General features: G+C 29.5%; 16 protein-coding genes and 2 non-coding genes across 22 annotated transcripts; 10 read left to right on the top strand and 8 right to left on the bottom strand.

Annotated features, from left to right (window-relative positions):
• The first annotated feature begins 24,712 nt into the window (after positions 1–24,712).
• Positions 24,713–27,347, top strand: LOC112708045 (abscisic acid receptor PYL9). The gene is made up of 3 exons (XM_025760150.3): positions 24,713–25,310; positions 25,919–26,134; positions 26,731–27,347. The coding sequence occupies exons 1-3, from the start codon at positions 25,161–25,163 to the stop codon at positions 26,944–26,946; spliced, it is 582 nt and encodes a 193-aa protein (XP_025615935.1). The 5' UTR covers positions 24,713–25,160; the 3' UTR covers positions 26,947–27,347.
• Positions 27,348–30,115: 2,768 nt separating this feature from the next.
• Positions 30,116–32,968, bottom strand: LOC112708044 (pentatricopeptide repeat-containing protein At4g01030, mitochondrial). The gene has a single exon (XM_025760149.2). It carries the CDS (start codon positions 32,966–32,968, stop codon positions 30,116–30,118), a length of 2,853 nt encoding a protein of 950 aa, XP_025615934.1.
• Positions 32,969–35,101: 2,133 nt separating this feature from the next.
• LOC112708488 (uncharacterized) lies at positions 35,102–35,477 on the top strand. The gene has a single exon (XM_025760630.3). It carries the CDS (start codon positions 35,230–35,232, stop codon positions 35,437–35,439), a length of 210 nt encoding a protein of 69 aa, XP_025616415.1. The 5' UTR covers positions 35,102–35,229; the 3' UTR covers positions 35,440–35,477.
• A 1,342-nt stretch (positions 35,478–36,819) lies between these two features.
• LOC112708043 (uncharacterized) lies at positions 36,820–40,257 on the top strand. The gene is made up of 5 exons (XM_025760148.3): positions 36,820–37,272; positions 37,360–37,595; positions 39,054–39,166; positions 39,424–39,564; positions 39,670–40,257. The coding sequence occupies exons 1-5, from the start codon at positions 36,999–37,001 to the stop codon at positions 39,917–39,919; spliced, it is 1,014 nt and encodes a 337-aa protein (XP_025615933.1). The 5' UTR covers positions 36,820–36,998; the 3' UTR covers positions 39,920–40,257.
• Positions 40,258–40,564: 307 nt separating this feature from the next.
• On the top strand, positions 40,565–44,604 carry LOC112708042 (rhodanese-like domain-containing protein 4, chloroplastic). The gene is made up of 8 exons (XM_025760147.3): positions 40,565–41,598; positions 42,208–42,310; positions 42,397–42,477; positions 42,656–42,730; positions 42,844–42,918; positions 43,371–43,451; positions 43,608–43,802; positions 44,252–44,604. The coding sequence occupies exons 1-8, from the start codon at positions 40,958–40,960 to the stop codon at positions 44,297–44,299; spliced, it is 1,299 nt and encodes a 432-aa protein (XP_025615932.1). The 5' UTR covers positions 40,565–40,957; the 3' UTR covers positions 44,300–44,604.
• A 1,754-nt stretch (positions 44,605–46,358) lies between these two features.
• LOC112708041 (histone H3-like centromeric protein CENH3) lies at positions 46,359–50,011 on the top strand. 2 transcript variants are annotated; one of them, XM_025760145.3, is made up of 7 exons: positions 46,359–46,680; positions 46,783–46,823; positions 47,720–47,780; positions 47,926–48,038; positions 48,739–48,813; positions 49,052–49,127; positions 49,652–50,011. In XM_025760145.3, the coding sequence occupies exons 1-7, from the start codon at positions 46,641–46,643 to the stop codon at positions 49,705–49,707; spliced, it is 462 nt and encodes a 153-aa protein (XP_025615930.1). In that variant the 5' UTR covers positions 46,359–46,640; the 3' UTR covers positions 49,708–50,011. The 2 variants fall into 2 exon arrangements, with proteins under 2 accessions (XP_025615930.1, XP_025615931.1); XM_025760146.3 differs by having other exon boundaries at positions 46,453–46,680; positions 47,929–48,038.
• Positions 50,012–55,451: 5,440 nt separating this feature from the next.
• Positions 55,452–63,826, top strand: LOC112708040 (uncharacterized). Its single transcript, XM_025760144.3, has 2 exons — positions 55,452–55,660; positions 62,848–63,826. Exons 1-2 carry the CDS (start codon positions 55,452–55,454, stop codon positions 63,491–63,493), a joined length of 855 nt encoding a protein of 284 aa, XP_025615929.2. The 3' UTR covers positions 63,494–63,826.
• Positions 63,827–65,549: 1,723 nt separating this feature from the next.
• LOC112708037 (uncharacterized) lies at positions 65,550–69,110 on the bottom strand. Its single transcript, XM_029288670.2, has 8 exons — positions 68,824–69,110; positions 68,638–68,735; positions 68,467–68,551; positions 68,285–68,374; positions 67,983–68,075; positions 67,769–67,903; positions 67,496–67,617; positions 65,550–65,848 (listed from the first exon to the last, which is right to left on the bottom strand). The coding sequence occupies exons 1-8, from the start codon at positions 69,028–69,030 to the stop codon at positions 65,731–65,733; spliced, it is 948 nt and encodes a 315-aa protein (XP_029144503.1). The 5' UTR covers positions 69,031–69,110; the 3' UTR covers positions 65,550–65,730.
• LOC140174759 (protein FAR1-RELATED SEQUENCE 5-like) lies at positions 69,095–70,771 on the bottom strand. Its single transcript, XM_072200271.1, has 2 exons — positions 70,148–70,771; positions 69,095–69,820 (listed from the first exon to the last, which is right to left on the bottom strand). Exons 1-2 carry the CDS (start codon positions 70,769–70,771, stop codon positions 69,095–69,097), a joined length of 1,350 nt encoding a protein of 449 aa, XP_072056372.1.
• Positions 70,772–74,658: 3,887 nt separating this feature from the next.
• On the bottom strand, positions 74,659–77,293 carry LOC112708039 (uncharacterized protein At4g14100). The gene is made up of 2 exons (XM_025760142.3): positions 76,701–77,293; positions 74,659–75,104 (listed from the first exon to the last, which is right to left on the bottom strand). Exons 1-2 carry the CDS (start codon positions 77,200–77,202, stop codon positions 74,902–74,904), a joined length of 705 nt encoding a protein of 234 aa, XP_025615927.1. The 5' UTR covers positions 77,203–77,293; the 3' UTR covers positions 74,659–74,901.
• A 1,049-nt stretch (positions 77,294–78,342) lies between these two features.
• On the bottom strand, positions 78,343–81,553 carry LOC112708036 ((+)-neomenthol dehydrogenase-like). 2 transcript variants are annotated; one of them, XM_072200107.1, is made up of 4 exons: positions 81,153–81,553; positions 80,251–80,512; positions 79,414–79,608; positions 78,343–79,000 (listed from the first exon to the last, which is right to left on the bottom strand). In XM_072200107.1, the coding sequence occupies exons 1-4, from the start codon at positions 81,242–81,244 to the stop codon at positions 78,593–78,595; spliced, it is 957 nt and encodes a 318-aa protein (XP_072056208.1). In that variant the 5' UTR covers positions 81,245–81,553; the 3' UTR covers positions 78,343–78,592. The 2 variants fall into 2 exon arrangements, with proteins under 2 accessions (XP_072056208.1, XP_025615919.1); XM_025760134.3 differs by having other exon boundaries at positions 78,343–78,988.
• Positions 81,554–82,487: 934 nt separating this feature from the next.
• TRNAS-AGA (transfer RNA serine (anticodon AGA)) lies at positions 82,488–82,569 on the top strand. Its single transcript has one exon. It is a non-coding gene; the product is annotated as a tRNA-Ser (tRNA).
• A 4,233-nt stretch (positions 82,570–86,802) lies between these two features.
• On the top strand, positions 86,803–88,554 carry LOC112708035 (uncharacterized). 2 transcript variants are annotated; one of them, XM_072201582.1, is made up of 4 exons: positions 86,803–86,824; positions 87,128–87,277; positions 87,511–87,681; positions 88,398–88,554. In XM_072201582.1, exons 2-4 carry the CDS (start codon positions 87,158–87,160, stop codon positions 88,485–88,487), a joined length of 381 nt encoding a protein of 126 aa, XP_072057683.1. In that variant the 5' UTR covers positions 86,803–86,824; positions 87,128–87,157; the 3' UTR covers positions 88,488–88,554. The 2 variants fall into 2 exon arrangements, with proteins under 2 accessions (XP_072057683.1, XP_025615917.1); XM_025760132.2 differs by lacking the exon at positions 86,803–86,824 and adding an exon at positions 86,852–86,992.
• Positions 88,555–93,119: 4,565 nt separating this feature from the next.
• LOC112708034 (ribonuclease TUDOR 1) lies at positions 93,120–98,840 on the bottom strand. Its single transcript, XM_025760131.3, has 17 exons — positions 98,583–98,840; positions 98,106–98,282; positions 97,864–97,938; positions 97,625–97,738; positions 97,430–97,534; positions 96,792–97,001; positions 96,499–96,714; positions 96,318–96,425; positions 96,018–96,188; positions 95,733–95,930; positions 95,293–95,655; positions 94,965–95,195; positions 94,693–94,881; positions 94,531–94,611; positions 94,254–94,448; positions 93,697–94,074; positions 93,120–93,596 (listed from the first exon to the last, which is right to left on the bottom strand). Exons 2-17 carry the CDS (start codon positions 98,259–98,261, stop codon positions 93,408–93,410), a joined length of 2,979 nt encoding a protein of 992 aa, XP_025615916.1. The 5' UTR covers positions 98,262–98,282; positions 98,583–98,840; the 3' UTR covers positions 93,120–93,407.
• A 3,316-nt stretch (positions 98,841–102,156) lies between these two features.
• Positions 102,157–102,240, bottom strand: TRNAM-CAU (transfer RNA methionine (anticodon CAU)). Its single transcript is given in 2 exon segments — positions 102,157–102,192; positions 102,203–102,240. It is a non-coding gene; the product is annotated as a tRNA-Met (tRNA).
• Positions 102,241–107,359: 5,119 nt separating this feature from the next.
• Positions 107,360–108,595, top strand: LOC112708033 (uncharacterized). 2 transcript variants are annotated; one of them, XM_025760130.3, is made up of 2 exons: positions 107,360–107,689; positions 107,859–108,595. In XM_025760130.3, the coding sequence occupies exons 1-2, from the start codon at positions 107,443–107,445 to the stop codon at positions 108,065–108,067; spliced, it is 456 nt and encodes a 151-aa protein (XP_025615915.1). In that variant the 5' UTR covers positions 107,360–107,442; the 3' UTR covers positions 108,068–108,595. The 2 variants fall into 2 exon arrangements, with proteins under 2 accessions (XP_025615915.1, XP_025615914.1); XM_025760129.3 differs by having other exon boundaries at positions 107,360–107,743.
• Positions 108,596–130,387: 21,792 nt separating this feature from the next.
• Positions 130,388–134,464, top strand: LOC112708032 (patellin-3). Its single transcript, XM_025760127.3, has 4 exons — positions 130,388–131,807; positions 132,183–132,307; positions 132,415–132,550; positions 134,009–134,464. Exons 1-4 carry the CDS (start codon positions 130,602–130,604, stop codon positions 134,255–134,257), a joined length of 1,716 nt encoding a protein of 571 aa, XP_025615912.1. The 5' UTR covers positions 130,388–130,601; the 3' UTR covers positions 134,258–134,464.
• A 4,723-nt stretch (positions 134,465–139,187) lies between these two features.
• LOC112708487 (amino acid permease 3-like) lies at positions 139,188–143,536 on the bottom strand. The gene is made up of 6 exons (XM_025760629.1): positions 143,443–143,536; positions 142,837–143,070; positions 141,691–141,784; positions 141,177–141,391; positions 140,456–140,589; positions 139,188–139,823 (listed from the first exon to the last, which is right to left on the bottom strand). Exons 1-6 carry the CDS (start codon positions 143,534–143,536, stop codon positions 139,188–139,190), a joined length of 1,407 nt encoding a protein of 468 aa, XP_025616414.1.
• Between the last annotated feature and the right edge of the window lie 214 nt (positions 143,537–143,750).

Raw genomic sequence — 143,750 nt, 5'->3', positions numbered from 1 at the left:
AAGGAGAGAGAGAGAAGCAGAAGCAGAGGAGGGAGACGGAAAGGTGAAAGAAGAGCAAAGAGTTAATTTTCTCTTTCTCAAAATAAAAAGGGAGACACAATTTATGAATTTAGAAAAAATTGAGGGAATATTCAATTTAGGAATGGAATATTCTGTTAAATCAAACAGTTTTGTTACAATAGGGACTTAATTGAAAAAAAATTTGGTGTAAGGACTCAATTAAAAAAAAAGTATAAAGACCTAATTAAAAATTTTGCGAAATTATAGGACCAACAGAATAATTAAACCTATAATTTATTATAAAAAGTACGAATAGTTGCAGTCTAATAATATTAAATCAAATAAATTATAATATTATCTTAAAATTAAATTGATTTAATTTAATTTTAAAAATAATTCAAAAAAAATATTTTTTATGTTAGTTCAGGAGTAATTATCTAGTACATAAACATTTATCAAGGAATCGGATGACCCTTCAAGGCTTCAATATTGGATTAAGTTAGATAATATATATATATATATATATATATAAGTATATCTATTTGATTGTTTATATAATAAGTATATAGCTAGAATTCAAGAATTAAATTAAATTAAGGACTTATAAAATAATATAATTATATAACTAATAAATATCCTCATCAAATTAAAATATCCGTGTGCTTTTCAACCATGCAGTCAATGGTACGGCAATGTAGGACCCCAGAGAGGCCCAAGTGCCAAACTATATCTAACTGCTTTTGAACATTAAATCATTAATACATAGAAACAACATTTTTCATTTTCGCCTCCTTAACCAATGTTACTATTAAAAGTTTAAAACCTTTGTAATTTTATACAATAGACAAGAGCTTTCTAGTGGCTATAGACGTTATTATCTTCTGTCAAATGCTTGGATATTACTTTTGGAAGAATTTTAAATGTTTTTGAAATATTAATGTTTCAGTAATTTTAAAGGTTGATTTTAATTATAAAAATATATAATATATTAATTAAAATTAATTATTAAAATGATTAAAATATTAATACTCTAAGAATTGAATATTTAAAAAAATTTCAATTTTTTTCTATTAATGACTTATTTTTCCTTGATAGAGACAAACAATATTTCTCTCATATAGGAACCTACTTAGGATAAAATATCTAAGAGGAAAAAGCCACTTAGGATGAACCCTTTTAAGGTAGCTAGTTAGGTTGTTCATTTTGGAAGTGTATGAAAATTTCAATGGGCAATCAGAGAATAAAAACAAGAGTATACATATATACATACATAATACATATACATACATAATGTTATATGAATTAAAAAAAAAATGTTGTACACTCATAAAATATTTGAGTAAATTATACCTTATTTATTGGTAAAATAAAATTCTATTTTAGTGAAATATAAATCTTATTACAAAAAATATTAATTTATATAACTTTAATTAGAAATACATAAAATAAAACTTATTACATAAAATACTAATTTGTATAACTTTAATTAGAATTTAGAAATACATAAAATGCAATTTAATTAAATATTTTATAATAAGTATGTAATAATTTCAAATGTTAAGAATATCCCATAAATAAGAATTTATCCTTGATATAACTAATTAAGCATGCCCTCAAAAATGCATGGTTCAATTCAAAAGAAGAGTCAAAAAAATTTTTGTTTGCTCTCATTTTTCACATAATTGACTGACAGATTTTGAAAATGAGCCTATCATAACACAACACCTTTGAAGCTTGTTATTTTTGATATGACACCTGTTTTTGGTTACGTGTTCAATAATTCCTTGAAAAACATTGTAACCTATTTGATTCATTTTGGGAAGGTAAAGCATAAAGGTAAAGCATATATATGTGGTCCAACATTGCAGTTAGGATAAGGTTTTGAGTTCTGATTAATTACCATAACTTTTGTTTTTTTCTCCTAAAATTATGGGTCCCTACTCAAAATTTTGTTACTAGGTTAAATTATTGGTTCTGCTCCACTTCTAATCTTTTTTCTCTAATTGGTGTAGGCTAAAAGGATAATTTTCTTTTTAAAATTCAGTTATGACTTTATGTGATTTGTATTTTGTACTTAATTTTTAATTTGTCAAAGTAATTTAATTTTTTATAAATTTAATTATTCTGTTAATTTTTATAATTTTATTAAATTTATAATTAAATTTTTATATTTTTTAATTGAATTTTTATTATTTTTAATTTTATAATTAAGTTTTTTTTAGTATAAAAATATTATAGTTAATTAAATATTTTTTTACAGATTAAAAATATCTAGCTATAATTAAATATTTAATCACATATTTTAAAAAAAATATTTCATTAATTTTAATATTTTTAATATTAACAAATTTAATTATAAATTTAATAAAATTATAAAATTAACAGAATAATTAATTTTTTTATTATTAAATAAGATGTGCAATGATTAATGTTTATTAGTATATCATAGTCAATTGAAATAAAAAAGAATTATTTTAATATGTAAAAAAAATGATTACAAAAACAAATTCTACACTAAAAATTGGACAGCATTTACCTAGGATATGAAGCAACTACTTTGATGTTAATCCTAAAGGTTGATTGGAAATTTGACAAAACATAATGGATTTGAAATTTTAATTTCTTACATCTTATCATCATCACATGCATGAGTTTGGCTGCATATACTGCCATCCCTTTCTTTCTTTTATATATAAGACATAAAACAAATAATGAATCTAAGTAAAACTATTAAAAGAATCCCAAGTGTGAATTTAGAGGGTAAACTCACTCTAATAATGAATAGGTAAATAATAAACAAGAACATAATAATTGATGAGAGGGCCTCTTAGAATATTTTAAACATAATTAGATCATAGATATTATCATTCGGATTTTTATAATGAAAAATAATATTAATAAAATATGAGTAATTATATATATTTTTTATATCTGATAGTATATAAAATGATGAAAAAAATTAACAAATAACCTTAGTTAACATTTAATTAAAAATTTTCGTATCTAAAAATTCTTTCCAAATTAAAGGTCATTCCCTCTCTCACATGTATATTAATTTTTTTTTCTTTTTGAAGGAAAAAAAAGGAAGAATTAATAAAGCTAAGTGAATTATTTCAAAAAACAAAAATTAGATATATTTTCACTTTGAATTCAATAATAAAAATATATACGATGATGACTCTAGCTAGTAGTCTAGTAAATAATTTATGTGGACAAATTTAAATCTTATTTTACTTATGCCAACCATACACACTTTGTTGTTTCTTTTTTGTCACTGAAAAAGAAAAGAGCATATCTCGAAGCCTCGAGAGAAACCCAAGGAAAATGACACATTGGCTTATATAATAAAAGTGCATGAATTAACATACTAACCATCTTATTGGATATATGTGTAGAAAGAAACTAATACTATTTACTATGTGCCTATACCTATTTTAAAGTTTAGGAAGAGTTTTAAATATACCAGAAATATTGGTGTTCTAATTGTTTTAATCGTTTATCTAAATTATAAAAAATATATATAATATATATTAATTGAAATCAACTATTAAAATAATTGAAACCTCAATATTTTTGATATATTTAAAAAAAATTTTAATCTTTAATCTGTCAAATTAAAAGATACCGTAAACAATAAAAAAAATTTTAATTTTCAGCCGATCATCAATATTTTAAACCTAGCTAGGTTAAACTTTCAAACTTAAACTTTTAAACCTAATCTTTAATTTATCATAAATTTAAATTTTATTTAATTAAAAAATTTATTTTTAATTAATAAATTATTATATATAAAATAAAATTTAAATTTTTAAAATTTATTTAAATAGACGAATAAATTCACCGCTTAATTAATTTAAATCGGTTATTAAAAATTGAAATATGACCTTCCACTTAGGTTTAAGGGAAGTGACATATAAAGTTGTAATAAATTAAAGGACATGCCCTATACCATTATTTTGTCTCAAATAAAGGAACTTGAATTAACCAATTGCATTCAACCAAGTAACATGTTACACATGAAATGAAATACCCTATGCACATGTTCATGTTCTTCCATATTAAAGGCATCCATAGCAATAATAGGGTTTGTATCTTTAAAGGCTTTTTATTGGAACACTTGAAAGTGTTTAATTGGCTTTCTTCCAAAACGGAGAGGCACAAGCATAGAGGTTGCAAGTGACAACATTAATTGATTCACGTAAAGAGGTAAATGGATCTTTATACATTAATTGAGTGGTGGCCAAATAAATATGTCTAGCAATTTCGTTAACTTTCTACTTCATGCCACCCCCAAACATGATCACAACATTAAAGAACCCTCTTAGTATATATGTTTATTTTTTATTTAAATGATTAGGTAAAAAAATTTAAAAAAAGGTAATTTACGTAGTTAAAATATTTAAAGAAAAAATTTATCGGATTACAATTTTTCGAAATATCAGATACAATTGTAATTTTTCTATTTATATATAAACCGCAATATTCTGACACCGATTAGTTTTGTACGTAAATCGCTGCACTCTGATGCAGTTTACGTTGAGTTGCTGTAAGCACATAAACCACTGTAATTTGATAATTTGTAGCGGTTTAGGAAGGAATGACGTCCATGAAAAAACTACGACACCATAATTTATCTCTTACTCTAACAAATATACAAATAAATGATAGATGTAAGCTCTTAATAATAGAGTGATAACTTCATAATTCCGAGAAGTTGAGTTGTTGAGTTTGAATCTAATTATATGTACTATAAATTATTCTTCATACAGTATCATCCATTAAATCATGTTAATGTTTTTAAATTTATTCCATTATGCCTCCAATTGTAAGTACAATTGAAGTTACTTTTATATTTTTTTTGTTTGACATTATAAAATTTAGAAAAGTTAATGTACTGTTATATTTGAAAAAAAAATATTCTATAATTTTTTAGTATTACCAGTACTCTTTGATTTAGTATTATTTTAAACTATAAATTTTCATTATGTGTGATTCTATTGTTACTTATGATTAGTTTTTCATTTATTTTAGACTTTTGGATAGGATCATAATTCATATTGGTGAAAACTCAGGTGAAGTCGACTTCACGTAAAGTTAATACTTGAGAGTCATTAGATAAAAATTTAGTCAAATAATCTAACGGCTCTCAGGTATTAACTTCATGTGAAGTCGACTGCAACTGAGTTTCCACCAAAATAATTTTTTTATACAAAACGAAAATAGAGTACATCAAAGAATAGAAAAAAAATTCATACAGAAAAAAAAAAAAAATTCCATAAAACCAACAACATATATTATATAAAAAAACATAAAAATAAAAATATGAAAGAGAATACTAAAAATAATAAAAAAAATTTGTATATCTGATCTAAACGAAATGGATAGAAGATTGAGGCCATTATCAAGAGAAAAAGTTACAATTGAAGTACCAAACAAGATGGAACAATGATGATATATAAAAATACAAATTTCTCCGATTGTACTTACAATTGGAGGCATAATGGAATAAAACTAAAAATATTAACATAACTCAATGGATAATACTTAATGAAGAATTTATAGCAGATATAATTGGATTCAAACTCAACAACTCAATTTCTCAGAAATCATGGAGTTATCTTTCTATTGTTAAGAGCTCACATCCATCATTCGTTTGCATATTTGTTAGAGTAAGAAACAAATTATCGCAATTTTTTTATGGACGTCGTTCTTTCCTAAACCACTATAGGATGTAACGGTTTATGTATTTGTAGCAATTCAACGTAAACCGCGACAAAATATAGCGGTCACATATAAATAAAAAATTTGCAATTGCGTCTGGTATTTCAAAAAGTTATAATTTGATAAGTTTTTTTCTAAATGTTTTAATTACGTAAATTGCCCTTAAAAAAATACAAATTAACTTATCTATGGACTTTATGATCATTTCATTTATTAAGCATGTAATTATTTATTCTTAACTAAACATGGATACAACTCAGGACAAATTAAAGATATAAATATGAAAAAATATTAAATAAGATAGATATGGTAATATACAAATCACTACAAGAAATTCGTCGAATATCGTTGAATTTACCGATAGATTTAGCGTTGAATATTACCATTGGACGCAAAATTTGTTGCATCAAAATTTTACTAGCGGATTGGATGTTCTGACGGTAAATTTGTGGGTAATAATTGAAGAAAAAAAGTGTGGAATAGGCACGAAAGTTTGCGTAAATTTTACCATCGGATAAATCTGACAGTAATCCAGTTTAGTTAAACGCCGCGTTTTGGTGACATACACGATATCCGATAGTAGTGTGCCATAAAATTGAAAGACCAAACCCTCTCCTGTTTAATTCGAAAACACCTTCTCTCTCTAAACTCTCTTCTCCCTTTCTCTCTTCAGCCTCCACCACCAACCCCACCGCTGCTGGCCTCGGTCAGTTGCCGCCGCGTCTCCCTCCCTCAATGTCATCCCCAACGTCCTTCCCCCGCATTGTACCAGCCGCGACGCTGATAAGCGTCCGCCGCCTGCTGTTGCCGTCTTCCAACCGCACCTTGCCGCCCCCAGCCAAACACCACCACTGCTTCTCTGTTCTGCATCTCCCTCCCCTGTCCTTTCTACAGGTTTTAGTTTAATTTTCCTTTAATTTTTTTAGGTTTTAATTAAGTTAGGTTAGTTATATGTTAATTTTCTGTTAGTAAATGAATTAGTTTGTATTATATTGCTGAAAGTGTTTAAAATTAAACTGAATTATTGAAAATTGTTATTAAAATTGATTGAAACTTATTTGATTGTGTGGAGATTTAATATTTTATGGTCGATTTTAATGAATTGTGATATTGAAATTGTCTAAATGATGTTTAATTCTTACCTGTTTAATTGTTGAAAATGTTTTAATTGTTTGGATAATTGTAAACTCATTGAATGTGTTCCATGAAAATCCATATAAATAATTAGTTACTAGTTGACGTGTTCCATCAAAATCTATATAATAATTTGTGAAATTGTGAATTAGAATTAGACAATTAGTCAACAATTATCCATGAATATCAAATTTGATTGCTTTTTTATACAAAAATTTATAATATCATAATTAATTATTAACTTATTATTGAGTCACTATAGTAAGTTTCTAGATTAAAATTATTTAATCCGACGAATTTATTTAACTTGTCATTTTGGTATAGCAATTAGTTTTATACTATTTTTCAAATAAGTATTTAACTTCACCTTTTTATAGACCAACATACAACTATACATTGATATTAGATTAGTGATTGGATTAATATTATGTGCACAAACTACTTATAGAAATGTATGTTCTTATAGTTTTGGCAAAGGTTTTTTTTTTTAAATATTATTGTTTACACTTATTATCAACTGAGTTGAATAAATATAAAATAATTCATCCATGAAACACATGGTATTTGTGTTCCCATATGGGTAAATAGTAATGCTACACATAAGGTCATGTGCTAATTAATCTCACATTATTAATGGATTTAGAAATTCACATATCTCTTTCGCACAATGATATTTTAAAGATTGAGTTTATATTCTCCATTCAAAGACATAATATTCCAAAAGATTCTTTGATAATTGCTGGCACAAAAGGGTAGGGAGGAATGAAACCAATTTTTTTGAAATTAATCCTAATTACTTTATAATTATAACCAATTCAAACGTTGGAACGATGAATGTTTATTAGCTAATTAATGTGAAATTGAATTTGTGTCGTTCTTGCCGAAATCACTGAATTGATGTGAAATGTTGCTGATTTTATGTTGAATATACTAAATTTGTAGAAATTGATATATCAAAAGAATACTTACATCGTTGCAAATTTGTTGAAATCCGAATGTTGGATATGTTGGATGAAACTCCTGTAGGGTGAAAAAATCCAAATTTTAAGGAAGATTATGTTAAAATTTTTATAAGTTTTTGAGCGAAATTGAAAAATTAGACTTAAGTATGTATGTTTAGTAGAATTGGTGAAATTAATTGTGTTTTTGTCAGTGTTAGTAATATATTCTTTTTACAGACATGACGACAGGTAACAGAGGTCGATCGAGTGGGTCACGTGGACGTGGCCAAGCGTGGGGTTCCACCGAATCCACAAAGATTGTCTAATCATTGCCCTCTACCCCAACCACTCTGTTGACCCCTGTAACGTCATAGACGGCACCATCGGACCAGCAGTTCATGATGGTCCCAAACCTTAATTATGTGTCTCCTACTACTATGCCCCCTCTACAGGAACATCAGCGAAAGATCCCACAGTGGCTGTCTCATCCAGTGCCCCGCCACCACCACCCGTGCACCGGATGAGGATTTGACCCAATGGCTACAAGGCGTGAGTACTCATGTATTTTAATCGTTTTAATCTGTATTATAATCTATTTTGAAATTGTTAAAGTTGTATGTGATTGCTAATTTAAGTTTTTTAATTGATAGGTTCGCTCCGGAGAATAATGCCTACACACAGAAGATCATTGAGGTCATCAGGTCTATGTACGACGACATGTGGCCGAGCTATACTCAGGTCCCATAGACCTTAGAGACTGCTGGTTCTAGAAGTGGGCGATATGATTTTCAATTGGTCAATTAATTAACTATATGTAAATTGTATTTTAATTTGATTATGTAATATTGAATCACTATGTGTAGTTGAAATTTACTTGGGATCAGGAGCACTCTATCTTGATCCGCAAGATTTTCGACCACTGGGCAGCCAAGCGCCTTTAGCAGATGATGAGCGATCTTCGTCACGGGCACCTGCACCTAGTGACTTGGATCCATTCAAACATCAAGAGGAAGATGGACAACCATTTTGCTATAAAGGAGGGATTCAAGCATCGTCGTCTGACAGACGTCACCAACAAGGCTTCACCAAGCTCGTCCAGGTATACCGGTGGGTCGACGACCTTCATGAATACGAAGACCCAACTGGTAAGTAGTTTAAGTTAGTAATACTCGTCAGTTGTTATTAATTTTCACAAATAATGTTTGCTGATTAGTTGTTTGATGGCTTAAATCTTATTGTTTGGATTGAATTGGTGTATTCTAAGTCCTTGGATTGTGAGGCCACACTTGCGGAGACCTTCAAGTATATACATACATTGAAGGCGAACAAGGAGAGATTCGTTGACTAGCAGTCTGCGGCCCATTATGCGAGTCTCAATTAATTTTAAGTTTTGAAATTAATTTGTTTTACTTTAAAGTCAATTACGCGTTATCCTAATCACAACGTGTGGGACACAGGAACAATACACGCAGGCTTTGGAGGTCGCGACACAACAATCTCAACAGACTACTAGGGACGGCGGACCCAGCTCAGAGACCTCAGCGGTGGATCCAGATGCAGTTTGGCGCTAGACCGCCTCTAAACCTCACAAGAATTGCCGCTTTGGGTTAGGTTCATTCTTTGCCAGTAGTCTTCGCTCATCCGGATTGACGGCTTCATCTGCCATTGCCTCTGCTACCAATCCTTCCAATCCCTAGATAGTTGTGGATTTGAGGGAGGAAGTTCAAAAGCTCACGCAGGGGCTTCACCAGACATAGGAACAGGCTGATCAAAGGTATAAGCTTCGAACTCGGTCAGAGGCTGGAGCGGGTAGAGCAATTATGGGAGGAGATGGAGGTGTACGCTGCTCAGATGCAAGCTGGAAGTAGCGTCGCTGGTGAGGCCGGCGGCCACGCTGTTGGTAAGGAACTGATTTCAGCACCCATTCCGCTTGCCCTAGCAGGGGGACGAGGACAATGACGACGGTGAGGATGACGATGACGACTACCGGTAGTTTGTAGGGTGTAAGGAGTCAATAAATTTTTTCCAATTTTGATTTTCTATTTTTTTTAGTTTTGTGACATTTTACTATATTCATTCATGCTTCTTTTAAATAAATAATTTATTTATTTCTGGTAATTAATTTTGAAATTCGATATATTAATCTTGTTAACCAAAGTTATAACAAAATAAGTTATTCATTACTACTAAGTGTGGCTTCGTTGAGTAAAAAAAGTAAATTAAAAAAATGATTGTCGGATTTATTGGCAAAAAATTCCGATAATAAGGTAGCGCTAAAAGATATTAAAGGGCCAAAGTAATCGTCAGATTAATCTAACGGTTCTCGAATTATACGGCTACATGAAATACACCAACGGTAAGTCTGACGTTAAGGTATTGGCAGATGAAATAATCTGTCAGTAAAAGATTTTTGGCGCCACTTATACTGTCAGATATTATTCGATGGTAACATTATTATCCGCGGATTTAATAGCCATATCTGATAGTAAATTCGATAGTAATTGGCGATTTTCTTGTAGTGAATCAAAATCAAAACAAAAAGAGAAAGATAAATCTTAAATGTTATATATATATATATATATATATATATATATATATATATATATATATATATATATATATATATATATACATATGAATTCTTGCAAATAGAAAATAGATATCTATTTTCCTTTTTCATAATTATAAATTAAAGTAGAAAAGATTAAAGTAAAATATTTACAAAAAATTATGTATTTTATAATTATTAGAAGTTCTTATTACATGATGAGATATTACTAAAATATTGTCATGAATAATTTCTTCTAGAAATCTAAATTAATATAAAGAGACATATAAATACTTATATATCTAATATGTCGTTTAAATAAGAGTTTTTTTAGTTTGTTTAAATTTTTTACATTTTTTTATTATGCCTTATACTTTTTTTTTATTTGCTCAAATAGATTGAACTTAACTATAGATCTTTTGATTATAGGAGTTTTGATACTATATTATAAAATCAATTCTTTTAAAAATTTAAGTTGATAGAAAGAAATACATGTATCGACTATTTTAGATAAGTACATACTATAATAGCTATTATTACAATAGTTATGATGGTTATACAAATTCGATAACACTTAAAAAGCATTATTAAAATTAAAAGTAATAAGGTTTTTATTATTTAAAAATATTTTAATTTTTAAATTTTAATTTAAAAAACTTTTTAAATATTGTCAAAATTATATATATAGAGCTTGTTTGGGTGAAATTTAAAAAAAAATTTGAGTTATTTTTTTTAAAGACCTTTTAGTAAAGTAAAAATAATTTTATGTTTGGATATCTCATGTAAAAAAATATTTTTATTTATCAATTATGTTTTGGTATAACAAGATAGAAGCACTTTTTTTTCGTTTATTTATTATGTGAAAACATCTTTTATTTAGAAAAAAAATTCTTTTAAAAAAGATGTAAATTATAATTTTTTAAATTTTTTAAATTTTTTAATATTTTTATTTTTACTATTAAAATTTATTAAATTTATTAAAAACTAAAAAAAATATTTTTTATTAAAAAATATTTTTTATTATTTTCTATCAATTTAATGATACTCAAACAAGTATATATATAATACAATAACTACTATAATAATTTTTATTATAGACACCATCTTTTAAAATATTTAATTTATAAGTCTTCACATAAAATATATATGTTTAACTATATCTATATCTATATATGTTTGAAAAAACGGGTACTACTCCCACAGCCATGGGTTTGTTTAGAACATGTTTGGCCACACATTATTAACCAAACATAATTAATAATGGTGGGATATCAATTAATCTATGTAGTTGAAAGTTAGAATGGTGTGGTAAGGGTAGTTGTTCATGGACCATAAATCCATAATGTTCATATTTCCCATTCCCAATTTAATTTGTCTGCTAGCTACTCTACTTCTTTTGAGGTGTGAACGTGCGGTTTACAGGGATAAGATATATCTCATCTCTAACAACCATGAAACTTGCATTTATTTTGTCTTTTTATTCACAAGGATGTGAAACAGGAAAAAACAAAAAACACTTTGTTTGAAGGGTAAAACGGTAAGTTGGTATATTTTTCCCAAAAGTAAAGTTTATTATTGACTCCATCCAACATATAGTTTGCTTAAAATTAATTATTCAAGTTTGAAAAGCTTTTCATTTTTAGTATTTCTAATTTCATTGAAATTAATTATTGAGATGGAAGTTCAAATTTTCAAGCTCTTGACTTATTATTACATTGAAGGTGTGAAAATTTTGAACTTTATTTTATAAAAATAGTTCCTGTCACGAAATTATTTCTTTTAAAAATTTAAATTAATAAAAAAATATAAATTATTATGTTTTTATCAGGAGCATAGTCACATAATGACAAAAGGGAGTAATAGCTTTTTTTAATTTTAATTTTTATATATAAATTATATGTAAATTTCAGTTTAACTCTTTTTAAAATTTTATTTTATTATATAAATATTTTTTGTCTCTCTCTAATATTTTATCTAATTCCCCCCTAGTCTTTAGTTACTAAATTTCTAACTCCATAAAGTATTGATGGTTTTGTTAGATTTTAATAGAAAAGTTGAATTAAGGTAATTTAATAAATTTTTTTGTCATTTTCTTATTATTCTTTACTACTGAAATAAAATTATGTTAAAAAATTAATTTTGTCTCATAATTAACACTCAAAATTAAAATAATAAAAAAAATAAAAAATAATATATCATAGTTTACATAAACCACCAAGCTCAAACCTAGCTCAATAAGGATGGGATAAATGAACTCAAATCAAGTTCATTCCTCCGATTTAAGTAAATGAAGTAAATCAATGACTTTTTCCATTCAATTTCTCTGACCTTTTTTTAACTTATGACTTTTTCCTGATTCCTTATTTTATAAGTATGTTTGCCTTTTTTTTTTTTTAATTACAGAAAGAGGGAAATAAAATAAAGCAATACCACTCTAAGACTATATATCTTAATTAGACATCTTTAGACAATTTTTTCTAAGCAAAGAGAACAAATGATATTTCTATGTAAGCATGACTTGGAAAAAGAAAAAACTTCTGAAATAAAAGATAATTGCTTTGTGAAAGGTATCCTCTTTTTTTGCCTTCAATTCTGAAAATTAAAAGTTATATTCTAAATAATTTAATTATTCTCTTAATTGTTATAATTTTATCAAATTTATAACTATATCTTCATATATAATTTTTTTAATTAAATCTTTACACTATTTTTATTTTTGTAATTAGGTTTTTGTCAGTATAAAAAATATTAGAACTAATTAAATATTTTTTTAAAAAGAATATTCTATTCATTTTAATATTTTTTATATAAAAATAATTTAATTACAAATTTAATAAAATTTTAGGATAATTAAATCTTCCAAAATTGAAAGCCTACAACATATCGTTTTTCTGCCTGTTGTGGCGGTTCTTGTTGATTGTGTCATGTGTCTTGCCGCAATGCTACCCTTTGTACTTCATTTTTATCCTAATAATCGGTATAAATATGTTGTAATTTTTTCCCAATATTTGCAAATTTCTAATGTATTGGTCTTGAGAGACAATTCCAATTAGCTAGGCTTTCAATACGGCCTTCTTGTCATTGCTTGTGAATTTTTAATTTGATCTATTCATTAATTTGACATCACGAAATATTGTTAATAACATATTTATGTTTATTAGTTAATTTGTCAAACCAAAAGTACTTTTTAACAGAAGGTGATATATAATAAGATAAAGCTCTTGTGACTTGTTGGATTCCATTGCTATTAAGTCTTAATTTTCTCAATATTTAATTAATAATCAAAATAAAATTTTAAAAATTAAACTCAAATCAATAAGAAGAAACTTATCTTAGCTTACAAATCAATTTCTTCAAATTTACAAAATATATATGGTCTAAATTAAACATATAATAATCATTACATTAAAAATCATATTTAATTTCAAAGGATCGGATAAGCAAATATTCTTGATATCAATTCAATTTGAAAATAAATAAATAAATAAATAAATAAATTCTCCATCCTTGTTGGGAGGAAACAGTGCAAAATTCTTAGCCGTCCTTTTATGATTTCATGATAATAGGTTTTGGACCCACCATTTATACCTACCTCTCTAGTGACTACCTTAAAATATTGCTTCAAATGCCACAAACTTTATCAACACTTTATCAAGGTGGAACTGAAAAAAAAAATGCTTTCTCTCTAAATATAATGGTATTGGTATTGGTATTGGATTTGGAACATTGAACATGGCTCAAATAATATCTTAACCCTAGCTATATATATGGTCCCTTATTTGCCTTTGGAACCCTAAAAACTCAGCTAGTAACCACACATTATTGGACCTAAACCAAGCTGAAAAGAAATGCAATGCAACTGGTGCACAAAAAAGAATAATATATGGTGGAATTTTCACTTTAATATTCCACTATAGTATAGGGTTAGTTTAACCTAGGTTCTTAGAAGAATATATATATGATGAAGCTTCACGTGACCATTGATCAATTGTACTTATTAAATTCTATCCTAAAAAATCTAATGCTTTGCATGTATTACTTATAGAAAAATTTTTAAAGGTGTCTGAAATATCGGCATTTTAATTATTTTAGCAGTTAATTTTAATTAATATATATTATATATATTTTATTAATTGAGATTAACGATTAAAATTTATTGAAATATCAAAATTTTAAAAATATTTGAAATTTGTTCTGTATGTACTTAAATGAAGAGCATCTTGGAAATAATAAAAGTAATTAGTTTAATTTTTATTTTTATTTTCCTTGAAGACACGGATATTCTCCAAACTCCAAGTAAAAATAATTCTATTTGAGCATGACAATTTTATACCGGGTATAATTTTCTTAATACAAGTTATCTTTCATATTAAAATTTAAACTCAATATTATTGATTAAAAAGTTGAGTATCTATTGACAATCCATCTGATAATCAATTAATTAAATTACTAGCTAGAATTTATTAGAGTATACAAAATATATTTTATTTTATTATTTTAAATGGTTATTTTAATTTTAATCTGAGTATTAAAAAACTTCTCATTCTTAATTCATGGGTTTGAGATTTTTATTAATAAAATATTTTTTATTTTTTATTAAATATGTATAGAATTGTTATACTCGGCCCACAATTGAAAAATGACTGATTCTATCTATATATAAAGATTTAAAGTATATTAAAATTAACTTTTATCCATAAGATTTAATCATTATAAAAATTCTTTTGAAAACATGGAACTATTTATTTTAAATAGTACTAATAGTAATAATAATAAATTATGTAGAGATCTCCACATAATATTTATTAGTACAAAGGGGTAGGATTTACTTTTTAAAAAATTTCTCGACTTTTGGACATCTAATCTTAAAAATAAAATTCTCTGAAAACTCAACACGTACACTTTCATTAACTAAGTCAAATTAGTACTATTTAATTTATTACTAATAATTAAATTACAATTATGTTACCCGTATATATTATTAAAATTAATTATTTATATAAAATATATATTAAAATAAATTAAGTAAATAATATATATTTATATATATATAAATACATAATGATCGATTTTAGTAGTTGATTTTAATATATAAATAATATTTTTAAATAAATAAATATTAGTACCATCTTATATTTAGTGATAATAATTATAATGCACCAATGAGATGGAATTCATTTGTGTAGCATGTGATAAGATCGACTTTAATTTGATTCGGATCTAAGCTTAACACTAACTTTGACACCCAATAAGGCTTATAAAATTAAGGAGTACAATTAGGTACGATAAGATTAAAGTGATTATCAATTTCATAAAATTTATTGGTTAATTTGTCTTGTTGTATCCACTTGTTCCAATAGCATGGGTGTTGGACCAGGGTTGTCCCCCAACAATAGAAAGCTCATTTCATTTTATTATCAAAATTGGTTGAAAGAATAAAACAAACTATTTTCGTTTCTTTGGTCGGCGGATTCTATAAGTTCAAACAAATTAATTAGAAAACAAAAATAAAATATATTTTCTTAGAGTTAATTACTATTCACTTTCACACGTTTAAAAAAATACTATGCATTTATTATGTACAAAAGTTATTGTAACGAAAAAAATTAGTTTTAGCGACAGATTTTTGATAATGATAGCAGCCACTATTTTTTTTAATTTTGTTAATTTATTTTTTACAATTATATATTTATCAATAATATTATATGTTATAATAATAAATTATAAGATTTTTGTAAAAATAAAATATAAAATAATTAATATTTAATTGTTAATAAATATATTAACGCCTATGTTTGTTACTATATATTACTAAAATAATTTTTTTATAGTGATTTGTAATTTTGTATTTTTATAATTTTTTGGAAGTGGATGGTTGAATCTAAAAGTTTCATTTATATATGAGATAAAATATATATAATAATAATAATTAAGATGCAAGTGGATAAATAATTAAGATTGATATGGGTGTGGTACGCGTGGTCCTATGAAGGTCCACATGCAAGATACTTAGCTTGTAGTGGTTCACCATCTTCTTCTCAATTTAAGAAACGTAGCATTATTTGATGGAGGGGGTTTCTTTCATTTGTGCCCCCTTTTGGACCAAAATAATGAGACCCTTTCATCACAATATCATTCATCTTATTCAAGTTCTTTTTCGCTTTTATTATTCTTTTTTTCTTATGATAAAAATGGGTGAATGATATATAGCATATTATTATTATTATTATTATTATTATTATTATTATTATTATTATTATTATTATTATTAAGGATAAATATTGTTTTGGTCCCTAACGTTGACGGCCAGAATCGAAACTGTTTCCATCGTAATTTTTTATTTAGAATCATTCTTAACGTTTTTTTTCGTATTAAAATCGCTCTTTTTAATTAAATTTTTAATTTTATTTCTAAACTATCCTTATTTTAATAAAAGAATATAAAATAAAAAATAAAATAGAACGCGTTTTGGGGGAGGGAGAGGGAAGGAAATGCGTTTTTGTTTTTTTGGGGGGGGGGAGGGAAGGAAACACGAAGGAGGGAGGGGAGGAGGCCATCGCCTTCACTGTGGGTCTCCACCGTCGCTTCTTGCTACTGTCGCCACCTTTGGGTCCTTCGCCACCGAACACGAGCAGCGAGAGAAGAGATCTGAGAAAAAGAGAGGGAGCACTGGTGGAGGGAAGGAGGCCGCTGCCATAGTCGCCGCCACCATCCGACACCTGCATCGTTGTCGCCGTGGAGTGCGTCGCTAGGAAGGGGAGCCTGAGCTGCCGATCTACCCAGCCGTGGAGTGCGTCGCCGCTGTTCATGCATGCTCCTGCCACTGCCGATCTACCCATCTGTCGTCGCTCCGTCGTCCACGAGTTGCCAGTGGTCCTGCTTCGTCTTCTGCATCTTCTTCTTCTTATACATCTACTTCTTCTGCATCTGCTTCTGCTTGTGTTGATTTTTTCAGTTTTCTGCTTTCTACTTGTGTTGATTTAGTTATTGAATTTGTTGAATTTGTGTTGATTTGTTGAAATTTTGATTCCTTGATTTGTTGAATTTCTGCTTCTCCATCTGTTTCTGCTTTGTGCTTGATGTTGTTATTCTTGGTGGTATTGGTGTTGGTGTTGATGTTGATGCTAGTGTTGGTGCTGGTACTGGTGGAGGTAAAGGTACTGATAGAGATGGAGGGTATTTTTGTCTAGAAAGAATTAAAAGGACGATTTTAATATGAAAAAAAATGTTAAAGATGATTCTAAATCAAAAATTACGTTGGGGACAGTTTCGATTCTGACCCTCAACGTTAGAGACCAAAACAATACTTATCCCTTATTATTATTATATTATTATTATTATTATTATTATTATTATTATTATTATTATTATTATTATTATTATTATTATTATTATTATAGATGGATAAATAGATGGGATATCATAAAAGTATGTGTGGACTTAATTAAGGCTGGCAATGGGTAGAGTAGAGTAGGGTTTGGACTCTACCCTAACCCTATCTGCGGGTTGAAAACTTTTTTAAAACTCTACTCTATCCTACTCGCGGGTTGAGAATCTCTCAACCCTAATCCTACTCGCACCCTAAAGTTCTAAACCCTACCCTACCCGACCTTATCCGTAGCAAAATAAAAGATTTTTAAGCAAATATAAAATTCAACCATTCCAAATTTTATACATATTAATAAAATAGAAAATAAAAAACTAAGTTTAAATTAAAATTAAAAACAATAAAATCTTAAAAAAATCCAACATAAAATTACAAATAATATGATCATCAACTAGTTTAGTGGTTATTTCAAGTTTTTATAAAAAAAAATCATGAGTTTAGCACTCACTTTTTTTAATATATATATATATATATATATTAAAGGTGCAAGTAGGGTAGGATAAGATAGGATATACCCTAAACCCGTACCCTACCCTATTCGCAGACAAATTCGTATCCTATCTTATCCTATTCACAACGGATAAAGTAAATAACCCTACTAAACAGATTGGTCCAGATTAAACATTCACGGATAAGATATATATTACCAACCCTAGACTTAATGTGAGCATACAAATAACTAGAAGGGGTTAAGGAATAAAAACAAGGAAAAATAAGTCTCTAAGAATTACACTTTAGATATATTAGTTTTTTAAATAAAATATTAATAAAACTTTTTACGATAATAAATATAAATACATTATCTCTAAATAAATCTTTATAATTAAAATAAAAATTTTAATTTAAACTAATTTATCTACATTTTTTATTATAAAATATTTTATTAATATTTTTTTAAGGATTAATCCGTCAAAAACACAAATTTTTCTTCATGTTTGACGTTTAAACTTTCACTATTTTAACAGTGACGACTTTCCTCTTATCTTGTTTACATTGTCCTATTGATGAAATGAATCCTTTGTCCTAATAAAATTTTTATGGATAATATTTGCCCTCGCTTAGCATACACTATACATTAATTTCGTATTGCATAAAAGGAGCAACCATCCCCTCTTTTATTTTTTATGAAGAGATATAACCGTCTTAGTTTATAATTTTCCCTCTCTATTTTTAATAATACTGTGCAAGGTAATTAGTTATAATAAAGAATAATTTTTAATTTATACTTTTTTTCTCATCTATCAGTCTATCACGTATAAAAATATATTTGATATTTGATATTTTTTTATTATATTACTGTAAATAAATAAATTTAATTATAGTTTATTTATTCTGATGGATGGTTATTTAGTTAGAAAAATATATTAATCAATATATATATAAATATACACAATATATAATAATTAATTTTTAATGTATATATAATATTTTTATAAATAAAATTTTAATATAATTATAAAAATTAATAAAATAATTAAATATATTATATTCACTATTCACTCACCAAATTATTCTTACTTTTCTATTTTTGTGTGGCTAAATTAATGGGACTAACGTCTATCATCCTTATTATTGCACTTTTTTAATATTTATTTTTTATCATATATATATATATATATATATATATATATATTATATAAGATAAAATTTAAATTTTTGACACTTATGTAAATGAATGAGTGAACTAAATAATTATTTGACTAATTCAAATTAGTTTTTATTATCGCAATTTTTTGTTTATTAAAACAACAAATTAAAATATTTTTTATACAATTACTAATAAACTTTTGTTACAGGACAAAAATATTAGGTGTTCAAATTGATGGTTTAATTTTAAAATAAAATTTGAATGGATGATTAATAAGAGACAATATGACTATTTTTTTTCAATTAACTCTATCTTATATGGCCTTATTTTCTTTTATGATAATGAAGTTTGAATTATTTATCACGGTAATGTTAGGGAGATAAAAAAAAAATAGTCAAAACTTATTTTTTAATAAATATTAAATAAAATAAATTTTAATTATTTTTGTCTAATATTTTTTAGTTATTAAATATTTCCATATACTCATCACCTCTTACCTTATTAATTAATTACTTGTGGTGTTTAAATTTCTCATCATTAAATAATTTTAAAATAAAATAGAGGGCCTACTAATTAATTATACTCACACACATGGTTCCTATTAATTAGTAGTAATTATTTGGCAACAAAAGAGATATATTATCTATTAATAAATCAATTAAGTGATATTGTGTGTAGTTTCCAGTAGATTCATCAGACAATAAAATAAACCCTAAAGTTGTTCTTCAAAACAACAAGGTTTAATTGATTCATGTGAGACTTTTTTGTTTTGTATTTAATTTGAGGATTGAAATTAAAGGCCACATTGGTAAATAAGTTAAGTGAAGGCTACATCTCACCCACATTTTTTTTGGGGTACATGTTTTTTTTCAAAAGAAAGATGCTTCGGATATACCTTCAAGAAAGATGCGTTACAATTTAATATTATCCTTTGATTGATGAAAAAAAAAATTGCAATATCATGGATTTTGTGTGTTCTAGATTGCTCTTTCTTCAAAAGGAGGAACATATGAATTTTTAAAATTAGTAACTTACTATCTTTTATATTGAGATTAATTTTTTTTAATTTTAAATTTTAATTCTAAATATCAAATCTTTCAAAAATAAGGATAATACTTTATTTTATAATAAAATAAAATAATTAAAAATTAGTTTTCAATTTTTTTATATTTACATGAAGTATTTAGTGCACCTCACTCGTACTATACAAGTGGATAATACAGTGGACTACCCCCTTAATTGTAATATTTTTATTATTATATACCACACAATTTATTTGAAATTTTTCTATAAATTTTTTAATGATGATTATTTTTAAAATGTTTACTTGTATATTTTAACAAGGAACGTATAAAATCACCTTTTTCATTTTACAAAAAATAATGTTAAATTTTGCAAAAAGAAAAATATTTCATTAATAAATATCCATGATATACTTAATTATTAACTAACACACTAATACTACTATTGCCAATCATTTGAATTTCTTTTAGATGGAGGAGTTTCTTTCAGCAATTAATTATAGGAAGCTATTTTCGTTTTCAAATAAAAACACCTGGCTAGATAAATAGCAAAACGACAAGATAATATATTTTTAGTAAATTAGATAATAGGTTTTTAAAGTTTTGGCGTGTAATTAAATTAAAATGATGGTCTGGACGTGTATAAAATTAAGAGTACTGCTATATATATAATTTTTTTTATATACAAATCATACAAGTTAATCTTAATTTAATAAAATTTATTATTTATATATAACGCATGCGTAAAAATTAAATTGTTTTTCCTTTTATCCCGTATTTTTTTTCTCCTTCTCTTTTTTCTTCTTTTTTTTTGTGTTTTTTCTTCTTTTTCTTCGCGTGTTTTATCTTTATCGTCGTTTTTTATTACTGTTGTTGTTGCTGTATTTTTTTCTCATCCTCTTTCTATTGATTTTGCAACATTATATATTTTTTTTTCTTTGTTTAATTTTTTCCTCCCAAAAAGAATTATGAGAATATGAAATAAGAAGATGAAGAAGAAGAAGAAGCAGCAGAAGATGAGGAGGAGGAAGATGAAGAGTTTTGAATTATGCAAAATTTATCAATACACATACATCGAAAATTCTTAAACAATACACTCAAATATCTTCGTATTACACCCAAATATTTTCGTGTTACACCTAAATTTACTGCAAATACAGAAAAATGTTTCCTCTAATGCTGCATTTTTTTCTTCCTTTTTTTTCTTATTTCTTTCTTTCTTTTAATTGAATGAATGTAAGTTCATCATTTTCTAAGTAATTTTCTACTATTATGTGTTTATTCTTCTTCTTTATTTGATTTTTTTTGTTTTTATTCTTTTTAAGAGAGTAAAACAAGAAGAAACTTGAGAAGATAAAAAAGAAAAAATGATAATAAAAATGAAGAAGAAGCAGCAGAAAATGAAGAGGAGGGAGAAGAAGAGTTTTGAATTATGTAGAATTTATCAGTTCACATACACAACAAAATTTTAAACAACACACTCAAATATCTTCGTGTTACACCCAAATATCTTCGTATTACACCTAAATTTGCTGCAAATAACAGAAAAATATTTTTTTTAAATACAAAAATTTTACATTACATTCAATTTAAATCATCAACGATGAAATATTATTTACCTACAGAATCATAAACTACTAACAAAAAAATTAACTAGAATTGAACCACACTTCAGCTACTTGATTGGATTTAAAATAATAATCAATTTCATTCTGATTCAATTGACAATTTGAATTTGAATTATTCATTATCTTCAATAACGAGATAACTGATGATGGAAGAGAAGAAATTTTAATGAAGAAAAAATGTGGAAGATGAAGAGAATGTTGGTGACGACAATAATGAAAAAGAAAAATAACAAAGAAGAACGTACAGTAACGATAAAAAAAAATATGCACGCGTGAATATATAAATGACTTGTATAAATTTGTGTCGAAAATCTTGTACGTGGAGAATAATAATAAAATTAAAGATAGTGTCAGCTTTAATTTATTTATAATAAAAATTGCAATATATATCACACGTTTGAAGAGGTATCAGAGTTCTACAATAGTTTTGTTAGTATATGTATAGAGAGATAAACTCAAGAGTTAAAAAATATAATAGTTTCATTGTAAGTCTAAAATTATAAACTATGCACATTTTGAGTCCAAAAATATTATATACAATTTAAAAGATTCTGTTTCATAGTTATCTTTTTAATGTGCTTATCTTTTTTCTCTCTTCCCTGAGGTTTTAACTTTTATGTGCTTGTCTCAGCCTTATTTAACTCTTACGTACTTTATAAGGCTGCAGTTAAAGACATTAAAATTCATTGAATAGAGAAAAATTTATAATAATGATCATGATCATTTAATTTCCACATCAAAATTCATTTATATTTTAATGTTTATTTATTAAATATGTATGTATGTATGTGTGATTGTGTATGTATTCTATTATATATTTTATTATATATAATTGATATATTTTCAACTTTTATGACTTGAACTATTCCACATAATCATCATTATCATAAACTAATCTGACTTAAAATATTTTTAAAAATGGCATTGTTTTACTTTTTTTTTTTATTATTACTGTTGCCAAATTCTGGGAACCATTTGAGTGAAGTTTATATGATATGACATTAAAATAATACTCCAACTTTCACTTTATTAACTCAGTGCGTGCTTCTTACTTTTTCTAAATTAACGTTGCATTGAGAATTCACTGACCTAATAAACTTTGGTGAATACTACTAGGGCTTTTAATTTTACAGAGACAATTTTTTTTAATTTATTTTAGTCAGTATTTATTAGTTCCAATAATAATTAATAAATATTAAATAAAATAAATATTGGTCAAACATTTTCGTTTAATTATATTTGCTTTCACAATTATTGTTATTATTTTAGTTTTTCTGTTTGTTTTGGTTTTAAGTTTTAACACTAGCATACAAAATAAAATATTATATCACCACTATAAATCCATCATCATCTATTCCAATGTATGGCTTCATTATTATTAAATATTAATTAATTTCATAAAAATACAATGCACACAATGTCAATGATGATGATCCCTTTTGTCTTTTCATTATTTAAAGGGCCAATAATGATGGCCCATAGAGAAGGTGATCTAAGAGCATAAGAATATTTAACAATTTTGGCAAGTGAAAAAAAGAATTGGCATATACTATATATAATTAGAAATTTCAGTGAATATTTATATAACAAGAGTTTTTGTGTTATTAAGAAATTAATTATTTAATAAATTGATTTAACGAAAATTACTTGTATTATGTTGATATATATGAAATCAAATCTTTTTAGTTTTATAATTACAAAATTTTATTATCAAAATGATATTAAATATTACAAATGTAAATTAATAAAACAATATTATTTAATAAATCGAGTGACATATGCTTATTTTGTTTAATCAGTAGTATATATTAGATTTGAGTATTAACTATGGAAAAAATAACATTGAAAGAACTATTTCCTTTGTATAATATCTGAAAAACTGTGTATCAATAAGAATTATGTTTGAATTTAGATTAATTAAAACCTTTATTCTATAGTATACATATTTTTGTTTATCAAAGATAATAAAATAAATACTATATATTATATTTGGAAAAAAAAAGAAAAAGTGACATAAATATAGGACCTTGAATTCAAATAAAATAGGAAATCAATATAAAATTAATTATTAATTAATGTACACTAAATATTAGTCACAATTGTGTATTTATATATATTAATTTAAATATTTTTTTAACTAAATAATTAACTACTAAAAATCAAATTTGTTATAATAAAATATTATAATAAATAAATAATTAAACTTATTTACAGTATAATTTTTTTTATAAAATACCAAATATATATTTTTATATGACAATTGATTTTTAATATATATATATATATATATAATTGTTCTTTAATTGATACTTCTAAATCATATTAGTCAAATTTCTAATAATATTTCTCCAATACCATTAATTTAATCCATAGAGAAAAGAATAACAATAACCCATACAAAAGACTATCTACTAAATCAAACTAAAACTATGTTTAATGGTAGGTAAAAACTCAGGTGCAATCGATTTTATGTGAAATTGATATTTAAGAGTTGTGAGATAATTTGATTGATTTGAATAAATTTTTATTTAATGACTCTCAAGTATCAACTTCACATAAAATTGACTTCATCTAAATTTTTATCTTAATTATAACCAATCAATAATCAATCTAAATTGGTCAAGTGCTAAATTTATTTCTTCGTTTTATATAATTTATTGGTCAAACCTTTTAATAAAACTCGTATTCGCAGCAAATTAGTCTTTATTTCTGTTGAAATAAGAGATACTGTGAAAAGAAAAACTATAACAGATTAATTAATTCATAGAAGAAATTAAACAAAAAAATAGAAAATATTAAAAGACATTAAAATAAGAACATTGTCGGTGGATTCATGAATTTTTGTTAGACTGCCAAGCTAAGCTAAGGTTGTCACTTTTTTACACCAAACTCTCTCTCTCTCTCTCTGTGGAACCAAAGCTTATCCCACCCCACTTGTTGCCTCTGCCATATCTAATAGGCAAAAAGAGTTAAAGACAGAGAGAGAAAAAGAGAAAAAACAGAAACAACAATAACACCCATCAGAGGGAAAGTTCAGAAACACACATACATAGATATATAGATAGATATACACAATTCAGATAAGCATCAAAAAGAAAGAAAGTAACCAACTTTCTTTTCACACACTCACACAACAGCAACTACATAGGTAGAGATAGATAGAGAAGAAGAAGAAGAAAGAAAAGTGAGTGATGATGAACGGTAGTTGTGGTGGTGGTGGTGGTGGTGAAGCTTATGGTGCCATTGAAGCACAGTACATAAGGAGGCACCATAGGCATGAACCTAGGGACAACCAGTGCACTTCTGCACTTGTCAAACACATAAGAGCTCCTGTTCATCTTGTGAGTTGTTGTTACTCTTCTTTTTGGATCAGTTTCTTTTGGTTCTGAATTGGGTTTTGTCTTGTCTGTTACGTGTTTGTGATTTGTTCTGTGAGAGAGGGAAAAAATGATTTTTTTTTTGTCTTGGGTTTTGTTTGAAGAGAGATCTGAACTATGTGCTATTTTGGGGTGACTTGTTTTGGTTTTCAATGATATTTAAGCCATCTTGGTATGTTAGTTATGAGGTTCTGACATTTCAATTGATGGGGTGCTGTAAAAGTTGGTTTTTTCAGCTCATGAATGGAAGTTTTCGATTTGTTTGTGGTGGTTTATGTGGATTTCAATGGAACTTTGGTGTCATATCCAATTTCTCAAGATCAAAAATCAATTTGTGTAAAGCTTGATTTCTTTATATGTATTACTTATTTGAGTTTCACATCTTTATTACACTCTTTAACTTGTAGCTCTTTGCAGTGTTGTTTTTTCAGTAAACAATTAAGATTTTATGATTATTTGATGACATGTTTCATTATTGTGTGAACTTTGTACTATTGTAGCAAAAAAGAGAACACAATGGATTATTGATTATTGATTGATCTGATTGGTTTATTTTATTTTTCTCTGTTTAGGTGTGGTCTCTGGTGAGAAGATTTGATCAACCTCAGAAATATAAACCATTTGTTAGCAGGTGTATCATGCAAGGGGATCTTGGCATTGGTAGTGTTAGAGAAGTGAATGTTAAATCTGGTCTTCCAGCTACAACCAGCACTGAGAGGTTAGAACAACTTGATGATGAAGAACACATTCTTGGCATAAGAATTGTTGGAGGTGATCACAGGCTGAGGGTATGACTATGAAACTTTGTTCTTCCTCATTTGTTTTATGCTTCTTTCTTAGATTCATTATGATGACCAATATGTTAGCTTCTTATATAGGTTCAATATTGGAAATCTAGAACTTGGTTCGAGTAAGAGTGTCGATATGCGAATAAGCGTTGGAGATGGCAAATAAATCATTTGCCTGCTTTTGTTGTTTACTCTATTTCCTTTTTATCTATCACTTTCAGGGGTATACTAAATTTTCATAGTGATGAATAAAAGATAATGGTTGATTGAATTTTTGGGATCTTACTTCATTGTTTCTATGATCATGGTTGACTTTTCTTTCCTGAAAAGGGAAGAAAATTTTGTCATTGACCTGCCTCTCCTATCATGTATATAGGGAATGTGTTGAAAGGATTTGGATTTCGGGAGCTCCTATTTGTCAGTGGTATTGAATCTTTTGGGTTTATGATTCGTTTTGTATTGTATTTGCAATCTTTGTTGACTTTCTTTTTTCGACTTACTATAGAAGTAAAGTTGGATTCACAAACTACAATGTTTTGATATATGTTTATGTTTATCTCTATTACGATGTTAATCGTGTTTTGTCGAATATGCAGAACTATTCTTCCATAATCACAGTTCATCCGGAGGTCATTGAAGGAAGACCTGGTACAATGGTGATCGAATCGTTTGTCGTGGATGTGCCCGATGGCAACACCAAGGACGAAACTTGCTACTTTGTGGAGGCCTTGATCAGGTGCAACCTTAGCTCTTTGGCTGATGTCTCAGAAAGAATGGCTGTGCAGGGCCGAACCGATCCAATCAACCAGTAACTAAGTACCTCCTCGGTCGAAAGAAGTTGGGGTTCAATGGTTTAGACGATCCGTGGTGGAGACATGTTAAGAGTATAGCTAATACTTTCCATGTTCCGCAGAAGTTTTGGATGTTTTTTCTTCTATAATCACGGATAATGGTCCCCTGTTACCATTTCTCCTAAAAGTTTTTAGCTCTGTAATCCTCTTCCGAAGCCGAGTTTCTCGTTTTTCGCCTTTTGTATGATGAGATCCTTGCTTCAAATGATGAGTACTTAGAGATGGTAATGGGGAAGCTGCATTTTCTTTGCTTGTGTTCTTCTTCCTGGGTTTAGTGGATGATGATCATCATCATCTTGGTGTGTTACAACACTTAATTCTGTAAATATTTTTGTTGGAGAAGGAAGACATTTTCTTTAGTCTTTTCACCTTGCATGTTTTGTGTTTCATTAGCAACTATAGCAATATTTTAATGGATATTGCTTTGTTAATTTGGTACGAGTTTTGTACCTTTTGTTAGCATCTCTTTTTCCAAAATTTTTCCCTCTTTAGGGTTATGTTTAGACTTTAGAATAGCCAATCAAATTCACATTGGGGCATGCTTGATTTATAGTTTGCAGGATCTTTTCTTTCTTTTTATTTTTTATTTTTAAAAACAAAAGGAAAAAATTTACAGCTAGTAAATTTTGTCAATTTTGTTGAAACCATGGTTCGAGCTTCAGTAATAGCCAAGGTAAAAAATTATTTTAATCCTTAATGTTTATTTGTTCATAATGTTTAAAATATTTTATGTTTGTTTGAAAAAAGGTTTTAATTGGACATAATATTGTTCCTATTATTAGTTTTTTGACTTTTTTCCTTAGCTCTAAAATTATAGTACTAAACTATTTACATATATATTAAAGAAGAAAAAGTTGTTTAATTTTTCAATAATATTTTTACTCTTGTACTAAGTACTAACAATGTTAAATATTTAACCTATATTTAATAATGTGATAGTATTTAGTCCATTTGAATTTTTTGGAATAAAATTATAATATTTTAAACATTAAACATTAAAAGACTAAAACAATAATCTATCCAATGACAAAATGTGTGGAATATAGTGCAACTTAATTAGTTTGCATTTTCTGTCGATACATTTTATGGTATACACTATACTATAAGAAATGGATAATTTACCCTATAATGTTTACCACATGATGCATATGAGAGGATGAATAGTTCTTAGATGTATGTGATAATTTTATACAAATTTGGTCATGCTTAGATTTTTATCATTAATATTAATAGAAAAAGTTGCAAGCTTAAACAAAGGGTTTGTAAAAGAATTTGGTAAAAATTAGCATATGATTAAGTTATATAAATTTCTGAGAGAGGATTTATTTCCAATAGAAGAAAGAGTGAAAAAGACTTCACTCATTTCCTTAAGTGGAAGGGTTGGAGTGTCTCACTCTCATGCCAATCACAATTTGTAGGAATGAGTGTTTTCTTAGGAATACCATCTTTTTGTCTTGCATTGGTAGTGGCAATTTTAGCCATATGCACAAATAAATAAATAAATAAATACCAGGTTAAATTATCTAAGATTGAGGGTATTTATACAACTCATCTTTAAATACCTTTTATTAATTGTTAATTAGACCAATCTTAAATATCTATTTTATTATATTTTATATGAATGATTGGAATTAAAAAAAAAAAGTAATATTTATAATATTTAAACCTCTTAATCAGATTGCTATTTTTTTAATAAATTTCCAAACATGCTATATATATTTTCTTTCAAAAAAGAAAAAAAAAATGAATCAATAATGTACTAGTTTATTTATTATTTTTAATAACGTTTAGCTACACTATTTACCCCTTTTTTTAATTTTTCAAAATATCCGTTAATCTCGTGTTTATTTAAACTTTATTTAAAAATGTATTCTTAACCAATAAATTATTACGTATAAAATAAGATTTAAATTTTTTACATTTACTTAAATTTACTAGTAAATTGACTTTTTGATTAACTATTTTTTTAATCTACGGTATTTTTAAGTTTAACACATCAAAGACTAATTTGTTATAGATCTATAAATTATTGTATGTATAAAAGTAAAAGTCAAACTCCAAGCACTTGTTTAAACGAACGAATGAGCTGATTACTTACAAATCCAAATAAATTTTCGACCAACCAATTTAGTTGCTACATTATTTACTTTACTTACATGATGCGATCTTTATGGGACATACATGTACATGATAGATTTACACGCTACTTAGTGGCTATTATTATATGATTAAATGCATGATTGATTTTATGGTGGAAAATTTAATCTGTTATTATCCATGAACTCCACTCCCCACTCAATTTTCTCAATTGCCACGTACATATACCACTCTCCATCCAATATCTTGAGTGTGACTCCCAAATGAGTTATATGCATGTATCTTCATTCTTACTTACATGGGCATGATTAAAAAATGTTAAGTGTGTTTATTTTGTCTCATATATGGTAGATGAGTAAATATAGATAATACATCATTAATTACAAGCTTTAATAATTAATCTGCTTGGTAGCTAATTAAACTCCTCAAACTGTTAATCAAATAAAACCAACAAAAAGTAAGCCATTTCAGGTGAAGGTTGTATTTGAGAGAATGAATTTTTTATGAATTCATTATTTATTACAACTCTATTCGAGATTCAATATTCTTAATTTTTTACGGTATTTTTTAATATTAATCTGTGACGCTAATCTGTCATGGATCAAAACTCCGTTTAAGAGTTTGTCATTTGTTAACGAAATTTTTACAGTATTTCTCAACACTAATCTGTCACGAATCAGAACTCTATTCGTGATTTAAACATATTAGTGAACAAACTACTAGTTAACTTAGTTAAACTCTTATTTATATTTTCAACAAATTCTAACGTGCTAACCAACTAATTAAGCAGTGCAATATTAATTAGATCGTAACATTATCCAACATCAAAGAGGGTTTGATACCAATTACCGTATATGTATGTAAAAGTATTACACAAAAACAAATTACACCAATATTTAGTGTGAAAAACCAAAAAACATGCTCATCCCTTAGTTTAGGTTTTTTTTCCATCATGAACACATAGCATACAAAAGAATATGGTGTGCTATGAGAATATGAACAAAGAAAAAGAATGATCTGCTTGTGCTTATTGTTACCAACAACCATTACAGGAGCATTTTCCATTCACAAAATGGTGAAAACGGCCGCCATCTCGGAGCAAAATCTCACGATTTTCGGCCGAAGAAATGTACTTGGCTAATGTGTGACAATCCTGACAAACTCTCGTGTTCTTAACTACCCTGATAGGTGATCCACCTTTTGTTTTCATGAGTCCATATGTGATAGCTAGCTTCTCAGTGTGACTCAGAAGAACCTTCTCCTTTTCATTGTTGTCAATATTTTGATACACACAGCTTATATCAGGCACATATCCTAGCTTCTTCACCTTAGAAACTAACTGATATAATTCGAAATATATTTCGCCTTCTTCTCCATGTGATTTCCCTTCTGTAGAGAACACATGAGTAGTTTGATTTACCTGTATCCAGCTCCAAACACCAGGGCTTTTCAACCCTGCAGCAACCATTGTGTCTCTAAGGCGCTGCGCGTCGTCCCATTTGCCTAAAGCCGAATATATGTTCATCATTATAACATAGTTGGCAGAATTATAAGGCTCTAGCTTGAACAGATTCCTCAACGCAGTCTCGGCTAGCATAATGTTTTTGTGATTTCGGCAGGAAGCAAGAAGAGCTCCCCAGATACTAGCATCCGGCTTTACTGGCATAGTTTGGATGAAATGCAGAGCTTCATCAAGAAAACCAGATTTTCCAAGAAGGTCCACCATGCAAGAATAGTGCTCAATTGTTGGAACAATGTTGTAATCTGTACTCATACTGTCAAAGTACTTCCATCCATCATTGATTCGACCTGAATTCTTGCAGCCGGATAGAAGAGCTGTGAAGGTAATAGAATCAGGGATGATACCAGTTTTGAGCATTTTGTTAAAAAGAGAAATTACTTCTTCACCGTGGCCGTGAATAGCATATCCCATCATCATACAGTTCCAACAAGGAAGTGTTTTCCCCTCTATTCTTCCGAAAATTTCGCATGCTACTTTCAACTTCCCTGCCTTGCTATACATGTCAATGAGTGCTGTGGCTATGTACATATCCTCTATAAATCCATGTCTTATGCAGAGGCAGTGTATCTCTTCGCCTTTCTTTAGAAGCGACTGGCCGGAGCAAGCTCGAAGTAAGCTGCAAATAGTAGTAGAATTAGGCCTTACATTTTGTGCTTGCATTTGGCCGAAAAACCGGATGGAATCCATATGACTTTTGTTCCGAGAACTGCCGGATACCATTGCAGTCCATGAAACCACATTAGGTGAAAATCCTGAACTCTTCATCCTATTAATCACATCCATAGCTTCCTCGCTTCGGCCATGCATTGAATAACCAGAAATCAAACTGTTCCATGTAACTATATCAGGTTCTATACCTTCTTTCTCCATCTGGTTCAATAGTTCTTCAGCATCACTAAACTGGCCCTTGAAGGAGTACCCTGATATCAATGAATTCCAAGCACAAATGTTTTTGTTCTTTGTGCGATGGAACACTTTTTGAGCTTTATGTAACTCATCATTCTTGATATACATATCCATCAATGAAGTGCAAACATAAACATCATGATCAAGCTTGTTTCTCAATAGATAACCATGAATTTCTTTCCCTAAGTTGAAGATACCCAATTCAATAATTGCTTGTAGTGCACTAGTTACCGAGCCCGAATCCGGCTTCAAGCCTTCGACTTGCAGGCTCTGGAAATTGGCCAGAACAGCTTTGTATGAACCCTGAAGAAGAAGACCCGACATAAGAGAATTCCAAGTTATAATGTCTGGTTTAATGCCGGAAGCTTCCATTTCTTGGAAGATATCCAGGGCATCTTCCAAGTTGCCATAACCAGCATAACATGAAATAATTGAGTTCCAAGATGACAAGTTATAATCCTCCATTGAATCAAAAAATGTTCTAGCCATTTTAAGACTATGGTTCTTAGAGTACATGCTAATTATGGAATTGCTAATGGACATGTTCGACACTAATCCCCGCCTTAAAACATATCCATGAATTTGTTTCCCTTCGTTGAGAGCTCTCAATTTTCCACATGCTTGCAGCACCTTGACGATGGTGCCACCGGTGGCTTTAGCCGAAGATAACTGCATGCCGCGAAACAATTCTAAGCCATCAAACCACTTCTCACTCCTCAGGCTCGCCATAATTATCGTGTTCCACAAGAAATCTTCTTTCTGGGGCGCTTCATCAAACACTTGGTATGCTCTATCTACACCCCAGCACTTCTCATACAAATTGATCAATGCACAATACAAATGCACATCAAAATGGAATCCTCTCTTTATCAAACAAGCATGAATCTCTAATCCAACCTTCAAATCCATCAAAACCAAGCAAATTTTCAGAACAACAGTGAAAGCTATGCTATCAAATTCAACACCTTTCTTATGCAGTTCACCAAATACATCAAGAATCTCATAAGGGTCACCTCCAAAACTTCCAAATTTCTCCAAGAAAGAGTTCCATAGAAGATAATTCCTCGTAAAACCAACAAAGAAAACCTTTATTGCAGACACAAAATCATCAAACTCCAAATAGTATCTCATAACGGTTTCATCTATTGTGGCCAAGCTACTACTACCACCTTTGTTTCTTGGCATTTTCAGTATCTGTGCATGTAGTTCCCTCACAGAATTCAAATCCCTTATCTCACACAATTCATCCAAAAAGTGAAAGCATGGAGAAAGGTTTCGTGGGGCAAATAGGGTATCAGAAAAATGAGGCTTCTTATCTAACACTCCAACAGAAATTGAAGTGGATGATGAATGGCTTCTAAGGATTTGTGTGTTGTTATGAACATAATAAGGATCAAGATGATGTAAATTATGATTATCTTTAAGGCTATGGTACTGTGAGATGATGGAAGATGCCATTGGAATTTGGAACTGTGTATGTATGATAAACTTCGAAATAGCAATTATATGTTACTTTTTCATCAGTTGATTCTTGGAACATTTTACAAACACTTGGGGTGCATGAACTTGAGTTGTTTATGTGGATAAGGTTATCCTAAGAAAAAGTGAATTGTCATTCATAGGAAACTCTATTGGCCAAGCTTGATTCAAGAGGAGAAATTCTTAACATTTTTCCCCCTTTCAACTCTGAACGAAATGATTGAGCTTAATTTCTACATTGTGTAAAATTGTTTTATTATTTAGACAGTGGAAAAGTTAATTACTTCCGTTTACATGATAGAATATATTATCGACTATGTACGGATTTACGCTATACTAAAATCAACCACTAAAATTAATCTTTAAGATAAAATATATATTAAAATATAAATACATATTAAAAATAAATTAAATTACATATATATTTATACATAAATATTTGGTGGTTGATTTTTATATACGAATAATATTTTTATATATTATATATGGCACAAAAAATTAAATCATTGATTAAACAAAGTCTAAAAATTAGTAAATGTTTTACAATATATATTGTCAAATATCATATTATAATATTATGAAATTTCACGACTAATATAGGCCATGTTATTTCCTTGTACATTTTATTTATGTATTTTTGTCACATGTAAGAATGGTGGCGTAGCTGGGAAAAAAAAAAATCAAGAACAAAGAGAGAAATTCCATCATCAAGTGTATACTTCTTAAGGTAAATTATAGACTTATTTTACCAACTATCTATCACTTATTTGAAGAGTAAACTATTAAAATGTCTCTAGAATTATTAAATTATTGACAAAAATAGTTTTCGAATTTACTAATGACAAATTATTCTTAAAATATTTTAAAATATGAAAAAAATAATTTTTTATAAGTGTTAAATGATTTTTGTATTTAACAAATTGTTTGTGTATTTTATCAAAAATATTTTGAGAATATTAAGTAACTAGCTATTAAAAAAAGCGAAACAAAATTTTGACTTTACATTTTTTATTTTAAAAATAAAGATGTATATTCTTTTAATTATGCTTGCAAAAGTATAAATTTAATGGCTGAATATTTTTTATTGCTTTTGAAATATTTTATAGATATTTTTATCGCTAACAATGTAAATAGTACCTTTGTTAATAATTTGTGATTCAAAAAACATTTTTAGTGGTTTATTATTATTTTTTTAATATAACATCTATAAACTTTAGTTGCTAAACCAGCTAACACAGATTAGTGCTGTACGTGTGGATATGAGTTGTAAAACAAAATTTGAAATCAGAAATTCAGAATCACTTGATTTTGTTTTGCAAACTTTCACTCTTTCTTACTCATCAATTTCTTGTCCCTTGTGCCAAAAACTCCACCACCCTCACCTTTTATAACTAGTAAAATAGTTGTTAAAGTAAATTTAATATGTACTTTTCAATATTTGAAACTATTTATTATTGTTTATTTGTAATATTTGTAAGATATATACAATATGAAAAAAACATTATATATATTTTTTTTCAAAACACATATTAAATGTGTCACACAGAAACATGTATCGATTTTAAAAATATTATATACATACAAAAAATTTTATTATAAATTTAACCATTATATATTTATATTTTTAATTACTTTTGTATCTTTATAATACTAAATTTTTAGGTTTTTATATTTTTTTTAATTGAATCTCTATATTACCTTTAGTTTTATAATTAGATATTTTTTAGTATAAAATTTATTAGAATTAACTAAATATTTTCTTTCAAATTGAATATATCCATAATTAAGAACTTAATTAGATTTTTGACCATATATTTTTTTAAAAAAATATTCGGTTAATTTTAATATTTTTTGATGTAAAAAAATTTAATTACAAAATTAAAAATAATATAAAAATGTAATTAAAAAAACAAGAATTTAATTATAAATTTAATAAAATTATAAAGACTAATAAAATAATTATATTTATATTTATATATAAATACATATATTATTTAATTTATTTTTTATATTTATTTTACATTTGATACAAATAATTGATTTAATAACTAATTTTTGACCTATATATACCAATTTCTTTTAGCACTATTTCCTTTTTAAACAAGACCCACTCCCATGTGCATTCATTGCCCTCACCAACCCAACACCATTTTACAATACACATTGAAAAGGGAGCAACCACACATTAGAGATTCATTAGAGTGTGAAGAAGAGATAATAGGAGAGAAGAGAAGATTGTAATGGCAGATTGGGGTCCAATTTTTGTGTCAGTAGTGCTGTTTATTCTGTTGACACCAGGGTTGCTGATTCAGATTCCAGGGAGGAACAAGATGGTGGAGTTTGGGAGCTTCCAGACAAGTGGTGCCTCCATTGTTGTTCATTCTATCATCTACTTTGCTCTCATTTGTATCTTCTTGTTAGCCATTGGTATTCACATGTACTTGGGTTAATCATAATTCATAAGTTCAACCTCCCATTATTATTCTTACATTTTTGTACAAGATTATTGGTTCCTTTCTAGATTCTGGTTTTTTAGGTATTAAGAATGATTTTATAATTTATATATATTTTAATCAAGTCACTAATTCGTTTAAGTAAATATTGTAATTCAAAAAAAAATATAATAAAATATTTAAAAATATATAATTTATATATAATTTATTATTTATTTTATAGATGAGACCAAGAAAAAAATATAAAAAATATTTAAAAATAAAAAATCACATTTTATCCTCTAAAATTAAAATTCAAAATTTAGAGAATCTAAATTCCTGACTAATACTATCTAACGTGTAGATTATGGCAAATTTACTTTAATTCATTTAAATACTTAAATGAAATGGCACTTGATTAAATTTTTTAGATTAAACCAATTAAAAATAAATAGTGATATTAAGAAGATAATAATTTAAAATTTTATTTAATTTAACATCTATAATTCTTTATACATAATATTTATAGTTATATATTTGTTGTATTTAATATTATTCATATTTGGTTAGTTGATAGGCCCGTTTATTTTAGACGTAACTTTTTTTAGATTTTGACTTATGAAAAATAATAGTATTAATGTCTGGTATAATTTTTAAAATCAAATTACAGCTTTTTTAAAAGTTATTTAGGAGTTTATAGAGAAATTAAAAAATAATTTTTCTCATAATATTATTATTTTTTATCACATTTCTATAAAATAAGCATTTTTAAAACTAAAAATCTAAACACAAAATAATTTATTTATAAATTATTTTTAATATAACTATTTATTATTTAAATTATTTAAAAAAAAACTTAATTAAACTGTTTATCTAAACTTAATCTTTTCAGTAGTTCAAACTTTTACGTAGACTAGATAGAAAAAATTAATTCTGAAAACAAAAATATCCAAAATTGGATCCGTTGTTAGTATCAATCTTGTCATGCCCAATATTATCATCATAGCTTAACTCTTACATACTTCAAAATTCAAGGCTCCAAAATTCAAATGCATTATATAAAGAGAAATTCTTATTTACATTATGAAACTTAGATTTATTTGTTTTTTAACATGATTACTTGCTTACCACACCAAATTGCCCAATCTTCATTTGATGTTAAAATAAATCAAATATAAAATCCGTAAAGGATAATGATAAAGGTTAAAGACTTACCTATAGTTGTTTATATATAAATTAATACATATAAAATTAATAATTAAATTATTAGATAATAATTTAATTAAATTTATTAAATTATCTAATAATTTTTAAATATTAACTTTATATGAAAATAAAAAGTATGGGGTGAATTTTGAGCAAGAATAATATAAAGTTAATAACATTTGTGTGGATATTGCAAATCATAAAATATAGTAATATGTTCTACACCACTTCTACTTCACTTGTGCTTCCCTAATCTGAACTGAACTGAATAACCGTTTTCCATTCTATTGTTCTATTGGCCCAACAGATTGAACTATTTTTTTTAAAAAATAAAAATAAAAAATAATTAAAAAAAAAAAGAAAATCGAAAAATGGCCGCAGCTATCTCACTCAGACGCAGCAGCTGCCGTCTCCTCCTAACTCGCTTCCACAACTCAGCCACTCTCGCCGGTCAACACGGCGGCGCCACCACCACCACCACCAGGTGGCTAGAAACCATAGCCTACGAAGAGCTGCGAGCTCATCCTGAAAAACCTTACACTTCAACCGCCTTCTTCATCCATGGCTTCCTCGGATCCTCAAGAAACTGGAGATCCTTTTCTCGCAACCTCCTCGCTTCTCTCTCCAATTCCTCTCCTTCCTCCAGTAATCTCAATCTCTCTTTCTCTCTCACTTTTCGGATCTCGAAGCTTCTGAATCCATCGATTTAACCTTTTTTATTTTTGTATGCAGATTGGAGGACAGTGATGGTGGATATGCGGAATCACGGAAAATCGGCGGAGAGGAAACTGGATCCGCCACACGATATGGAAAATGCGGCGAAGGATTTGGCCGATTTGGTGAAGGCTGAGGAATGGCGTTGGCCTGAGGTTGTGATTGGTCATTCCATGGGTGGAAAGGTTGCTTTGCAGTTTCTTCAGAGTTGTAGCCGCGGTGAATATGGAGATTCAGCTTTGTGCCCTAAACAGGTTTGTCTTTCCAAACAATCACGGTGGAGGATGGAATATGGATAGTAAATTTTAGAATTTTGTAATTGTAGCATTTTAAATGCCTCTAATTAAGTAACTAACTTAGATTGGTTAAGTAGTCAGCTCACTCGCTTGCTTAAGTTAAGTGTCGGGAGTTTGAATCTCGTCTTGGGTTAATATTTGCATAACGATTGTTTGTTTTATAGACATTCTTCCAAACACTTACATTTTAGGAAGCATCTCATGAATCCTAGTAAACTTCAGAAAGAGAAACAATACAATGGCTTGTACCATTTCAAACTCACATACCAACTCATTGCAAAAGCACACAAATTGTATAGCCAAGCTAAGAAATACACTGAAATACTATGAAACCTTGAATTTTCTCCTTGTTTTGTCTATGAGTTGGAATGTGAGTTTGAAAGAGTACAAATCATTGTATCATTCTTCACCTTTTTCTTTGGTCTACATTTTCATCCCTTATATGGAACTAGTCCTTGAGTAGACCTTAAATTTCCAATGTTGAATAACTGATATTAGCAATATAAGCATTTTTGGTGTCATTCTTAGGATAAACTTCTCCTAGCGAAAATTCCATATGCTGGGACTAAGATATTGTCCTGCAATTCTATTATTGCATCCCTAAGCTTGATATCATAGACAAACCACACATTGAACTTTTCATATTTCTTTAAATTGGTTGTTGAACAAAATTTTGCGCAGCTGCCTTATTGACTCCGCTGTCACTTTAAGCACCTCACTGCAGTTTAGAATAAAAAACGGTGGTACCTCATCCCTATGAATTTGTTTGATAATGCTCAATGTTTGTCGGATTTTGGCCCTTTGTTATCAGGGTGTCTAATTGAATTTCATGGGCCTTCTGTCCTGTGCAAGTACCATTACTGATTAAGGAAATATAGTCCAAGGCAGCATGTGTCCATGTTACTGCCTAACACTTGTCTTTTTACGTGCACTTGCAGGGTTTTTTCTTACTTTGGATTAGTGCAAGAAACTCATCTTCTTCAATGTGTTAATGTTTGGCCAAAGTGAAAAAGAAGAAGAATAATTCTATGTGAAGTATATAGAATAATTCTATGTGAAGTATATATTATGTAATATCCATATCCTCATGAGTGGAAATGAAATAATTCGAGACTTATGTAGTAGCAAATATATTGTTAATCACTGTCTCTACATTTCAACTGTCTTTCCTTGTATACTGTTTCTTGTGCTGTACAGTATTTTGATTCCCAACTATTATAGATTTTAAATTGAATAATTTGCAGTTAAGCCAAATAATGTAATATCCTTTTTTTGTTTAAACTATTATCCTTTATCTGTTCTGCAAAAACTTTGAAGTGAACTTGATTTATTTATCTAGTGCTTAGAATTTTACTGTTGGATACTACAGTTTCAATATATTGTTTTTAAGAATTTTCTATTGTTGCTGAAGAACAGCTCTGGGTATTGGACTCTGTCCCTGGAGAAGTGAACCCTCTAAATAGTAATGAAGAAGTTCGGGATGTTTTAAGGACCTTGCAAAGTTTGCCATCACGAATACCTTCTCGGAAGTAAGACTCTTTCGCTGGACTTAGGACATCATATTTCATTCTTCTTTCTTTTGATGATGCCATCATTTGTATTGGCTGTCAAAAATATATAATTAGAGTCTAAAAGAATCGATGGCCTATTGAATGTGAATTGAATTTACCTTGTGATTTTGCCCAATCTTAATTGAACATTTTATCACAAATTTACAATATGAGAAAATATTTCTCAGCCCCAATCATCATTCTAGTTACTTAAATGTGGTTTGCATCTCTTTCAGGTGGCTTGTTAATCATCTGTTAGGACTTGGTTACTCTAAGGCATTGTCAGACTGGATAGGCACAAACCTCAAGAAAGTTGATGATCATGAAACTTGGGTATTTGATCTTCAAAATGCTCAGCAGATGTTTGATTCTTATTGGTAACTCAAGCAGATTAACTGAATGTCTTGTTATTCATATATTCTGAAAATTTTGCTTTGATATTCATCCATTTAACAATCCTGAATTTTACACATTCATTGTAGGGAAAAGTCCTATTGGAATCTATTAGAGAACCCTCCCAAAGGTACAGAAATAATAATTGTTCGTGCCGAAAAAAGTGACAGGTGGGACGAAGATGCTGTTGAGCGGATCCAAAAACTGGCGAATAGGGAAGCAACCGAGTCTCTTGGAAAAGTTTCTTTCAATCTTCTTCCAAATTCTGGTCATTGGGTTCATGTTGACAACCCAAAGGGACTGCTAGAGATTCTAGCTCCCAAGATTTCATCCCTTTAGTTCATGATTTAGTTGGATTTGCTAAACAGGCATGCGGCTCACCAAATACTTTAACAATTTTTAGAATTTTACCTTGGAGAATCTTAAACCTCCCATGGTAAGATTCCATGAATGTCTATAGTTCAGAGTGAAAAATCCTATACTGTTAGCAGAAGTTAGTCAATACTAATGTACTAAGAAATTATATTTATTGGGGGTGTGCTGTTGTAACAAGCTCAAAGCATAAAACACCAGAGCAATTTGCAGCTTATAATTTTTTTTTTCAGAATTTTTGTATTAATAATCTTACCCCTGCCTGAATGGCCATTCATTCATCTAATGCACTCTTGTTATAAACATTTTAAATTTCAAAAGGAAACGAATTGAAAATTTGAAATAAAGAATTTCACATGAAGTATTCATATTGTTCTGTCTCCTAAGATACCAAACATGTTCTAAGCCTCTAATACTGACTATTTAAAATGGTACTAGAATAACCGCTAAGCAAAGTTAATACTTAATAGTACTATTCTTTTTTTATATAGAAAAGTTAATATTACTATTATTATTATTGTTATTGTTTTTTTATTATTACCAGTAGAGTGCCTATTACATCCCTTTTTATTTTATTTTGTAGTGAAGATTATTTTTATTATTATTTGATAAGGTGCTATGATAATACTGCAAAGTTTTTGCACATTTTTCACACGTTTCCAAGCACACAATTTCATCAAAGATGAAATCATGAAACCTCAACTCAATCCTCATCAGCTTCATCTCATCCGCAATCTCCACTTGTCAAACAACCATTGGTGTGTTTTTCTATCCCTGTACACGTCATCACCTACCTGACACCCAACCTTAATTGCACCAAGCCACCTCCAAACACACTACCTTAAAATTTGTCAACTACTCAAACTTTCCAATTTTTCCAAAACTTTCCAAAACAACAACAATACCCTCTTGATTCTTAAAGAATTCCCATATGTTATACCCTGACACACTTTGATTGAATCACATAAGAGTCTTTGTGACATAGGAATTAGTAACAATTATGCCATGGAGGCTTTCAGTGCTACTGTTGCAAACTTGACACCAACAACATCTGTTCTTTCTCACACAACAAAACAACCCAACAAACTTTCAACACACCCAAAAATTTCTGCATGCAAAGTCTCAAACTTTTCAATCTCCAGAACTAGAAACCATAAAAAAATTCTATTCCTTCAATCAGCAGCATCAATTTTCACTACTGCACAACTTTCTGCTACTGCACTCACATATGAGGAAGCTTTGGGGCAATCTTTGAATTTCAGTAGTTCTGGGGACTTTGATGCAAATGGGGTTGTGGAGAATCTTCTCAATTTTGCATCAGAGAACCCTCTTGTTGTTTTTGGAGGTGTTGCTGTTTTTGCAGTACCATTGGTTTTGTTTCAGGTTCTCAAGAAGCCTAAACCATGGGGTGTTGAGTCAGCAAAGAATGCATATGAAAAACTTGGTGCTGATTTGAATGCTCAGTTGCTTGATATAAGAGAAGCTGTGGAGATTAGGGAAGTTGGAACACCAGATATTAATGGTTTGGGGAAGAAATTGGTGTCAATTACTTACAAGGGTGGTGATGATGATAAGCCAGTGTTCTTGAAGAAGCTTGCATTGAAGTTCAAGGAACCTGAGAATACCACATTGTTCATTTTGGACAAGTAAGAAAAAAAGAAAAAAACTTTGTTTGGTTTGGTTTTGTTTTCTTTTCTTTTGTATGCATAAAAAGAAAGTTCAAGAATTCTCTGAGATTCATATGCTGTTTTATGCTCTTATGATGCATTTAATAGGCCATAACTTGGACCAAGCATGGACATAAGTATTTCCAAATTCCAATTTCCACGGGTTCTAAATAGCGGTTGCTGTCACTAATGAATACCTTGTGGTGTCTAATTGTTTTTGTGATTGTAAATTGAATTTTTGTTGTGGCATATCATGTGATATGGTCCGCAACTAAGGAAAAAGAAAGCCAAAATAAATAGAGCTAGAAGTTATATTTCAATGTTGTAGTTTTGATGATCTCAAAGCTAGAGTTGATGATTACACCTGTTGATGAATCTTTGCTGATTAGTATGATCATGTGTTGCATAGTCATACTTGGATGTGATGATTTATGTTACAGATTACGTTGCATCTCTAGTGAGAAGGTTTAATATTTGAACTTAAGGATTCAATTATATTAAACCAGAACACAATTTTCTGCTTGCATTTTGCAAAAGAATGTATCTGAACTCTGAAGCTGATTGAGTGAAGTTTGTGATGGAAGCCAGATTTGATGGGAACTCTGAACTGGTTGCACAACTGGTCACAGATAATGGATTCAAAGCTGCTTATGCCATTAAGGATGGTGCAGAAGGACCTAGAGGATGGACGGTATTTCTTGTCGCCACTCGTGTGTAATTTATTTAATTTTTTCTCTGCTGATAAATACACTGACAATGATTGGAATTAATATGCAGAACAGTGGTCTTCCATGGAAAGAACCACGGAAAGCATTGGATTTTGGCAATCTGACAGAAGCTATCTCTGATGCAATAGGAGTATGTATCTGGGATTAACCTCATTTCGATTATAGTTTTCGATGATCATATGCATATGAAAAATACTAGAGTAACTTTTTGGCTTACTTAATAGTAGGAACATGCTTTCTGTTAAATTTAAGGCTCAATTGAAATTATTTTGGAGAGAAATCAGGTGTTTAAGGGTGCTGTATTGCAGGATACTTCTGATGGCTTGGCTGTTACTCTTGGAATTGCTGCAGCTACCGGCCTCGGCCTCTTGGCTTTCACTGAGGTTGATCTGATGAGCTTTTTACTTACAAAATTTTCCCTTAGAAGAAAATCCGTTGTTGCGTGATTCTACTAAAATAGAATTACTTATTGATGATGATTCTACTCTGTTTGTAGATAGAAACAATTCTCCAAGTATTAGGATCAGCTGCACTTGTTCAGTTTGCAAGCAAGAAGCTTCTATTTGCTGAGGTAAGTAGTTTTTTTTCGGTTGCTCCATACATGAGCTTTTCAGCTTATAATTCCTCCTCTAGTTTGAGTCTATTGAGACATTAAGTCAATTTATAAAGCAATGGAGGAACATATTCAGCATGTAGCTATGTATTCAAGAAAGGACCCTAAATCTAATTTAGAATGCAATACAACAAGGAGGGTTGTGTTAGGCTTGCGACAACCCACATAAAACTTTGTTGCATCCCAATGCATGGTCCAGATGCAATGACGTCTTTGGATTCATTTAGGTTTGTCACATCCCAATGCATTACCACGACGCAATGGCACGAAGACATAGAGATGTCTTTGGTCCATGTAACCGACCTTACCTAGTGGAATCAGGCTTTGTCAAAGTTAAGATTTATTCCTATTTATGCTTGTTAAGTCCTCAAGCAATCAAGCTATAGCATTGGTTGATTGTTTAATTGTAGGATCGAAAGCAAACACTACGGCAGCTAGATGAGTTCTTGAACACCAAGGTTGCTCCTAAAGAGCTTGTTGATGAAGTAAAGGTACTTAAGATTTTTCTTGATTTATGTTGAGAAATGAGCCATAGTTATTTGTTTTGATAAGATCTATTTTGATACATACAAGTTAGTTGATATATTATATCTAATTCTCGAAATTTTCGTGTTAATCTCGTTGAATTTAATGCTTTCATATATCAGCAAATTGGAAAGGCTTTTCTACCAGACTCCACTGAAGACAAGGCTCTTCCGGAACCAACAGAAAGTAGCACTGTACAGAAAGCAGAAGCTACTATTGACAACGTTGCCGAGTCGAAAGTAGACATGGTTCCAGAAACTGAAAACAAGGATGAATCGTCTCCAGTGTTGCCAAGACCACAATCTCCATATCCACATGTAATGTCTTAGCTCCTTTGCACTCTTGAAGTTTTAATTTTCTATGCTGATTCTGTGTGGTTTTGATGGCCATATATATTTTAATTTGTTCTAGTATGAGTATGAGCTATGAATTAGAATATTATTACAAGATTATTGTGACAAATAATTGTTTTTGTCATTGGCTAATATCACAATGATTATGACCTACACATATTGTCATCTGTGCATTAACCTTGGATCAAATTAGGGAATTATTATAACCTCACTCGTCTGCAAGCATCAAGAGTTTGAATTCCGCCTTATGTATACAACAACCTATTAACGACAACAAATTCTTAAATGGAGTTTAGATCTATATTCTTCTAACTAACGTATCTAAATCCTAAATCATAAACCCTAGTATCCCGAAAAACTCACTCGCCTATATTGAAATGTCCTTGAATACTGTGTAAATTTTATTTTTGCAGTATCCTGATTTCAAGCCTCCAACATCTCCTACCCCTTCACAGCCGTAATATACAAATCAATTGTCAGAAATAATCAAGATTCTAGCAAGTGTATCAAGAGCTATACAATACTACAACCAATGATGTTCCAAGAAATTCTTAATAGTTGAAGATAAGATCCATGCTACAAGTTTGTAAGGACTTGATGATCTTTTTATGAATATCCTTGTATTTGTGGTATACTTGGTACACTTATGTAGTAGTTTTTGTTGGGATTTTGTATAATATTACCTCTTTTTAGTTTTGGTGTAATCAAATAAGATTTGTTGTACAAATAGTTTTGCAATGTATTTGATTCAAGACTTGTGGTAGTAGGATAGCTGCTTCTTGTTGAAAAATATGCAAATTGATTCCTAAACTTTTTTTTCAAGTGTTAATTTTACATAAAACAAGTATATTATATTCTTTTAAACTTTACATTGATGTTTTAATATGCAATTTTGACATTTTAAACTTCGTTAATGGTTGACAACAAAATTGTTAATATGATTAATTTGCACATTTGAAAAAATTTATGAAGTGATCTACTCGTTTTCAATCTAACATGTAAAATTAATGGAACTATACAAGTTAACAATGAATTCACAAATATAATTTATTTCTAACAACACTAAACCATAGAGAAATAAATTTCATTATTATTGAATTAGGGATCAATAATTAAAGAGAAAATTATCAGAGACGAAGACTTCAATCTCAATTCACCTAATACAAATATTATAACTACTAATATTACTATAGAAAATGTTAAAAAGTCAATATAATTTATTATTTTTATGAACAGCTAGCCAATAATATTTAAAAGTATAAGTTAAAAACTTAAAAATATATTGTTAAATTGCTAAACTAAAACAATTAGACCGATAATCAAAAATATTGGCCAAAAATAATAAATTTTACTTGTCTTTAAATTTTTCTCTATTACTATTTATACTATTTCTTTCCTAAGGAAGTCTATCTTTAATTATCCTGAAAAAAAAATCTATGTCTAATTAACCTAGCTTTTCTTGTGCTTGTTATCTAGGAAGCACTGATACGACACGCGATACGGACACGACACGACACGGATATGCCGACACGTTCTTTTTATAAAAAACTTAGACATGACACGTTTAGGATACGTTGTGAATTAAAATTTAAATAATATATTAAATTAATAAAATATCATATTATAAATATAAGAGGAAATATAATTGCATAAAAAAGTCTAAAAATTATGCAATTATTAAAAAAAATAAAAAAATTTAATCTACTCTTGCCATCTCGCTAACAAGAAATGTATCAATTTCTTCTCCTCCAAATCCATCATCCGTAAATACCACAGCTTCTATGTTTGGTTCATCTAAAGATAAATAGGAAACCTCACTCAGATCTGGACTTTTGTCATCAACTCTGACGTCCCACATGCTGGTATCTCTTTTTTTATAATCTTCACTCATTCTAGATAAAAGTCAGAGATTAGTATGAACATATCCCAAATCTTCAGCTCTAAAAGGATTCAATTTGTTTCTCCTCTAAAAATCACAAAATCGGATCGGACTCGTTTGGATTCGTGTCGGACTCGTTCGGATTCGTGACAGTTTCACCAAAATTCTGCACCGCAAAAAGACACGCCACCGATACGCTCGTTTGAAGTATCCGTCGAGTATCGGTGTCAGATTCGTGTCCGACACGGATACGCCAGCACCATAGAAAAATCCGTGCTTCCTAGCTTGTTACACATTCTATACATAAACCTTAAATTCTAAAGCTTTCCTAACTCAAATATTAAGGGTTAAGTGCATTAAATTATTATCTAACTAAAATAATTTAAATTAATCGAATGGTTAACTCAATTTGTTCATTTAAATATTTGTTGAATGTTTAAATTTTACTTTATACAATAAATAACTAATCAGTTAGACACTTAAATAAAATGTAGATTCAATTTATAAGAGATTGATTTTTTACTCGTAGAACTAAAAAATACAAAAAAAAAAGAGGTTAAAACTATATACATAACAAAAATTGCAATATCAAATTAATAGAAAGGTAAATTACAATATAACCCTTTTAGAGAAAAAAAAAAGGGGAGAAAATAGAAATTGAGTAACGGTCAAACGGAGGGGAGAGATATTATTTTGTTTTTGAAAGTTAATTTAAGAGAAAGAAACCGCGCGATTCAGTATTACAAAATTTATGGAAAACAAAAAAAAAGATAATTTTAAAAAAAAAAAAGAGAACCCCAAAAACTGAAACCCCTCTGTCAACCTCTCTCACTCTGCAGCGCTGCCTCGTCGTCGCCGTTCTCTGGTTTGGTCACCGGCGCCGGTGGCCGTTGCGGAGTCTGTTCGCTCTTGACAACCTTCTAATGGCAAGAGTGAAGCGTATTCCAACACCTAGTCAAAAAGGTACCAAATTTTAACCTTTTCTCTTTTTTCATTTCAATTTCAATTTCAGTTTCAGTGTTCAATTTCATTTTCATTTGGTTTGTGTAATGTGAAAATTTTCAGGTAAGAAAAAAGTAAGACCATCACAAAGTCCATCGCAAGCGGTACTCTCTCTCTCTCTCTCTCTCTCTCTCTCTCTCTCTCTCACTCTCTCTCTCTGAGTTCGTTTCATTTTGTGTGTGTTAGTTTGAATGTTAACTCTCCTGGTGTTAGGCTTAGTTAGGGTTTGGTCACTGAGGTTTTGGTTCTATTTGAACTAGTTTTTGAAGTGAGTTTGATTTTAATTTTATGCTATTGTTGCTTCGAATTTATGAATTTTCATTAGATCTACATGTTTTTTAGTTCTACTTGAAAATACCCGATTTGCTTGATGTGTTGATATTATGTGAGCTAGATGCTGACTTAGTTTGTTCTTTTTTTATGATTTTCAAACATAGTTTGCGTAGGTATATACAAAGTCTTACTTTTAGGGTTTTTATTTTTAATTTTTAATGAGGTAACTAGCTGAATTCCTTAAGAATTTTGTGAGGGGTTTGATCCTTGGCGATGTGTGTTGAAGAGTGTCTCGTGTCAGGTTTACCTGGTTAGGGAAGCTCCTATCCCAAAAGGATTAGTCACTGATGTTGGTGTTGGATATCTTGGGTGAAACAGATTTTGATAGTTACATGTTTTTGTCAGAAATTCAGACAAAATTTATAGCTTTCGATGATGTCTCTACTGGCATGATTTGCCATTATCAATGAATTTTATTTTACTTTACTTTTTGTTTTGGATAGAAATGTTATTTCCGTATGACTTCTAAGGTAATTATGTTAAAATCTTAAATGCCTTCAATTAGGTGAATATATTTGTGATTAGATTTTATATTGAGGTTGTGTCAAATGTTAAATTCTTAGTTTTAGGTGATTTTGACGCTTTTATGTTACCTTGCTTTTGATGGAACTGATTTGTTTCACATGTTTCTTTATTTATTTATTTTCTCCATTTGAATGTTTGGAAGTCTGGTAGCAGAAGGAGGGAAGATGGAGAAGAGGAGCAGGAACCAGAAGCGGGACGAGGATGTATGTGCACATTATTTCATAAGGAATTCCATGTTTGATATCACATTTCTTTTGGCTTTCCTTTTTTTGGTCATACTTATGTTTAGTTGTGGTTTTTGAATGTTTTGTCATTTGTCTTCTGTGTTTACAAATTGAAAAATTGCAGCAGCAGCACCTAAGAAAAGGCGTAATAAGCCAGGAACAGTAGCCCTTCGTGAGATTCGTAAATTTCAGAAGAGTTTCAACCTACTCATCCCAGCTGCCCCCTTCATGAGATGTGTGAGTTGTTGACTCTTCCTTAATTAATAGCACATGGTTTTTAGTTTAAATTTTGTGGCCTCTGTATATCTGCATTTCTGCATCATCTGGTGAATGCAATGAAGATTAAGTAAATGATCAAATTTGTCCATTCGCAGGAACATGTAATGTTTTCTTTCGCTATCAATTTAGTTTTCCATACGGTAAACTGATCAGTTTAAGCACTAAATTTGTGTCTAAATATATACATTTAAAGATTAAGTGATGTGAGAACTAATTTGAGTGTCTATTCGCTCCTTTATATTCATATAAAAGTTAGAGGCCGCAAGAACGATTTAAGTGCTAATTTTTAAACCACCAATGAGGGCTAAAACGAAAATTAGAGAGATATACTTACTGCACTAATACTTAGATTTTCCTGAGGATACTCTAACACTATTTTACTTCAACTGTGTTTTCATCATGATCACTTTCTATCCGAAGCAAAGTTTGGAAGAAAATTTGTTTTGATTGACACTTGGAATCACATTAAAAATAAGACTTGTAGATTGCTTGCTCTACTTTGTTTCACCTTTTTTTCTCATGAAAGTGCTTGAAGATTGTGCTATTTACAGTATTAGTATCTCAATTATATTTCTGAAATATGTCACAGGTTTGGCTGATTTAAATTCTGGGGAAGCTTGTTCTCTTTTTTGTCATAATGTTTTCACTTTTGCTGCAGGTCAAACAGATTACAAACCAACTATCTACGGAGGTCACTCGCTGGACAGCTGAAGCCATGGTAGCACTTCAAGAAGTATGCAACTTTTTCCATGCTCAAGCCAAGTTTTCTGCCAAATTTAATCATATTTTCTTTGGAATGAAAAAGGATAGAATAAAATGGAGGGGGGAAAAGGAGTGGGAAATAATTTGCTTCCCTGTGTTTGGAATATTATTTTGGATAATACCCTTGTAAAGTTTCAAATTGCTCAGTCTATTACGAGTTTACAACATAACATATTCATTCCATCGGTTCTCATTTAACAATCTTGCAGGCAGCTGAGGATCATCTGGTTCGTTTGTTTGAAGATGGAATGTTGTGTGCTATCCATGCAAAGCGTGTTACTCTCAGTAAGTCGACAAATGCTCTGTGCATTCCTCTAATTTTCCTTTCATTAACAATCATATCAGCCATGAATTTATATTTTCATATATTTTGCTGATTTTATTGGTGATAAATGATTTCTCCCTTGGCTATTGATGAATAAAATATTTTTTACCTTATATAGTTTAGGAACATTAGTAAGAAGATCATGTAAATTACATTTGAGTCACGTGTAAAGTGAAGAATTGATCACCTTTGAACAATTTTGATTAGAGCGATACAAAATGAAAAATATTAATCTAGGGGTGACTAATTTTTCATTTCGTAACTTTCACAACATTGCTCACTTTAGAGGATCTGATTCTAGGGTGTCATATTAGCATACTCAAATAGTTCAAATATGCCCCAAACTCAAACTGCACATGCTCTGTGTTAAACCATATTTTCTTTTAAAAAGTTTATAAATCCTTTCATGCTGTTTGTTAATTAATTTATGTCTTCCATGATGGTTTCTTTCAGTAACCTGAGTTTTTCTGTTTTGGTTCCTCAGTGAAAAAGGACATAGAGTTGGCCCGGAGACTCGGAGTGATAGGAAGACCTTGGTGATGAGCATTGGTCACATTTCATGCTCTGGTGTTATGTAAAATCTTGACACCAGCAAAAGGGGTTTCAGAGAAGCTTTTGCTACTTCTAAACCACTCAAATTGAACTCATTATTTGTCAATTAAGTATTAGTAGGAAAATTAGGCTAACTCATGTATTATCGTAGGTGAATACTAAGTAAGATTCTGTTGTAAAATGAGAACCTGTCGTTGGGTGGAAAAAAAATTGATGAATGTTTGGTAAATATTTTTTTTTAACATATCTGTCACAATGAACATTTCAATACTATTATTGGCATTCATGTTTATTACTTATTTGAAGGAACTCATGGAATATTAATGCAGATGACCCTAAACCCACTATGTGAACTGATTTTATAGTCTTGTATGGATTTAATGAATATACTCATTTATTACTGGAAGGAATTTGACAAGACTAATAAAGCACTTTTGCAAAATAACCAAGTTAAGTTGATTTAGTGATTAGTTCATTAGTCCGTTTAAACAAGTGTTGGGATTCGAATCTTGCTTTATGCATATAGCAATTTATTAGTTAGCTGTAAATTTTTAAATGAAGTTTAGCTCCATGACGGATTAATCCTTCTTATTGGGTTAGAAAATACCATGGGAAAAAAAAAAAGAGAAAAAACTTTAAACGGTTCTTGATAATTACTTCGAAAGATAACGAGACTCTTAACAAAAAAAAATATCCCTTCCGACTCTTAATCTTTACTTTTATGAGATTGCTTAACCCTTGTGTTAATATTTTCTATCGGTATTAACGGAATAAGCCTACATGGTATGTTAAACTGTTGATTTATCTATTAAGAACCAACTAAAATTAACAAATTCTTTTTTGTTGGAAATCTCCTTTTTTAATGATGCTTATCAAGGCCGTTTAGTTTTTATTTTTATTTTTTTATTACTTTTTTAAATATATTAGCTAAATACTTTTTTTTATTTTTACATTACTTTTTTAAATACATTAGCTAAATTTATTGTGTAAAATTAAAAAATATTAATGATTTTTAAATTATTTTTACTTATAAAAATTAAATAAAAGATATATTAATGATTAAAGTGTTACGTAAATATATTTTAAAGAGAGATCATTGACAACAAAAATTAAACAATCTTATGAAATTAAATATCAAAGATCAAAATATTTTTTTGTATTTAAAAATCTGGTAATCCTTTAAAAAAAATTATCAGGCTGAATTAAGTATTCACTAAAAAAAGGAACTTTTACAAAATAAAATAAAAATTACATGAAAGCACTTCTATAATTCTGCTTATTTCGGTGTTAAACTGTTAATTGAACGCTCATACTCAAAACGAATATAATGGTATCTAATGCTTATATTTTATTATAAATATTTGAATCGATACGCATCCTACATACTCTACTTAAATACACTTTCTTATTTATCAAAAAAAAAAAAATTGCACTTTCTTAACTTAAAATACTTGTCTCTTTTACTTTTCAAATTCATTAGTATATTTAGATAACAAAAGTTATTCAAATACATTAATTTTTTTATCTGACAACAAAATTTTATTCCATTAAATAAAATTAACTCTATAAATTAAATAATATTATTGTATTTTATCATATATCATATTACATAATATATAGATTTTATGTAACCATTTCCTATATGATTTTTTTTTTTGAATTTTTCTCCACCTTTCGTCTATTTTTTATTTGACCACCTCATGACATGGATATTGTTTTAAAAAGAGAAATATCACTTTATACATTTGTTTATTTTAGTGACTCCAAATTCTAAAATTGATATATGTTTAAATGTCTATATGATATCTTGTTATCATTGTCTTGTGAACTTTACAACACATGAGGAGGAGGGACCGTTGCACACGGCACACGTGGTTATTTGTCTCCATTCTAAATATCAAACCATTTTTCTAAACTTTTCAAGATTCCCTCTACTTTGCTTTTTGACCCATCACTATTTGATTGATTTCATCCCGAAATAAGGCTATTTTTTTTAATATTGATTAAATATATATAATATGTTATTATTGGAAGATTAGATTTTTTTTATATGGTATTTTTGTTTAATTGATAATATTTAAATTAGACGGTTCGATTTATTTAAATAAATAAATAAATTATAAATCAGAGAATTTGGTTTATATTTTTAAAATTTTTTATTTTTTAAAATAAAAATTGGATGGTCCGATTTTAATATTAATTTTTTTTAATTTTCAAAGATAGAAATCGAACTATCCTATTTGTGATTATTTGTTTAAAAAGTAAAACAATACAAATAAATGAGTGTCTCTAATTTGTGTAACCTATAGCAGTGTAAAACATTTCTCTCCTCACACCATCTTGTGATACACTTCTCTCTCTCACACAAAAAATAAAAAGCGCCGAAATAACACCGAAATAAACTATTACTACTAACACAAAGTTGGTAGATAAATAAAAAAAATATTTGTGATTTTGTTAGAAATTAGATTATTTGATGTAACTACAGATAAAAAAATTTTATAAGTAAAGAGTTAATACGTGAAAGTGTGTTGTTTATATGACAACATTCTGGTCAACACATTCTTAAATTATTTGAATATTTTTTATATAACTGTAATATATTTTAAAAGTCAATATTCAAATAAAATACCATCTCTATTTTTATATTATAAATAATTTCTGAAATTATTTATAATCAGGGCCAAAATCCACACGGTTGTTTTACTTTTTTGTTATCAGATAACGAAATGAAGTGACCTTGTTCCCTCTCCCCTTTCCACAAAATTACATGGTAGTTTCATGGAAAATTTGCACTTCTGTCTTTTTCTTATTACAACATCATTATTAGTATTTATTATTTTTTATAACACTGATGTTGATAGCTTAACATTATTTATTATCATTTATTTTTTTAAAATAAAATAAAATAATTTCAGTTGAAACTAATAAAATTTAATACTAGTTCATTTTTTTAGAATATAAATAGTTTTTGTTTAAGAAAATGGTAACTATAGAAGTGTGGGTAATTAATTAAAATTCTTTTAGGAGACATAGAAATTAGACTCCGAACGGGAAAAATTATATATATATATATATATATATATATATATATATATATATATATATATATATATATATAACATTAATAGTCTATGTTTATTCTTAGGGTAAGGTGTGGATATTAATTAAAGATGTGTTATCCAAAATTGATACATGTATCTTGAAGTCAAGAGATGTAGCTCTTATGTGCAGAAAATCTGTGGGAAGTTTCATTTGAAATTCTACTAACTTTTTCATTTTTTTTTTTTCTTTCAGAAAGTTTTTAATTTGTGGCTTGTGTCCTCATTGACTCATTGCTAATAATAATAATAATAATAATAATAATAATAATAATAATAATAATAATAATACATTCTTTTGTTAAATTATAAAAGATAAGTTTACAAAGTTATATTAACCTGGCCTGTAGCAAATAATAAATCCAATTATATTACTAGCTACTCTCAAAGCATTTTCTCAATAAAATCACAAGAAGATATTTTAGTTTTAATGAGCATCTACTGCTAAATAGTGATCATACCAATAATAATTAAATTGTTATATCATTTGATGACTTGTTCTTACAAATCACGATACAGATTACAGACATGTTTGTTAAGTCACATTGAATGTGATTTTTATAGTACACGATTTTTAACTATTTAAAATTAACAGGGTATTATGAAAAGAAAAATGTTAATTAATAACTAAAAAAGAGTGAACAATTATAATAATTGTTCATAGTTAGATCAACGAAACTTAACTTCACTCCACTTCATTTTTAACACTCAAGTTTAAAATTGGATTTGTCAAAATCGGCCAATAGCGCCAAATCAAACTATGAAAGGCCTAACCCTTCTAAACTGGATCTGCTTAGGTACGGATTTTTTAAAAGGTAAAAACTCAAGTGCAGTCGACTTCACGTGAAGTTGATAATTAAGAGCCATTAGATAAAAATTTAGTCAAATTAGTTAAATTATCTAACGACTTTCAGTTACCAATTTCACATGAAATCAACTGCGTCTAAATTTCTACCGTCTTTAAAACATGTACTCGACCTAATTTGGAGAGTAAGTTAAGCATTTTTTCACTACTTTCTCCACATAAGGATTATTTTTTCATTTTATAAAAGAGTAATCATCCATGATCTTCAAAAGTCATCTTTAAAAATAGTTAAATCTATCATACAGATATTTTTTTAATTTAATTTCATTTAAATCTACTAAAAACTCTTACTAATCTAAGAATCAGAATTTCTTACAAATACTCTTCACTGTCATTTAAGTGAAAACATCGAATAAATTATTATACTAACACGTAAATCAAAATCTTTATTCAAAAATGCTTAGACCTCATGTCTAAACCTAAATTAAATAATACTATCACTCACTATGTATCCGTATATATTATACAAATCGATTTACACATTTTTCTAATTAAATAATCAATCATAAGAATAATTAAATATGTCACCATAAAATAATTAAATTTATAATAAATAAATAATTAAACTTATTAATAGTAATATAAAATAATTTTAATATACATGTAAAATGTTTATGTTAAATATTAATTTTTACAAAGGTTAAAACCGTAAAATGATTATTGAAGAAGTTAATTAATTAAACTAGACTACTATCAATTAATACTTTGTAATGACACTAGCTTATATATGCAGACATAATCTATAGAGTTATTTTATGGACTCATCAGACAATACTAACCTATTTTATAGAACTTGTAATAATTAATTAATTATCAAGTAAAGTAGCATTCTGTGAAAAATATTTTAAAAAATCACAAATATTATTAAAAAAACTAGAAAAAAAAAACTTGATTCCATAGTGTTAGTGTTATTGGATGTATCACTACTAGAAGTGGAATTGACAACACATATATATATTGCATCCATGCATTGTAGAGTAAAATTTAGGTCTCAATTGGCACCTTAAATCATGAATATCAATTCATGAAATATAAATTTAGAGTAGAGCTAGCGTTCAATATTTATCTTTTTGGGTGGTACAATTCAATCATTTGTTTTAATGGCAATTTGGCAAGTAGGCTATGAGTTTTTTCCAACAAGTTGGCTATTTATTTGCACAAGTAGGTTATAAAAAGGGTAAGTACGATTTTGGTCTTTAAAGTTTAGTGCCAGAATTGAAATCGTCTCTCTTGTATTTTTAGATTTAAAATCGTCTTTAACGTTTTTTTCCGTATTAAAATCATTCTTTTTATTTTTTTGGACAAAAATACCCTCACCACTACCAACACAATTACCTCCACCACCACCACCACCACCACCAACACCAACACCACCGCCACAACCTCCACCAACAGCACCATCAACACCACCACCAGCACCACGACCACGACCAACACCCCCACCAACGCCGCCGTCATCCCCCTCCCCCTCCCCGCCTCCCCTTCCCGCCACCCCCACCCCCACCCCACCCCGACGTCCCCTCCCCCACCCCCACCCCGACGTCCCCACCCCGTCTCCCCTTCCCCCCACCCCCACCCCGCGCGTCTTCCCTTTCCCCCACCCCGCGTCCCCTCCCCCTCCCCGTCTCCCCTCCCCCTCCCCGTCTCCCTTTCCCTCCACCCCCACCCCCACCTCCACATAGAGAAGCAGAAACAGAAAATCAACAAATTCAAGCACAAATTTAACACAAGCAGAAACAGAAAGCAACAAATCAACAAAGAAGCAGATGGTGGTTTCTCAGAAATTCAAAGCACAAAGAAGAAGATGCAGAAGGCAGAGACAGCAACGGACAGTGGTTCCTCATGTGGCAGCGGCGATGAGAGTAGAAGAAGGTGCGGTGCCGGAGGACGACAAGGCGGCGGGACGGCGGCTTCCCTTCCCCCTTCATCGTCATCATCATCAGAGTTCTGGAGGAGGCGACGGCGACGACGGAGAGTCCCCGGCACCGTCCCCCCTCCCCCTCCCCCTCTTCCCTTCCCCTCCCCTCTCCCTTCGTATACCCTTTTCTTCTCCCATCCCCAACACGTTTTTACGAGTTTTCTTTTTTTTTTTATTTTATAATTTTTATTATTAAAATAGAAATAGGAGTAGTTTAGGAATAAAACAAAAAAATTTATTAAAAAAGACGATTTTAATACGAAAAAAACGTTAAGGACAATTTTAAATCTAAAAATACAAGAGGGACGATTTTAATTCTGTCATTAAATTTTAGGGACCAAAATCGTATTTACCCCTTATAAAAACAAGGACATCCGTCCTTTACAAATAAATGAGATGAACAAAAAAAAAGACTCGTTAAATTATTTCTATAACTTTTTTTTTAATTTTATAATTTTTATTATGAAAATAGAAATAAGGGTAGTTTAGGAATAAAACAAAAAAATTTATTAAAAAAGACGATTTTAATACGAAAAAAACATTAAAGACAATTTTAAATCTAAAAATACAAGAGGGACGATTTTAATTCTGTCATTAAATTTTAGGGACCAAAATCGTATTTACCCCTTATAAAAACAAGGACATCCGTCCTTTACAAATAAATGAGATGAACAAAAAAAAAGACTCGTTAAATTATTTCTATAACTTTTTTTTTAATTTTATAATTTTTATTATGAAAATAGAAATAAGGGTAGTTTAGGAATAAAACAAAAAAATTTATTAAAAAAGACGATTTTAATACGAAAAAAACATTAAAGACAATTTTAAATCTAAAAATACAAGAGAGACGATTTTAATTCTGTCATTAAATTTTAGGGACCAAAATCGTATTTACCCCTTATAAAAACAAGGACATCCGTCCTTTACAAATAAATGAGATGAACAAAAAAAAAGACTCGTTAAATTATTTCTATAACTTTTTTTTTAATTTTATAATTTTTATTATGAAAATAGAAATAAGGGTAGTTTAGGAATAAAACAAAAAAATTTATTAAAAAAGACGATTTTAATACGAAAAAAACGTTAAGGACAATTTTAAATCTAAAAATACAAGAGGGACGATTTTATTTCTGTCATTAAATTTTAGGGACCAAAATCGTATTTACCCCTTATAAAAACAAGGACATTCGTCCTTTACAAATAAATGAGATGAATAAAAAAAGAGACTCGTTAAATTATTTCTATAACTTAAAATGATGATTTTTTTTCTATTATATCATTTATATAAAAATACAAAATTAGAATTTAAGTTATTATTGATTTTTTTAATGTAAGATTTTAGACAATGTTATTATTAAAATAAGACAATATATTAATAATCTTATATATTTAAAATCGTTTGACCTTAAAATAATATGAGTAAATTTTTATGTTGTATTTTAATTTTATATTATATTTTTTAATGAATAAATTATAAATATTTATTTTTAAGTTATATTATGTTAGATTATATGGTATTATTTTTATTATTTTGTGTTAAATTTTTGAAAGTTTTAATTTTTTTTTTAAATCAAGGCTCGGAAATATCCGTAACAATCTATTTTTTCTACAATAAATAGACGACAAAAATTAAAAAAACACGAGACATTTTTTTAATGTAATGAGGACACACCTGCCCTCACAATAGTGTCACATTGCCATCCTTATTAATAAGGTAGCTGCATATATGACAAACTTTTTTTAGTTATTTATAAGATCTCTTAATTTATGAGTTAAAAATTAATCGTTCTATTTAAAAATTTAGATAAATTATTGCAGGTTTAAATCTCAATATTTATTTAAATAAATGAGTAAGCTAACTCAAGTTTGTTTGAATATATGATCAATTAATTAACAATATTATCTTTCATTTGGGAAACATTTATGAAGACGGACATTTTCAATATTCTTAGCATTGAAATTCAATAAGACAAAAGAAAAAGTTTGATTGATAAGATCGAAATACTGTTAAAGCAATTTTCCCTATTTAGGGATCCCTCGCAGGACTTTTCTACTCTAATTTTTAATACATGTCTATTCAAAAGATAACTAATTAAATAAAAATATTGTATACACATAAAAAATTAGTTATTAAATAATAATAATAATAATAATAATAATAATAATAATAATAATAATAATAATAATATGTGAAGATCTAAAAGATATTGAGTATTGTTAGTCATGATGAGATTGTTTGATTGTTATCAACTTCTTAATTAAGTTGATTGTTTGAAATTTTGGTTTATTTTTAGTACATCAGAAAAATATAATTCTGAATAGTTCAGTATGGTAAAATACTTGTTTACATACTTGAATAGTTGAATGTATCACCCACACATACACACACATTCTAGCATTTATGAATGGTTTTAATTTATAAATTAAAATAGTAAGCATTAAATGTTTCTGAACTGGTTACCCTTATCTTTTAGTAGTTTGTCCGCAGTTTTTTCCTATGCAAATTAAACCAGCTTTGGTTTATATACATATTGAGTCGGTATATTTATTTTGTTGAGTATTATTAGATATATTAGAATTAGAATTATGATACTAAACTTGTATAATATAATATGGTAACAAATATTCTAAAGTTGAAAGTTGTATTTGTGAGTTAGCTAGCTAGTACTATAAACTTAATTAATTATTAATCTCATGTGAATCATGTTACATTCTTTAATTAGGGGAGCATGCATTATTCCCAATAACTAAATTAATTAATAATACACCCAATTATATATATTAGAACTCACAGCTTGTGTGTACTTTTTTTAATTAAAAAAATAATGCAGTCTGATGGAGAAATCATACTCACTCAATGATTAGTATGTAGAGCTAATAACTTTATAAAATGTTTAAAGAAATCAACAACTACTTAATCCAATTCAAGTTATGAAAATGTATAATAAGCAAAAAGGTAAGGTATACAACTATATATTTCTCGAATTGGCAGTGATAACTTGTTTTATTTAGTATTTATTAATTATTATAATAATTAATAAATATTAAATAAAATAAATTTTAGTTAATTTTTTTAATATTATTATTTTTATTAATTTAATGTCAATGATATTTATAATTAATAATTAATATTTTTATTCAATAAATTAAACTTTTCTCAGTGTAATTAATTAACATATACATGTCAAGTTGGAATATAATATTGATTATCACTTATTAAGATATTCACATGTTCTTCAAATAAAATAACACTTCTCAGCAGTCAAAATTTTCATAAATCTAATTTGGATATTTCGAAAACTACCTCTAACTATATTTTGGCTTTATTATTACTAGGGGATTAATTCATTCTTAATGTATTAAATATTGGTTAAAAGTAGACGCCAACCTTTAATATATATATATATATATACATATATATATATATATAATATATATATATATATATATATATATATATATATATATATATATATATATATATGATATTTATTTATTAGGCTTGATGAGCAGTGAAAGCTAATAATAAGGTACATGCATATATGCCAAATTCATAATAATATTTCACAACCTTCATTCGGAAACATTTATGAAGAGGGTCATTTTCAATATTATTAGCATTTGAAATTCAATAAGACAAATAAAATGTTTGATTAATATATAATAAGTAGAAACAATTTTCCCGAATATACAAATAGTCAGCCTATCCTTAATTATTTGTTTTGATTGTTGGCCTTATATAATTTAACTAAATTTTTAATTAAGTTTTTATAATTTAAAATTTTATAATTTGTTTTTCATATTAGATAATTTTTTAAGTACGTGTCTTCAAACTGTTTTTTGTTAAAACATACAAAATGCGTTTAGAATATTTATTTTTGTATTTGATATAAGATGAATTATAAAATATTATAAAAAATATAAACACTAACAAAATAATAACTAATAAGAATTTAATTATATTTAAATATTTAAATATATTAAATAATTTTAATAAATATTAATTGATTTTAAAATATTTTAATATTTTTTTTAAATTTAATTTAGTGGTAATTTGAATATGAAATTGACTTAAAATAACGAAATAAGAAAAAAAAATCTACAGCAAAAACTGACAAAAAAAATGCAAACAAAACTGTTAGAATGAAACATAGACAAAATTATCGAAATAAAGTATAGAGAAAATTACTGTAAAAAAATCAGATGAAATTACTGCAAGAAAATATATATAAAACTGTCATAAGAGGGACAAACTACCAAAAAATGATTTGTCGAAAAATAATTGAAAATGTGACAAATTACAAAAAATGACATGATGATAAAAAAAAATATTTTTTTTATGAGAATAGATATAGCGGCAAAGAACATGGATGTTTGGCTCATTAGAGTTAAAAAAACAAGACAGAAGAATTGGATTTATTGGTGAGATGAAAAAATATTAAAATAGTGACAGACAAAAAAAATAAAACAGAAGAAAAGTATACAGTAATTTTACGAAAAAAAATATTTTTTTTTTAAAGAAAATATCATAACTCTATCTGATATCATATTAAAAAAATAAAAAATAAATTTTTTTATGTGTATTTAAATATATAAAAATATTTATAAATATTAAAAAATTAAAATAATAAAAATATAATATTTTATAATAAATATTTAAATATATTAAATAACTTTAATAAATACTAATTAATTTTAATATAGTGTAACAAAATTAACTGAATGTTTAAAATTTATATATGAGTCTCAGCCCCTATTCTAATTTTACTTACATTTTTATATAGTAAAGATTTTACTTTCTTTGCTTTATGGTTTATGACTTTATGTACTTGAATGTGTCATATATATCTTCTAACATCTATGAATGGTTTTAATTTATAAAATATTAAACATTAAATATTTCTGAACTGATTATCGTTTTATATAGTACTTTGTCGGCAAGACCCTTAATTATTGGGTATCATACTTCATTATATATATATATATATATATATATATATATATATATATATATATATATATATATAGATTAAACTAGCAATTTTGTTCTCAACAATTTTGAGCACAGATTAATTAGTTTTAAAAAATATTAATGAGATATTTTATAATAATAAATAATAGATATATTATATTTTTTCGTTAATAAATAAAATAAAATTATTTATGTGTTTTATTATTTATAATAATGTATTTCGTTGTTGCTACACAAATATAAAAATAATATTATTTTAAATAATAAAACATTATATATTTCAACTTTAATATAATTTTCGTCATCTACTTTTTATTTATTATAAATTCTAATAAAATTAGCGAAATTTCACTCTAAAAATTATTATCTTTATAATAAGTTTTTGTAAATATATAAATACATCACTATCGCTAATGATAATATACATAAATATTGCAGATAAATTTTACATAATAAATTAATAAAAATATATGATGTATCTTGATTACCGTCGTAGAGAATTAAATTAATATTTTTTATTTTTTTAAAAATAATTAATTTAAAATTAAAATTCTCAATAAATTAAATAACTTAATTATTTATTCTTTTATATATGGGAAAACAAGCTTTAGTTCCAGAATCAGTGCGCCTACAAAATGGATTTGTTAATTACTTATTATTTAGATAGGTTTTGGTTGAGTAAGAATTTCTTTCTATTTGAAGATTTTGCTTTGAGGGTAAACTACTAAAAGTTTTATTTTTTTTAAAATGTTTCAAGTGTTTTATAGTGTATGATAATTCAATAATTTTAATCATTATTTTTAATTATGTATATATTTTATAGTAATTAAAATATATAATGGCACATACATTGCATTAACCATCAACATCAAACGTGAGCAAAGGGTTGCACATTGCGACATCAATTACGTCACTACTCAAAAATCCTTGTCGCTTTAGTAGCATTAAAAAATTAATTATCATAACCATAATCATTACAAAACAAAACAAGAAGGAAAAAAAAAATTTATAGATTAAAAGATTATCATCTTGGACAAAGTCATGAATTTCAGTATTGAAAATAAATAAATAATATAAGATGCATTCCTAGAATCTTCACCTTCTCTTCTTGGGTGGTTCTCACTTCCCTCTTGGGACAAAATTAGGGCAAAGCGTGTTACTCTTTTTAGTTTTTTTTTTTGTCACTTTCTTTGACCCATGTAAGGGGTTAGGCACTTTTCTTTAAAAAATTTTATTGCTCATATTAAAACTAGGTTAATCTTCGGTTTTATTTCTTTTGTTACTAAAGATAGGGAAGTTTAAATTTGTGATCTCTTAAACGAATATGAGAAAATTATACTATTTGAGTTATAATTTATTGACGATTTTAATTTGTATTTAAAAATTATGCATAAGTCAATTTAATCTTTAAAAATACTAACATAATTATCTTCTAGTTAGTCACAAAGGGGGACATAGGTACCCATATAACTACCACACCATTGGTGAGTTAACCAATGATTATATAAACGGGGACAAATAAACAATAAAAAAAAGATAACATTTATTTTTCCAGCTATATAATAAGGACAAATTGCTTTTTTAAAAAGGACTATGTAAAACTTATCCAAAGGACAACATTAGATAGATTCAATTCAATGCAAGATAGCAGCTTTTTTATTAATGCATTTAGGTTTCATTTTTCATGTGGTTTTATTGTGTTATAGAAGCAATGGATCCGTATATTGCAAACTGGAAAAATCAGAGACAAAGTTATTTGGGGGCCCTATTTAGTTTTGGAAGCACATGTTCTCAATTTATTGCACTGAAAAATCAATAGAATGCAGCCAAATCCAAACCATAATAATATACTAATGTTCCTTTTGTTATTTTGTCATTCATAGTCATATTTTGTAAGTGCCTAATTTCAAGGTTTCTAAAGAATTACAAAATATAATGAAGGGAGAAGAAATAATTATATATTTATAGTCCTTAAAAATTGATGTTGTTGGCAAAATAATTTTTAGAAGATTGTATCTCTACTTAGTATACTTAAGAGTATTAGCTCCATTTGATAAATTTATTTAATAATTAATTAAAATTAATATAATTACTATTTTATCAATAAAAACAGAATGCAGCTGGGGATTTAATTTAATTATTAAATAAATTAATCTTCTAAACATATAGAATATGTATTCAAATTTTTTTAAGATATTTGTTGAAAAAGCAATATTTTATAATAATACAAGTTTTTTTATTTTAAAAAGATTTATATGTGTTGCTGACAAAGATTGGCTTTGGATTGCAGAGGATATTTCAGATGTACACATAGACATGTACAAGGTTGTTTGGCCACAAAACAAGTGCAAAAATCAGATGAAGATCCAAATGTGTTGGAAATAACCTACAAAGGAAGACACACTTGCATTCAAGTTAGTCATCACTCAAAAAAACCAAACATGGCCTTATTATTAGAAGAACAACCCAAGAATCATCAACCAACACAAAAAGAGATGAAAACAGAACAACCCACCCATGAAACAATTCTCACATTTGGAACATCACAAGAACTTGAAGTCAAACTTGATGACTTTGACTTTGACTTTGACCCTGACACAAAGGAGAACATTTTCTCTTCACTTTGCTTCACTTCCCCATCAATAGTTTCTGAAAATGATGAAGACAACAACAAAATGTTCTCTTACATTGAAAGCTTTTCTCCTGAATTCATATCACCAACAACAAATTCAGAATCAAACAACATTTTCCACTTTAATGATGGACTAGGCCTATGTGTTCAAACCTCAGATTCTGATTTTAGTGATAATGTTTCAGCACCAACTTCATCAGTCTCTAATTCATCAATAGAAGGCTTGGATTTTCACTCCTTTGATGAAAAGGTGGATTTTGATAATTTTTACTCCATAAACTCCTAGGATTTTTCTCTTCATATGAAGATTTTCCCACCACTTTTAAGTTAAATAGCATAATTTTGATACCAACAAGGACATATTTTTATATATGCTAAGATTAAGTGGTGAGTTTTGTAGGATCCTAATTAGCACAATTATGTGTCATGTGAATAGACAATAAAATTTCACTTTGATGCTAGTTAAGAGAGTTTAGTTTTCATGTACCTAGGACGATGTAATGTGAAAATAATGTAATATATCCATGCATGTGTCTTGTTCTGGCTCAATAAGGCTAGTAGCAAGATTTTGTCCAATATTCTCTTTATATATATATAATAAATGTCTTTTTACAATAAACCATAGTAGCTAAAATTTTGATTTAACACTTAAAATTTTTTAATATTATGATTTTAAATGAGTCAGTCGATTTTACAAAATTTATACTAAATTTTATGATTTTACAATTTAAATTTTATTACGATTTAACGTTTTACGTACTTAATTTATTTTTTTTATTTTACGTAAAATCTCGATTTTTTTTACCTTTCTAGGAATATATCATATAAAAGTCTTACATTGGTTATAATTTAATTTTTTAATTTGTTTTATTATTTTAATTATCTTAAGTTTGTAATAACTATTTGAGAATTTTTTTTTGTTTTTATAATATATTAGTTCATTAATAGGCACAAACCTATTTATTGATTTAATTTTTTTATAAATTAAATATATGTAATAATAGTCACGTTGATAAATATGTCATATTTTAATTTAGAAATCTTGGATTCAAGTTTTGTATATAATGCTTTTTAATTTATTATATATAGCGAAAGATATTTTGAAAGAGAAAGTTATACAAAAAAAAAACTCTCTTATATTCGTACTTTAGTAGAGGTAGATATCCGGTCCTAAGGCTAAGGCATATGCTTAATTTGTGTTTTTATTTTTAATTTTTTATTTATTTCTAAAGTTAATAGTTTATAAAAAAAAACAAAAGTATAAGCGATAAAATTATTTTATTTTTACATATTCTATTACAAAATTTTAAAATAAATAACACTAGAAAATAAAAATACAAACCAAACAAAATATTTTCTATTATTTTTTCTTTAGCGATTTCTAAATAATTTATTTTGGTCTAAAATCCTATTTGGTTTGAAAATAATATTTATTAAAAAAAACTGGTTTTTCTTTTGTTGTCTTTTTTTTTTTTTGGTCAAGGTTTTTCTTTTCCTGCCTGAAGGGAGAAAACTTCTTAGTCCAACTTAAATATGCTGTTGGGCTTTCTAAAATATCTTGTTCCTAATATGTTCTTTATAATGTTTTCAGTTATGGTCACTTTTTTATTGGACAATCTTCACTACTATGCTTTGATATTGGTCTTAAGATTATTTTTCAACTTGTATTGGTCCTAAATTTGATTACAGACTATTGGATCAATATATTTTGGTTTTATTTTATCTTCAACAAAAGCCCATATTATGACCGAGTTTTGTATTTAATTTTTAAATATGGTGCTGTTGGGTTTTCTGACAGATATTTGTTCTAGATTTGATGTTTATTATTTTATAGTTATGATCAATTTGTCATTTCGGTATTATATATTTAATTTTTTTAAATATTTTAAAAATATTGATATTTCAATAATTTTAATTATTGATCTTAATTATATCTATATATTTTATAATCAATCAGTATTCTTGTTAAAACGCTTCTTAACTTATATTCGATAAAATTCCAGATACCAAAGCCAAGGCTAATATTTTAATTTGTTATGCCAGTATTTATTATGACATATCATTATTTATCAAAAACGGATGAGAACAATGACCAAAATAAATCTTCTAGTTTTAGTTAAAAATTACAGGAACCCAACCAAAATAATATATTTTCATAAAAACTAAAAACTTAGTTAAGCCTAAAATATTTCATACAAGACTATTTTTTTTAATTCTTAAAGGATGAACGAAATAAGATTCTTGAGTAGTATTAAATTCTCTACGCAATCAAAACCTCGGAAATTTTTAAACTACAAAATCCAATTAAAAATCGAATTAATCTATAGTAACATTCAGAACAATTCAAACTTAATTAAAATATTATTCATAGTTTCCAAACTCAACATACACACTCAAGGCTGAGGTGTTCAAATACATAGCTTTACTTCAGTCTTAAATAATAATGCAACATTATATAAAGGATAAAGTTTTGTAGCTAAAAACATGAATTATACTCAAATCAAAGCAATTAAAACAGAATCATTAGACAAAGACACTACATATAAAGATAATGCTTTTATTTCCTTTTCTTCTCTTCATATTCGATCTTGATTGCATCTCCTCCATCTTCATCTTCATCATTTTGGTCATGCCCATCAATCTACAAAAATTCAAGGGTACACTCCTTGTTACAAAAGATGATATATGAAATAGTAAATATAGCCGTAAACAAGTAAGTGCGTGTAAGGATTATCAATGATTAAATGATCAAATTCGTCTCTAAAAAATATTTGTTCTCTAAATTAGTTTTCGAAATATATTTTTAATCAAATTTGTCATTCAAAAATTTTAAATTAGTCACATTAGTCTTTTCATCGTTTTCATTGCTGATGGCGTCAAAATTTACTTAAAAGACACCGCGCTAGCTACATCATACACTTAACCGTCTTAATTAGGTGCTAACATGATAAGTTTATCTAATCTAATTAGGACAATCATCTATCTCTAAGAATTGAAGATTATATATGGAATTGATCCATGTTGTTGGGAAGAAATGATATGAAGTTCTTCAAGAGAAACAATTGGAAAGCACATGGGAAATGATTCCATTCTTCCTCCCCATATTCTCAAATAGCGCAATTTAATAGCTCTGTAAAGTCAATCAGATAAATCTTTCAACTTGAATGATCCATATTAATCTCAATTCTCAAGTACTTGAAAACTTTTAGATAGTTGAATTTGTCAGAGGCCAATTACTCCTTCATTGTTAATTTGCAAGTTCATGTACATGATCATGCATTTTGAGTCTTTTAAATGTCATTGAATTTTTCAAATTCAAGGAGTAAGAAGAACCGAAGAAGCATCAATTTGAAGCAAAGAAGCGAAACCAGCTTATTAATATACAACTCTCCAATGTCTTCTAGTTAACAACAAAAATATTATTTAATTTATACACTAAAATTAATCATTATGTATTTTTGTATAGGTATATATATAGTTTAATTTATTTTTAATGTGTATTCTTGCTATTTTATATAAAAAAGTTAATAAAGGAAAGAAGTATTTTTTTTTTTACCAATTTTTAGGTGAATATAAAGAAATTATGTCATTTGAGCTATAATTCGTTGGCAAAAAAAGAAATACTCTTAATTATATATTAAATAGAATAATTATTTATTAGGCTCATTTCTATACAAATAAAAATTTTTCTTAGTTTTATATCTGTAATATTTTATACCAATTAGCTTCAGAATTTAATTATTTTTTGAATAAATTAATAAAAAATAATACAAATAATTGTTTAAATATAATTGTATTTTAATTTTTCATTCTATTACGTACACGTTGAGAATCATGCGCCTTCATGGAAACCGGATTTTTCTACAGAATCCGTTTTACGTTTGGAGTTAGCTAACTTCCTTTTCTATGGCAGCAATTTTTCGGACTTTGATGGTCATTTATGGTAGAAGTGGAATAAGGTGGGTTCAAGAGCGTCAAAATCTATAGCTAGCTAAAACGATAGTAGAAGCCCAGCAAACAAAACAGTGAAAATATTTGAAGACATCGCATCGACAATAACAGAGTAACAGAGGAATTAGTCTTTTTGTTAGTGCTGGTTTATTTGTTCAGCCCATGACAAAAAAAATAATAACAATAATAAATAAATTAAATTTACCTAATAACTTTTGATAGTAGGTTAACTTTTAAGGAGTGCTGCACTCCCTACTTTATCTGGAGTGCACTAGCTTTTGCCATAAACTATTGAACGTAATGATATTTAAAAGAAAAAATTAAATAGTAGACTTACGATCTATTTTTTTGAGTGGGTAGGCCAAAAGGTGTGATAAGCCAAAAGGTGGAGCAATCTATAACTTTAGACTTATCATCATTAAAAATATGATCATCTAACATCGCTTCTAAATAAGTTGCCTGTACAAGAGTAAATTCATGACACAAAAAAAAGTGAATTGTAAATGAGTTAAATTGACTAAGAGTACTAGTTACAACAAATGGTTATTTAAATTGTTAAGTTGTTAAGTGATTCTAAATCATTGAGTACTGATTTAGAACAAATAATTACCACTTTAATTGCGTTCCTTTTGCGTTGTTGATGTTTTTCGACAGAAGGCAGTGAATCCAATATGATTAGGCGACGACTCGTAAAGTCAACAATAACTGAATACCAATGTAGTTCCTCACAGATAAGGATAAACACCTGCGATAAACCTTAAACCATTATAAACACTAAAAATAGATAATAGTACATTAATGGAAAACAAATTGGTCACTCGTACCCTAATGACGTGGCTACTTTTCAGTGACATATATGCTCCAAGAAAATCAAAGATAACCTCTGCCGGTGTATATTTGTCGCTTAAAACATATCGCTGCATACAAATAAATATTGTTAAATGAAAATATGCTTTCAATTTAACAGCTATTTTTGAACTGCTAATTTAATTATACACTTTACCGTGTGAGTACATAGCATGGGTTAGTCTAGAAAAAAGAACTTCTTTTAAATTAGTATATCCAATCAAACTATTAGACCAAAATATTAACTAAGAATTTCTTTATATTATAGGGATAACTTTACTGTAAAATGTGTAGGCATGAACCAGCAAATTGGATCTTCATTCCTACATCGAAATATACGTGTCATCATAAGTGCCACCAGATTTATAACCTACAATATGTTACAATTATATGTAAAACATGTTTATTGGTAAATAGGGGCTTAAAAATATAATTACAAGAAAATGAATAATATGCATTTACTCGTGATTCGACACATCTCTCTGGGACAAGACATCTAAATGTACTTCTGTAATCTTTTTCATCTGAGATTACCAACTCTTCAAAACTGCCAAATTCATAAAGTGGTTAGCTGGGAGAAGCATAGAATTTTTACACCATTACATTATACACATAATCATTAACCACACGTACGGATCTAACGTATCCGAAAAAATATAGGCTGCAACAGCTACTTGAGATTCGGTTAACATCATCGAAGCAGTAGGCTCAAATGCAACAAGTGTCCACCACTGAAGATGAAAAAAATAGTTTCAAGGTTACACTAAAAAATAAAGAAAAAAGAATAAATAAACGAAAGAAGAAAAAAAGTAAAGTTACCTTTGGCAGTATAGCTCCTACTCTAACATGTGATTGTCCATTAGGTGGAGTTATAGCTTCACGAGTAATATCCAAGTGGAATAACTTCTTGAGTTGAATTGGCATGATACCAGTAAGATCACTAGTTTTTGTACTTTTCGAAGAATGCACAACTACAGTAAGATCCAACATGGAACTACTATTTGTGGAAGTTTTCTGTTGTCCCATGATCAAATCAATTTTTTGGTGTAGAACATGAATGACCGATTCTAAATTTTCTGTCGTCCCATGATCAAATCAATTTTTTGGTGTAGAATACACGCCACATCTCATTTGGCGTTTGGTCCAAACCGACAGAGTAAATCACATAAGAGCCAGTTTGCCTCATATTTATTACCTTCATTGATGCAGCCCGTACAAAGATTGGTTGGAACATATGAAATATTGATAGGGTGTAAACATTGGCATCACTCCTCTCTAACTGTTGAAAACAGGTTTGCATACTGGGTCTCCCATTCACAGAGGCGAGGTCAGCCTGGACCTCTTTCCACCTTATATGGTCGACACAACGATTAAAGTGTTGAATAAACTCAACCAGATTGTACCTTGAGTTGACATACTTTGCAATGATCAAGTTTAATCCCTCGCACCGAGAAGTAGTCCGAAAACCAGCAAAAAACTTCCTTCTTATATGTGCAGTTGCCCATGAATGTCTCTTTTTATACATATCTAGGACCCAATTCTTGTTTTCGACACCAAATCCCTCAACCATTTCAAACCACTTTTGACGAAATACATCAATTTCATAGTCGCCTAGCATACACTTTCTAAACACGGATGTAAACTGGGGCTTGCCAATGTTACTTGTTGCGTTGCGAATCAGATGCCATGCACATAATCTATGATGTGCATTAGGAAACTCTTTCTCAATGGCGAACTTCATTAATAGATCACCATCCGTGATCACCGAAACAGGTGCTTCCCATTCATTGCCACCTTCAGTTGTTGTAGCAACCACCTGTATGTGTCTTTTTCCTCATCGCAAATTAAAGCAGCAGGAAAGATAATTGTTTGATTGTGATGATTGACACCAGAAAATACCACCAGTGGACACATATATTTATTCCTCTTATAGGTAGCATCAAACGCCAGCACATCGCCAAATAATGAGTAGTCGGCCCTGCTGACACCATCGCACCAGAATAAATTGCGCAAAGTACCATCGGCATCCATGTGATGATTAAAATAGAGAGAAGGGTCATTTGTTGCTTGATCTTCTAGATACTTCAAAGCTGCATATGCATCACCGGGTAATTGGCGCCTCTGCTTTGCTATTTTATTGTACATGTCCCTTTGCGTGAAAGAGATACTCGTAGCCACCTGCCTGATTTGCTAATGCCCGATATATCTGCCCAACACTAATCCCACCCTTTTTCATGTTAACCATGTGGCCAATATCAGCTTCGGACATGAATCTATGCCCAGGGAGCAATCCAGTCAACCGAGGATCCAGAAGCGGATGATTGTGTTCATCAGAAAAATAAGAAATAAACCAACGACCGCTAGGTGCATCTACACGAATCTCCATCATTGCACTGCAGCCACACCTTGTCTCAGGTGTAGGTTTTCTCTTAAGGTTTCCGATGCCGTAATTATTTGGCGGTCTAAATCCTTCACGATGACATACAAAATTCTTCAACTTAAGTGCGCCCGCACGACTCTTCCTAGTCCTGTTCTTCCGAGCACTAAAGCCTCTTGTCCTTGCATATCTATTGTAGAACTCAAATGCAATGTCGACATCAGAAAAGTCAAAATGACATACATCTTCATCCCTGATGTTCCAAAATTCAATCATCCCAATGTCTTCGAGTGAGTCAATGTTATACCCTTCATCGAAGCCGTGATAATCGAACATTGGTTCCACATTTGTGTCGTCCTCATCCATATAAATCCACGTCAACTTCCTCATGTTTTTCTTCCTCCTGCTCATACTGATCATATGATGTATGCTCGCTATTAACCCCTTCATGAGAATATTCCTGACCCATAACTTCCTAAACACCAATACACAATTCAAAATGAAACTTAAGTTTGTATATAAATTGCCAAACACCGAGTACCAGTCATCACAAATCACAATCTTTTAAAATTGAAATCAATCCAATAGTGTCAATCTTAGGAATCATGGAATTGGACACGAGTTTTATTTATTGTATTAAGGGGAAATGAAGAAGCGTGAATCCAAAATCTAATGGTGAAACTATAAGAGTAAAAACAGAAAGACAAGAACAATTGGCAATGCCAGCTATGCATGCGGTGGGTGCAAAGGACAACAAAATATTAAAGAGTATATATCCTCTATCTATAATCTATCTATATTTCTGATCCAATGTCGCAAAATCCCCGCCGCTCGCGGCCACTGAAGAACACATCGTTTCCCCTTTGAGAACCCCGCAAAGTTTGCTTGGCTGCCACCTCAATCCATAGAAACAGATTGCTTGCAAGATTAGATATGCATATGCCATTCCTGCTGAAATGACCCTATGCAGGACACACTGCTTTCTTTGAGTTGATTGATGAGGTGTTTAATTTTCTCGTTATATATTGTGAAAGGCACTTTCCTGTGCCAGCTGCTGCATCAGCACACAAAAGTGGTTTTGGCAATTTGTATAGAGTGGTGGCAAATTTACAGAGAGAGAGGTACTCAAATCCATAGAACATGGATGTGAGGAAATTTAATCATTAAAAGTATTGTGTTTGGAATCTTAGGGTTCTTAATTGCTAATGACTTGGAACAACATGGCAACTATTTTGGACAAACCATGTTCAGTGGCGCCATTAAATACAACAACATTACAAGCCTCTTAATAATTAATAACTAGTCATTATTTCAATCCTTTCATTCAAACTGTAAAATCTGCATAACATTTAAGTTTTCAAACTTGTATCATGTCATTAAGATACAAGGTCAGAGGACCATTTTGTGACACGTGATTTTCTCTATAAGCATACGTATGGATTTAGCTAGCTTGTTTGTAACTATAAATTTTAAGAATACTGGGCAAAGTTGAATGAATAATATAAAGTAATGGTGAGGTCAATTTTACATTAATCTACATATATGCTTACAAATTACAAGAACATAAGAAAAATACCTACTTGTAACATAGGATGGTAGTGAAGTCACAAGATATGGAAGCTGTGATATGTTCAAGAACTAATAACCAGATTAGAAATGAACTAGATATGTCACATATATGGTATACAATAAATCAAGTGCTACTTCATCCTAACCTTTTGATGTTATCAAATAGTGATCTGCTAGAGTGAAGACTCAAAGAATCCAGATGAAGTATGATTGGCCTTGATTCATCACCTTTATCCGGGATACAAATAATGATCAAGCTCCAATTAAGACTGAATACATAAAACATTACAAGAAAAAGAATCCAGAAATGAGAGAATAGACAAGAGAGATTAAAATATAACAATAAAAATGACCATGCAAACAATGAGACTACTGTTGCAAAATATATGCACCCAAGAATATTAAATCATGATCGATAAAATACTAAATTTTATTCTTTTTGGAGGTGGAGAACTCTTAACAACTAACCTGCAAAGAACACCTTAGACAGGATGAGCAGCACCCTAATAGGTTTCCACCATAATAACAACCATAAAGCAAGCTGAAACACAAGAAGGGGGAAGAGTTATCAGTAGCTTTAGAACCTAGTCAACCTGAGAGTAGCACCTATTTAAAACCTCAAATCAATGTTTATCGAGGATCAAAACTGGTGACACAAAGTTCAAAACATTTAAATCTCAAAGGTTATTAATTTTAAACCTTTCAGTTGCAAAGATTTACGTGCATTACTGTTAGATAGTTCAACTAGCTGACTTCCAACACATTTTAACTACAGCCATCCCTAATGCCATTCATCCATAGGGCTAAACTCCTAATTTTCCTCCAATGATTTTTATAAGAGAGAGAAATAATGGGGGCGAGGAATAACAGGTAACTTGAGGGATGGCGAGCTTATATTTTGTCAAACAGGAGTCGGCACATTTTTTTATCTATTGAGAAAAGGTTTGGAACAGGTCAGGCTAAGGATAGGGCAGCCAATCTTAACAGCTAAAATTGTAGCTTCCATGTCAATTCTATTCTTTACTTCCACTGAGAAATAGAAGCAGAAAAAGGAATAGGATCGTATAAAACTATGGCCCTCCTATAATAAAAGCCAAACCTAGTGCACTGAGCAGATATAAAATCTTGAGCAAGAGTTTTCACCTGAATAACGTAAACTACAACATTAATTGAAAATAGAAACTTGGTCTGAGTCCATCAGTAGATACTGCACGTGCCTACAAAACATTCATCAAAGCAGGTAAACACCAATCAGGTCATTGAAATAGCAAAACACAACGCCATTTAGAGTCCCGCCTCTTGAACCGGCTTCGTTGAGGCTGGATTCACTACCAGCCTTCTTTACAAATGGAACTGAGGTTAAGAATCAGGATGGTGTTATTGAATCAGGTTTGGAGAATATCACTGATGAATCTAATGAGACTGGGAGTGAAGGTGAAATACCGCAACTTTTGGCCGGGACCAACGTGATGAATGTTATAGTAGTTGCAGCAGAATGTGCTTCCTGGTCAAAAACAGGTAACTAAAATTCAAATCAAAACACCAAGGAAACTCGAAGCAGGGCAAAAATCATTGCCTGAAAAGCTACCCTAAGGATTCAAAATTCATCATCTTGACTATTCTAAAAGAATCAAACCGAACTGAAAAAAAGGCAGAGAAAAAAGTATACCTTGCTGGGTTTGTCGTCCTCAACAAGAAGTGGGGTTGAGGAAAGTTGTCTTATTTCAGTGTCATCAAGGATCGCTCTGGTTCTCGTTCTTTCTCTAAATTGGCTTATGAATAGTTTTACCTAGTAACCTACCCTATATTGGTGATACTGATAGTTCGTTCCTCCGAGAATGTGACGAGGGGCGGCGGACGCAGGGAGCGGCGGCGTCTGATGCGTGTTGTGGCGGCGAGGGTAGGGGAACCAGAGAGAAGAAGGTGAGAAAATGGCGTTACCCTAGCAAACCTCTCTTTGAATCGCGGCGGACGCAGGGAGCGGCGGCGTCTGACGCGTGTTGTGGCGGCGAGGGTAGCGAACCAGAGAGAAGAAGATGAGAAAACGCGTTACCCTAGCAGACCTATCTTTGAATCTGGAACTGAATCTGAAACTAAAAGATAAAGGAAAAAAGTGTAAATAACAAAAGTTAAAGGGATCAAAATCTAATTAGTAAATTTTTCAAAAAAAAAATGGGGTACATTTTATAATTATTTTTATGGTGGTTAATGATAAACCTACATTTGAGCAAGGAATCCATGGGCCGTTAATTAATGTGGCACATTTTTATCACATAATTGTTTTAACTTGTTATATTATTATTGGTGAATATTAGAATAAAGATTCTATAATTGTTTTTATGTGAAGATGCTTTTTTTTTTTGTTATTAAATGATGAATTATAGAATTTAATTTTATCATGTTATAAAAATATTATTTTTATTTAAAGTATCACTAAACAAACAAATTACACTTTTAATATAAGTATTTTCATAAAAAAATATTTTTAACATCTTCATAAAAGTAGGTGAACCTATGATGTCAACTTTAAACGGTACAAGCTAAAGCAGAGATTAAAATAGAAACCTTTTAAATTTTATAAGAATAAAACCAAAAGAAATTTTTTATAAAAGACTAAAACAAATAAAAATATTTTATAAAGGCAAAAACTTATTTAAGCTGAAAAAAGGTTTTAATTAGGAATAAAGTAGCAATAGACTTAATTAATATTTAGCAAACTTTTAAGATTAAATTCAACCGAATAACTTGTAACAGTTCTAGCCTCAGAGCAAAGACTCTGCCGGGTCATATTCATGCTTTCTACACCAATATCCCCTGTCAAAGAAACCAATTGTTACTCTTATCTTTGTAAACATCACCTACCAACAGAGAGACATATCCCAAAAATACAGACATTATTATTATTATTATTATTATTATTATTATTATTATTATTATTATATACACCAATTTCATAATTCCATATGATCATGTGCAGAGTAAGCCATCCTCCTCATCAACCTCCCAAAAGAGGAGCTGCTTCTACTTCTTTTTCTTATTCTTTTTCTTCTTGTTTGCTTCTCATTCTCATCAGTGAAACAATACAGAGGAGCTTGCCAATTTGGATCATCAAGAACTGCTCCAACCTCAAATGTCATCACATGAGCAGTGTATCCTGCAATCACACACCAAATTAGTCTCACTTACAGCTTCAGATCACAATCAAATTCTAGTAACTTGCCGAATCTAACACTTCTAATAACAACAAGCGCGCATAAAGATTCCGACCTAATACGCCAAAAAAACAAGCTAGCTAGCTAACTAGACAACATTTAAAACATCACAACTGCAGAATACTTTTTAGGAATTCACAATGATCATACTTAAGTTGATACTTATATTTATAATAATAACCTACGTGCATTTATATATTCAAATCTCAGCACAATTGTCATCAGAGAAGATCAAACTCCCTGAAGAAATGGACATTTGAACTCACTTGCAACCAGTAAGGGTGTTGAAACTTGAAAGTGATTAAGTGAGCACTTTAGTCAATAAAATACTGAAAATAATCTCATGTTCAATGTTTCTCTCATCAGATTCGGGTAGTGTCAGTTATCCTTCCATAACAGAATAATCTTTTATAATCATTGAATTCGGACAATAGAACTTGCAACTAATAGAGTGATAATAAAGGGAGACAAGCTAATTACCAAGATTTTCCCAACTAAGAAAATGATTTTCCTTTTTCATATCAGCATCAAATAAACATTAAATAATAACGAAATAGGGTGTATTTTTATTTGATTGGTGGTTGTTCATGTTGTTCAAGATAGTCATTGTTTACCTAGCACTTTCCTTTTCATTTTGATCCCTGAAATTAGTTGAATGAGTCTATTTGATCATCCACATTTTCTAAAATGACCAATTAAAGTCTCCCACGTTCAGTAACTTGAAACTTTTAGCCCTTGCCCAAACTTTCATTCCCCAACTGTTAGTATAATGCTAACACAGACATTTAAATTAAGAGAAATACCGGATTGCTATCAGAATTTATTGTTTTTGACCATCACTTCTAGCCATTAATCAAATTCCTTTAATTTAGTAATCAAACAACATACTTTAGCCAACACTTTTAAACATTGATGCCTAATTGATTATTAAAATAACAAATTCTTATAGCCCTCTAGTATTTCTCTAAAATTAATGTAACACTTAAATGGAAAAAAATTGGTAAATTTGGTAGACACTAATTAGATGAACAAAAATGGTAAGTTTACATAAAAAATCAGCCACTAAACTAACTATTATGTATTTGTATATATAAATACATCAACAATATTATGCATACACCAAAATTAGTCCTCAAAATCAGTCACTAGTATAAAATATATATTGAAAATACATTAAACTACATATATATTTATACACAAATACATTGGTTGCTAATTTTTAGTAACTAATTTTGATATATAAATAGCATTTTCGTAAATACATTTGTTGTTAAACTTATTTGCAATGTGAGAAGTTAGTTAGAGTAGTTAAGAATAATGCTACACATCCAAATCTTTTTCTTAACTAAATCCAACCAAGTTCATCCAACATAACAAAAATCAGTTATGACTAGCATTATTTCAAGTCTTATCGTTTAAATTGGTTGGACTTAATTCATAAAAAAGACTTACACTTCAACGTGCAGCATTACTCGTGAGAGAATACTAACTAACTTTCCCTCCAAAACTAACAAACTGAAGAAGCAGTGGAGAGTTACCTGAGTAGAAGATCCACTTAACAGGTCTGTTAGAAGCAACATCCTCATAGTAAACAATGAAATCAGCTTTCTCCCAAACATTGCAAACAAAATTATCAACCGTCTCCTGCCCCAAGTAGTTAGCACCGTCCAGCCAATTGGGCCTCAGGATCCCAACCTCCAGTTGGAACACGTCGCATTTCGCCTCAGCTGGATCGACACTGAACTGAAACGACGTGCCGTTGTTCCACTCGGCGTCGTACAGGATGACGTCATCGAGCTGTTCTTGAATGATGTTCAAGTTGCGCCCATTGATCCAGTCGTACCATAGGTCAATCTTTTGCAGTGCTCCGCTTCTGTTCATGAACAGCACGGAGTGGAATTGGTGCGGCCAATCTGCTGGAATTGGAACTGGAGATTCTTTAGGGTTTCGTGATGATGAAATTGGAAGTGGAAGCAGATTGAGGAGAAGGAGAAGGAGGTGGAGAAATGGCGGTGCTGAATTGGGTTTATTAGTGGCCATGGCTGCTTCGAGTGGAGTCAACCAAGGATAAGGAAAAAGGTGTGAGCTTTTCAACTCTCCAACTCTGTTTTATTTACTTTATTTATTTATCAAAGTAATATTATGTGGATAATTTTTTTATGTATTTATATTTTTAATTATAAGAATAATTACTAAAATTTAATATTTTTTATATATACTCACCATTCTCTTATTTACTTTTTAGCTTTTGCGAATACAAAAATAATTTTTTATTTTTAATATTAGATTAATAATAGTATTTTTTTAAATTGTGAATTACTGTGGTATTTTTTTTAAATGTAAGATGGTTTAATTTAAGGAATAAAAATCGGACCGTCTAATTTTTAAGAAGTACAAAAATTGAACTATCAGATTTTACAAAAAATTGGACTCTCTAATTTTTATACTCAAACTCTTCAATTTGTGTTTAAAAATTTAAAAAAAAAAGTTCAGATACGCAAATCCAACCCTTCAATTTGTGTTTAAAAAAATTAAAAAATTTTGAAATACACAATTTGGAGGGTTTGATTTGTGCACCTTATATTTTTTAAGGAAATGCAAATCGGACGATTTATATATCTTTCACAATTTTAAAAAATACAAAAAAAATAATATTAAAGTATATCACTTGTCCTACTTCTATATCTAAATTTTTTAACCAAATATTATGTGTGTCTATGAATTATGTAAATATTTTTTTTCTTACAGTTGAATATATATAATCCAAAATAAATTTATATATTGAAAAGAGGCGATGGAAATACTAAAAATAAAATAATTTTTTAATTTAATTTTTAAAATTTTACACTTACATTAAATTAGTATTTAAAATTCTTTTAGTCACTTTACTATTCAATATTTGTTAGTCAATAATATTATTTATACACAATTAATATTAGTAAAAATAGAGTTATTATTAATTAATTATGTCTTTAAATTATTATTGATGATAAATAATATATCTACATAAAAACTAGAACAAAGTTACCTGAATAATAAAATTTATTATTAGATTTTAAATACTAAATTTTAAATTCTAAAGTAAAAATTTTTATAGTATAAAGTATGAAACATGGTAGTTTCCCATTCAACTCCTAAAAAGAATTGTAATTGAAAGCACAAGAAAATTAGTCTTGAAAGAACCAAATTAAAGGCAATATATTGCAACAGTAATATACCTTAAAACATGTAAAATAACATACAATAAAAGCAACACTTTCAAATTGTTGGTGATGAACCTAAGCCTAATTAAGCTTATAATAATGATGAATGACATTATCAAACATGGTCACTCTTACATACATGAATTAATTCTTTACCATTACATCTCAAAATGTCTCTATAGTGTATGTGTTTTCCTCTATGCACTTTGCAAATATTAACTATCAAGTTAAAAGTTAATCTCCCTTCTTTCTGCAAAGAACTTGCCAGTGATGGCAATCTCAGGAAGAAGGGAGAGCCAGACACCGGTATCAGCACCTTGTTCGACGGTGACGCTTCCGGCGTAGCCGGTGAGGGCGGTTTTGACCCAACCAGGACAATAGCAATTGATGTAAATCTTTTGGCCCTCTGGCCTCTCAAAAAGCTTCTTTGCCATAAGCCTTGTGTATGCATTCACTGCAAGCTTTGAAACTGAATAGTCAGTGAATGTTTGAGGCCACCCTCCTTGGGCCCAACTCCCTTCTTCCACTTGTTGTAGGAATTTGGTTAGGGTTTCATCAATCAATTCCTCTGTTAGGGTTTCCACATTACTTAGTTTCTCCCTCAATTCTTCATTCTCTATTCTCTGTATCATACTCTATCAACTTATAATAGTTAGGTCCATGAATCGTTAAATAATTTAACATGTCTGATATCAACTTATAATAATTAGGTCTATGAATCATTATTGCATATGGTTAAATAGTTTAACATGTTTGATTAAACATTTAACATAATACGATTTAATATCTTAATTATCTTCTTCGTAAAATAAAAAAGTTAGTTTTAATTTATAATAATAAGCTCTATAAATCATAATTAAGTATTATTAAATAGTAAAAGTTTAATAAAAGTTAGTTTTAAATTATGATAATTAGATCTCTGAAAAGAGATGACTATTAATATCTTAATACGAAGATTATAACCGAAAATTATTAGATAATTTAACATAATACATATTAACATCTTAATTATCTTCTTGATAAAACAAGAAAATTAGTTTTAACTTACATTTCGTTTGCCATTTAGACGACCTAAGCGAGAGCTGACATTTACAATCCTGCCACCAGCAGAGGATGCTTTCATGAGAGGAATCATAGCTTCAATCATACTCTTTGTTCCATAATAATTTGTATCAATAACCTTCTTAGCATTTTCAACTGAGTTATCAGACCCATGATTGAAATTTACTCCAGCGTTGTTTACCTGCAAATAATTAATCACACACATACCACAAAAACCTTCTTGTTAATTAATTAAATTAATTTATCATCTACTCTGTATTCTAAATGTCAAGACACATTAGAAAATTTAAAAGAATTGCATATTTCAAAGTTTAAAGGGTATATAATTTGGTGGCTACTCCAATGAAGATTTAATGATTATCATCATGTGAAGATACATCATTTTGACCATTGGATGATAGATTGTAGGGCTTGATTTGATTTGAAGTAAAAGTGTTACTTTTATTTAAAATGTTGCTAAATAAATAAGTTACACTTTTTGAACAAGGATCATCATGAGAAGATGTTTTTGCCATCTTCATGGGAGTAGTTGCCATATAATTTCTCTTGGCTAAAATGCACACTTCTAAAAATTTAACGATTGTTTTTGCCATTTTTTTTAAAGAAAAAGTAGAAATTAAAACACAGAGAGCAAATTTTAGTAACCTTTAAGTTAATTATAGCTAAAGAAAGTCAAATTAAAGTTACTTCAATTGCACATAATAGAAAAGAGTAATTAAAATTAATAAAATTTACATAATGGATCCCAAAGTAGTAATTAATTAATTATCCAAATGTAAATACTAATGTCTAATATTATAATAATAATGTGTTAGAAACTGACCAGAATATCTAAACCACCATATTTTTCCTTCAACCATTCAGCAAATTCATTGATAGATGAAGAATCTAAGACATCAAGCTGGTGACAATCCACATGATCAAGACCACCTTCTTGCAAGACCTTCATTGATTCAATACCAACACTTGCATCTCTTGATGTCAACACAACAGTTACTCCATGATCAAGAAGTTGTCTTGAAATCTCAAACCCAATTCCTCTATTCCCACCAGTTACCACAGCAATGGTTTCCTTTGACCACCACCTACAGCATAATAATCATAAGAGAAATTTTTGGAGACAGTAATTTTTAGTATTTTTTACCATCATTTAACTAGCACAACTACTAAATTGTCTTTAACAAATAAATTTTATTAATTTAGTGTGCAAATTCTGATGAGTGCAAACTGTATTAATTTATATGTGTAAAACTCTAGTAAATATAAGTATAAATTATATATTTTTGTGTGCAAAACTCTATAAATATAAGTACAAATTATTGCTGACAAAGTGTTGACTAAAAATAATAATATTTGCCGAACATGTAGTATTATTTTAATCATAATATCCAAAATGCACAAAATTATATTAATTTATCAATAGTAAAATTCAAATAATATTAATAGACACTTAATGCTTCATTTTTATGATTGATATTTACTAACAGTGTAAAGAGTTTTACATGATTATTTAATTAGGTTTATGTGTTTAGATGATTTTTTAAGTAATAATTTGAAAATTAATTTTTTTCGTTGATATAACAACACCACCATTTTTATACTAACAGTGCATAAAAAATTAAAAATGAAATTATTAAAAAAATTACAAATATGTTTGAAGAAATGCATATAGATATGAAAATGAAAGTAAAGCTACATCAAAACTGAAAGTAATTATTCTCAAACCTTTGGTGTTCAGAATAAGGAATGGTCCTCAACAATGATATCTCATGCAATCTCTTCTCTTTTCGTTCCTTAGATTTTTCTTTGTGCCCCATTATCTCAATCCCTTGTAGATTTAGCAACAATTAATTAATGAAGCTAAATTGAAAGGTAGAATTGGATGTTGTTGTTTTGGATATTGGGAAATTGAACTTTGAAGACATGAAACTTGTCTCACATACATAACCCGCAAGAAATGGAATAACTCGGTGTTAAAGCATGCCACGTTGTTGGTACAAGCACCTATGTTGCCCTTTTGGTCAATGCATAGAACTAAACTTTAGGTAATAAACCAATTTTTGTTCCACATCCTTAATTAGTGTCCTTTCTTTAATTCTTATCAATAATTTGGCTAGCTTACTAGTTATTTGTGACAACACCTAATTTTAACAATACATTGTTTTCACTTCATTGTAACTAATAGTTGTTGAAACATAACATTAGTTTATTTCTTTAATTTCATAAACTATATAATAAGGATTTCTATATTTTGATTACTGTGGGAAGAAGAGGCCGGATATAAACAAGTACAATTTGCCTATGTACTATTTTTTATAATACTATTTAAATTCCTAATATTTAAATAAGTCTTAATTTTATTTTTAACATTTATTTAAAACTTTTTTTTTGTCCTAAATGTTTTAATTATTTTGTTTTATTTTTATTATTTGGTAAAAATTAATTTTTTTATAAAAAATTATTATTTTTCATCTATTATTTTTTTTTGTCAATTTGACTTCTAAATAACTACAACTAACCATCACAATTATAATTGTTATTATTACTTAAAATAATGTGAGAATGGAGTATTTTTAAAAGATTTTTTTTCTATTTTAAACAGAAGACAAATGTAGAATGAAATAAAAACTTTAGCTTTTAAAACTAGAAACGAAATTAGGACTTAACCGAAATGTTATTAACAAAATTTTATGTGTACCTCTAAGAAAACAAAAAAGATTCTTGTAGATGATATCATGGATATTAAAAAACAAAGTAGAAAAAAGAGTATATACCTAGCTAATATGTCTAAAAAAAAAAAATTTTTGTCGAACCTTTTTATCTTTTAAAAAAATTATTATATTGAGATCCCTCAACTTTATAAGAATAAGATATATAAATCTCTATCTTAGTTAAATTTATTGTTTTTATTTGAACAAAGAGTTTTTCAAAAGTATGATGGAACGACTTATTTTTGTAAAATTTAGATACTTCAATGTAATAAAACTTTTTTTGGCAATGATGCAAAATTTTTTTAAAAGTCTATTTCATTATATAATCTAGAAAGATTTAAACAACAAGGTGGTCGTGCCGGAGTGGTTATCGGGCATGACTAGAAATCATGTGGGCTTTGCCCGCGCAGGTTCGAATCCTGCCGACCACGTTTTTTTGTTCCTTCTTATCTTCTAATTCAAATCATTCAATTCATCTTGTTATGCTAATTAGTAATTAATTAATCAGATTCAAATATTCAAGATACATGGTATATTTTATTTGAAATTGGCATATTTGGCAACTAAGTTTTGTTATAATATTCCACCTTCAAGTCACTAATAATTTAGTTTACAGACAAGACAAGGAAAATAGTGCCTTTAATAGAATTGGAGTATTTCTTTCTTCCTTTTTTTTCCTTTGATACGAGGATCTTAATACAATAAGAAATTGGAGCAAGAAGATGGAAACAAATACAACAAAAAAGAAGAAAAACAAATTCTCCATCGTTAATAACGAGTGTAAACGAAAACGGATAGTTCGAACTCAAATAAATTAAATCCGATCTAATTATTATAAACATTATATTTGATCATACTTGACTTTAATTGGTCCGGATATTGAATATATATATATATATAATCGCCACCTAAATGTTCCTCAAGTTGAATGTCCTAAAACCAGGGTCTTTTGCTGCTTGTTTAGTGCTACTGCCCACAAAATTGTGATGTTCTTAATTCACGTTCCAAATAGGAGAAGATTATTATATTTATAGCTTCTAGCCTTCTAAATCCAGCAAATGGAATGCTTCTTCTAACCTTACTCTAATAATTAATTGCCTTTGGTCAAAGAGGTTGGTATAGACATGTAGTAAGTTTAAAACAAGGGCTAAAATTTTTATTATGGATAAATACAGTGTGCAATTTAATTATGTTGGTTTTGCATCTATTATTTTTAGTATGGAACTATGTAATTGGACAGGTCGATTACTTTATAAAAAAAAATTAATATTAAATTGGAGGATCTATTTTATTTGTTGTATTTTTTTTATTTTGAAATTCACAAATTAGATGATGATCTAATTTTTACACTTTAAATCAAATAATACTACATTTAAAATTAATATTATTCTCATCCTAATATAAAAAATAATTTGCATAAAACAAATCCACACAATGTTCAAGGTTTATATATATACAAAAAAATCTATTATTAAATTAATTATTATATTTTTATTATAATTATATATTATTTAATTTTTTAAATATATATTTTATATTTTAATACATATTTTATATGAATTATTACAAAGAGTAAAAAAGAGAAGTAGAAAAAAATTGTATATATTCAAATTGTATAAAATAATACAATATAAAAAAGTATTTATAAGTATTAAGAAAAATAAAATAATAAAAATGTAATATTATATAATAAATATTCAGATATATATGTAGTATTAATTCATCTTATTATATTCTAACATAAATAATTAATTTCATAATTTTTTGTTACACACAAAATTTTTATATATACTTAGAATTGAGACAACAAATATACCCTACATGGGCTAAGCAAAACAGGTATTTTTTTATAGTAAAAAATGGACTTGTATTCCCACAATAAATCAATAATTTAAGTTTGATTGTCATTATCATGATCCCTGTAATAGGTAATCTTATTAGTGTATGTAAAGTATGAAGGCTACGTTGTGACATAAATTTTAGAAAGAATTTTAAGTGTTCTTAGAACATCGATGATCCAATATAATTTTAGCAGTTAACTTTAATTATAAAATATAATATATATTAATTAAAATTAACCGTTAAAATTTTTTAAACTTCGATATTTTAAAAATATTTAAAAGCTTTTGTAAACTTTATATGATAATTGTGCCAACTGCGCTGCTTAACTTATCTAAACATTTATTATATTAAAAACCAGGTACATTAGGTAGGACTTGATTGTCTAAACAAAGGATTTTTTTGAATTAATTTGTTTTATATTTAAAGCTTATATTAAATGAATTCTTATCAATTTTGATAAAAAGTTCAAATACACATAGCTGTCAAACCTCATGAAATTTCAACAAATAAAATAATTTCTTATTTTTTAAATAAACAAAACTTAACATTTAATTTGATGTATAAATCGAATCATCAGTTTCTTTTCTTTTCTTTTTTTATTTCCCTTTCCATTGCAAACTAAGGCTACCGCTAATAATGAGCAAATATAGATGACACACAATATACTTTATGCCTATTATTTTAATTTCTTTTCACCAATCCATCGATAAAATTAATTTTAACGCTTATAAAATCAGATACCTTTATTTAAAACATCCAAGATATGTTAATAAATTTTCATAAAAAAAAAATTCTTATTTTTTCCAAAATGTAATTCATTGTTGAAAATATTAGATGATTTCTTACTTTCAGCTCATTTACATTAAATTATTAAAAAACATTTAAGGTAAAATCATATCTACATTCATGAGTATAATTAAAAAATCTTAGTTCTTTATCAGTTTTTTATCATTCTCTTAATTTGTAATCTTGATGTATACTAAGTGATTTTTTTTTATTTTTTTAATCAAAATCTATTGAGTTTATCATCAGGTCAAATAAATGGATAAAAATTGTAACCAAATTTTAGCATATTGGAAACCAGGCCAAAATATGAAATTCTATTTATATTTGATGATTTATTCTCACCAAATTCTAGTAGTTCAAACAAAATAGAATAATATTAATTTTTTAATTAAATAAATAATTTTAACTTACTTATTTTATTATTTTAAACAATAATAAGATTGCTGTATATAAGTCAAACTATAAAATAGTTAATATAATTATACTTAATTATATATTGCATAATAAATTAGATAAATAAATAAAGTTTTCCCACACTTGTCACTCATATATCATGAATTTCATAAGTCAACTAATCAAAAATAGATCATGAAAAAATGACAAATCGATTGCTGGACTTTTTAGTTTACATATTTAAATTCTTGAGAATATAAATATGGGAGCCACTCAGATAATAAAGACGCTTAAAACGTCTTTTTTTAAAGATGTTTTTTAGTAATTAAAATTTAATATATATAATCGATTAAATCATGTAATTTTTATCAAAATTAGGCTAGATAAATTAATTTAACCGAAAAAATGGTGAATTAAATGTTGAATTGGTCTAAATTAATATTATTTTTGTTATAAAAGTGACTATAATATCCTTATTATAGAAAATGATTAAAATACTATTTTATATATATATATATATTTAAAAAATTTAAATCCTAACCATTCGATAGAAATATAAAGGACTAAAATTTAGGATTCTCAAAACTAATATATATATAATAGAAGTATTTTAGTCGTTTTCTATAATGGGGTATTGTAGTAATTTTCTATAAAAAAATATTAATTTAGACCAGTTCAAGATTTGATTCACCATTTTTCGGTCAAATCTTTGTCTAGTCTAATTTTGACAAAAATAACACAATTTGATCGATTATATGTGTTAAATTTTAATTATTAAAAAATATCTTTATAAAAAGACATTTTCAACGTCTTTATCTGAGTGACTCCCTATAAATATATATTTAAGTTCTTGATCTATTCAAAATCTGAATATATCAATATTTAAATTTAATTTGTCTAATTTTAAAAGTTCTCTCACGTGTGCATCCGTATCAACCAGATCAGTACAATAAGAGTCATATTTGATTTTTCTGTTGAGTCTGACAGACTCAAGTGAACATTAAAAATTAATATGTCTAAATTTTAAAAATATCAAAAACTTAAATGTATTTTTAAATTATTAAAAATTTAAATGTCTAAAAATAAAAAAGTTAAGAATGTATTTATCCTTTTATCTAAATCTATATATAGAGAGAGTGGATCTGAAGTGGGAGTGAGACTTAAAGAAAGTGCATGTTTGGACGCCATTATTTTGTTAAAAAAAGATATTTTTTCAATGAAAAAAGATCTTTTTTTATTTTTTAACGTGTTTGGCAAATTTCTAGTAGTAAAAGTAAAAGCACTAGTAAAATCAAAAAAAGATCTTTTTTGAGAAGCTGTAATTTACATCTTTTTTTAAAAGATCTTTTTTCCTTAAAAAAAAAGATGTTTTTCATGTAATAAATAAACAAAAAAGTACTTTTATATTGTTATACCCAAATATAATTGATAGATAAAAAGACCTTTTTACATGAGATATCCAAACATAAAATTACTTTTACTTCTCTATAAGATCTTTTAAAAAAAGATAACTCGAAAAAAGATCTTTTCCTAGAAGCTCACCCAAACAAGCCCAAAGACACATACAAATTATTGGTTTAATTTCCAGTATTATTATTCTGAAGAGGAAAAAAAGCCACACACTTATTAGGAATAGCCTAATAGATTATATAAACATTAAATTCGGTAATTACTTTTAATTTTACCCTCAAACATACATACATATATATCTCTCTCTTTAATTTTCCTTCCATATCTTATCATTTCCTATGCTATGTTTTCTAATATACATTATATTATATTCTTTCATATTTCTTCACTTCATGTTTGAAATATGGATGAAAAGCATATTTAGTGAGTTAATTATTACTATTTATTTCTTTTTTTGTAATCTTTTGCATCTAAAGATTATTAATAACTATATATATATATATATATATATGTTGTTATAATATGATGATGGAATTGTTTGGTGCTTTTTCTATGCAGCTAGCTGGGTAGAACCAAACCTCAATAATAATGGATGCGGTGGATTATTGTATACGACGCCGTTTAAAGCAAAAGTTGCAACATCAACTGAACCAACTAGCAGGAGAAACACCACAAGAACCCATTCACTATGATCCATTAATTCCTATGGTATGTATATATCCACCCTATTCTCCAACTAATTAATCATTTTTTTTTCAAGAAAAAAAAATAATTTTTTTATTTAGTATTTATTAATTCTAGCAACAATTAATAAATACTAAATAAGATTAATTTTAGCTAATTTTTTTATTAAATATTTTCGTTTTTCGGTTATTGCACTATATATATGTAATTAATTTTTTGTGCATGTTATTATTAATTAATTAATGATGTTTTTGTAGATGAAAGTTGAGGCACAAGAAGGGGGGTTCATGATAAAGGTGGTGAGTGAAAGGAATTGCAAGGGTTTGCTTGAGTTCATATTGGAAGCCTTTCAAGATCTGGGTCTTGATGTGCTGCATGCTAGGGTTTCTTCTGTTGACACTTTTTCTCTTGAAACATTTGGAGTTAAAGTAATTAATCATATACTTCTATCTCTAATTCTCTATAATACTTTTTTTTTTCCCACATCTAAATTTTTATTACAAATTAAACAAATAAATTATACGGTGTAGTTTTTGGTATAATCACATCTTTTCTTAATTATTTCAATTAATGAGTTGATTTTACTCTTTTGTCACGCTTTTTTAGCGTGCCAGCAAAAGTGTGGCGATCATACGCCACAATTTAGTTGGTATGTTTTTTTTTTTTTTTTTTTAACGATATTCCTATTCAACAGGTTAAAATTTTAACTATTAGACCAATTTAAGGTAACATATTGATAGTAGATTTATCTAATAATAAAGGCGAGTAAATTAACTACTCATTATCATTCTTGTACTTATATTATCTTTTTTTTAATTAATCAACTTCATACATTGATTTGATTAATTATTTTCTACTATAATAGGGTCAATTTTGTTGATCTATTATATATACCTTTGGTTAAAAAAAAATTAGTCAACTTAATAATATAGGAGGAGTATTATTATTACATGTAAATAAATGTAATACAACTCATTAGGGAAAGAAATCATTGCCTCACATTATTCATTTATTTATTATTTTCTGGGTACGTAAATCTAGATTTTCATTACAAACTAAACTGTTTTACCTTTGTACTTATTGTTTTAATTTGTCGTGGGTGATTATGATTAAATATTTAATTTGTGTGTGCCTTAATTATTAGGAGAACAATGAAGACACACGGTACATGGATGCACAATCAGTTGAACAAGCGGTGTCTCAAGCTATTCAGAAATGGAAGAAAGTGAATTAAAGATTGTGTTATTACATTAATTAATTATACTATTTAATTTCATCTTTTGGTTTAAAATCACTATTTATATATATATATATATATATATATATATATATATATATATATATATATATATATATATATACAATGCAAATATGCTGGCTTCCAGTAATTCATATTTATTATATATAGATTAAATTATTGTGTTAGTCTTTATAATTTTATTAAATATATAATTAAATTTTTATATTTTAAAAGTTTTTAATTGGGAGGTTATACCAATTTTAAATTTATAATTACATATTTGTCGTTTTTTAAATGTTTAACTTAACGGAATATAAACATAATCGTCAGTGTTGTTAGATGGATAAAAATATTTTTATAACGTTTACGGTTAAAAAACTAATAATTACAATTTTTTTTTTGTGATTTAAATAAATTGAACAAAGAAAAATAAAACAAATAAAATAAAAAAAATTGTTTAAATAAAGAAACAGTCTCATTTAAGATTACTCTTAAATTCCTCCCAAGGTGAAGGAAGTTCCATATAAAAAAGTTGTAACTTCATCCCTATTTTTGCCATAGTATCTGTCACCGTGTTTGCATCTCTAATAATCAAACGAACACGCCAATTTCAATGCATGATATCTCTTATTTTGAACACTAATGGATTAATAAACCCAAAACCATCTTGGTGATTAGTAACAAGATTAAACGCTTCCACACAATCCGTTTCACAAATAACAAACAATTCCCCTTCAAGAATATTATTACTCTCAATCATTCCCAAACACCCCCTTTGCCAACTCTCATTACAATATCTAATTACACAAGCAAAATCAACACTATCACCCGAATTAGGATAACTAGCATCACAATTAATCTTAAAAGTACCAATGGATAGGGGATTCCAAAAACCATTTAGAATAGAGGGAATGGACATACGTTGTAATTTAAAAATATTCCTAAACTCCTTTTCTGAAGTTAATGCCAAACAAATTACATTTTCTGGAGGTCAAATTTCATGAGGATTAAAGATGTCATTATTCTTTACTCGCCATATCCACCAAAGTCTTGAAAAGAACTTGAACGGCTGCTATGATACAAGAATTCGTTCTTCAAATTTAAAGGATGACAAGAAATATCCAATATATGTCATACAAGCTGAGCTTTTGGACAATTACGAATTTAAAATTAGTATAAAGACTTAATCAAATTTTTTACAATATAAAAATATAATTAATTATAAATTTAAAAAATGATAGAAATTAACAGAATCATTTAATTTTATATATATGATGAGGTGGCAAAATTAAATATGGATGAGATCTTGTATAAAGAGGGAAAAAACATGAATTAATAGTAACATTAATAATCAAATTGAGGGCTGAATGTGTGTATATATATTGAAAACTATTTTTTTGGTGGTCATAATTATATATGCAAACTCTGTGTGAGAGATCTGGAATATAGCTATTACCTAGAGCCATCATCACCTTGAACAAAATCAAACGACCTAATCAGCATCTTGACCTAAAAATTTTGAAGAAATGAAATAACCTAATCAGAATCTTGACTTAAAAATAAGAAGAAAAAAAAACGTGAACATTATTGGGATCCTTTATTCATAAATTAATTGTTGTCGTTGAAAATTGGGAGACAAAAGCTTGGCCCCGGGTCTGTGTAACATGATGAGCCTGGAAAATAATTCCTCGCCTTTATTAACAATTTATTATTATTATTACTGGCATGTATAATGTCTTGACATTTTACAAATTAAACCGTATGCCATCATGGTTTTATTTATTTATGATAAAAATATGTTTTGTTATGGCACTACTCTAAACTTTTCATTTTTATTTTAATCTAAGAAAAGAAGTGTTATATAAACTATACAAGCAATGTATGCATCAAGAAAGACTATTTTGAAATGTATTATTTTTTGTATTGAAATAAGAATATGTTCAGTGCGTTTTTATTTTTAGAATTTTGTACACATGTAAAAATAAAGTAAAATAGAAAATTAATTTTATTATTTTCATTTTTTTCTTTACAAAAATTCTAAAAACAAAAAGTGAAAATATAAACAAAACAACTCATATACTTTCTGTTCATTGTCAAAGTATCAAAAGAATATCTTAACTTTAAAATTTCATCTATACCTATATTTTTCTCTTAAAATATTTCTCAATTCATAAAGTTAAGAACTAATTTATTATTGATTTAAATTTTATTTAAAAATATATCATAAGTCAATTAATTATTTTATACATAATTAAAATTCAAACTTCTAACATATATATTTAAAGAATTTAATTTTAATGCACTATGAGTGTAAAGTAATTTTATACGTGTATCTAATTAAATAACGCTACATTATCAAAAATAACTACTTTTCGCATTAATTTTGTGAATAATCATCCAAAAGAACAAATATAATTTACTGTCAATGCATCGAAATTAAACTCATTTAAATAGACGAATCAACTTATTAATGTTTGTAGTTTTGTAAGGATATTAATCAAGCTTAGAAGAGGGGGAAGGTGCCAATTTTGATATTGGTGGCATCAAATGGCAGCCAATGGAAATTATTCAGAAAGTCCACGGTAGCAACAAGTGTCACATAACTCAAATCAAATTGTCATAATTAATACTATAATATGATATGAAAGAAACTAAAAATAGAAACGAAATTATACTAATGCCACTATATGTATGTGCTGGATTCAGGACTTCGTCTTTTCTTATGTCTTTTCTTTCATGGTGCAGGAATTTCAATGTAGCAACATGTTTCAATCATTACATATGTGACAAAAAAGTAAGACTAAGAAAATATATATAAGAAAAGCAAATGGTAGTAGCGATAAGACGTGAAATTTTTTAGATGCATGTATCTTGCTTGTAGAATATGGTTAGAGGACTTTAGAGAGTTGATAGTTTGTAGATATTTAATTAAATCATATAACTTGTACATGTATATATAGTTTTGTGGATAGAGAAAAACTGTTAAGAGAACGAGGAGGGTTTGAAATTTCAAAACCATGCAATAATCTCTTATTTTAGTAACAATGTACCTAATAATTTCTCGTTTCTCTCTGATGAGTTCTTAACGAGGCTGAACCCTAGATCGTGTAAATCTCTATCAACTGTATTATGAGTCTCATATCTCTCCATAATTATATTACAAAGTTGATTAATACAATGTTGTAGACCATCTACCTACAAGGTTCATACTACATTAGGTTCATACTACATTTTTCTTTTTTTAGCTCATCCTTAAACACTACTTAGTAGTTAAATAGTATTGCAATCCTTGTTAATTAAACCTTCGCAATTAGGTTCACATGTACGGGTGGCAACACTACTCAAATCTGCGATTACTTAGCCCGTCCCTACCTGTTCGGGGAGGTGTTTTAACAGCGGCGGGTTTTTGAGCGGAGTAGGATCAGGTTTAGGTGTACTTACCCTAAGATATAATATATATAAAATTATTAATAATATTATATTATATTTAAATTTTTACTTTAATTTATGTTATGTGTGTATCGATAGTTATATAAATTTTAAAATTTAATTTTATTTATTAGATTTTAATAATTATAAGAGCAAATAGAGGTGAGGCAAATACCCATAAGGACAAGTTAGAATTTAAAATGCGGGATAGGTTCTATGCATATTATTGCAAGGCGGGACAAAAACCCATTGCCACTCCTATTCACAATTTCACATGTTGTATTATCAAATTTAGAAATATCAGATAAACAAGTGTTTTTGTAATAAAATTTTCAGCTAAATTTCTTAAAAAGCTTTTTTCATCTTTTTTATTTTATTTTAACCTAATTCATATGAAATCAAATTATGTTACAATATATAAATCCCTTAAAACAAAAAAAGTTCTATAAACAAAACTTTTTAAAAAATCACACATTATAACGATAGAGCATAAAGACGAAACATGGTAAGGCGGGAACAAAGATCGAGTTAAAAAAAGGAAATCCTAAAATGTAAGAAATCCTTTTCAATTTCAAATAAAAGAAAATACAATTCAGAGCATGATTATTTTTTAAAAAGAGTATTAATAATCTCCCCTTAAATAGAACTACCGATTCATTTGCCTCGTATCTTCAAACACTCGACATTTCTAACTTGAAACACTAAACTACTAAAGAGTAAACCCCCAAAAAAAAAATAGAAACACTAGAGGCTGAGAATTACTTAAAAACAGTTTTAACTTTTTAACTATCAACAATTAGGCAATAAATAAAAAAGGAATGCTAGAGACCAGCAATTTTGATATTTTGTTACCATCAATTAGCCATCAATAGTATTTTTAATGGTGTAAAATTATATCTAATAGTGAAAAATCACTCATTTTTCTTTTGATGGTTAAGTGCTGACAAAAAAACACAAAAAATTACTGACTCCCTAGACTTTTCCATAAATAAAATGGTAGATGAAAAAAATCAGAAGAATAAAAAGAAAAATAATAGCTAATTATTTGCTAAAAAAATTTCGTTCACAATCTTTTCTTATTCACGAAATTGTCATGTCACTTTGATAAATTGAAGTGAATATAAATTCTTTTTAATGAAAATGTAGTTCATTTTGCGATTTGGGTGTTTTGTTTAAAGAATTGCCACTAAAAAATGATTTAAAGAAAAGATAATCATGACATTTTTCGGCTATGATGGAAACGTCCCTTACTGTTCTCATAACTTTAGAATCCTGTATGCACCTTATTATGCCATCTATGGAAAACGAATATCCTTTTATCTAAAAATAAAATTAAAAAACAAAAATCAAAACAAAACTTACAGAGTATTGCCGCATGGCATATTCATTCTCCTCTCTACCTCAAAACTCAATGTTCATGCCTATAATAACACTTACCACGTTCTCTCTGAAGATGTCTATATTATAATTTACCTTCTGTTACACTTATCTCCGGCCGCCGGCCTTTCTTGGAGGAGGAGCGGAGTCTTCATCGTCAGATTGAATGTCTCCATACTGCCAAATTCCGTGACGGCTAGTCTTCGCTTCACTCTGGAACTGCTCCAAATTATCAAGGGCTAGCTGCCTATCTTTTTTGTCCCACCTGCTTCTTTTCTCTATCCTACCAAGTCCTTGCTGGAAGTTCCATAAGAGAAAATGTTCAGGTGGATTGCATTTTGTAGGGAAATGTGAATAGTACAAGACAAAATGAAAAATGTGCAGAAAAATACAAAACCTCTAGCATAGCAGCATTAACACTGATCTCGGCGTCCACGGCAACTAGTGTAACTGCGAGGACTGATCCGGTACCCTGACCTTTAGTTTTTCCACCAGAAATATCTTTGTCTTCAACCTTGGCCCTGAACTCTTTTCCACTGCTCAAAGTGAGTTCGCTCAAATATTCGGCTGCTTCTTGGCCGAAATCCTCTTCCAAGTTTGGAACCTTAATGTATGCAAGGCTGCACAATTGAGCAAGACCGGGTGCAGAAGAAACAGATGGATCAAGAGGTCGTAACTGACTGAATGTTACTTCTTCTTGGTTACCATAATCAATGTAAAACACCTCAAATTTGTCCTTTGGAGATTCAACTGGTCCCCGAGGTGTATTGACAACCTACACATTTCAATCAGTTTTACACCGTTACTCAATTAAAAGCAAAATTATTGTTCGAAGTTCAAACTGCCAAAGTGAAATATGGTATGCCATATAAACCATACTGAGATGCTTTGAATTCAGCAAAGGGTTCAAAAAAGAATAAAGATATGGAATAAATAGGTTTCCGATTAACTTACCATTGCTCGATACCAAGAGTCATCGGCAAGAAAATGACAAAGGACTATGTCACCCTTCTTGGGATTGAAAGCACCGACCACTGGAGCATCCTTAAGGTTCAAAGATGCAAGCTGCTGCTGAATGGATGCTATCTTTTGATCTCCAACAGTTTGTACATAGAATTTGCCACCACCCAAGACTTCTGTGACAATAACCTATGGAACAACAATGATACAAATTGTTTACGATTTTTAAATAAAAAAATAAGGCTAATCAATGACACAATATCCTACGCACCTTAAGCACTTCCTGTTGTTTGTTTTCAACAGGTGTCGCACCATTAGATACTTCTTCCCCTTCAACATAATTCTCCCAGATCTGCAGTACAATTCACATAAGTATAAGCTAGCACCGGAGGAACTGTAGTAATGTCAAAAATGGTTGGGTGTCAGTTCTTACTTTAAGCTTTTTCTTCTTAGCAGATTGTTCAGCTTGCTCCAGAAGGTGAAAATCAGGAATTCTGTCACCTCCAAATGAAGTTTGAAGTTTTGCTAGTCCAGCTTCAAGTAGCGTCAAAGCCACATTGGTCCTGGACTCCCATAAAGACCCCAAGAATGTTCCAGTTCTATCAACAGTTTCGACCTCAATCTGCAAACATTAAAGTTAAAAAAAGTATTTGATGACTAATAAAGCAAAATAAAGGAGTTTGGCGCAAAGAGGAACTAAACTACCTCAACATCTCTCTGCATTATCTTCCGCCTCATCAAGGCAATTGCCTCTTCTGAATATGGCTCACCACGTCCAGGACATCTGACACCAGAGAATGAAAACGCAATACTACAAGTTTCTTTTGGAATCAACAATTTGAATCGGTGTCCACTGAGTACATATTCCACAACAGCAGGAATTTTTCTACTTTTGTGTAGGAAAGGCAAGAAGTCTCTGGCTTTCTTGGATGACGACTAAATATGGATAAAAGGAAACAACATATTTTAGTTGTGTTTGGTATACTTCAGATTAACAACAAGATTTAAGATAAATTGTAACCATTCTTCTCACCGTGGTCAAATCAGTTATATGCATCACTGGAGAATCTTTGTTAGAATGGATCCCTTTCTTTGAAGAAGTGGCCCGTGCTTCAGCAGCAAGAAGAACATCATAGTAATTTGATCTTTCTTCAAAATCGCGATGTCTAATGACAGTTCCGAAGCCACGTGCAACTACCAACTCAGCAACATTCACCCCCGTTTGTTGACTTGCAGTAGGTGGAGCAGATGAAGGGGCATCATCACCACCACCAGGCTTTGCATTGGACAACAGGAAGACTGATCCGAAATCCATCACCCTGTTATCAGCACCCCCAGATGGTGCAGATCCATCTGTGGGAGCAATCTTTCTAGAATACTCCATTTGAACATTCACCTGAAAAAATTAGATTAAACGAATTATAACCGAATTCACCAATGGTATCAAAGATATATAAAAAGATATTTCCATACTTGTTTTCCAATGAGACGTGTTCTCAAGAACTCCTTTGCTTCGCGGGCATAGGCAGCTGGCTTTTCATCCCGACGAGGATTGCCCATTTTTGGACACCTAATACTTGAAAGGTTAACTCTCCTTTCAGCTAGAGGACTACCATATGGAATGGAATCATCAGCAACAATGATGCAGTCCCCACTCACAACCTCCACCACCTGTGAGACTCAAGTAACAATATTATAAAAATGTACACTTGCAATTGAATTTTTGGCATAAACAAATGGCTGTGACAAATATTTTACCTTTCCAGTAAAGTTCTGGTCATGAATTGCCTTTGAATTTGTAACGGGAGGAACGTAGTTAGTCCAACACCTTAACCTGCTCTTCTTTGCCTGGAGCTCTGCATTCTTCAACTTTCGCTTTGCCTCCTCTTCCATCATATTAGCACTCCACTCAACATATTTGGCATAACCCTTTTGATGAAACCAAATTTTTTTTTCAAAAGGAAAATCAGAGAAGGAACACAAACTTGTTTCAATATCACAAAAAGCCAAGTCTACATAATAAAGTCATGGTAATCACTACACGAATAAATCACTTACATTTTCCACAAGCTCCAATGCCAGGTCCTTTGCTGAATCACCATCAGAATAATACACTGACCCAATCAAATTTTTGTACTTATCGACACCTTCCAGGACAATACGAACCTGAATATCCACTTAGAATTTAGAAAATATTCAGATATGGTGAACAGAATATAACTTGTAGAAGGTTACTCACATCTCGATTCAACACCCGCATCTCAGTAAAAAATTTAGCTTCATGTGCAAAAGGATCAGCAGAAGTTTCAATGGATGCAGAAGCTGCAAGCCTTTGGGCAGAGGTAAGTGGGGCTCGAGTTTCCCCTGCAGCATCTCCATTACCATTAGTGTCATCAGTTGTCAACTCTGATTCAACAACACTTTCAGATGGAGCTCTCCTTCCCATTTGTGGGGCCTGATGTAAAGGGTGGATATTAAGCAGCTTATTCTAAACAAAAGGTTGGCAATGAGAGCAGAATTCATGAAACATACCTGAATTCCAGCAACAAAAACTTGTACAAACTGAAATTCTGGGAGCAAATATATCCTGAGGGTACTCCCATCACGAACCTGCTCAACAATTGCTTCCATAGGTACTCCCTTTTTAGCATCTAACAAAGCCATAGCATTGAACTTACTATCATCCCCTCCAAGGGCGGAAGGTGGAAGATTTCTGATGGATGCCTCAGCAGCGCCAGGAACCTGCAATTGCCATAACAAAAATCACATATGCTGTACTCGAGAGATTTTCATAATTAGATAGGAACCGTCAGTCTGTATTTTCTGTCTCATTCTAGCATCATTCTGTCCAGTTAATTTTGATTGGCAGCAGAAGATCATACTTATGATACAGTGGATATCAAAGCATAAATTCTTTCTGAAAATAGACCTGAATTATCTTGTACAAGAGTACACAAACTTCATGCAACCTGTTATTTAGTTAACTTAAGAGATATTAATGGTTGTAGGAAAAGGCTAACTTCATCAAACACAGATGCCTAACATACTGCAGGTTGGTTTCAACTTTCAAGTAAACCAAGTCAACAGAACATACAGGAACTGGATGGAGTCTAATTTTTAATGTTTTGCAGGAAACAGAAACCTTCATTAACAGGAAAACTCAAACAAACCTTGCTCCAACGACCAAGACCTTCTTGTTTAGCTTGTTCTTCCAACTGTAACAGCTCTGCGAGGTAGGGACTCGCCTCTCCTTTCTGTTGCCCCTGCTCTCTGACCTGCAAGAATGAAATTGCAACAGTAAAAACTCCCGCAGCCGGAAAGTAACTCAAACAAACACAGTCATATGAAAGCACACAGTATCCAACCTTTGCCCATCCTTGAGAAACAACCAGCAGTGAAACATTCTTGTCACCAAGCATAACACTCCCAAACTCTCTACCTATTGAAGGCACAGTGTAATCAACTTTGAAGATCACCTCCTGATCAAACAAAACAAAAAGTCAATTTTTCATCAGAAGGACATAAATGGCAATCATAATAACAAAAAACCACACCACTCGATCACAAAAAATCAGAACAACAAAAACTAACTCATCATTCCCACCTTCCCAATGCAGAGCTTCCTCAGAAACTCTCTACTTTCCCACGCAAACGGCTCATCCACACCACCTCTACGTGCCTATATCATAATTAGCAAAAATAGCATCAATGCCAAATAAATTAACAAAAGCATTATATCAGATATAAATTATAAATTCATTCATCCAAATAAATAAATACATAACAGCATAACAAGTTAACACCTAAATCAATGAAGTCAAACAAAAAAAGGTGAAATTTTTTTACCAGTCTAGGAGCAATGAGAGATGATAAAGTGAGAGTCTTCTCAGGAAGGCGACCAGGCTTAGAGCTTGACAAGGCCACAATGACCAAACAGTCCCCCGAAGGAACTGCTTTCACCCTTCCCCTGAACCAACCCGGTCCAGCTGCTGCTGACGCCATTTTCAACAGCTACCTTACGATCTACAACCATCACAACACACAGAAATATATAAATTTCAAATTATATTAAAAAAAAAAAACAAGTTTTCTGAACATAATGTCAAATCCATTGTTACACATTCACAGACTCTTTTAAAACACGACGCATTTAAAGAAATCTGAAATTCTGCATAATTAACTTAAGGAGAAAAGTTCAGAGCTGGAAAATTTAGATCCAGAAACAGAGAACAGAAAAACGAAGATAGATCAGAACATGCATGATTGAAAAACAAGAAAAACACGGATCGAAGAATGCGATCACGTGTGGCGATTTGCTGTTACCTTGAAACTGCGTTCAGTTCGGGATCTCTGAAAAAGAGTTTGAACCGAATCCGAAACCAAAAACACTGAATTCTATAAAAATAAAAAATTAAGATGATTTTTGGTTTACTTTTTCTTTTGCTTTTTATAATTTTTTTTTTTGGATAAATTTTTTTTTATCGGAATGAGGAGCACGAGCGTGCGTGCAAAGAAGAAAAGATATGAGAAGATTCAGCGGCGGAACATAGAGTGAAAGATGCAGAGAGAAGAGAAGAGTGTGTTCCGAAGGAACAGAGTTATATATATAAAGGAGGACGAGTGTGTGGGTTATGAGCTGAATTACAGAATGCCCATGGAGTTTCCAGTAATTACTAGACTGCCATCCAACTTATCCATTCTCGGGATAGAGATAATGGAGTTTAATTTTGATAGATTCATGATATAAAATATTTTATATAATTAAATAATTATAATTGTATACTTTTTTTTGAATAATTATTATAAAAAATAGTTATTTTTATTAGTATACATGTAATTAAGTATTTGTTTGAGTGTTATTAAATTAATAAAAAAATATAATAAAAAATATTTTTTATTTTTTAATGTGTTTGACAAATTTTTAATAATAAAAATAAAAGTACTAAAAAATATAAAAAATATATTTTTTAAAAGCTGTAATTTATATCTTTTTTTAAAGATATTTTTTTTAAAAAATATATTTTTTACATAATAAATAAACAAAAAAATATTTTTATCTTATTTTATCCAAATATAATTAATAGATTAAAATATCTTCTTATATAAAATATTCAAATATAAAATCAATTTTATTTTTGTAAAAAAATCTTTAAAAAATATCATTTAAAAAGGATGTTTTCGAAAATAACACCCAAATAAACTTTAAATATCTGTATAAAACGATTTTATAACGATAATAAATCAAAATTAAATTTTATATCATTATGTTATAATATTTTTTAAAATTTTAAAAAAAATATTAATTTATTAGATAATAACTGAATTTACTAATTTAGTTATATTTTTTAAAGAAACAAACAATTTTAATTGTTTAGTTGAATCAGTAATAACGAACAAATTTTGAATAATAATATTATTTCGTTCTTTTTAACTTCATGAATCATGATTTTTTTTTTTCATTAGGTGAATGTATTGGTGAACGGCTGCTTAAATTATAATTTAAATGTAAGAGAGATAGAATAAAGATATGGAAATTAAATTTCACTTTATATAAATTGAAATTTTGATTTAAAAAGAAAAAAAATAAAGATATGAATTCAAATTTTATTCTTTTTTAGAATTATATGTGTTCTTCTTTTAAAAATAAATCATATTTAACTTAAATATTAGTTATAAATTTAAATTTGGAAAAATAATTTTCAAATCATAAAAATTACTAGGAATTATTAGGATATATCTTTTAGGTATTTCCTTGGCATAAGATTTTGAGATCGAATTTCGGATTTGATTCAAGAAAAAGATCGCATCTGCTAAGTTTTGAGTGCTTAGTACTAGTGAGTACCAACTACCAAGCTTGTCCTAAAGGAGCACGTGGCTATTATTAGAGAACATGGAAACTGAGATTTTTTATTTTTATTTTCTAGAAAGATTATTATCCTTATTATATATATATATTACTTTTTATTAAAACTAATTAATTTTTATATTACCAACATACTAAAAATACACAAAATAATATTAAAAAATAATTTTTTTTTCTAAAGCCTTTATTTTTTTGGTTAATTATCAATTTGCTACCTACAAGATTTAACCGCTAATAAAAAAAAATCGTGAAATATGTTATCGACAAAACTGATTTTGAATTATTTAAAAATACGATAAAAATAATCAATAAATATTATACTTTTTTGTAAATAACAAAAAAAATTTATATTTAACAAACGACTTATTTATAGATCTAAATTTTTGCAATAATATTTAAAAAATTTCAAAATTTGATTTCAAATTTTTTTTAGTTTTCAAAAATTGTGGTCATTCGTAATTCACTTAACAAAAATTTATCAAATTTTAAAGATGAAATTTTTTTTTTAATAATGATTACAAAAATATACATTAAAATTTAATCTCTAATTTTTTTAAAAATATATTTAATATCTATTTTTTTTATATTTTTAAATCTTTTAAAAATTTATTTATCACTAGTATTTTTTAAGATTCGTTTTTCCAACTATGCAAAATTTGAATTAATAATTTAGTCAATTAGTAGTTTACTCTATTTTCTTTCTCCTTTTCCAACAACCAAGTAGCAACAATTAAGGGTGTGAGTGATATTGACATCCACCACCATTAAAAGTAATAAAATACCTAAATCGGGCATTGTTATTTGTTGTATTCGCAGTATCCCACTTTAATGACGATAAAGTTTTTAGCAAATAAAACTACCTTTGACTTCGAATGTCTCTTGTAAAAAGTTTGACGTACCATACCCACAGGCCACAGTATCCATTAACTTCTTTAAAGTCCAAGGTCATTATTTGTGAAATTATCAACGACCATAATTATTAAGTTCAAACCAATAATCAATCCGATTAACGCACTGAATTATTGGATTAATGAGCTAGTTGTTTAATCAATCTCCAAAGACTCCTCTTGAATCCCGCGACCCGTTTGTATAACGAAGGAGAAACAAAACATATTCGATTTTTAATCTATTTTTATTTTGACAAAAATTTTGAAATTTGAAATCAATAATCAAACCAATAAAACTAAAAATTTAAAAATTTAAAGATTCAATTAAATATAAAAAATTAATTTTTATATTTTATTATTTTAAATAACTCACTGCTAAAAAATAAACTAGTTCAATCAGTTAATTGATTGTTTAACTAATTTTTTGATCGATTTATTGTTAGTCAATTTTTATTCTAAATCGAACCAATTTAATTACCAATTTTCAGTTAATTGAATAAGTTCTGCTCTAGTTCTTAGAATTATGGTTTTAACCGATTTTATATGAATTTGTTCGAGTTAATTATTTATTCAAGTTAAATAATACTCAGACTTATTTAAATACTCGTTTTAATCCAGGTTTAATAACTATATTATTATTAACACATGTTTCGATCTTTAGTTGGTTTGTTCGACTACAAACAGAGAACAAAAAACAAGAGTTTAATGAAACAAATAAGTTGAGTTAACTATTAAAATAATCAGTCTTATTTTAACAAAAGACACATTAACACAAACAAAATCGAATTTAAAAAATTGGGACTTGGGAGCCAATAAAAGTGAAGAAGATGATAGAAGTTGAAATAGATTTAGTTTGTATTTCTGGTGTTTTAATCTTCAAGATTATTTTGGTTTAAATTCGTAAGTTTATTTTAAATTGAGGGATAATATAGGAAGAAAATTAACATTTTAATAGATAAGGAATAATGTTATTAATTTAGGAGTTTCATTAACATTTTATATATGGAATGTTAACCACCTAAGATGGTAATTGGCTAATACATTATATAATGAGAGTAAGATTTGATTTTGTACATTATACTATAAGCATCTAATGATTTAGCAAATTCAAAATGTTAAACACGCATAAATAAAATGAAAAAGAGTTTGGGGTGAGAGAGGCTCGAACTCTCGACCTCAGGATAACTCTTAGCTATGAGACCTACGCGCTAGCCAACTGCGCCACCACCCCTTGTTGGATACATTTGCTTAACAAAATATATTAAACTTATAAGATGTAAAGGATGCATGTTATCCTTAATATTCATCCTCACATTTTGTCACTGTCTTTGGTCTCTCTTACAATAATTGTCTAATTCTTTTAAATTTTTTTTATAGTATCTCCTAACTCGGTAAGATAAAATTTAATTCAAAATTTAAATTCTTAATATTTATTTAAACAAATTAATAAATTAATTACTAGACCAACCATTATAATTATTCTCACGTTAAAGTATTAAATACTAAATAATATAATGTATAAAATAAAACATCTATAAACTTATCTGAATAAAAAGAATAACAGATACAGAGTGCTTATAAAGCTACCCGTTTTATAATATTTGCTATTCTTTATTCTTATAAAGTGAAAATTTGCAACCTTGATTCTTTCCTCTAAATGAGTGAATGTTAACATCTACTGTATTTATATGTTAAATTACATTTAAAATTGGTAAGAATGATATTTTCAGTTTTAATTTTTTGATATACACCTCAAAATATCTATCTATTAATTTTATAATATAACAGATATATGTATCAAAATTAACAATAATAATTAATATACATATCTATGCCCCGCATCAAAGACTTCCTAAATGGACGTGGATGGTGGCCAATAAAATCTCTGCACAAACATTGATACACATTTGAGTTTTTGAGATAACGACTATGGTATGATTTTGGTAATTTTTTTATGGAAGAGTTTGTGATTTTCAAAATACGAAAATGTGTTTGTTAAATGAAAAGAATAATTATGTGTTTGAAGTGTTTTTGAAAGCATTAAGAAGATGTTTTTAAAGTTTAGTTTGTGCATATTAAATTAACAAAATTAATACAATTGTATGTATTAATAGATATTAAAATTTACTTTTATATGTATGTTTATTATGATTTTTAAAAAGTTAAAATCTATTTTATTAAATATAATTATTATTATTTATATTTATTAAAAATTATTTTTAATTTAATTTATCATCAAACATAGATATTATAATTTTTTAAATATTATTTTTTAAAAGTGTTTTAATAAAGTATTTTTGAAAAATAAAAACTTTTTTGGTAAAAAATAAAAAATTTAACCGATGCTAAATTGTTAAGTGTCAATTATGTTAAGTCTTTATTAACAATGGATAAGAATTATCAGGATGACTAGATGCTTATAAAAATTAAGGCTTTATTTGGTCAGTGTCTTTGAGATATATATACACATACATAAATACATAAAATGCATAAACATAAAAATATACAAATTTTATAATGTATTTTATAACATCCTCATTATTAGAATGTCACGTTTTTGGCTACGCTATTTTGATAGCAAGAAGTATTACGACGACTTTATATACTTAATATTAAAATAGGAGCCTTTGACTCAACACCGCATCGTTGATTTTTTTTGAAAACCAGAAATAAATACTTTATCTTAAAAAAAACAAACAGGCATAGAATCATATACAAGATTTCTTACATAATAGCTTATAATGTAACATACATATAAAACATACAACTCCTATCCCTCTTACAAATTTGTAATAACAAAGACGAGGGAAGAAAAGTTATCTAATTAATACAATATCATATAAACCAAAACGCAGTATAACTCTTCGTAACGCTCCTTCATCTGATTTCTGAAAAGGTAAAGTTGTAGGAGGGTGAGAACCTAACCACACGGTCTCACCACGGAGTTTCAGAATTGTCATAAGAAGATACTTAATAAGAAAACTGTTTTCAAGTTCAGTGAATATCATTGCCTTATGAATCTTTTAAAAACCAATAGCTAATCATTCAAAAACCTTTTCAAATAAATAATATTTAATCTTTCAAAAATCCAAAACCTTTCTTTTCTTATAAGAAAATCTTAATCAGAAACCAATCACGCAATCAATCAACACAATCATCAATTCAGCACCAAAGCTCATTCTCAAAAGTAGCACACCAGGACAAACATAGACAAAACAGAAAAGAAAAGCACAGGTTTAGGTAGCAGTTACAGCAAATAGTTAAGGTAGCAGTTAAGAACAGTTTAACAATTAGGCAAACCAAAACAAATTCAAACCCAAGCAAAGCATACAAATGCATACGATGCATACATGTCCTATGGATAATCAGCTCATCTGTCAGTTATACAGCCAACCCAACAAGTCCAGTTTGCTAAACCATTAGACTATCTCCTGACGTGCATCCCCACGAGTCTATGCATAGCTTTTTCTCATATATATATATCAAATCACTCAATGGGGATACCATTCCCGGGGATTTATAAGTACCCGGTTACCCTTATGTCGTACGGTCAACAGAATATCAAGTCTCAACTTGGAGCAAGTGGTGGCAAGCCACTGCGTCAACCCAGGGAAATTCGTGTCTCAAATAATTCAAATTCATAAGCCATATGAATAATTCATTCAACATTCATCAATATCTAAGTCATTCTCAACATCATCATCATTTGTCAATTCATATCTCATTTCCAGTAAGCGTTTTGCCAAGGTGGCTTGTCTAAGGGACGAGGATTACAAGGTCTTCAATGAAAAAATGGCACGAGATACTACTATGTTAGAGGTCAATAATGAGTTGCGTGTGGCCCAGATGCAAATCCACACCTTAACGGTGAGGGGGTGGTGAGATAAATGATCCGGTTCGCGTGCGAACAAAAGGCACTAGCAGAGGAAGCGATTCTCGTGTAACAAAAGGACCAAAGAAGAGAAAATGCAGCACCTGCAAAAAATTGGGTCATCGCCGAACTCGCTGCCCCAGTGCGCCTACTTCGCGCCAGGCATGTCGTGGACTGGTACCAGTTCCCAAGAGTTGCCAGGCACAACCTCAGGTTAGAATCATATGTTGTGTGTCAGTTATAATTCATCTGATTTTAAGGGTAGTCGTGATATTTTTTAACTTTGAATGATCAATGGTAACCTAATTAGGACATTCCATATGTGAGTAGATCCCAAAACAGTTAGCTGAGAAAATGAGGTTGAACTTTATAAAATTATTAAATTTAAGTAGATCTTTACAATTGTTTATAAAACAAATAGCATCATTATTCCATGAGGATGCAATATGGCAAACAGAATAGAAGCATCAGCAAAATATGTAAGAGACGAGAAAGTACGTAAATAGAACATGAGACATTTCCAAAGTAAGAGAAGCATAAATATATAAATGTATAAATGTCAATAGAGGCAATTCAAGCTCTTAGGAGTAGAGCCATATGTTTTATGTGACATCAATTAATCATATTGGGAGGATTTATTTTTATTATGAGTGGTTTCTTTTGTCATATCTGAATCTACAAAGAATTCAAATCCATTGGATATAATTATATAAAATAGGAAACATTTATTTATGACCCTAGTTGCCTCTTGTTACTTCCTGCAGGCGACACTGTCACAGACAACTCGCCAAGAGGACTCAAGTTTTTTTGCCTCTGAACTTACTGCAGGTTATGTAAGTGCCAAGATTGTCCCCTAACTATTTATTGCTTTATGCCACTCGTTTTGTTTAGATTTTCATCAGTAGTTTTGTTAATTGTGGCCCAGTACCCTAATATTTGCAAACATGAATGTAAGTTGCAGCAGGAATTATAAATGGGGGTCGACACAAGGAAGAGTAAACTGAGGGTTGATTTTCCAAACATATTTCTGCAATTCATATCATAGAAGGATAACATAGATAGATAGATCTTGTAACGGCTTTAATTATTCCTCTAAGTGTAGTAGATGATTTTTAAGTTTACCTAGTGAGTGCCAAGGCACCAACCATGTTGTCTAATTGAAACTATTGCAAGGACACTTTATTTGACTGTGTTGGGCTGTTATGAAATATCCACTTGTGGGATCTACTTCGTTTTATTACATTGGCTTGTTAGCGTCGTAGAACATGTGGGTGAATATGCGGATTTTTTTTAAAGCACCGTGTGTAATAATTAAAACGTTGTCTTGTTAGGTGATGTATAATTTGCTCCTGTAGGAGAGCACATTACCAAGAAAGAAACGAATACTAACTCAAAAATAACAACATGCACAACCTATGTGTTGTATGCTATGCGGCACAACGAAGGAAGAGTGTCAATATATCTTGAGCAATGTACAATCTCTTTGGGGCAAAACCTGATGAAAACACTTACCATACATGCAACTTAAAACAAAAATCATTATGAGAAATGAACAACTGGTCATGCAAGTTAACTAATACAGATGCATATATAGTCACACCATTTGCAACCGGAGTTCCACCGGATAATACAAGTTGGGTAGATACACATTAAGGTCTGGAATTTGTAATATATAACAGCAATAACTAACTTCAAAATATTTAAAGAACCAAAGAGAATGGAGTGTCATTCCATCAGTTCAACGTCAATAGTCAGTCATGTGTCTTCAAACAGTTACCTGCACCCCAAACAACGCCCCTATTTCCATCATTGCAATGTATATAGACTATAGAGAGCCCTTTTTTGCCTTGGACTTTGGCCTTCAAAATTTTCCATGCCACTCAATTCAGAAGTTCATTAATTATTCACATGATAGCTTGTTGCGTTTAGGGAGTACCGTCTCCACCTTTTAGATGTCGTAGCTATATGTCTATGGATCACTATATTGACAATATTATTCTTCTCTTAATCAAAAGTCCCTTAAATAAACCCACAAAAATAATTAGACAGTAATACATCATTGTAACATAATTTAAACGGAATGAAATTTAAAGAGCTGAGATTTCTGAGATCTGGATACCCTAGTAAGATTATGTTGTATTGTTTATTTTAATAGCAGTATTGAACTTTAGTTAATTACTATATTGACTAACACATTCTAGTTGTCAATTTTAAGAAATTAACGTCACTTTTAAACCAAACCCCTATCAGTTCTACCAATTTACCCACAGGATTTCCACATGAAAATTAATAAAAACTACAGACACTTTTTCACTTTATTCAATGTCACACTGAACCACACAATTTTTGTCCCTCAAATATTCACAAATACTTCAACTTTACATGTGCCCCCATAATAATGCCACAACCTCACTGGGGTAAAAAGGTAATCTTAAACCCAGCTAATATTAAATCCAGGGAGGCTTATCCACTCCTACCCACCTAACTTAAACTCTACTTAACCCCTTGCTAGAAACACATTTATCTCCTCCGCACAACATCTTCGAAACCAGATACAACGCAATGGAGCCATCTATGATGCAATATCAGTTCGTTGTCGTATCGAAAGGAAGGAATACAGGTATTTTCACCTCCTTCGATGAGGCATCTCGACAAGTCGTTGACTTTTCGGATGCCGAATACTCTGCCTTCAACTGCCAGGCAACTGCCGTCGGGGCATATTTAGCACGAGTACAATCCATGGAAGTCGAGGGGGAAGAATTAAGAGAAATGGGGGCAGAGTCCCAAGATCCAGTTCATTCGCCACCAGGTAACCTGCGCACCATCCCCACTGCTAATGGACGTCGAGCCAATCTCTATTGGAGTAACGTTACATTTTATCCCATTTTACTATGCCGATTTATCTAGATTCAAAATATGCAATAAAGCTTTAGCTAACAAACTCGTCTGAATCTTACTGCTTGCAAACTATCATGCAGCCGTAAATGCCATTCCACCCACCAAGGCAGCTTCTGGGAACTATGCAATCAATGTGAACATGGAGGAATGGCTGCTAAAGGTTTCCTACAGGTCCTCCATCCCACCTAAGGCGTTCTTTCGCCGCAAAATCGGGATCCTCAACGTCAGCATCCACTACGCCTTCACCGTTGTCATCCCGGGATCCCTGAGGCCCACATATCTACGCTAAGGGTCGGTACTCACAGTCCGAGTCAGATGCTAGGGAGGACGCCGCATTCAACATGGCTGAGAAGATCCTCGAGATTACTGGCCAAGAAATCTGAGACTACAATTACATTCGAGCAATCATGCTCGCCAGGGTCAATAGCGAAGTCACCCGCTAGGTTGAACACCTCGAAGAGAAGTATTGTACTCATGGCTACGACAGCAGCCCCGATCTAGTCTCGCCATAGTAGAGTACCGAACCCCTGTGACTTGCTATGATCTGAAAAACTTGTTTCTCTATGCTATATGACTAAGTCAATTAAAATATATGTCATTATCTTTCAAAGTCTAATATTTTCTACTGTAGTAATACTTCTTAATATCCTTAATCGAACAATATAATTATGATTGAAACACTCTGCATGTTGTAATTGCATTTCATAAAAATTTAGGTTATTTCTCGTATTTAGCTGAATTATGTTACATGGTATTCTAGTTTGTAATATTTTATTTAATATTATTTGGTATTATTATTATTATAAAAACTACAAAAGTTGTGTAAAACGAAATTAAAATAAAGCAAAGAGTTTTTATATTATTTAATCATAAAATTTAATATCAGAGTAAATAAGAAATAATAGACTTAGTTTTTTCAGAGATGCATGGCTTCTTTACCGTTAAAAAATATGGCTAGGTAACTCAAGAAAAATGTAACGTGAATATAAATCAATTTTAGTTCTTTGGATTTTCCTCTATTCTAATCTCACCATGTATATTATTTTCGATTTTAGGAATCATATGATTGAGTATATATTACATCCATTTTATATTTATTGTTACTACAAATAACCTCAATATAATCATAACAATTTTAAACTAACTTAAATCTATTTTAATTTTATCTTTATTATTAGTTTTAGGGATTATTATTAGTTTTATCTGTATCTTTACTTTAATCTTTTATCATAAATTTTTTTTATTACTTTTTCTGTGTTAGAAAATGTCGGTTCACTTTTAAATACTACTAGTATATATTTTCGTGTCCTATACGGGATAATATATAAAATTTGTTATTAAAATTTAAATAAAAATATATATAATATATTAAAAATAATTAATATTTGTTTTAATTAATTTGAATTAGTTGAATGGTCATTTCATTTGTCTACTTAAGCAAGTATTTAGAGTTTGAATCTCGTCTTGTGTATATAACAATCTATTAGTTAGCGATAGACCCTTAATAAATAGAACATCAATATGTGGTGGATTAGTCCTCGAATTGTCGAGTTAGAAAATCCGTAGAAAAAAATTGTATTTGTCTTTAAAATAGATTAATTTTTCATTAATAACAATACTTATGGACTTTTGTCTTCGTTAAAATTTACTTTAGATAATTTTATTTGTTGGTATCATATTCATTCTTGAAATCAAGACAATATGATCAACATTGTTACTTGTTAAAACTTCACATTTTATAAAATAATTTTTAATTTTTTAAATTCATAAACTTATGTCATTACAAAAGTTATTAGATCGATTAATATTTCCTTGTAACATAGTGTACCAAAACACTATCATTGAGTTTGAGTATTAGTTAGTGTAAAGAGAAACCAATAACAACTTTTGTTATTCAATATATAATTTATTCTATTGAAAAATAAATTAATATTTTCTAAACTTGTAAATACATTTTCTTCTAATTTCTTACACCATTTTATTTGACAATATTTACCATTAAAAAATAGTAAATGACCATATTATCCTAAAATATATACGATGTACAAAGTAATTTTTTATCTTAAAATTAATTATGGTTAGTGAGATAAAATTTAAAATATTTTTTATTTTTTTACTCAAATTAAAATTAAAATTTAAAATTATTTGACAACTCATCTTTTTTAATTTCAATAAAAAAATAAATTAGTTAGATACAAAATATTCATCATTTAATAATTTTAATTACCAAAAATTGGGTTAAAATTATTTATAAACTTAATAATCGATAATATATATATATTATATTAGTACGTAAATAATAATATCTAATATATTTTTTTTGACAAAATTAATGTATAATCTATTAAGAATTGATTTATTATCCAAAAAAAATTTCATAAATAGTGTAATATGTAAAAATAATAATCTTATTTTTTTATTATTATTTAAAAAATTCTTCACAATTTTTTAATTATGTAATTAACTTTTATTATTATTTTTATACTAAAAAATATCAATTTATACTATTTAAATATTTTTTTACTACTAATTATTGCGTATATTTAAATATCAATTTATATTTTTTGCATTCAATTTGAATAAGTAAAAAATTATCTTATTTTAGTTTAGTTCTTAATTCATATGATTTAAATGTAACTCAATATATATTATTTGATTTGATTTAATTATTAGTGAAAAATATCTCGAGAAGCTATTTTATTCATATATTTATTATTTTAATGATTAATTAATTAATCTAATTAATTAATATAGATAATTATTATAATTAATTTGGTTTAATAAATTAAAAATACTAAGAGAACATTAAAAGAAATAAATTAAAAAATATTACCAAATTAAATTGATATAAATTATAATAAATTATGTGATATTTAAATATCTAATCAAATCAATTAGTTGATATAGTTAATTTATCATAATAAGTTGTATTTAATGAGTTAAAAGAAACAAATCGCTAAACACTCTTATAAATATGTCACGTCAACTCCATCATTAAGTGCAGAAACTTGATTTTTATATAATAGAATAGATAATAATTAGAATATATGAGAATATGATATGTGACATATTTTAAATACGAAATTGGTATTATATAATAGATTTCTTCTAAATCCTTATTGCTTGTTCATTGCTAATTTTTACGTAATTTTTACTATATAATTTTTGCCTATAAAACTATTAACTACCTAATATTATGATTTAATTAATAAGAATGATGACATTAATATTTTTTCATAAGTCTTATTATTTATAATTAGAAAATAGCCATAAATAAATTTATTTCCTTAATAAATGTTAATTTTATTATCAAATTCTATATTACCTTTAAAATTTTAGCGTAATTGAGTCTAATTTCAAAATTAATATGTAAATCATATTATTATATATTACAAAATTATACTTTTTTAATATAATTAGTGGTGCTTATTTGAACCATTAAATTTAGTTTCTAATGATATTAACACCAACCTATTTTATTATCTTGTGCCTTCAAAGAATTTACACGACTGACATAAAAATATAACAATTGAAAAATAAATATTACAATGGGAATATTCATTTTAATCAATATTCTTCTATCTAATACTATAAAAAAATACATTGGGCACTTTGAATTACTACAGGTCAACTTCTATCCATAGTAGTAGAATGCCTAAATTGAGATATATTCATCAAATAAACAATCAATAAAACACTCATCCGTACTTTTTTATTTTTGGTACATTTATACGAAATTATACATAAAGAAAAAAAGAAGAAGAAAAAAGAAGAGTTGAAATAGCAAGAAATATTCAAATCACGATTTTTGTAATTTTATGTGGCCATCTATATATAGTAGACCAGACAACTATGCTTATTTAACAAAATTAATTTGTATTTATTGCACTCAACTTGAATAAGTAAGAAATTATCTTATTTTAGTTTAGTCCTTAATTCAAATTATTTGAATTTAGTTCAATATGTATGATTTGATTTGATTATTAGTTGAAAATATCTCAGTTGTCTATTTTATTCATAGATTTATTATTTTAATGACTAATAAATTAATCAAATTAATTAATTAGTACACACAATAAATTTGGTTTAATAAATTAAAAATATTAACAAAATATTAAAATAAATAAATTAAGAAATACTACCAAATCAATTTGATATAAATTATAATAAATTATATAATATTTAAATATCTAATCAAATCAATTAGTTGACATAGTTAATTTATCGTAATAATTTGTATTTAATGAGTTAAAAAAAATAAATTGAGAAACACTCTCAAAAGCATGCCACATGTCAACTTTATCATTAAGTGCAGAAATCCAATTTTTATATAATAGAATAGATTACTACAGATTTATGTTGTAACTTGTTTATCATTGCTATATGTTGTATTCCAATTTTAGAATCCATGAATAATCATTCCAATTTTAGATTCCATAAATAATCATCATTCTTAGTTTTGTTACTTTCACTCCAGGGTACTTTACTATTATGCTCAATATAATTGAGCATGCATCTTTTAGAGGAATCTTGTTCAATTGGATTGAGAAAGTATATAAAGATATGTTCAAATTTCATGATGAGCCCAAGACATTTTATCTTGAATTTTTTTGTCTTGATCATGTGTTATAGCTGACCAAAAATACCCAAACCAAGAGGCCCAAACTTGGATCCACAACCCATTTTAGATGGACCTCCAAGCCATTGACCCAAGCCACAATACACCCACTAGCCACATTAGGTGGGGACAAATTTGACCTTCGATGAATATAGCAAATGATGACTTAAGTATTAGGTTAAAGTCCAACAATACGTCCTGGGCTTAGGCCCCGTTTATTTCACCCAAAAAAAAAAAATCCAACAATACACCCTTCAGTCTATATGTTCACATATAAAGTCTTTAACATGATCTTCACTACTAAAATATTTTAGAGTAAAAGACATTTTTATTCCTGATTATTTTTTCGCAAACATTTTCGTCCTCAAGGAATAGAAAATACATTAAAGCCCCTGATCCCTAAAAAATGTGAACATTTATGTCCTTCCGTTAAATTCAGTCGTTTGCACTGGATGAAAAAGGATGAGCTGGCAGAGGTGGCGCTGAGGTGGTCGCAACAGAGGCCAGGTGGCATGGAGCATTTCGTAACAGGACATATAAGTCCCTGGAGACGAAAACGACGCCGTTTTTATAACCTCCCCCAATCCTGTTTCGAATTTCTCTGCCTTTTCTTCTTCCTTCGTCCTTTTTCCCTTCCATTCTTCTTCCTTGGCCCCTGCCTCCATCACCGCCGCACAGCGGTGCCTCCGTCAGCCACCATCAACGCTGGCGACCTCCTCCTTCCTCTCTTTTCATGTCTTCTTCCCTTTCTCACTCCCTTACTCCCATTAGTCTCTCTCTCTTCTCACCCTCCTTCCACCCACCGTTCGTCCGCGACAACTTTCTCGGCGACCCACTGCCGCCGCGTGGCCGCCTCTCTACCGGCACACCACCTTCGCTACTAGGGCCCAACCATCATTTTCTCTCTCTCTCTCTCATTACCACCCATGTGCTTTCCAGGTCTTATTTCTCTCTGTTTAATTCACTCTGTTATTGCAATTAGTTAATTTTGTTTAGCTAATTTCAATTTGGTTAGATTATTTAGTTACATTAGGTTGTTAGAGAATCTGGCGTGGATAGTGGATTAGGTCTTGCTTGCTTAATGTTGCTGTCTGTGCAATCACTATTTGTAGTTCATTATATTTAGTTTGTTCAATTGTTCTTGAGTTGTTAGGATTAGGGTTGGTTAATAGAAATTGCTGAGACTGATGTTTACACTACTGTTGTGTAAATTCTCATTACCTGTTTTAGTTAACGATGAACTCTTATGTGCTCATTTTGCTGTCTGATGCCACATCTTTGTTTTAAAATGAGTTAATTCCTTTGATTCAATGATGCACTTTTGTTAGGTTTTAAGTAGCTTACTTTTGATATAATTGTTGAACTCGATGAGAATTGCTGCTTGAATCTGGTGCTTTTGTTCTCTGTGTTGTATTTCAAGCCACTGTGTTGTACTTATGTTGTTTGTGCTACTTGGTTTTCACTATGCTTGATTATGGTTCATGTCACTTATTTTTGTTCTTGCTTAGTGATGCTGAGTTCTTAATGCATATTGAACTTTAATTTTAATTCAGTGAGACTTTATTATTTGATCTACACTCTCTACCTATAATTGACTGTTGAATTCATTGTTTGTTTGACTTTAAAAAATGTACTATGTACTATTGAGATGCTGCCGAATTTCAGAAAAGTTTTGTTTGCTGCATTGGGAAGGGAATGTTGTGATGTTGCTAACTGTCATACTAAATATTTCAACTACACATATGACCCTTACAGCTTGACTTGGTCCACTCCCTTCACATATTGCAATTTTCCTATAATTTGAGAATTCTTCTGTAGGTTATGTTTACACAATTTGAGTATATTAGGGTTTAATTGAATACAGTTGACAAAAACAATTAAGCCTTATTCCAATGGATTAGGCAATGCTATAGCATTCTATTAAAATAGAACATAGTTAAATGGCACAAAAGTTTGTGCTGGACGTTTTGTCCTTTGGTCAACATAGTTGAATGCAATCCTTAAAGAGAAAAATTTTAAACAGGCCCTTTCCTTCAAGAATGAAATAGTTTCATCTACCTCCAAATCCCTCTCCTTATACAATGCTTCTCTGTTAAAAGAACCTCTCAACCTTTCCATGACAACCACCAATTTATAGACAAGTATCATTGTATTTTTATGCAATTCCAACCAGATCGTGACTTTCCTCCACATGTTAAGCTCACACATCATGCTTTATCCCTACACAAAAAAGAAATGGATATTCACAAATGTCTCATTAACCGTGTAGACATTGTTCATAAGATTACAAGGCTTCTGATGCTTGCTGGTATGGGAAAATTGCCACTTTATGTAATTGAGAAGCTAAAGGATCTGGGTCTTCCTCATGATTATGTGAAGACTCTTTTGGCCGATTATCCTGATTATTTTGATGTCTGTAGCATCGAAGATCCATTATCCGGAAAGGTTGTCCTGGTTAGAAAGCATCCATTAATGGGTATGAGATTGAGGATCGCTCACAGAGCCAACAGCTACTCAAAAGAGAGGAAGGAGGAGGTCACTGACGTTGATGGTGGCTGACTGAGGCGCCGCTGTGCGGCGGTGATGGAGGCAGGGGCCAAGGAAGAAGAATGGAAGGGAAAAAGGACGAAGGAAGAAGAAAAGGCAGAGAAATTCGAAACAGGATTGGGGGAGGTTACAAAACGGCATCGTTTTCGTCTCCAGAGACTTATATGTCCTGTTACAAAATACTCCATGCCACCTGGCCTTCGTTACAGCCACCTCAGCACCACCTCTGCCAGCTCATTCTTTTCCGTCCAATGCAAACGGCTGAATTCAACGGAAAGACATAAATGTTCACGTTTTTCAAGGGTCACGGACTTTAATGTATTTTCTATTTCTTGAAGACAAAAATGTCCGCAAAAAAAAAATGTCAAAGACAAAAATGTCTTTTACACAGTATTTTATTTTAAATCTCAATGATAATACACAATGGTGTATTGAAATACCATAAAAGTATCCTACCTCACCTGAAATGCTTCCTAAACTTTAAAGTGTGATCCACAACAATAATAAAGAAAGAAGAATTATTAAAATATTGTGCATGAGTTTAGGATTAATGCTTATTAGAAAAGTCTTTGAAAACAAAAGTTTTCAGGTAAAAATTATTAAAATTTATTATTGTTAACTTTATTTAATATATTTTATATTAAATAAATAGTAAATAAGATAAATTTAAATTTTTTTATTTTTCTAAAATGATTGATGTGTAAAATATTTATTATTTTAATTAAGTCTCTTTAAGAAGCACTGATGTGAATTAAATTGATTTTCTATTAGTTTTATATTAATGTATATTGCTGAAGTACAAGATAAAATTCGTTACATATCACGGTTTTAGCATTTTTCAAATAATCTCATTACACTTTTAAATGTTTTATCAATTAAATTCAATTAAGTTGGTCTAAATCTAACAAAAATTACTTATACAATGTGTATATAAATTACGCATTTCTTTTTTTTTGCGTTCCTTTCTCTTCGCACGTTTTCTCCTCATTCTAGTTTTTTTTATTGTTGTTATTATCACTGCATTCTTTTTATTTCTTCTAATCCTCCTCTCCCTTCTAATGGTCATTGCAGATTTTTTTTTTCTTTTTGTTTGTTTTTATTCTTGTCAAAAGAGTGAAACAAGAAGAATTATGAGAAGATAAAGCAAAAAAGAAAAGATAAAAAAGAAATGATAATGATGAAGAAGAATAAGATGATTGGGAATTTTGAATTATGTATATTTATCAGAAAAATAGCACCAAAATTTTCTAATCATTACAGATGAAATTTCTTAATTTTGACATCAAATTTTTCTAACCGTAACACAGATTCTTGTTAAGAGGGTGAAACAAGAAGAATTATAAAAATGTGGAAGAAGAAGAAGATGATGAAGATGAGGATGAAAAGGAGGAGAAAAGAGAGTTTTAAATTGTGTAGAATTTATTAAAAATAGCACGAAATCTTTTTAACCGTAATACATGAAATTTCTTAATGTTGGCACTGAAACTTTTTAATCATGACACATGATTAAAAAAGTTTCATGATGATGATGATGATGATGATGATGATGATGATGAGCTTTAAATTGTGTAGAATTTATTAGAAAAATAGCATGAAAATTTTTTAACTGCAACACATAAAGTTTATTAATTTTGACAACAAAATTTTTAACCAAATTTTCTTATCATTGAACTAATTGAGTAGTATTTAACTCATATAAGAGGTATAGTATGTGTCATTTGTAATTGATGTAGTTTTTGGTTTCAAAATACATTTGAATTTGTTTTGTTAGTTGAGTGAGTTAAGATTTTAGATTTATGGTTCTTTAAAGATTTATTTTGTCATTTATCAATGAAGCAAATTCATACAAAAAAACTGAACAAAAACATAAATAGAACAAAAAAATTGAATGAAATCAATGAAACAAATTCATACCTGAGGTTGAGGCTCCATTAAAACTCTGGGAATGTAGATATGAAGGGAGAGACAGAGCACTACGGCGACACGATGTTGATGACAATGCTGATTTGCTGAGAACCATGCTTCCGCTGCCTGCTAAGGACAACACCACTAAAGAATGAGAACGACGGTGCTGAGCAGTGAAAATGACGATGCTGAACGGCAACGGAAGGGTGCCGGTGCCATGACGACGGCAGAGACCAGAGAGGAATAGAGGTGGTGATTCTGTGAAAAGAGAGAATAGTGCAGCATGTAAGTTACAAAGTAAAGATATTAGGGTTACACCAAATAAATTTTAAAAGGATAAAGTATACTTTTTCTCTTTAACGTTTTCGAAAAGTTTCAAAAATATCTTAACATTTAATTTGTTTCAATGTTATCCTTAACATTTTCGATAAATTTTAATTTTATCCTTGCTGTTAATTTTTTAATAGTCAACGTATGGTCAACATTTTTCTTTCTAATTTTACCCCTCTCTCATGTATCACTTTCTTCCCATATTTTTTCATTATCATATTCCACCATCTTTCTACGCCTTTCTAACACAATGCTTAAACTCACCACCTCCGACCCATCCCATTGCCCAGGCCGCTCCAGTATTGCACCACTGCTCCACTCTATTACACCACTGTCACTCACTAGTACTACCTGACCCCTCTATCTTTACATCACCACATCTTCCCATTTTACTGTTCCATCATTATCATCATCAACATGAACAAAATCACATCTCTTCACCTTACCTCACCACGACCCTTCATTGACACCATTGTGCCACTGCACCACTCTTGCTCTCCCTCCTCCCTCTTTCAGACCTCACATTTTCTTGATTTCAATTTCAATTTCTTCTTCTATTAATTTCTCATCATTCTTTGTTGCATGTTATTTTTGTTATTATTAATGATTATTTTAAATGGAGCTAAGGTTGGATTTGTGATGGTGGGGCACAAGGTTGTGGAATGTGATGATAACAAAGAAAATGGCAAAAACTTTGGTGAGAGCGAGAGAAAGATTGGGAGGGGGGTTGGCGATTTGATGGAAAGAGGGTGGTGGCTATTGTTGATGATGTGGATGATGGACAGTTTAATGATGGTGGCAATGGTGTGGTTTGGAGGTTGATGATATAATGGGTGTAGTGTGAAATAAGGGAGACATGGTACTGTGATGCAGTGCTAGTAGTGCAGTGAGTGATGGGGAATGGAGAGCTAGTGGTGAGGGTTAAGGGTGGCAATATGTACCTTACTCGCGGGTACCTAATCCGATCCCACCCGATCGGGTAGGGTTGTCAACCCGATCCGCAGCGGATAGGGTAAGGTGCGGATTGGGTTCTCGTGCAGGTCGGGTAAGGTGCGAGTTGAGCCTTAACCCTACCCGACCAACCTGCATCCTATATCTGTATATATTTTATATTTATATAAAAATATATTTTAAGTGGATGTTGAACCAAAAACCTCTCACTAAATGTAAAAGATCTTTAGTCACTAAAAAAATATTATTAATTAATAATTTAATATTTTTTTTACATAAAAATCAGTTCTATTTTAAATTATCATGAAGTTATATAGTAATTTTGCATCTTTTTTATAACCTGTGGGTAGGGTCAGGTATCCGCGGGTAGGATAGGGTTGAGTTTATATAAAAATCTCAACCCCCGGGTAGGGTTAGGGTTGGCTTCAAACCCTATCCTACCCTACCCATTGCCACCCCTAGTGAGGGTGGAATGACAATCATGGCTGGTGGATGGAGTGAAAGAGAAAAATGTTGATGATGATGATAGTTGTGATTATAAGAGGAGGAGTAAAATTAAAAATAAAAAATATTGACCATATGTTGACTATCGAAAAATTAATAGTAAGAACAAAATTGAAATTTATTGAAAATGTTAAAGATAACATTGAAACAAATTAAATATTAGGGGTAATTTTTTAAAATTTTAAAAATATTAGGAACAAAAAATATATTTTATTTATTTTAAAAATATTTGTGTCCTATGTAAAAAATTAATAATTACTATTAATCCATATAGAATCATATTTAAAGTAATTATTTTTTTCCAAAATGAAAGTAATTGCATTATTTTAAGAAAGTGATACAAAATTTTATGTGGGACTAAAGAAATAGTAGAGGTTCTCTCAATTGAAGCAATAAGTGGCTATGCTAATAACCAATAAACTAAAAAAAAAAAGGGAATATATTAGGAAATTAAGAAACTTGTCTTCTATTCATCTCCTAGCAAATCTTGGTTAGGGGTGATAAATGGGGAAGTCCGACCCGATTCGTCCCGCTTAGTGAGATAGTCCTAAATTCTTTTTTCGTCCTGCCTAATGGCAGATTGGCAGATTGGCATACTTATTTTTTATAAATTATTAAATATTAAACAATATATATAATTTCACAACTATTTCAATAAATTTATAATTTCTAAATGTATAAAAAATTATAATTTCTAAATTCACAAATATTAAAATATTTATAATTATAAATATGTAATAAATATAATCATAAACCAAATTTTTGGAAACAAAATAATAAAATTAACATTGTCAGAGTAAAACAAACATTGTCCAAAATATATAATTAGACATCTTTAAATTTATAATCAATCAAACATAAAATTTAATCTAAAATACAACTTAGAATATCTTCAATTATCATCTCCATCCTCTTGTAGATCAATAACATCATAAAAATTTGTAAAAAATGGTCCTAACAAAAAAAAAACGCCTCACTTGCCGGAGAAGTCCGTCCCGCCCTGCCAAAACCCATCAAAGGCCACGGATTAGGCGGTGCTGGGTTAGACGGACTTTTTAAGTTGAGTAAAGTATCGTTTTTGTCCCCAATGTTTGGGATAAGTTCTATTTGTATCCCTAACATTTAGATTGTCCTATTTGTATCCCTAACATTTGTAAAAGTGATTCAATGTTATCCTGCCATCAATTGCAGATCATGAGTTTTAGTTTGAGTTTTGAAAATCTCTTCTTGAAGTTAGAATACAAATGTCTGGTACAAAATTGATGATCTACTGCGAAAAATAGCTCATCAAAAGTTGAAACTAATCTGTGCAACATTTACATAATTTATTTTTGTAGGGACATAATTGAACCTAAACACAAATAGTGGGTACAATATGGAAATCGAACACATCCAAGTGAGATCTAATTGAGAATGAATCCAAATGAGAATAACTAAAAAATACAATCTGATTTGTTAGTATAATTGACGACAGGATAACATTGAATCACTTTTATAAACGTTAGGGATACAAATATGATGATTTAAATGTTAAGAACACAAATAAGACTTACTTCAAACGTTGAGGACAGGAATTATACTTTACTCTTTTAAGTTTGACTGTTTTAAATTTCCAGTCCAATCCACTTTTTTTAGCAGCTTATCTAAATCGGTCCGACGAATTTCGACCCATTTATTATCCGTACTTAAAATATAACTTTTTTAATTAATAAGCTTTTCAAAAAACTCGAACCAATAAAATAAATCCAACCAAACCAAACCTAAAACAAATTAAATCATGAGCCTTCATCAAATAGTCCGGCCCACTTTTACTACTAACTCTAACGTATGATCTTCTCCGTCATCTTTATTTATTTCATACTTTGCCTTCTTATTGTAGTAGATAATAATAGATAATAATAGATGATAAATAAATAATCACTTTCTTATGGAGTTATAGGTTGTCATCTCCAAAAAGAAAAATAAAAAAGAAACCAATTAGACCACTGTTCAAATAATATATTTGCAAGAATAATGCTAAAGAACCGAAAGCAACAGATCAAGATTCATCAACAATATATTCAACAAAATTGTGGTGCCATTAATGGGGATGGGGTATAAAATAAATAGAACAAATTAAACACAATATATTCTTTGTCCACTCACGGAAGAGAATAAAAGTTATAAAATCTTCTAGGTCTTTAAATAACTATTTATTATTATTACAAATGTATCAAAGCATTTAAAATAAAATATAAAAATTAAGGAAGATTCTAACCTAAAGAGGAGGAAAGAATCAACCACTCATTAATATAGATTGGCCTACCTACCTACTTGACGTATACGGTAGGAACATAATCCACATTCATGCGCAATTTCATTTTCTAGTTGGGATGATAACAAATTAAAATGTTATTTTAATATTAAAATTAATTATTAAAATTAATCATCAATATATTTGTATATATATATATATATACGATTTAATTTATTCTTAATATATATTTATATTTTATAATATATTTTATATTAGTGACAAATTTTGATAGCTAATTTAATTTTGATGTACACATAATATAGTTCGAATGAGAATGTAATAATGTAGGTTGTGTTTGGTTATGAAAATAAGATTAAAAAAACATAAATACAAACATTAATATTTTTATATTTTGTTTGATGATAAATTAAAATAAATTATAAAAATTTAATTTATTCTCTTTTTTTAATTTAAAAAATTTGAAAAAAAATTTAATAATAAAAAGTATAATTATAAAAAATTAATAAAAATAATAAAAAAATAAATTTTATCTCATATTAATATTTTTATATTTTTCCTACAATAAATATAAAATATATTAATTTAATATTTTTAAATATTATATTTTTATAAATATTTTATCTATTGAATATAATTTTGTATCTTTATATCTTGTCACAATAGTTAGTATCTCATATTTATAAATAAACACAATTTTAAACATTGTAACTACACTCAAGAATGTCCATTTGTAACCCACAGATTTTTTGGTTTTGACCAAACAAATTTGGGTCGCAGGTTGATGGGTAAGTTTTAATTATAAAAATTATCAATCCATGATGACTTGGTTAACATGTTTGCAATCTTTTGACACATACAACCTAACTTAACCCATCTGATATTAAAATAAAAAGGACAACGAAAAATCCACTTAATCCAATTTATTAATTAAATGAGTAAATTGACTTAAAAAAAACCTCCTCACACACAATCAATCCACAAGTATACAAAGATATAAACATCCTAAATTATAGAATGGGGTCTACAGGCCCAAACTTTGACAATTACTTCAATACCAAAGGTTTATTCAAGAATAGATGAGAATAAAGGCTGTAAAAACACATTCGAAGTATTTGGGACTTTTAACTTTTGTTAGGGAATTCAAGAAATAAACTTTTGAGTTTATCCCAAAAAAAATATAAATAAATTTAAAAAAGTAGAAGGAGAGATTTTTATCCAAAACAAGAAAGGAGGTGTTAATTAAGTTGGTAGTCCAATTCATTCCTACTTACATTATGGAGTGTTTCAAGCTACCAAATAGTTTATGTCACCATATAGAATTGATGATAAATAGATTCTATTAAAGAGCTAAAAATGGACAGAGAAAAATTTACTGAGTGAAATGAAACACACTCTATCAATCAAAACAGAGTAGAAGGCTTGGTTTCAAAGATATAAAAGCTTTTAACTCAGTCTTCTTTGCAAAACAAGGTTGAAGACTTATGAGGAGTCCAAAATTTCTAATTGCTAGGACAATAAGCAGCAAGTATTTTAATAGGAGAAATTTTTTTGAATACAGGAGTTGATTTTTCTCTCCATTTTACTTGGCGAAGCATCTGGCAAGCAAAAGGTGTTTTGGAGATGGGAGGCTGCTAGAGAATTGGAGATGGAAAAACAATCAAGATATCAAAAGATCTCTGGCTCCCCAAATAGAATGGTTCCAGAATATGGTTTCTCCCAAAAATTTTGGACCCTAATGCTACTGTAGAGACACTGATAAGGGAAGAAGAAAAGACCTGGAATACAAATCTTATTAACCAAATCTTTGCCCCCTTTGAATCTAGACAAATTCAAGAAATTCCAATCCCAAGATCAGAATAAAAAAATAAATTCATATGAAAAAAGTAAGAGACGGAATTTTTAGAGTCAAATTAGCCTACCACCAGATTAAAATTCAAAACAGACTCCAATCAGCCAACAATTATGAAGAACAGAAAGAGGACAACATTTGGAAGGAGCTATCGAAGACAAAGGCACATCCAAGGTCACTTAATTTTATTTGGAGGCTGCTACATACCAACCAAGAAGAATATGAGCAGAAGAGGGGCTAGGTGCACACCCACTTGCAAGTGCTCTTGGGAAGGAGAGGAAACCGAAGAGCATCTAATCAGGCAATGCGACTTCACGAGGAGATTCTAGTTTGCCTCACCCCTGAACCTAAGAACTGAGCAAGAAGATGGTTTATCATTAAGAAAATGGTTTCTTGATATCCTGGAGAAACTCCAATTGAAAGAGAAGGGACTTTTCTGTACCTTAATTCACTAATTATAGAGAACCAGAAATCAACTCATGTTTGAAGAAAAAGAACTGCCAATTATAGAGAAAATTGAAACGGAAAATAGGTTGTTCGAAGAGTTCTGGAAGGCGCAAAGAAAAGAAGAAGAATCTTACACAACCCATCAATCATTTTATCTCTCACATTACGATCCTTGAACTGCAGCTGACAAATATCTTTCTATGGACCCCCTCTACTAGGCGATGTCTGAGATGATAACATCACATTGGGGTTCAAGTTATGACAAGGCCATATAACCTTCTTGCATAATGAACACTCCTCTTTTGAGAAATGCCACCACCATTTGAAAAGGAGTGTTGTGTTCCTAACCACGACATCACCCACCCCCAACTCGCCTAACTTTTTAGGATCCTGTACCACTACCCATTTAACCAGTGCCCAACCATTCCTACCTTTCTCCTTGTTCCGTAAAAATTTTTTCTGCAACAAAATCAATTTTTCTGCTACTCCCTTTAGCATCTTATACATGCTCAAATAGTACACCGTCAGGCTATTCAATACAGATTTGATAAGGACTAACTTACCCGCTTTATTGAGTATTTTTGTCTTTCACAAGCTAAGCTTCTCATCCATTTTATCAATTATTGGTTTCCAAGTGCTGACCCGCCTTGGGTTTACTCCTAAAGAAATGCCAAGATATCTGATTGGAAGGTTAGCTTCCTTACATAACAATATGTTGCACATATTGTTAGTCCACGGCTGTTCACAATTGATTGGGATCAAACTAGACTTATCGAAGTTGATACTTAACTCGACATCACCTTAAAACACCTTAGCAACCTAACATAGTTTCTTATGGTCTCCTTCTCTGGTGGACAGAACAATATAGTGTCATCTGCAAATTGGATATGTGACAACTCTATATTATCTTTGCCAACTAGCAAGGGCGAAATACGTCTGTTTCTAACTGCATCCCCTACCATCCTATGCAGAACATCAACAACAAGAACGAACAAAAATACAGACAGTGGATCACCTTGTCTCAAACTCCTCTCCATCTTAAATGGTTTAGTTGGTGAGCCATTTATCAAAATCGACTTAGAAGCTGTATCAACACACTCCTTCACCCATTCTTGCACCTCCAACCAAAGCCCATCTTTTGTAACACAATTTTCACGAAACTCCATTTTACCCGATCATACGCCTTCTGCGAGTCTAACTTAATAATCGCCGCTTTTTTCTTTCTCATCTTTAACCATTGTACTGTTTTGTATACAATAAGTGTCTCATCATGTATTTTTCGTCCCTTTACAAATGCACTCTGAGTCTCACCTACTAGACCTGGCAACACTGATCTCATCCTTCTAACCATCACTTTAGAGATTACTTTATATATGCAACCTACCATGCTAATTAGCCGGAGGTCCTTAATCTCTTTGGCTCCAATGAATTTAGGTGCTAGGGCCACCCACGTAATATTCGAATCAGAAGGCAACTTTGATGATCGAAAAAATTACAGCATAGTTGATGTGAACTCTGCACCAATATCATCCCAGCACTTTTTAGTAAAATTCATGTGATACCCATTACTTTCTAGAGCCTTAGATGATTCACAATCCCAAATCGCCTCTCTAACCTCCTCACTGTCGGCTCTTCTTCCTCAATCCTATTTACCAATCTGTACCTAAACCCTACAACCGGCAATCTCTCCTGATGGTACAAATCCTTATGAAACTCTCTGATAGCAATCTTGATCCGAGCTTAATTTTTTATCAACCTTCCATTAATTACCCTCAATTCTATTATTCCTCTTTCTTGCAGATGCCAAGTTATGGAAGTACCTAGTGTTTTTATCGATATCCTTCGCATGCCTGGATCGCGACATTTACTTCTAGTGTATTTCTTTTCTCACATACCACCACTTGCAACAGTCTACCAGAGCATTCCTTCTAGCTACCACTGTACCATCATGAACTCCATTGTCAGCCATCTCATCTATCTTCCTGATCTCCTCTTCAAAGCGCTGAATTTTCTTATCCACGTTACCAAAGTTGTCCTTATGCCATCTCCCCAAAGACAATGTTAAAGCCTTTAACTTATTTGTGAACTGCAGCTCACCAAGATTCCTCCATTCCTCCCTAACGATTCTTAAGAAACCCTTATGTGTAAACTAAGAATCTAAGCTTCGAAAAGGTCGTGGTCCACCTCTAAATTTGGAATCCTCAACTATAATTGAGCAGCGATTTGATAAACCTCTCGATCCACCTTTTATTCGAATATCCGGGAACTCCTCAATCCATTCTACACTCAATAGAACTCTATCAATAAGACTGCAAGAACAGCCTCTGAACCATGTAAATTTTTTATCATTCAATAGTTAGTCCACTAACTGCATATCTTGGATCCAAGCCTTCAAATCTTCTGCTGACGTTGTTAACCTATCCTGACCTTTCCTCTCTTCAACCTGTATAACCTCATTAAAGTCTCCCATGTAACATATCAGAACTTGACATAACCTAGCTATAAATCTCAATTTCTCCCACAAAGCAAGTTTCTCAACTCTAGTATGAGCACCATATACTAAACAGAATGCATAATTAAATTCATTTTTTAACAGGACTCCTTCAACACATAACCATCTCTCTCCTTTGTAACAGTTATTCATTTTAAATAGCATGTCATCCCACATTAACAACAGCCCCAGATGTGCCTTCCGAATCTACAAACCCCCACCCCACAGCATCACTCTCCCAAATACGTACTATATCAAACTTAGTCACAACTTGCATCTTAGTTTCAACCGAACCTAACATATTCATTTTTTGCTTATTTTTTAGTTCTTTCACCATACTCAATTTTCTAACACCCTGTAATCCCCAACATTCTAAGAGCTAAAAATTATTTTAAAACTGTATTACACACCTTTTTGAGATTTTCGGGTCTGCATCTTCGTGCCTTTTCTTTCTGCTTTGCCAACCTCTTCTTTTGAGCTAATGCTTCATTCTATTCTTGAAGAATTGTCATGATATCATCTTCTTCGTTATACTGTACCGCTCCTGATTCAACATCCAGTTTCCACGTCCTCCTATTTTTCAGCATCTGTTCCTCCCGTTCCAAAGCCTTTCCATCACTGTTCGCCTGTTTTCCCATGCTAATATCCATGGCAACCTCAGTATCGACGCTGCCTCCATCAAGCCCTACAACATTCAATGTCATACAGTCTACATGTGCATTTTCTTCATATTTAACAAATCCAACTCAGAAGGCCGCAATATTTTTCCCAGACACTAAAAAACTCACTTTTGCTTCCTCGTCGAACCCACCATCCCTGGAAGAACGCAGCCCCGCCATCACCGGCGATGAACGGTTCCCAGGTGATGTCGTGGACTCCAGAGGAGGGTGTCCCGTCAGTTGTAACTCGCGCGCCGCATTCACCCTTGCAGGCCCAACGACACCCTCACCTCCACTACCCCGTCAATGCTTTCCGGCTTGGTGCTCTCCCTTGCTGCATGAATCAGTCGTGCCGTCAAAGCCTAAATTCTTCCATTCGTTTTGGTCTTGAACAGCAGCGCACAACCTAGGAGCTGAAGTGGACTCAACCCGGCCAAGCCTAACCCGACTCGGACTTCCCATCACTAGCCCACTTCCTATAACTTCATCAGCGTGAAATGGGGTTCTGATTAAAGAGATGAGGCCCATGCTTTCTCCTTTAGCACAATTGGCACAAATCTCCTTATTGGGCCAACTAAGGAGTTTTTTTTGGCTTTCTTTGTTTTTTTCCAATTGTACCCTTTATTTAGCCCATTATTATTATAATCCCAGCTAACCATTTTTTCTGATTCAACATTATTAATCAAATCATTATATTCCATAAAATCAGCACTTCCCTCTAAATCAGGATCATCCGTTGCCCTTCGTGCTTGAATTTGAATTGAATTGCAATAACTCCATTCATTCAAAATGTTCTAAGGAATTACTAATGTACCCTTATCCGCTTCTTTCTCCCTTTGCATCGGCATCACCAACTCAATCACCGGATCTCTGCTTGCCACTAGCACTATGGCGCTCAAACTGCTTGCAACCGAATTCTCGCATGCTTTTGGGGGACAAGGATCACCTACCTCTTCAAGCTTGCACTTCAATCCATAATTCTCATTACCAACCTCTTTAATTAGGACATCGAATTCGTTAGTATTAATTGTGATGTGAATCTACTCGTTGATTATGTCCATGATACAAATATCAATTTGCACCCGTCCCACACTGAATGAGAGACATGATTCCGTGGCTTTCTCACACCCAATATCTTCTCCCCATGGGCTTCATATTATCTTAAACGTCTCTGTTGACCACGTATACAAAAGAGCACCAAAATACTCTAACCATACCCTTCGAGTTTCACTTCGCTCCTCCTCATTCCATCTCTACATGCTATGGAAAAATTACAGCAGGTTGTTCATTTTGAACGTGTAGGCTTCTTCTGCACTCAAAACACTATCAAAAGTCAGGAGTGCTTTATACGCTCCTAATTCTCGTACTTGTACAACTTGAGGCAAATTCTTCCTAATCATGGACTTCAAAAGAATTATAGACAATAGCCTTTGTCGTCCCGCCTATTAGACTCCTCTGTAACTAGTCCAGATTCTCTTTTTCCACAAGAACTTCCATCTTCTTCGTCCACCCGTTGCCATGTGGATCTTCTTTTTTTTTCCTCTTTCCTCATCTCTTTCACATTCTTCCCTGAAATCCTTGGGTTCTTCTCATGTTGAGGTTGAAGCTTAACAATATTCTGGACATCACCCGCCTCATGATGTCTCTTCATATTCTCCACTTCATTCGTACGTTAATACCTAGCTTCTCCTACTGAAACAACCTTCCCTCGTGGTCTCATTCTGTTCATCTCCGCAATAGCCTTCATACCTCCACCCTTCGTTGTATACCAGATGATTACAACAATATATATATTACCATTTTTTGTTTTCATGAGAGATAGATATCATTTATACATCCAGTCCAGTTGAACAAGTGGTATAGCTTCCTCTTTGATATATCTTTAGGAAGATGATCTACAAAAATAGAGAACTAGTCGTTTTCCAAACGACAGTACTCTTTTCGATTCCAAACCCTCGAATCTCTACTAAATTTCCTACTTCTATCCCTCCCAGTATCTTCCACCCCCTCTCGCTCTCTCGCTCTCATTTTTTGGTTAATGTAAATTTTCGACTACACATTCTATTATATCATTCAAAAGATAAGGCGTTGTTAATGAATTTGTGACAAAAAATAAGGCTAAGGACTAACGTGAGTCATAAATATTAAGATAGAGGACCAAATTGAATAAATCAAATCTTTAGAAACAAGATTGAAGTACAAATTAGAGATATTGTTAGCAAATTTGTGACGAAAATAAGGTCAAGAACTAACGTTAGTTACCAACATCAAATTAAAGGACTAAATTGAATAAATCAAAACTTTAAAAACAAAATTCAGGAACTAATATAAGGAGTACGCATATCTTTCATAAAACTTTCTACTAATAATATTATTTACTAGTAAAATCCTTATTAATTACTTTGAAAAAAAAAATGAGGAAGCATTAAATTCAAAATTTTAAACCACATAAGAGCAACTCCAATGCTAAGAAATAGAGTTCCTCTTCTGACATATGGGGACTTAATTATCATTGGAGTGAAAAGGAAAAGAGGGCTCTTCACGGGGATCAAGGTTGAGAGTCCCTCTAAGCAGGGACTTGCAACAACCAATAAAATCATGCCATGTGGTAAGTTAATAAAAAAAATAAAAAATATATTAAATATATATTAAATACTTATATATTTATTTAATTAATTATTTATATTAATTATTTAATAATTAGTTATATTAAATTATAATTAATATAAATAATTATGTTAAATCAATATCAAATATTATTTATATTGTTATATTAAATCATAATTAATTAAATTTATTTTACATAAAAAATAAATTTAATTTTTATATATTATAAAATAATTTTTAGTTGGATTATTTATTTTTATTTATAAAATTTAAAATACTAATCAAATTTAAGTTATTTATTTTAATATTTTATAATATTGAATTATTTTTTATAAATTTAAATAATATTATTAAAAAATAATAATAATTATATTAATTTTAATTACTTAATTAATTAATTAGGTGGGACCACAATAGGGATTAAAGTTAGTTCCTTCTAATGGAGAAGAGAGAGATTCATTGAGTTCCTATTTATTGGTTATGACGCAAAATCTGATGTGGAGTCACTTTTTATGACAAGTGGGCCATAAATAGGGATTGAGATGAGTTCCCTATTGGAGATGGTCTAAGGGTTGTCAATCACCATGAAAATAAAATGTTAGAGTGGTCTGTGATAGTTGGAAATTGTAATAATCGTCCTTGTAATCAGTTTGGTAGGGCCTAAACCAAAGACTGTTCAACGGCTTAGCTGCAATTTAAAGCAAACGGTACATAAATCCATAATCATAATCAGAACCAAAAAGAGAAACATTGTGGGGGTAGGGGGTCACTCTCTCTCTCTCTCTCACAAATCTCATCATAAATTGCCAATTATGCCATTAACGTACTCAAATAGTCAAACATGTGTTTTCCTCCCTAAGTTAACAGAAATTTTGGTTACTCATCAGTCATCAAGACATGAACTTTCTCCACATGGTTACTCAATTGCCAATTATTACCTCTTACCCTAACTAATTTAAACTCTCGTCTTAAAATAACAATTTCAAGAGTTTTTTTTTTTTTCTTCGAAGAAGATTAATCCTTAAATCATGAGTAAACGCATGTTTTCTCACAACAATAACGTCACTTTTTTTTTGTTTGGTTCCCAGGTACTTCCTAGTCTCCTACTTCTAATCCGACGGATCAAAAATTAATTCGTCACAGATCGAAATTTTATTCAGAGGTTTATCTGACTAATAAATTGCTGCATACATAAAGCAAGACTTGAATTCTCGACATTTATTTAGATAAATCAGTGAACTAACCAATAAACCAATTCAACTAGGTTTACAATAACATCGCTTTACCAACACAAGTTGGAGAATGAAAAGAAGTGTGAATGATAGTATGATACCGTTGGGCTGTGTAAACTTGCCGGCAGTAAGGCCCACAGTTTTGGGCCCATTAATTTTGGTAAACAATAACACCGTTACATCCAGGCCATTGGGGCCACAATATTGGGGCCACTGGCCCATATTCCAAGTTGGCACAGTCTGTCCCCCTGTCTTTCTTGTTTCTTTATAACTTGCTTCTCTCCACTAACACCCTCTCCCTTCACGGTTCACACCACTATCTCCATTCTCTCCCTTTCTCTCTCTACTAACAAATTTTGAATTTGAGTTTGTTGTAAGTTGTAACTGTCATTTTCATTCACGCTTAGCTTAAAATTGAATTCAACAATGGCAGAGGAAGCTCCAAAGACATCACCATCACCACCACAAGAGGAAGCAGTGTTGCATGTGGAACAAGTTAGGGTCACTGACGTTGACGAGAAAGAACACTCCACCACCGCCATTGTTGAGAATGAGAAGGAGACAGAGAAAGAGCATGTTGTTGAAGATGAAAAGAAAGAAGAAGAAGCTTCTGTAGCTGCAAATGAAAATAATGCCGGCGAGGATTCAAAAGCATGTGATGATGAGAAGGTTCCAGAATCAGGTTCGTTCAAGGAAGAGAGCACGAAGGTTTCTGAACTTGCTGAGACTGAGAAGAAGGCACTTCAAGAGCTCAAAACCCTAATCCAAACTGCACTCAACAATCGTGAATTCTCTGCACCAAAAGAAGAAAAGCCTGCAGTTGAATCTGATGTAGCAGAAGAAAAGAAGAAGGAAGAAGAAGAAAAAGAAGCAGAGAAAAACCACCTAATTGAGGAGAAAAAGGATTCATCAGAAGAAAAAGAAGCTGCAGCAGAAGTGAAAGAAGCAACAACAACAGCAGAAGCTTTATCTTCTTCTGTGGATGACGACGAAGCAAAAACCGTTGAGGCCATTGAAGAAACCGTGGTGGCAGTTTCTTCCACAACTGAAGCTGAAGAACTAGCTCCAAAGAAGGAAGAAGAGTGTTCGCCATTGTTGGCGCCAGAAGAAGTCTCAATCTGGGGAGTGCCGCTCCTCGCCGACGAAAGAACAGACGTGATCCTCTTGAAGTTCCTTCGCGCACGTGATTTCAGGGTAAAAGAAGCGTTCACCATGATCAAGAACACGATCAAGTGGCGAAAGGAGTTCAAGATCGACGAATTACTGGAACAAGAAGAAGAAGATAATATTTTCATTAATACAATGGATTTTGAAAAGGCGGTATACATGCACGGATACGACAAAGAAGGGCACCCCGTGTGTTACAACATCTATGGCGAGTTCCAGAACAAGGAGCTGTATAAGAAGGCATTCTCGGATGAGGAGAAGAGGGAGAGGTTCTTGAAATGGAGGATTAGGTTACTTGAGAGGAGTATTAGGAAGCTTGATTTCTGGCCTGGTGGGATATCCACCATTGTTCAGGTTAATGATCTCAAGAATTCACCTGGTCCTGCTAAGTGGGAACTTAGACAAGCAACCAAACAGGCCGTTCAATTGCTTCAAGATAATTACCCTGAATTTGTTGCCAAACAGGTATACACCATTGCTCTTCTTATATCTTTTCTTTTAATTCTTTATCTTAGAAATCTACAAAATTTGCTGTGTGTTATCGGAACAAATGCACCATTTATTTTGGGGGTTTCGAATCGCCTTGCGGATGCAGCAACTTCGCCAGCTGCAAACTCTTAAATGGAGCTCTAATCCTCGACGAATTTGTCGTTTGGGAATCCAAAAAATCTATAATTATGACTTAGAAGACAAAACAATTAAGAATTTCTTGTCTTGTCTATTTTCTACTTATGCTAAAATTATATATGTTTATCTTAAAAAATGTGATTAATAAATATCAAATTCTATGATCTATAATCAAAGATTATAAAAGTTTTGATGTGTGTTTGTGGTTTGTAGGTGTTTATCAATGTGCCATGGTGGTACTTGGCAGTGAACAGGATGATAAGTCCATTTCTGACACAGAGAACGAAGAGCAAGTTTGTGTTTGCTGGTCCTTCCAAAACAGCCGAGACCCTCTTAAGGTGGGAAGCCATGCATAATAAACACTATTCAATCTTTTCCTTCTTCCTTAGTTACTATGGTTTTGCTATGTTTGTATATCTGATTTAATGCTTTGTATTATTTTCAGGTACATTGCAGCTGAGCAACTTTCTGTGAAGTATGGAGGACTAAGTAAAGATGGGGAATTCGGAAATAACGATGCTGTTACCGAGATAACTGTGAGACCAGCTGCTAAACATTCTGTGGAGTTTCCAGTTACTGAGGTGGGTCTCATGCATTGTTATTGTCTTTTCTTTCTGTCTTCTGTTTTTCGTTCAGAAGTAGGGCTGTCAAACGGGCTAGCCCGGCCCATTTAGGCCCAGCCCATTAAGCCCATGGGTTAAACGGGCTGGCCCATTTAAGCCCGCTTTATTCGCGGGCCAAAATTTTTTAGCCCGGCCCATTTATAGTCAGCCCGATGGGTTAAACGGGCCAGCCCGTTTATCATTTTATTTTATTTTTTGAAAAATATTTTGACAAAAAATACCACTTTTAGGTCAAAAACCATTTAAAAAAAAAATTTTTTAGTTGATGGGTCGAATTTTCGGGTCGGATTGGGAAAAATATTAGCTAAAAGTGTTACTTTTTTTAAAAAAAAATGAAAAAAAAATTAAACGGGCCACCCGTTTAGCCCGCGGGCTAGCCCGTTTAACCCATCATTTTTTTCGGGTTAATCGGGCTAAGCCCGTTTAGCCCGAAATTTAAACGGGCTTAATTTTAGGGGCAAAGCCCGCCCATTTAAACGGGTAAACGGGCTGGCCCGATGGGTTTAGCCCATTTTGACGGCCCTATTCAGAAGATGAGAATCCAAAGCATTGTACCATTGGAATGCGTTACCTCTCTTGGCCTAGGATTCCTCTTTTCTCAACACTTTTATATTTAAACATCTTATGTGAAAATAAATGTATGTGCATTCAACCCCTCTTTAGACTCAAAATTCATATTTGTGGCATTTAAAATTGGCTTTTCATTTTTGTATATATACTTGGATAAAATGAGGACACCAATTTTAAGATACAAATGAATACTTTTAGTGAATGAAATATATTAATACCAATTTAAATGTGCAATTATTGTTACTCTTTTAAATTTATTTTGAGGGTTTGAATTTGCATATTCTTAGTTCTCATATTTTATGCAACAAAGGGTGCTGACAGAGTAGGCCCATGCTCTAGGAACAAAAAAGTGTAAAGCAATACCCCATAGAATACTAAACTATGAATAATTGAATAGTCATTTAATATAATAAGTATAGGATTTGGATTCATGAAAAATACAATAATCTTTTATTATCTTTTTGTCTCTGTATTAGAAGGCAATAATTGGATTTTTTTAGATCTTGATCTCTAATACTAGCCATGTTTTGTTGTCTTGGTCCATGTCTGTAGCTACCCAATAAAATACAATAAGGATCTATCATCTATGTGTTGTGATACTATTAATTTGTTAGGTTGATAAATGATGAAATTACCTCCAATATAAACTTTGTCACGTATTATATATTATGTTACTAACTAAGAAAATATTATTGTTGAATCAAGATCATGCAGCATTTAAATTTTAAACCAATTATTTAGTTTTATTATTAAACACATTGTTATTATTAGATGATCATAGTACTCTGAGTCTCTGTATAGAAATACATTAATTAATTATGACTTGGAATTTTGTAAAAAATGCAGAATTGTGTATTGTCTTGGGAGATGAGAGTAATAGGGTGGGATATAAGTTATGGTGCTGAATTTGTGCCAAACTCAGAAGGAAGCTACACAGTAATAATTCAAAAAGCTAGAAAGGTTGCACCATCAGAAGAACCTGTTCTTTGCAACAGTTTCAAGATTGGTGAACCTGGCAAAGTGGTTCTCACCATTGAAAATCAAAGCTCCAAGAAGAAGAAGCTCTTGTACCGCTTGAAGACCAAACCCGAGTGAGAACAAACTTTTCAGCTCTTTATATGAATAGGAAAAGTGCTACTTTCATTTTGATCATTATTATTTTTACTATTATTAATTATGTGTTCTTCTTTTCCCTTTTTTCATTATTACTATTATTGGAGGGCATCTTTTTGTTTTTTGAATTCTTGTTATTCACATTGATGGAGAGACATATATTAATTACATGTGTAAATTTCATTTTAATTATTTTGTAAATTTTGGTGGGGACGTGGGGTCTATTTATTTTTATATTTATATACTGTTCTATATCTTAGCTGTTTATGGTGGCTGTGTCATAAAAGTGTTGGACATTACATGATCTGTGTTTTCTTGCAATGAAAAAGGAAAAAGGGTTGATAAGAATATGTAATGGCTTTAACATATCTGCCTTGGAATTTTCCTGCACTTATTCATTGAACAACTTGAAAGACAGCTAGTTACATAATTATATTACAGGGCCAATTTCTACTTGAAATAAAATAAAAATAAATAAATAAACTATTAAAATGGTACGTCATTAACAAAAACAAATTCTTAAAAGATGATAAGGATAAAATATATGGCCTAGTTACATATTACCATAGAATTAAAATATTTTTATTACTCATTAAAATATATGCTAGGATGTATAAATATCTTGACCAAAATATAATTTTCTTTTTATTTATCTTTTAATACATTCATTTTGACAGAGAGAGGGGACAATGTCAATGGCGATGTTATTTGAAGGACTTTACAAAAGGAATTTCTTACTATTTACTATTTAGAGGAACTAAATAGTAATAATTTGAAGGATAATTTTAGGAATAACTACTGATGGATTCTTAAGGTTTAAGGTCAAAATTAAAATTATTTTTAATTTTATTTTGAATTTAAAATTATTTTAAACATTTTATTTAGTATTAAAATAGTAAGACAATTATACTCTTAGATCATCATTTTCATCACAACCTCTTCTTTTCACTCACATCTTCAAAAGAGAGAAGCAGAGATTCATAGAATGAGAAAAGCAGAGACTCAAAGAGAAAGAAGTCTAGCTCTTGCTGTGCCTTACCGTCGTCGCCGCCGACACCTTTGTCCTCGTAGTTCTGCAACTCGCCTTCACTCTCACAATGCCGTGACTCGCTCTCGTCGCCTCTCTGTTATTTCTCTCCTCTTCTTTGTGTTCGTCTTCCTCTTCTTCTCACTCTTGTTCCTACCGTTTCCTTTGTTGCTATTCTTTTTTATCGCTATTGATATATTTTGATTGTTCTTGTTAATTATATTTATAGATTTTTGGGTCTTGTAATTAGAGATGAATTTGAAAATTTCTGATTGTTTTAATTGGATATGAGTTTTGTTAATAGAAGAAGAAGAATTTTAGTTCTGAATTTTGTTAATGATTGAGTTTTGTTGATGAAAAAAGAAAAATAATGAATCTGAGTTTTATTAATAGAAGAAAAGAGTGAAACTTTAGGAATAAGGGACATTTTTTTCATTTAAAAAATATTTTATTCAAAAGGATAATTTTAATAACAAATAAAATATTGAGGACGATTTTCAATCCAAAATAGGTTTATGGACGATTTTGATTTTGACCTTAAACTTTAGGAATTAAAACAATATTTATCCCATAATTTTATGATCAAATAGTTTTTCTGTGATGAGAATAAAAAGATGTGCATAAATTTATTTAAAAAAAATAATAAAAATAAAATAATATATTTTTTAAAATAAATATCTATCTATTTATAAGAATGAATCTTTATCTTTTTATTTTTTTTCTCACTATAACATGCACTTAATTTAAATATGCTAAATATATATGTCTGCCATTTCATGAGAAGACCATGAATTCACAAATTATAGTACTATTATTAAGACATTAAAGGGACTAAATATAACTTATTCAATGTTTCACTTTTAGCTTCCTTTTTTGCACCGAAACCAGTAAACCCCACTCATTACTCTCGGGTGTTTTTCAACCCAACTTTTGAGCCTTTTAAGGCATGAACATCATTTTAGACCAACAATAAGGCTTTGCCTTAATAAATAATAATTGAAATTACAAATTACAGTAAACATATAAAATTAACTCTTAAAAAATTTTACTTAGATATTTTGTTTATTTCAAAGAATTTTTATTGTTTAAAAATTTCAAAAATTATTTTCATCAGATAGATTTTTCTATTATTTGAAATAGATTAATTTATCGTATAATGATATTTTTTAGAATATAATTATTTTAAAATAAAATCAGTAAAAACTTATTTATCCAATATAATATATTAAAAATTTAATTTGAAATCAAAACTTGGAAATTTTGTTTAAAATTAAAGTATTCGATTTAAAATTCCTTTGAACTAACTCCAATGTTTACTCTTGAAATTAACTCAAGGTAGTCCACATGTCCCAATATATGTTTATTTAATTTGGAAGCAATTACCAACAGGTTAGGAAAACAAGACCAATGTTTGTAAAGGGCATGGGTTAATTGTAAGGTAAGCATTAACTTAGGGAGTTCAAATTAATCATTACTTCTATTTATTAGTATTTATTCTTAGAGATGAGGGATCAAATCATTGTTGGAATCTTTGAAAAATTTAGCATTTTAGTAATGATCTAATATTTATTCGGACTATATTATTATACGGATTTAGTTAATATGTATTCTAAAAACACATTATAAATTTATTAATAAAAAGTTTTAAATGTTTTTATATTTTTTATAAAAAAATTTTAATTTATAAACTTAACATATATATTTAACACACAAAATAGATAAAATTTTTATTATATAAGTTTTTTATTTGTACCAATTAGGTATTTATACTACAGATATTCTACATTCTGACCATCCTGTGAAAATAGAGATAGAAACAAAAGAGAAAAGACAAGACATAATGAGATTTGATAGAAATTGAGTTTTATTCAACGTATTTGGCAATGGAATATCTGAAATATGAAAAACAAATGTGACATGCCCCCCCACCATTCATATTTGGTGTAATTGACAATTGTTGAATTCGTATGTAGTGCCAGCTTGATTGTAGGGTCAATAGTCAACAGCACTTTTTAATTTGGTTCCACTTTAACTTTGAACTAGAATACTTATTTCATTTTAAACTATAAATTATAAAATCAAATTAATATTTTAAAATTATATTAATTTTTTAATAATATTTTTAAATAATTTTTATAATTGAATAATTATTAATTATAATATTTTTTTCATTTGAGAATAATATTTTCTAATTATTCAATTTGAAATTTTATGAAAAATTATTTAATTAGTGTTTTTCTAAAGGCGGTTATTTCAGGAGAAAAAGAAAAAGAAGTATCCAGATACAAGTAAAAAATAAGCACATTATATGCTCTTAAACTTTGAGTCATAATATAAAATCTAGTTTCTAAGGTAGAAACTAGAAACAAATATTTAACTAATATTTTTGCTCACCATATGTTTAATAACTCTAAGTCTAAGCCCTAAAACGACACTAGGGCTACAACAACAAAACTCGCTAATTATATTAATTTTTAGTTCAAACTAATAATAAAAGACAAATTTAATACAAATTTTTCATTCATTCTTTTATTATGAACATAATATATTAATATATTAAAATTTAAAATAATTTTTTTATTTATTCATTCACATTATCATTGTAAACATTTGAGATTTTATAAAAAAAAGAATGTAGCTCTTATTTTTATATGATTTTCAGATTAAAAAATTATAAAAAAAATTAAAAACAAAAAAATGAAAAATAAAATAAAATAAAATTCTTTTGAATAGAAAAAAAAAAACAAAAATAAGAAGCAATAAAGAGAGATGCAAAATAATACCTGCTTATGTGACCGATAAAGAAAAGAATAGTCTTTCAAAAATTGTAATAGAAACAAGCAGTAATTAGCTATTAGAAATATTATTATTAGATTAACTGCACAAAAAAATCAATAAAAAAGAGACAAGAAGATAAAAAAAAAAAAAAGATAAAAAAAACCAAGACAAGAATCGGAAAAAAAAAACACATAAAAAATAGTATCTCATTTTTTATTATTATGTATAATTTAAAATTTCGAAAACGATGTTGAAGTGATAATGTTTGGCACCTAAATTCTTAAAAGTTTGCGTGGTTGTATATATGATTTTGTCCAAAATCTTTGTGCCTAGTACTTTGCTATACTTTGTACCTATGGATTATTTTAGTCATAATTAGTATAATAGTTTTGCTTTCAGACATTAAACAATCAACAAAATCAATATGATGAATAGAGATCAACATAGAGTAAAATGATAATTTCATGTATCCTATTTGCTTTCTGATTTACCAGACAAAAAAAAAAGTAGGAGTTATTGTAAAGTGGTATTGGTGGAAGTAAAGTTCAATCCCTCTTTGTGATGATCTAAAAATAAAATCCAAAAGATATTACCTTAGTTTTTTTTTTTTTTATCTAATTTTGGTGCTTTCATTTGGGAAACGTAACACTGAATTTCTTTCTAATCATTTGCTTTAGGAGTTATTTTACGCAAAGATGACCTTAGCTACCTAATTTTGGTGCTTTTAATTGTGTTCCTTTTTAGTATTTGTTGAAATGATTAGGGTTACTATTTTCCACTTTGCATTGATCTAAAATCTAAATCATATCTTTGACATTTATTTTTTATGCAATGTGCGAATTTTCTCTCCATAAGAAATCCTATTTAGTCGTTTATAAAGAAGAAAATGAAAACATAACAAGAAATTACCCAACACAAAACATTATACAGAAGAAGAAGAAGATTTAATTTAATTTAAGTTCTATTGTATCATTTAATTATTTCAATAGCATTAACATACATACAATGTGATAATAACAAAATCATTGAATGAGTAAATGAATGAATAATTAAACAAGTAATACAAAAACCAAAGGCATATATATAGAGAGAGCTTTAATTTGAGTACTATAATTGTGAGCTGAATGGCTTGAATTTGGAAAGGTCAAGTAAGACACCAACCACTGATCCAACAAGAGCAGCAAGTGTTACTAAGAGACAAAACATGCTCAAACATTGCAAACCAATCCATTTCCCACTCCATTTTTCAATCTTCATTTGTTTGATGTACATCTCCACAGGGAAATAAACAGTCAAGGGCCAAAACCCTAATGCTCCAATCACTCCCAATATGTCATTAAAGAATGGAATCAACATTGATATAAAAGTTGTTACCACCACAAAAATTGATCTCCAAACTAGTCTAAATTTGTTTAGCTTGAAAGAGGGTAAAAATGGTATTTCCACATTGTGTTCAATTTCAAGACTTGGCCATCTGTTAGATGCTTGTTGTTCAACAAAGGCAAAGAGAGGTTGGGAATAAACTTGGTATGCTCCCACAAGGTGAATGACTATTGCTAAATTTGCAATGACAATGAGCCAAATTGGTTTATCAAATGCTGTGAGTAAGTTTCCTGGTGCTGAATCTCCAAATGCACCATAACCTATGCATCCACATAGGACATAGAATATTGTTGTTGTTGCAACACTTATCTTTGAAGCAGCCTTCATTGTTTTTAGTTCATTTGGAGATTTTATGGTGTCCTGTTTAGTCACACCCATATTATTATTAGGAAAAGTATAGGTAGACAATGAAAATACTAAATAATGTGAACAATGAATATATAGGATGTTCATTTCATTAGGTGTGCGGATGGTTATTCTAATATTAAGATTTATGTGGGTAATTTAGAGATGTAGTGTGTTTTGATTTGATTGGTGATTGTTCATGTTGTTTAAAAAAATTATTAGTTATCTAGCATAACCCAGATTGCTAGGAGTTGTCGCTTAGAATGCTAGTATTTATAAAAAAATTTGATTATACTGTTTGATTATTCTATTATGGTAGATTTTATTATTATTCTATTATTTTTAGTTTGATTATTTTAATAATTAATTATTTCATTAAAAAATATATAAAATAATATATATAAATATACACAAATATATAATAAATAATTAAAAATATTTTTAAAAACCATAAATTTTGCATGGCAAAACTAATTCTCTTTCGTTTCAAATATTCTTCCGAAATTATCCTTGTCTTTGTAAACAAACACCCACATTAATATATTTAGATGTAATTTCACGTAAATATATTAAATTTCTAGTTTATGAATCAGTAAAAAACGACCTTTATTTTAAAAACGGAGAATAAGAAATTAAAAATGATGTACCTGAATTTCAATGAGAATAGTAGAAAATGCATATGCAAAGGCAATGTTTCCAAGAGCTAGGAATATCCCCCGCACTCTATCCATCGGTGATTCTCCTTTAGCTCCTGTTATGCTACCCATTATAGTGCCATTTCCTGCATAAAAATTTATTAGACAACAATATAATTTTACTGTGCTCAGCCAATTTTGTTTTTTATGCTATATTATTCATAAACTATATAAACGTTCCAATTCAAGATTTATAAAATTGTAAATATATTTTTATTAAAAAGTAAAGCATCTATTTAAAAAATTTTAACAGTAATATATATATATAACATAAAATAAAATAAAAGAGATAAAATAGTGGAGTCAACTTTAATAATATAGTGGAGAAAATTATGAATAATTTTTTTTATTTTTTAAAATATTTTTAAATTTTAATAAGAACACTTGCTCCCATAATTATATAAGTGTATTTGTCCCTAAAAGCATCAATTTAATTTTTAAAATAATATATTTTTAATCTTTATTCATCAATTCATTGATTTCTCAAACAAAATTAATACTTTTGAAATTTTAAAAATTCAAATTAATGGCATCTTTCCAAATCAAACCGTATTTTTTTTAAATATAGTTTTTAGTTTAATTTAAGTTTAAATACACTGTCCATTTAATATCATAAGTATATAAAAAAACATAGAGAGAAAAACTTGATGTAGGAAGAAGAGACATATATAACCTGCCATTTTGATAATTCCAAGAATGAGACCAATTATGGAATATGTGAAGGACATGACAGCAGCAAGTACTGAGAGCCATGAAATATTATGAAAATCAGGAAGTTGAGAGAAACCAAGTTGGATTATCCCAAACCCTATTAAGTAACGGTTGCCATAAATAATGCATGAGTCTTCTCCTTCAGATGAGTATATGCAATGAATCTTTGTTATTGCCCTGCCAATCAAACCAAGTTAAATTTCATTTAAAAAATATTAATTGAAATGATTTTAAAACTACTTACAGTTTTTATATAGTAAAGATTTGATTCCAAAAGAACTCAATAGAGCTATTATGAGCAACAGCATAAGAAATAAATGAAACTAAGAAAAGGGAAAGGTCTTCAGGCTAGGGATTTGAAGATATTAGAGACTATTCCGCAAGAATTATTAATGTTGTAAGTGTGAGCAGTGTATAAAATATTAAAATCAGTTTCAACTCAAAGATGAAATGTTAGGGTTAATAACTGAACTCACATCATGCTAAGGGCAGCTCCAATTGTATATCCTATTGTAATTCCATAAAGATTTGCATATTGGATTATCCCACAAAAAATAGAATTTTTTCCTCCTGCAATGTTATGGCATATACAACATTTATATATATAACGCATTTCATTAACATTTTTAATTTAAAAATAACATGAATATAAAAGGAGTGACTATATATAGAGTTTTTAAATTACTCACTCAATATACTCTAAAAAGATGAAAATATTTTTCATATAATCCACTCAAACAAGTAATAAATAATTAATAAAATAATTAATGTAAACATCATATGTAACTATTAGGATAAAATACTATTTTAGTATCTAACATTTCAATCAAGTTTTAATAATTTAGTTTCTAACTTTTAAGAGTTTTATTTTAATCCAAAAATTTTATACATGTTTAATATTAACTCATCGTTAAATTTGGCACAAAAATTTAGTAAATTAAAGAGTCAATAACATTCGATTTTAGTACATAAATAAAATTAACTCACTAATAATTATCAATGTAAAAGCTCTTTTTTATTCTGTAGCGCCACTCATTTTATTGACTATTTGTGTCAAATTTAACAATGAGACAATATTAAATCTGTTAAAAATATTATTTTAAAATAGAAATAAAATATTTAAAATATTAGACACCAAATTAAAATTTAATACAAAAATTGAAAACCTAATAGTATTTTATCCTAACTATTATTTTAACATAAAAATTGTTAAAGTAACTATCATATATCTAACATAGCTTATTTTTAGTGTGGGACTCGGGACAAAGAGACATTATATGTGAGACAGATTGTGTGAAAGTTTTTACTATTGTCAATAATTTACAAGGTTGCTCTGGGTTTATTGATCCTTTGGTGTTAAAAATTCGAGATATCATGTCTTGGAAATGGCGTGCTAATCTTCGGTTGATCTTGAGAGATGCAAATACAGTAGCAGACATTATGACAAAGACCGCAATGAGGACGCTTTCTCCTCAAGTGGAGCTTCCGTTGCCTTGAAAGGAATTTGAGAGTAGTATTCAACGGACTGCCTTCCTTAAACAGTTTCTTATTTTTTTCTCGCTCTTAGTTTTTGTTTATTTTCTTTTAAGTCATCAAAAAAACATAATTTTGTTTGTGCTTACCTAGAATGTTGTCAATGGCTTCCATGTAAGTGTAGCTCCTCTTGCCAGTGATGGGGTCTCCAGCACGATAACAATTAGCAAGAAAATATGAAGTATACAAAGTGACGAGACTGAAGAAGATCATAACAATAGGGCCACCAATCCAACCTAATTGTGCTATCGACCATGCTAACGACAAAACTCCAGATCCAATCACTGCTGTTATTATATGAGAACTTGTTGTCCATACAGTTCCTGCATAACAACATTTACATAATGGTATATATATATATATATATATATATATATGTATGTATGAAAATATTGGTATTTTAGTCATTTTAACTGTTGATTTTAATTAATATATATTATATATATATTATAATTAAAATCAACAATAAAAGTTATTGGAACGCCTAATGTTTAAAAAATGGTGAAAATTTAAGTGTACTAGACTTCACGTGAAACTGATAGTTGAGAGCCGTTACATGAAAATTTAGTTAAATTAGTCAAATCATTTAACGACTCTCAGTTATAAACTCTCCCTTGAGTTTTCACCTTAAAAAATACTTAAAATTCTTCCTATACAATTAGATTTGAAACATGAATTGTTGGATCAATGTGTACCGGTTCGTTGTGGCCTGCCGTCGTCGTCGCAGAGTTCTTTCGAAATGCCAAGGGTGGTGGAAGTGTGTTCCAAAGATTCTACTTTTTCAATCATCCTTGGATGATGATGTATAGAAATAAAGATCAAGATTGACAAGAATCTAAATTCTAAGTCTTCTGTATTGATTTTGAACAAATGATTCGTAAATCATAAATATTGCACTCTTTACTTTATCTGAAATATATTAGCACTCGTTAGATATTTAGACTTTGAACAAAAATAAAAATCTTTGATAACTTAGAAATATTGAGAAAACAAATTCACATAT

This window comes from Arachis hypogaea, chromosome 8 (genome assembly GCF_003086295.3).
Source record: "Arachis hypogaea cultivar Tifrunner chromosome 8, arahy.Tifrunner.gnm2.J5K5, whole genome shotgun sequence".
Lineage (NCBI taxonomy): Eukaryota > Viridiplantae > Streptophyta > Magnoliopsida > Fabales > Fabaceae > Arachis > Arachis hypogaea.
The sequence above is the reverse complement of the archived record's forward strand: the minus strand, read 5'-3'. Positions and strand labels throughout refer to the sequence as shown.

What these genes read in the sequence shown, in the direction of transcription:
- LOC112708033 (XM_025760129.3), top strand. Translation starts at nt 107,443, where the DNA reads ATGGAGCCATCTATGATGCAATATCAGTTCGTTGTCGTATCGAAAGGA. An exon ending in TCGAGCCAATCTCTATTGGA is followed by an intron (nt 107,744 to 107,858) that starts GTAACGTTACAT and finishes ACTATCATGCAG; the next exon opens with CCGTAAATGCCATTCCACCC.
- LOC112708042 (XM_025760147.3), top strand. Translation starts at nt 40,958, where the DNA reads ATGGAGGCTTTCAGTGCTACTGTTGCAAACTTGACACCAACAACATCT. An exon ending in AAGGACCTAGAGGATGGACG is followed by an intron (nt 42,311 to 42,396) that starts GTATTTCTTGTC and finishes ATTAATATGCAG; the next exon opens with AACAGTGGTCTTCCATGGAA. An exon ending in CACAATCTCCATATCCACAT is followed by an intron (nt 43,803 to 44,251) that starts GTAATGTCTTAG and finishes TTATTTTTGCAG; the next exon opens with TATCCTGATTTCAAGCCTCC.
- LOC112708035 (XM_072201582.1), top strand. Translation starts at nt 87,158, where the DNA reads ATGGATGCGGTGGATTATTGTATACGACGCCGTTTAAAGCAAAAGTTG. An exon ending in ATGATCCATTAATTCCTATG is followed by an intron (nt 87,278 to 87,510) that starts GTATGTATATAT and finishes ATGTTTTTGTAG; the next exon opens with ATGAAAGTTGAGGCACAAGA. An exon ending in TTGAAACATTTGGAGTTAAA is followed by an intron (nt 87,682 to 88,397) that starts GTAATTAATCAT and finishes CTTAATTATTAG; the next exon opens with GAGAACAATGAAGACACACG.
- LOC140174759 (XM_072200271.1), bottom strand. Translation starts at nt 70,771, where the DNA reads ATGAGGAAGTTGACGTGGATTTATATGGATGAGGACGACACAAATGTG. An exon ending in TCTTTCACGCAAAGGGACAT is followed by an intron (nt 69,821 to 70,147) that starts GTACAATAAAAT and finishes AGACACATACAG; the next exon opens with GTGGTTGCTACAACAACTGA.
- LOC112708488 (XM_025760630.3), top strand. Translation starts at nt 35,230, where the DNA reads ATGGCAGATTGGGGTCCAATTTTTGTGTCAGTAGTGCTGTTTATTCTG.
- LOC112708034 (XM_025760131.3), bottom strand. Translation starts at nt 98,261, where the DNA reads ATGGCGTCAGCAGCAGCTGGACCGGGTTGGTTCAGGGGAAGGGTGAAA. An exon ending in ACCAGAACTTTACTGGAAAG is followed by an intron (nt 95,931 to 96,017) that starts GTAAAATATTTG and finishes TGAGTCTCACAG; the next exon opens with GTGGTGGAGGTTGTGAGTGG. An exon ending in ACTCTTGGTATCGAGCAATG is followed by an intron (nt 94,075 to 94,253) that starts GTAAGTTAATCG and finishes TGAAATGTGTAG; the next exon opens with GTTGTCAATACACCTCGGGG.
- LOC112708044 (XM_025760149.2), bottom strand. Translation starts at nt 32,968, where the DNA reads ATGGCATCTTCCATCATCTCACAGTACCATAGCCTTAAAGATAATCAT.
- LOC112708039 (XM_025760142.3), bottom strand. Translation starts at nt 77,202, where the DNA reads ATGGCCACTAATAAACCCAATTCAGCACCGCCATTTCTCCACCTCCTT. An exon ending in TAAGTGGATCTTCTACTCAG is followed by an intron (nt 75,105 to 76,700) that starts GTAACTCTCCAC and finishes GTGTGATTGCAG; the next exon opens with GATACACTGCTCATGTGATG.
- LOC112708045 (XM_025760150.3), top strand. Translation starts at nt 25,161, where the DNA reads ATGATGAACGGTAGTTGTGGTGGTGGTGGTGGTGGTGAAGCTTATGGT. An exon ending in TAAGAGCTCCTGTTCATCTT is followed by an intron (nt 25,311 to 25,918) that starts GTGAGTTGTTGT and finishes TTCTCTGTTTAG; the next exon opens with GTGTGGTCTCTGGTGAGAAG. An exon ending in GAGGTGATCACAGGCTGAGG is followed by an intron (nt 26,135 to 26,730) that starts GTATGACTATGA and finishes TCGAATATGCAG; the next exon opens with AACTATTCTTCCATAATCAC.
- LOC112708037 (XM_029288670.2), bottom strand. Translation starts at nt 69,030, where the DNA reads ATGGGACAACAGAAAACTTCCACAAATAGTAGTTCCATGTTGGATCTT. An exon ending in AGAGATGTGTCGAATCACGA is followed by an intron (nt 68,375 to 68,466) that starts GTAAATGCATAT and finishes AACATATTGTAG; the next exon opens with GTTATAAATCTGGTGGCACT. An exon ending in AAAGTAGCCACGTCATTAGG is followed by an intron (nt 67,904 to 67,982) that starts GTACGAGTGACC and finishes GGTTTATCGCAG; the next exon opens with GTGTTTATCCTTATCTGTGA.
- LOC112708040 (XM_025760144.3), top strand. Translation starts at nt 55,452, where the DNA reads ATGGTGGTTTCTCAGAAATTCAAAGCACAAAGAAGAAGATGCAGAAGG. An exon ending in GGCGACGGCGACGACGGAGA is followed by an intron (nt 55,661 to 62,847) that starts GTCCCCGGCACC and finishes TTGCTGACAAAG; the next exon opens with ATTGGCTTTGGATTGCAGAG.
- LOC112708036 (XM_072200107.1), bottom strand. Translation starts at nt 81,244, where the DNA reads ATGGGGCACAAAGAAAAATCTAAGGAACGAAAAGAGAAGAGATTGCAT. An exon ending in CCTTATTCTGAACACCAAAG is followed by an intron (nt 80,513 to 81,152) that starts GTTTGAGAATAA and finishes ATTATGCTGTAG; the next exon opens with GTGGTGGTCAAAGGAAACCA. An exon ending in ATGGTGGTTTAGATATTCTG is followed by an intron (nt 79,609 to 80,250) that starts GTCAGTTTCTAA and finishes AATTATTTGCAG; the next exon opens with GTAAACAACGCTGGAGTAAA.
- LOC112708487 (XM_025760629.1), bottom strand. Translation starts at nt 143,536, where the DNA reads ATGATTGAAAAAGTAGAATCTTTGGAACACACTTCCACCACCCTTGGC. An exon ending in CGGCAGGCCACAACGAACCG is followed by an intron (nt 143,071 to 143,442) that starts GTACACATTGAT and finishes GTTGTTATGCAG; the next exon opens with GAACTGTATGGACAACAAGT. An exon ending in TGGAATTATCAAAATGGCAG is followed by an intron (nt 140,590 to 141,176) that starts GTTATATATGTC and finishes ATTTTTATGCAG; the next exon opens with GAAATGGCACTATAATGGGT.
- LOC112708041 (XM_025760145.3), top strand. Translation starts at nt 46,641, where the DNA reads ATGGCAAGAGTGAAGCGTATTCCAACACCTAGTCAAAAAG. An exon ending in CCATGGTAGCACTTCAAGAA is followed by an intron (nt 48,814 to 49,051) that starts GTATGCAACTTT and finishes ACAATCTTGCAG; the next exon opens with GCAGCTGAGGATCATCTGGT. An exon ending in TGCAAAGCGTGTTACTCTCA is followed by an intron (nt 49,128 to 49,651) that starts GTAAGTCGACAA and finishes TTGGTTCCTCAG; the next exon opens with TGAAAAAGGACATAGAGTTG.
- LOC112708043 (XM_025760148.3), top strand. Translation starts at nt 36,999, where the DNA reads ATGGCCGCAGCTATCTCACTCAGACGCAGCAGCTGCCGTCTCCTCCTA. An exon ending in CAATTCCTCTCCTTCCTCCA is followed by an intron (nt 37,273 to 37,359) that starts GTAATCTCAATC and finishes TTTTGTATGCAG; the next exon opens with ATTGGAGGACAGTGATGGTG. An exon ending in CAGATGTTTGATTCTTATTG is followed by an intron (nt 39,565 to 39,669) that starts GTAACTCAAGCA and finishes CATTCATTGTAG; the next exon opens with GGAAAAGTCCTATTGGAATC.
- LOC112708032 (XM_025760127.3), top strand. Translation starts at nt 130,602, where the DNA reads ATGGCAGAGGAAGCTCCAAAGACATCACCATCACCACCACAAGAGGAA. An exon ending in CTGAATTTGTTGCCAAACAG is followed by an intron (nt 131,808 to 132,182) that starts GTATACACCATT and finishes TGTGGTTTGTAG; the next exon opens with GTGTTTATCAATGTGCCATG. An exon ending in TGGAGTTTCCAGTTACTGAG is followed by an intron (nt 132,551 to 134,008) that starts GTGGGTCTCATG and finishes TAAAAAATGCAG; the next exon opens with AATTGTGTATTGTCTTGGGA.